Here is a 144,179-nt window from a genome sequence, read left to right as displayed (position 1 = left end):
TCGGTATGGATAAGGCCATTATCTGTTTGGAGAGGAAGAAGAGGTTTGTTTTTATTCTTGATGATTTTGATAAGATTCCATATGGAGTGATTGTCAGGAGATATAGAATTCAATTTTCCTTCCCAAATTTGATTTCTGTGCGCTGTGAAGGCATCTCTAACTGCAGAATTGAATCTGTTCAAGATTCTTTTATCTTTAGGTGTTTGCGTGTTGTGATATCTTTTTCTTACTCTCTTCTTTTCTTTGATCAAGTTCATAATGTCTTCTGGCAAGTGGTTAGATCTGGGAGTAGTTCTGGAAATAGTTACTGCTGCAACGGCAGTTGCTGATTTGTTTAGTTAGATCCTTTATAGCTGTTTCAATTTCTTCTGTGGATTTAATCAATGGTACAGGACCGATATATTTTGGGAATACTTTGGATAGCTTATCCCAAGGTATATATGAGTGGGGGAGGAGGAGACAGGTTATCCTGGTTTCCCAGCTTTAATAGAATGGGATTGTGGTCAGATGGAAGATCATTTAGAGTCACTACACTGTACTGGAGTCTTACATTCTGTAGGATAGTTATGTCTAGTACATCAGCCCGACCGTATGTGTTGTGATGGGTAGGCGCTGTGAGGCCTGCCACAACCACATTGTTGGATCCAGTGTAAGTAGCGAAGATGTGACCATTTTTATTTTTGGAACGGCTATTCCAGATGGGATGCTTGGCGGTTAAGTCGCCAGCCATGTTGATCAGTATAGCGTTCAGATCTGAAAACAGTAATGTTTTTTGCGGAGGATTATATGCTGCGAAAATCTTTAGTTTTCCCACCATGCACGTGGGAATTTCTATGCCTGTAATACAAGATTAATGGTGGATGGAATATTTATAGAGGGATAATTGATAATTTTTAATGTAAATAGCAGTGCCACCTCTGCAGGATAATCTGTCAGTTCTGCCCATCTGGTATCCATTTATTTTGGGATTATATAGTGTTTCAGCACATCTCCGACCATCATTTATTATGATGGTCGGAGATGTGCTGAAACACTACGTCTGTGAGACGGAGTTAACCTGCGGACAGTATCAAGGATTTTAAGGGAAGTTTCAGGTGCAGCATCCCAAACATGTGAGCAAGAATTCTACGCATGGGCGGATTTGGGATTTGTATATAGTTAGGAGTTGGTTGAGTGTAAAACATCCTTTTGAATGAAACAGAATGCCAAGTTTCTTGGATGTAAGAGGCTATTGATGTGATATGCTTACGCCAGGAGAGACTGGAGATAAACGTTAGTCCAAGCAGAGAGAGAGAGAGAGAGATCTGGTGATTTGTGTGTTATTGAGGGTAGGTGAGAAACGGCAAGACTGTATTTTGGTGGCATTGAACATGACAAGATTATCCTCGTCCCATTGAAGAATAGTATGAAGATCAATGTTTAAGTCATTGGTTGTAGATGATCTTGTAGCCTGGGGTGTCAGAGTACTGCATAGTTCGTGGAATGAGTAGGATGAGTGAAAAGTACTCTCGTCAGCAGTGCTGTGGATAGGATTTCTGGTGATTGCGAGCAGGTCATTTATGAAGAAGAGAAAAGGAGTGGTGACACGACAGAGCTTTGAGGCACTCCAGCATTGCGATGAAGCTCGAAGAGAGGAAGCCATCTGCCATGACTCGCGGAGAACGACCAGAGAGAAAACTGGCTACTCAATTACAGACGATGGCTGGGAGACCAAAGCAATTTGTTAAGTAGGTCACGATGCCACACACCGTCGAAGGCTTTGAAAATGTCGAGGGCGACAGCACAAGTTTCTCCGAACCTTTCCATGGCAGGTGTTCATTAGTGGGAAGGTAAGCTAGGTGGTCAGCTATGGATCTTGAATGGCGGAATCTGTACTGGTGGTCGCTGATTAATTGGTTGGCCTCTAAGCGGAAGATTTGGCTATTGATGACGTCCCCCGTTATTTTGGAGATGACTGATGTGATGAAGTGATGGCAATTGGGTGGTAGTTTGATGGGTGACTTCTATCACCCTTTTAGGAATAGACTGGATATGAGATTGCTTCCATTCATTGGAATGAGTACCAGATATGTATAATAGATTGTAGAGATGATGTAGGACGTGATGATGCAGCATTGTAGACATGATGCATTCTGAAGCACAATGTCTGAGAACAATTCGTAACCAGAAGGCTTAGCTTCTATTTGGACTCGAGACAAGTTTTTTGTTGTTGGCCTTTATGAAATCAGATTTGGATCTGCTGATGACTGATTTGCATATGTTTCTTGCTTTGGGTAGGTAGAGTATGAAGCTGGAGTTCTTGAAGTGAGCCACCTGCAGTAAGCTATTTTTTTTTCTGCAACTACTACACTGTCGTCTGTTGAATTTTTGATACACTTCTTTTGATACACCTTCTGTTGAATCCGGACTTGGAAAGAGTATTATACCTGGAACTGTGAATGAAGATTTTCATCATCATCATGCTTGCAAAGGATTTAGGCCTAGAGTGGCCCGTTGTCGCATTAGAAGTCATCGTTGAATCTCTCTTAAGAGGACGTCCTGGTTTTCTTTTTCGTTGTGGTTTGTAATTTAAGGCTTGTTTCGGTAATCTTTCTGTTTTCATTCTTTTAACGTGTTCCTTACATTTATGTTTAGATTTTTTTATGTTTTTTTCTATTACTGATTCCTGGTTTAATTCCTTCATAATTTCTTCATTTGGACAAGATTTTCCTGAGAATTTCTGTAACTCATTCAGGGCAAGTGTTTAGGGCCAGATAAGAGGAACAATAGTTAGACCAAGAAAAGGAGGAATAGAAATCCTGGATGTCATCCCACTTGGCCACTTGGCTCCTTTGTAGTGCTAGAGGACGCCACGATGGGGGGGGGGGTGGACTTTCTCTGAAAGAGGAGACTTGTACAAGATTATGGTTAGAGTTGCCGAGAAGAGTGATGACCTCTACGGTGTATCTAGAAGGAGAATTGGTAAAAAAGAGATCCAGAATATTTGGAGACTGTAGCGGGTTAGCAGGAATTCCAGTAGATAGACGAACGATTTGTGTTAAGTCGTCACTTATGGCAAAGACCTACTTCTCGTCCAGCTTAGTCAGGGGCGTTGGAATAACAGAGCCAGTTGGAATTGTGGACGTTGAGGTTGGCCAGAAAGATGTCCTCACTATTTATATAGCTGGATTGTAGATGGTCGAAGTTCATGGAAAGGAATGTGAACAGGTCAGAATGGTGATCAGTGTTTGGAGACGTAAATGCAAGAAAAGAATGTTACTAAATGGGGCAAGGAAATCTTGAGCCAGAGAATGTCAAAAGCAGGAACTTCTAAATTAGCCATTTTCTGGCAGGCTATGTCGGATTTCACAAAGGCTCAGGTGCCATACTTGTGTCCAAAATAACCGTGAAGTGTGTAGTTTGGGCACTGGATGTGGGCAGCAGGAGATGTAGTTGCAATCTGGGTTTCTGACAAGAATAGGATGTCTGGTCTAGAAGACTGCAAGTGGTATGAACATCATTTATGTTTGTGCCGCAGATGTTAGTCGGAATCTCTTCACTAAAATTCACTTTTAGTGAAGAGATTCCGATATGGTTTGTATGTTTTGACTGGTTGTGATGAGACTTTTTTTGATGGGTTTATGAGGGAAATTCATTTTTGTGCGGTATTACTGTCATTGTTTGTAGGAGCCTTCATAAGTTTAATTGTAATGAGCTGGAAAAATATAGTGGGGAATGAGAAATGAGAAGGAGACTCTCGGACATAACTTCCATACAGAGAGAAACCAGTCTCCGTACCATGACGGACGCCCGTGTACTAACTAACAACCCGCCTGCGACACCACGCTTTTAACTGATGTACCCTCGGAATGGAGGCTGTGGGTCTAAGTATGTTTGTCATGGCCTTGAAGGGTATCACTCACACCGCACGAAGAAGAGAGGGGAGAACAGAAATCAGAATCCCTGCTCTGGAGACCAAACATGGCATTTGCCACTTCAGTGCTCCAGTAAGCAGAGCAGTGGTATTTCACCAACTAATGTATAGTTGGAATTTCCTCCAACTAGTAGGTATCCTTTTCCAGCGAGGATGTTCGCTGCTAAACAGCGTGGCAATTGTGAACGTCGCAGAGCTAATGATGTGCCGTTGTCGATGGAATCGATACATGAGTTGCGCAGTACACCACAGTGGTTGAGTGCGGTATGTCAGTGTGCGGGGACGAGGAATTATGTTGATCTTATTCATTAAAAGTTTATAGAACTGAAAGAGATCCTTCACTGGTGGTTTCTTTCTTTCTTTTTCTTATCCGAAAAACTATCCGTTCAGTTATGTTCGTGATATACTTAAATTACAAGCACTTTTCCCCTTCTCTTTAATGTTTATATATTTAATTTTAAATTCATAATAATCGGATTTGGTGATTATGGGGTCGTACCAGCATAAAATGAAGATGATTTCCAGAAATTATTCAATGCATTAAATGATGCGGCAAAATATGAAGATGTCAACAGGGGAAAATATTCCTGAGAGTTCCTAGAGAATATGAATGAGGGACATTAAGAATCATTGAGCAAATAAACGATCGATTTAGTAAGATATGATATTTCGGAATAGAACTACTAATTAACTAAGGCATCTCACACAATGAAGTACAAGAACGGATATCCGATGCCGTAATCGTCACTTATAAGAACAGAAGTAAAGAAAAAACGAATCCATGAAGAAGTTGTAGAAACACGTACGGAAACATCAAAAACTTAAATTAAAACACTAAAAAAAGTAAAGATGTACAAATATTAAAGAAAATTAGGAAAGTGCAAGTAAAAAAAAGTCCGCTGCAGTCAATAAATAATTGGATCCGAAAACGGAAAGAAATTAAAAAAATCATACGAAAGAATGAAGGATAACGGATGAGCGAAGAAAGTAATGAACTGCCTATCAAAGAAAGAGAAGCAGAAGAGCGCTAAGACGAAGATCGTCTTAAAGCACTTCATTCAACTAGGCGAAAAAGAAAAAGAAATTGATGAAGTTTGAAAATTGTTACCTTAATAATAGTATTAGCATCTCTCTCACTCTCGCACTACATGCCTTAGCGCGCTTCTTTCTCTCTCTCTCTCTTGAGTTTTTTTACGTTCCCTGAGTCCATCTTTGTTAATTCAAGGATTCAGCTCCGTGGTCCTGCATCATTGAAGCTATCTCATAATCAATTATTCCCCATCTTTTGTCTGTATTTTGAACACAGCAAAAAGACCATTAAATGCAAACAGTTATAAGAAAGTAAGAAAAAATAAGTTTATCGCATTCTAAGTGTTCAAAAGATTTCTCACTCTTATTTCTGCCAGTTGTACATCTCACTCTACAAACTAAAATATTTTCGTTTGTTAACGAGTAGTACTGTACAGAGTGTGATGGGATGCTTCTGTGTTCCCATGGCAACAATAGGATCTACTTACGTGGTAAACGTAAATGTATGTTTTATCCTCAGTAGGCTTGGATTCATAACGTAGTAGTAACACGCGCGCTTCTTTCAGACTTTCTGATTGCGAATCCAGTTTTACTTCCTAAATGTCATTTTGAAATTGGGGGGAAAGCACGAAATAAGGGATATTTTAGAAGGTATTTCATTGATTACGGGAGCATTGTGTGTGTGTGTGTGTGTGTGTGTGTGTGTGAGAGAGAGAGAGAGAGAGAGAGAGAGAGAGAGAGAGAGAGAGAGAGTGTGTGATGTGAAGATTAAGTTCACAATGACGTACACCCTATTCAGAACTGAATCATTAGTCTCACTTACTATCACTTAACTAGGCAGGCCAGTCTGTCTGTCTTTATGTTACGCCCCCAACTGTTCTTTTAAGCCTAGATGAAAAAGAAATCGGAGAAAACATTTCTTTTCAGCAGACCTCCTGTGTTACTAGATCTCGTTCTCCATTCCTAAGGCAACAACAACAACAAAAAAGATATCGAATAAAATACAGATAATATAAGGAATGTGTTATGATATGAAAATGGTCATAATTAATTATAAAAAGAATGATCGGCTTCTCTTTCCATTGGCTAACATATTATTACGTCAGTTGAGTTCATGGGTTCAAGTATCTTTTCTTTTCTGTTGTTATTCTCTTCTTCTTCCTCAGTCCTTAGGTAGTTCAAGGATCCTTCTTTCATCTTAACGTCTGACATATTTCGGAATATCATTCTTTTTTTCACAATTGCAAGTTATGAACATGTTTGTTTCCAATATAGTATCGTCCCACGATGTGCCTTACGTTAATGTAAGTACAAAATAGCTTCTGTTCACGAATAAATAAAACTAATAAGATAGTCTGGAGATCAATACGATCCTCCTCGACAATTCTTGATCCAACTTTACGTCAATTGGATTAAGATCAATTTAAGTTGGTTAAAAATTAACCTCATAAGTTTTTTTTGTGTCGCAGTTCCTTTCATTCACTATCCAGTAACGCATCCTGTACGTGCGCCTAAAACATCGCCTGTTCTGTACATATTACGTTTCACTTCTCTGATGCTCGTAAAAAAATCAACTGGGATTTCCTGGGCTCATCTTAAACATCTTCCTTTAACTTCCTTCCTGACTGTTGCAGCTAGATTTTATCCCCAATTAAAAAAAAAAAAAAGAAAAGAAAAGAAAATGAATATGTAACGTCCGGAAATATGAAGCCAGAGTTCTTCCGGTTCATAAAACCCACTTGACTTCTTCAATGTTCCCATTGCAAAAATGAAATCACCTGAGTATTATTAGCGTGGGTGGGATAAAGGTTAGGTAATCCAGAAACCGTGCTTAGTCACAAAAAAATCCAATAGATAGATTGTTTGTCTCGATGCCATTCACAAATACTGATGCAGTAGTGGAATTCGAACCTATAATCTTTTGTTGGAGAGGTGATTCGCTAATCACGTGACCAACCAGGCAGGCAATTACTATACTTTCTTCTTGAATTTTTTTCGGTGGAGGAGAGATAGCTAATATTGAAGAAAACTGATAATAAAATTCATAGAAACATAAGGAAAAATAAAAACTTGATTTAATTAAAAAGTTACATTAAAAGATGCCAAATCTTCTTTATCTTGTGTCTAAATCATGCCTTAGCCTCCTGGATTCGTCACCTCCATCCCTGCTTCTCCAAACATTTACTTCTCTAGTTTCGATAGCACAATATGGTATTACTATTTGTTGAATTAGTCTACTGATTGATGGTGTCTATTCATGTTGTTCTTGAATTTCTTTTGCTATTGATGCATAGAATAAAATTCATAGAAACATAAGGAAAAATAAAAACTTGATTTAATTAAAAAGTTACATTAAAAGATGCCAAATCTTCTTTATCTTGTGTCTAAATCATGCCTTAGCCTCCTGGATTCGTCACCTCCATCCCTGCTTCTCCAAACATTTACTTCTCTAGTTTCGATAGCACAATATGGTATTACTATTTGTTGAATTAGTCTACTGATTGATGGTGTCTATCCATGTTGTTCTTGAATTTCTTTTGCTATTGATGCTTTACTAAACAAATTATCATTTATAGTCTTATTAGAAAATTTGATTACACTGGATATTGTAAATTCTTCGTAGGATTGATATAACTCATGGTTGTATTTAATCATCCAGAGACCATTATTATTCATTGGGCCAAATATTTTTCTAAGGATCTTCCTTTTAAAAGCCGGAATCAAATCCTGCACGCTCTCCACAAGTATACGAGGGTGTGCTAAAAGCTGTGATAATCACCACGAAGGAATTGAGTCAGAACCAAGTAACTTACATCATTCTACATATTCCCTACGAAGGGTTATACACTTGTTACAATGCTGCTGCAAGAAATGGTCTTTCTTGTGGTTATATCAATTGCTTTAATGTCATTTTTGTTCGGGTATTTATCAGTCCCCCCCCGCACATATCTCGGTTTCATATTCGTGTAGTTAACAAGTAGATGAATTATCGCACTTACTTGCTGTGTATTATAACTAATTACTATACTGTAATGGATTGATTGATCGTGTTCTCAATAATACCTGGGAATTGTATATAATTCCCCACAAACAAACAACATCATTTGCTGTTGTTTTTTCTGAGTTTAAATTTATTCATTTTCATGCGAGCAAAAAAAGGGTGTGCTCAAAAACGTAGGAAAACAATGCAGAAATTAAAACTAAAACCGAAGTAAAAATTTGTGAAGTGTTAAGCAGTTGTATGCATTTCATGCGCACGTTAATCTGAATGCACGTGCTCGCTGATGTTTGATTACTTCACTTTATATAGATATTTCACCCAATTTCTCAATGCATTCTTATAGTTCGGGTTAAAATAGCTAGTGAGCCTTGGGCATCCCTTCTTTAGACGTAATTGGTTGGTCATAAACCTTCAACTACAAAAAGAAATGTGTTGGAAGGATTACTTGTACTAAGACTGTTTTCTGATCGGTTGTCCTTCCGAAAAATAAAATAAATCTGCAGCTTATTCTTTCAGTAAAAGGCCTTGTAAATTTCATCTGGTCTTAGACCAGTTTGAGATCAGCACATTTGAACCCTCTTGCCAACCGCATGTGTTTTGAAGCTGATTTGTCTTGTCTTGTGGAAAGACATCCTTGCGAGACCGGCTATCTGAGCCACATTTGGGAATGTCTTCTTGGATTGCATACAATCCCCAGCTTCGATTAGCTATTCGAAAGGTATATCACTTTATCACCATTCCCTTTTTCACAAGCGTGAAAATTATTATCCAGAAAAATGAATAAATAAAAAAAGAATGCATTTCTTACCCCACCGCGGTGTTAGCTCGCCACGCATTCACTTTACGACCTGGTGTGTGTGTGTGTGTGTGTGTGTGTGTGTGTGTGTGTGTGTGTGTGTGTGTGTGTGTGTGTGTGTGTGTGTGTGTGTGTGTGTGTGTGTGTGTGTGTGTGTGTGTGTGTGTGTGTGTGTGTGTGTGTGTGTGTGTGAACCTTCATGACTCTATAACTATATAACTATATCAACTAGTCACAACCGTCCTCTTTATAACCGATTGTGAGTGAGAGTAACAAACATGGAATTAATCTCGTCCTCAGTTCGTTCTTACAACAAACTAGATGATGGCATTGTTGCACAAAATCACAAAAATCTTTCAGATGAGAGAACTGTTTTCGAGTTAGGCTTTTCAAGCACAAAGCGGACTCGAGTGCCCATAAAGACCAACGTAATAATTATATCAGAATTGTCTAAAGAACGAAGAGCATGCTAAGATGTCTGTTTCCGTCGCTCTTTTTATCTTTTCTTAAATTGAAAACAACTGCAGTTTCATACGGTCCTGCATGTTTCCAGTTTCTAAATATACTTACTAATCTACCAGAGATCGCCTTAGATCCTACAAACGATTTTTTGTAAATGAATTATGGCCTCACATCCGTTTAAGTAAGTAACATAAAAAAGGAAGCTATTTAAGTATACTCGTATAGAGAAACGTATACATTTACCAATTTATTTTTATATAATAATAAACAATTTATCAAAAAAAAAAACATTATTTTTCAGTAAAGTGTTTTGCGTCATCAGACTACATCCCACTTCAAGATCATTAGGATGTATTAAAATAATAATAATAATCAATCAATCCATTTAGAATTCACACATAGAGTTTACGCAGAGATGAATCACCAAAACGGAAATCTTCTTGGAACATCCAAATATCTTGAGTCGGCTCTTGGTTTTAGATTGATTCACATAATTTACATTTTAAAAGCCGTCTCGTTTACGTTCAAACTGATGCCGTCAAAACACAATTTGAATAAGGATTTGAAATGCCAAATTTCATTCCAAGGTCTATGAAGCTACTAATAGCAATTCCACTGTAAAAGAATACCTTCATCGTTGTCGGAAATGCCTTAGGTAGAAGGATGGGGCAGGCTCTGAATCTTCGTAGTATGCTTGACATGCCCTTGAAGGGTATCTCAAGCATACTACGAAGATTCAGAGCCTCCCCCATCTTCAAGAGTACAGCAATAAAGTAGTTCCTGAGGCTGGCTGCCAGATAATGTATGGGATCGAGCCCGATGTAACGTGTTTAAGTAGTTCCCAGATCAGTGACGTATAATCCGATACTATCTGCGCTTCCAGATGCCTTGAAGCGCAGAGAGTATCGAGCATCGTCAAAGCTAGGTTATGGCATGGAGAGTGGACACTGTGTCCAAGAGTCTGTCTCTTCCCAGTGCATGTTTCGCTGCTATCTCTTTCCGTGTTCGCCTTTCAAATAGTGCCATGACAATAGATAAAATGTCACTGGAGTTAACAAACAAACTCAAAAAAAAAAAAAAAAATTAAATCAAACACCTTTAAAATATTTCTTCCATATTCACTTCACCATCATTAATAGCATAAAAACTAACTTAACTTATGTATAATCCTACACATGTTCAAATGCAGTCTTCTCTTTTCTACGAACCCCAAATCTCTGCTACAACAACAACCACACTTCATCTTATACTATGCATTGCTTGAATCTTCCTGTCACGTGCTCATGTGTGATTGATATTTCTTGCAGCAGGATGCCTACTCTTGAATCCCCCCTTTTGACCTTCTGTGACTTCAGATTTCCTTTCTTTATTTTCTTTATTATGTGCCATTCATTTGCTGTCCAACTGTCCTAACAGTGAAATCATCTTCCTCGATGAACTGTTGGACGCAACTTTTTTTTAACCTAATGATAAATCTAATCTCCTAAATCATTCTTCTCATCCACTATCTACATAGATGAATAAGATAAATAACTTTCATTATTATTTAGAACATATCATCGATGTCTCCTGTGACTTTCCACCAGAAAGACATCAGAATAATCTTGAACAAAATGGCTTCCAAAAACACAGACAGACTTCTAATCGTGAGGGTATTCAACAATTATACTCTTGAACTTAGCCTGTTTTTTATCATCTCTACACTGCATTGTTCTCAGTTGACATCCACCCGGCAACATCGAGGTAAGCGCATAAACAGCAAATTCAAAATATATAAATAAATAAAAATAAACATACCTAATTGTTGTTTACTGCAAAGTAATTGAGAAGGTCGTCAATGGTCATCTTCTTCAGCACCTGGAGAAGTATTATCTACTCGGTGATTGCCAATATTGATCCCTTCAAGATCTACAGCATATTTCCTTGCCTACATTGCTCACCTCTAGACATGTGCCATTGGACAGGTGGGAGAAACATGGGCTGTTGTACTCAGCAGCATTTCCAAGGCACTGGAAAGGGTTTGGCACTTCTCGGCAAATTGCCATCTTACGATCAACGTTCCACCCTTTTAATTGATTTGCCAGTTTTCTCTCGGATCTTTGACTGTGTGTTAAGTGGAGGGTGTCCTCTTTCTCTGTTTTCAGTTTTTCATTTTAATGCAGTATTCTTCGGGCTCTGTTATTTCACGTGCCCTTTTCCTCGTGTATGTAAAATATCTTCCCTCACCAACCTTCAATCTCATCCACAGTTTTGCCGAGGATAGCACTCTCTCTGCTCATACGAAAAACCTTGCATGCTCAAATATTTCAAAACCGTCTACAATCAGTGCCCTAAACTCTACCTTCATACCGTCTTTTGATGTAACGATAAACTTAGAGAGACATTTAGTGCTCTCATATTTTGGGGTGGTGTACCAAATATCGGGCTAAAAATTCTTGCTCTCCAAAAAGAGGACAGTTTGGCTAACTGACGATTCCTCTCTCACGAGCTCTCTCGCCACTGTCTTAAAGGGCGTCAGTTTCAGCATTGTGGCTCTTTTACACATATTCTCGTTCACCATCCATTACGCCTACAGTAACACGAGCTGCTCAACATCCTTTTACAGTTGAACTTCTGTGACTCACCGAAAGTTCTGCTCACATTCATCTTTCATTCCTTTTTACCTCGGCTCTATGGAATAGCCTCCCCCGATGAAGTATTCCTCCCAAAGACAACCTCCAGCTCTTCAAAGGAATATCAAAAGACTGCTTTTCTCTTGACCTCCCCCCTTTTGTTATAGGCTTGGCAGCCTTTCATCTGTGACAGTAATGAAAAACTAACATGAAATAAATAAATAAATACTATTTGACTTATTCTTCATGATTATGAATTTAAGAAAATTAGCAAAAATAAAGTCGGCAGATTCAGTCATTAACGCCAAAACAAAAACTGCGAATTCAAAGAAGGGTTATCATCTTACGAATGCTGAAGTGAATTAACTACAAGCCGCAGAAACTTATTAGTCTGTCGACTTCTCGGAAGATGTTTGTGTTGATAGATAACGCCTTGGAAAAAAACAAATAAAATAAAAAATGTGTTCTTCATCGGACGGCTTTGAATATGTACAACTAGGTGTAGATTTTGTTCTGTCAAGTTCTTTATAATAGCGATGCCATTCTATAACGCAGCATAAAAACTTTATGCTTTTGTGAACTCCCTGCTGAAAAGACAAAAAGATAAAAATAAAATGAGAAATTCATTGACGAACCGCAAACTAACAAAAACCTAACAAAATTAAATTACTTGCTAGCGATGTGGAGTGGAACCCTCTGTTCTTCATTAAAACTGTCTTTGAAACCAAAGAAAAAATGACAGAGAAAAAAAGAAGAAAAAAGCTAAGAAGCGAAGTATTGTTTCCAGAACAAATCCATTTATCAACAAAACAGTTAGTGCGCTGTTCGATTCTGTAATGAAAGCCAAAGAAAAGTTTCGACCATGCGCCATCTGACGGCAACAAAGAGAATTATTGTTATTGTTATTGGAAATATTTTTACTTTAACAATGTCAACGAAAAAAATAAATTTAGCTTTGTTTATTTGTTAGATATTTTTATTACATGAATTACTGTTGGGATTCTAAACCGTGTTAAACTAATCACTAGAGTACAGAATTTAAGTTGGTGGACAATTACTGTAAACGAGGTTAGATTTAATTCAAAAATCTGCACAGTTAAAAGTTGACGTGTAACAAAATGCCCTGCTCCCCCCTTTTGCTCCTCCATAGGACAGTGTTTTTAAACGTTTCTTCAAAACGCACTAGGCAGCAGAACACTGGCTCGGAGAGACTTAAGTCCAAGACTCTCTGAGCCGTGGAGAATTCCTGAGGGCTTTGGAACTGCAAAAATAGGTAACGATACTAGCGGACCACTGGAGAAATGTTTTTGAAAAAAATCCTCAAAGGGTACATCAAACAGAGGGGAACTTTCATTCCAAAGTTCAAGTCTTTTCTGCTCACATTAAATTCTGCAATACTTCAGCACGGAGGCATCTCAAAAAAAAAAAAAAAAAAAAAGAAAATCGAGTATCGAAGAGAATTTGGTGTTCGTGATGTACAAGCTTTAAAATTCTAAGTACGTCTTTGCTGCAAAGGATACAAATGAACTGCAACTTTGTATAATATAAACTGTATGTTTAAAAAGAATTCTAATTAGGCACATTCGAACTTACTCCGAGGAAGCTTCGCCCATCTGTTCGTGTGCATGCTTCAATTATTTTTCGAATATAACAAACTCCGTAGTTCCATGCCATCCCTACTCAACTAGACAACCATCTTATTTTGACTTTGAGGGGGTTTTTGTTTGGTATCTTCGCTCTTTCCCTGAGGACGCTTGCGGTTGTCATAGTAACAGAAATTGAACAATGCGGTCTTTTCTAGCAGTCGTCTGGTAGAAAGAATGAAATCTTCCCTTCGAAGTTACAAAGGCAACAAAACTGCCCCTGGGAGAAAAGAGACCGCTAACTGTTGTTCTCGATACATCCTGATTTAAACGGAGGCTTTCTAGGATACGGCTGGGTTTTCCTCAAAAAAAGACGTTCTGCCATTTGTTAGATGAGCAGGTTGAGGGAGTCTCCAGAAAAGATGGTTGTGGATATGAACCATTGATGCTCACTAGGCAAACCACATGTGGCCTTAGTTTAACTTTCCATCTCTCTCTCTCTCTCTCTCTCTGTCCTGAAAAAGAGAGAAAACAATTAAAATAGCGTATTTTATGTACTGAGCAAGAGAAATGATTAGTTATGTAGTAAACAAGAAATTGAATAATCATCTGCTTTACAGTACATTATTAACGTTTACTTTTTTTTTCAAATATTCGGAATTATAAAAGTATTTTACCATAATTAATACTTATAGTTATATAAACACAATTTAAATAAATAATGGTTTTTTATTTCTATCAAAATTTGCAATAAATAAACAACTAACATGAGCACAGAGGAAATTTTTATTTACACGTTAAAAAATAAATGATAGAATATATTTTAAATAAGCATAATTGAATGTGACTGGGTGTATGCTGATGACACGGCTATTCTAGCCAGATCTCGCCAACCATATCTGGTTACAAAAAAAACTACAAGACACCATCCTGAATCTAGAAAAATGGTTTAAAGACTGGCGACTACAAATAAACCCCCAGAAAAACAAAACGAAACGCTTCACAAGAAGACGAGCATCCCCCAAAGGAGACATCCCCCTGTTCCACTCCAAAATTCCCTGGAAAACTGAAGCAAAATATCTCGGAATAATTCTCGATAAGAGATTATGCTTCAACAGCCACATCAAGAGCACATGCACCAAAGCTTCAAAAGTTATCGCCCAGCTCTACCCCTTGATCAACAGCCACAGCAAACTAAGCTCAACAAATAAAATACTACTGTACAAGACAGTGATCCGTCCCACAGTCATATACGCCTCCCCAGCCTGGAGCCATACCTCCAAGACAAACATCCTCAAGCTACAAAGATTACAGAACAAGTGCCTGCAAATGATACTGGACGCCCCGTGGTTCATCAGGAACGCCCAGATCTACCGGGATATAAATATCCCCTACATCTCTCCACTACTACGCTCCCTAGCATAAAAATTCTTTATGAAGACATCTACGCATCCAAACCAACTAATTCAGAAAGCCGGAAACTATGACGGTGATGACCACTGGAAACATAAAAGCCCGAAAGCCATCCTAACACTCAACGACGAATAACCACTTCTGCCCACTCAGGGCGAGCTAAAATAGTTCACAAATCTCTCCCATCACTGATCCCGAAACAGACAACAGGGAATATGAAAAGCGTCAAGCTTCACCCTCTGGGCCATATATGTCCTGCGTCCTGCGACTGGGTGTACTGCTGGACAGAAAACTAACCTTCAGTCCACATATAAAAGCCTCATGTACAAAAGCATCAAGAGTCATTGCACAGCTTTACCCTCTTATCAATAGGAATAGCCAGCTGGATACCAAAATAAAACTGCTCCTTTATCAGTTGATGATTCGACCCATTATTACTTATGCATCCCCAGCCCGGAGCCACACCTCAAGTACAAATATCCTCTAACTACAGAGAGTGCAAAACAAATGTCTCCGCATGATCTTAAACGCACCATTGAATATCAGAAATGTCCAACTCCACCGGGATACAAATATCCCCTACATCTACTCTTTCCTGCAGTAAAGTTCTTCTCAGCATCCTCTTCACATCCAAATGAATTGGTGCAACAAGCAGCAAATTATGATGAAACAGATTTCTCCAAATATAGGATTCCCAAGGCCATCCTACTTCCAAATGAAGATCTTTAAATTGCACCCACTCAGGCAGAGCACTTAGCTCATAAACGTTTCCTCACACAGCAACCTTATCAGATAGCAGGGGTTATAAAAGCATTTTGCGTCACCCTTACAGACAGCAACGTCTTGCGTCTTCCGATATTGGATTGGATAGTTAAAAATTATATTATATTTATTATTTTTTCATAAAATTAATTAGGTTAAATAATTAGTTAATCTAATTAATACTTGTAGTTATATTAACACAATTTAAATAAAAAATGGTTTTTCATTTCTATCAAAATTTGCAATAAATAAACAATTAACGAGTACAGAGGAAATTTTTATTTACACCTTAAAAAATAAATTATAGAATATATTTTAAATAAGCATATTGGATGGTTAAAAATGTATTCTGTTTATTATTTTTTCACAAAAACAACGTGAGATCTCAAAACATGCAAAAGTAGAATGAGATCAAGAAAATGTGTTTTATTTATATATTTATATATAGAGAGAGACACATTCGGATATGTTCTGTTGAGAAATCTTTTAGATTGTAGGAAGGGAGGCTGTTAACGATCTCAATCATTTTCTTGGGTTTAGATATACGTAGGCTGTTCAATAAGTAATAAGACTATATTTATACAGAAAACAGATTACCTTTAATCGTCATCATTTACATGGTCTTTTTCGAAGTAACTACCGTGAGACTCGATGCATTTGTCCCAACGTTGCGTCCACTTCTTAAACACATGCGAGAGTCCGTTTTTTGAGAGTTCTTTCAAAACCGCTCCGCAGCTTTTACACATGCCTTGTTGCTTTCGAAATGGCGGCCTCTTAGTGGTTTCTTGAGCTGAGGAAACAGCCAGAAATCGCACGGTGCGAGATCAGGACTGTTATGGAGGGTGTGGTAGGATATCTGTGTTGTTCCTCTGCAAAACGTCCACTACACAACCAGCAATATGTGGCCTTGCATTATCGTGGTGCAATAAGAAGCCATTCTTCAGCAATGGACGCTTCCTTTTGACGTGCTTGACGATAATCGCTGCTGTGTTGATCATTGTCTCTGTGATGGACGTTGAAGGACTTCCCTCACGTTCAAGATCTTCCACATTTTGCCTTCCTTCCTTAAAAGTTTTATGCCAGCGAAAAACACTTGCCCTCGACATTGCTTCACCGTGGAAAGCTTCGCGTATCATGTTAAAAGTGTCCGATGCCAATTTTTGCAAACGCACACAAAATTTAATCGCATAACGCTGTTCCAAGGACGCTTTTATTTCGACGACTGGTCGCGGCTCGAAGGCGCGCTGAAACAAGCTTGCGTTTAGTCACGTGACATTCTGGCACATCAGCCCGTATACACCATCTATCAACCTTTTTTGTTAATACAGACAGCAACATTTCTTTATTCCACAGAAATTAATATTGTGATGAGTGGTTTCGCCACAGTAAAATTAGTCTTATTACTCATTGAACAGCCCTCGTATATAAACCCAGTGTTCTGTAATGGAGACAGAGAAGCTTCTATTGAATAATTCTCCATTCTGATTTTTATCTCGTAGCTGCTTTCCTTGTAAAAATGCTAGATTATGTCTATAGAATGTTATCTTCAATTTGCGATACTGATTAATTTATTAAGGAGAATGTAAAAGTAAGGACTTTAAAAAGTTAAGACAACGCGTATCTTATCTCTATTTTCTTCTTATCTTCACTTGTGCGTCTTCTCCATTAATGGATTAAATTTAGCTTTTCATTTGACTCTTTTCAATTAAACAAAAGTAAAAGGCATATGAAATAACCGGTGAAACTTAGCTAATCATTTAAATAACCTTCTTTCTGTTTTTTTTTTGGGAAATTCTTTTTTAAGCCACCAAACGTTGGAATAAAAACAGAAGATGAAAGTAGAGCCAAAGGGATGATCCTTTTTCAACATTTGATTGATTTAATGCTGGAAAACTCTTTTTTCCCTCATTAGAGCAACGTAAAGCAATAAGAAACCCTTTTTTATAACAAAATCGAAATGACTGGTAGTAGGAAATCATTTTCAATCAGGTAATGAACGTCTTATATTCGAAGAGCACTTTACATACAGTTTTAAGTGGTCGATAGAGGAAATAAAAAACAAATAACATTTGATGTTTAGATTTTTTATGTTCGGGAATTTGTCTCGCATGACTGTTGGCATCCTCAAGGGAAAATGGAAGCAATGGGAAATTAAAAATTGAGATGAAGGTACAGCCTTTACGATAGCATCAGAGCCCGGAAGCCTGTCCGTAAATTTCTTTACGGAGACTGTCGTCAGATATTTATACTCCCCATACTGCTGTTTACAGAGATAACACCTTGATAATGCGACTACCTCTTTAAAGAGTTCTTCTGTCATTTAGTTTTAGGTTTTCTCTTCATTATCTTATTACTGTATCATCTATTGAGTTAAGAAGAGTCAGTCGCATTGAAGTAGAAAACACCAGTTGGAGACCGAAATGGTAACTAATGTATATACTGCAATGAAAAGGTTGGTAACAAGTTATTTCTCCTCTGATATCTCTGGTGGTCCTCGCACAACCAATTTTACCTAATTCCTCTTTACACATGAAGCCAACTACACTAATGTCACAAGTGTGTATACCAATACTTTTGAAATGGTAGTGTACATGGATAAATGTAGCTCAGATAAGGATCGGTAGAATTTATATCCCTAAAGAAAGTCATTCAGTAATGAGTTTAAAATGAGGGTACGAAGAGCATGGTTAATGACAAAACTCCCTTCAACGTCTTAAAGTACCTCGAAGTACCTTTACTTCATCATCTTGAAATTTAATTTATTTGCTTGTTTATTTATCGTAATCACGACACCAGATGTCGCTTGCCAATACGACCGATCATTTCCAGATGCAATTCGTTTTTGTAGAGTCTTTGAATATTCCTGCTGTTTAGTGGATTTCGCTGATAAATCTAATTGCTTTTAATCCACGTCCTTCTATTTCGTTTAGGTAAAGTTAAGTCTCTCTCTCTCTCTCTCTCTCTGATCGTAATAGATGAATGCTGTTTTTCTAAAAATATTCATAAGCAAACAAGTCATAAAATTACTTACATCACGATGTTTCGTGAACTGTAAAGAAAGTGCAGCGATTTTCTTTCCGAATAAACTCTTAATTAAATTATTTTTTTTTAGTTGGCACGCTTACGTTAATTTATGGAAACAAACCGAACGAAAAAAAAAAGAAAAATAAAGATGGGCATATTTCTAGAAATCAGCTTAATCAAAACAGACGAAGTTCGTTTTAATGAAATATCGCACAAACAGAATTCATTTTGCTATTTGAAGCTTTATTTGGTTGAGATGATTGCAGAAAAGAGTTTTGAATGTTGCTAGAATGAATTCATATTTCGCGATTAAAAAATTAAGTTCGCCTGACGTCTAAATCATTTCAAAATCTGTTCTTTGGTTTATAAAATTTATGTTTAATAGAAGAAGTGGAAGTTGTTTCTTTCTGTCGTAATTGTCTCCTTCTAAACTCTTAATTTGCTTCTTAAATTATCTTCCTAGAAAATATATTCACTCTTTTTAAGATGTAAAATTGTTCAGATGCAAAACAGACACTCCTTTAGTCTGTCCGTTGCCACGTTATTTATAGACTCTGCTTGGAAGTACGTCATTGAAATTTGGAAATTTGTCCATTTTTGTAAAGCATTTTTGAAATGCTTTACAAAAATGGACAAAAATATTGGAATTTTGTTTTCATTTGGACCATATTAATGACAAAATTAGACAAATCTCTCAATTATTATGACAATGCATATGTCATTATACAGCAATGTGATCAAAAAACGCAACTTTTTTATGATTTTTATGTTGTATGATAGGCCTAAGTAGCCCTGTGGAAATGGCATTTACCTCCATAGCGCTAGGAATTCTCAAAGAAAGAGAATTCCAAGTTCGATTCATTCTCTCACCACAGAAGCTTTTTTCTAAGCCTTTCTTTCACTCTGGTATGGGCATGTGGGATTTTTTCTCCTAGAAACTAGGATTTTTTATCTCGCAACTCAATAACATCAATCACAGAACTTACACTATTTCACGCAATAATATATAGTATTAGGATTATGGACTACAGCTAGAGATAAGAGATCTGTTAATCTCTGTTCCCTGGATGTCATTTAAAATCCCTGGTAGTCTTGGGCCGGCTATCTGTGATTTCTGGCTAAGGCAGATTGACTGCCACCCTAGTTTCCAAAAACTTAGGACTAAGCAGACCTCGCCTACTCCCTGTAGAGGTAAATTAGCGATTTTAATGATTTATGATTTCCTTTGATTTCTATGATTTGTAATTTTTTATGCGTGTTGTATGTGAGCATTGACGAAATCCTTTTCGTCGTGTAGGTAACGTATGACTTGATTTTTTCCCCTCCATTCTCTAAATCAACAATTAGAAAAATCACGAGTATGTTATTTATGAATGATCAGATTTATATTTTTTGAATATTTTCCGAAAAAAATATTTTGTCTGTCTCAACATTTGTCTAATGTGTTGTTATTAAAAAACGATCTGTAAATTAAATAATAATAATAATAATTAAAGCTGGTTAAAAACAAAATGCCTAGTTATGTTGCTAGAGACTTCGGTTTCAGTCACTTGAGCCTTCTACCTCCAGAGAATTACTAAAACGTTATCCCTGAAATAAATGACACTTCTCAGAATCTTTCGACACTCGTCCCCAGTGCGAAGAACTTTATTCGACTGTTGTAAAAAGGTTTTATGAGCAGCACGTCTCCTTAACCAGTTCGATGGGGATTTATTTACTTCTTGACATGTGACATTTGAAAAAAGAAAAATACTATCAAGGAGCTATACTTGAGATCAGACATAAAGAATAAGATTATGTGTGTATCATCACGTGAAACCATGTCACAAACGAACGCTTGTTCACTAAAGGTTTTCCGAGTATCAGCCAATCCAAATGCAGAGAGAGATAAAGGGCTCGTTGTTGCTGACAGTAACCACATTTTAGAAAGCCGTTTGTCAAATATACTCACTAAACAAGAGAAAAAATAATAAATAAAACATGTTAGAATTTCGGAAACTTTTGAGTTCTTTTTAAATTCCAAAGTCTAAAAATGCAACATCTCAATTGCTGCATTTTTATGTGAATGCTCATAATTCGGACAATTTAGTTTAATTGGGTGATGCTAAACAGTCAGACATTGGATACACATCTTTTATATCTTCATTCGGGAACTAAAGCATTCTGGTCGCCTACCTAGTAGCGTGTTGGCCTCGTATGGCCAAGATAATTGCTAACATCCGTCTTGGCATTGACTATCCTAGACGACGGACGGTATCCGGAGATATTCTGAACCCACTAGACAGAATAACACTCCGGAGATCAGTGACCCAGCAAGACGCTGGCCTCTCCAGAAAGATGCTGCGTTCGACATGATCCCACAAATGTTCTGCACAACTGAAATGAGAATTAGGCGACCAAGGAAGCACGCGAATTCTTGAAAATGCTCTTCGAACAATGTTTGCAAAATGCGAGCCTCGGGACATTGTCATTATGGAAGAGTCCAGATCCATTTGGCTTCATTGTCACCATGCGGGGCAATACCTAGTCTGAAACAATCCCAGGTACGAATTGGTGGTCAAGGTGTGTTCAGTGGAGATGAGAAGGTGTCCACGAGATATTCCCCATACCAGGATATCACCTCCTGTTTTCGGCCAATCGAAGTCTTCAATGTGCTCACAAGTATATAAAGTTTTGTTCCCGTGACTTCTGCTTTGCCACGAGCAGACTTTGAAGACACGATTGGTGGTTTTCCATCAGTGGAAGGGATCAAGAAGACAGATACTAAAATATGACGAAAGTTAAAAGGGTGTTTGCCATTTTGCCATGAACTAGGATAGATTTGTATGGACTAAAACTCGGAAAAAATAATAGAAAATACAAATTCGTCTCTACAGACAGACGATTGCATCAGCATTTGTATAACTATTTCACTCATTAGATCACATCTGCGAGTGATTTTAACAAATGATTCTTGAGAACTAAGAAGAGCAAACTCCTTCAAACCCCCTTGCTTAATAGCATTAACATTTCTCAAAGATCGGAGCGTCTTTTCTTGCTTAAAAAACTGACTTCGTTCGCTGTCTCATTCCTGCAACAGATAAATTAATATAACATAATCGGCGAAGAAAAACTCTCCGCATGAGGTCATTATGGAAATTTATAAACCTTCATTAACGAGGGGTGGAAAGAAGCAAACCCTGTAATTTCTTACTCTTTCTTGAGCGTATTAGGGGTATGCTGTCTGATTTCATTACAAGAAAAATTCTTCTCAACGCTTAATTCTTTTTTAATTCTGTATACGTCGGTCGTTCACCGTCTCGATAGAACTTTCTAACTTCGAAAGAGGAGGCGAATGCCGTCTTTATACGGCAAACAAAGAGAGGAGAGAGAGAGAGAGAGAGAGAGAGGGAGAAACCGGAAAAATACGGAAGCCGCTAGAGGCTTACCGTGTAATGCTAATACAAGTTTGTAGGACAAAAGCTGAACAAGCACTTACATCAGTAGGGATGGCGATGATTAGTTAGTTTCTTTTACGTCATGGAAGAGATGGCGTTAAGTTTTGCTGGCTCCTGCATCGCTCATCCTGAGTGAGAATGAAAAAGATCTTGATGAATAACGTATAAGATGAAAATCTTTTTTAAGCTACCCACAGCTGCTGATAGATGGTCAAAAGATTTGTTTAATTTATTCCCAGTGTAGTTATTTCTGGGTCATTTACTCATAACGATGGCGGAATATTTAAAGCGATAATAAATGGACGTTTTAAATGTAATACGATGAAATTAGACTTGTGTGAAAGAAGAATAAGTTTGGGAGGAAATGTCCTAAAAAAATAATACAACAAAGCAATTAATAGTTCAAGTTATAGAATTTTGAAAGAAAAAAAGCAAAAAAAAAAACCAGTTTTTCTTCAATTAATCATAGGAATCGTAAAGGTTAAATTCTGCTGACATCTTTTTCGACTTTTAGCCACTCTAAGCGTCGTTCATTTTTGTTGATCTTTTTCATTGTGACGTTTCCCTTTCAGAATAGGACGCCACGCGATTTATTCTTTGCATGAATCAACGAGTCTAACACACGAGTTTGAAGCACGCGATAGATCCATTAAAGGAATAATTTGTCACTTTTGTTCGAAACTGTATAAAACTGTATTTAGAACTTTTATTTGTAAGCTATCAGTGAGACATGGAGGGCGAAAATAAGTAATGAAAAAAAAAATGTTTATTGGAATGAAACAAAGAACGAAATAACAGAATTAAATGACAATATATATATGGGGGAAATGTGGAAAATGATTATCATACGAATGGGATGATTTCCATAAAAATAATGGAAACGCCTCTATAGAATAGAACAGAATATTCCCAACTTTATTCAAAATGGGATTGTGCGAACTAGTTGACGTGTTTTTTCCCTACGGGATTTATTAAAATGTTGAACTACAATAATAGAACGTTGAATATATTTTAATATATTTGCTGGGCGTAGTTCATAACTACAAACTGCTGAGAAAAAGACCAATCTGCCATAATCATATGATAATCATCGTTTACTACCTACTTAAATCGAGTGAAATACAGATGAGAAACCAGGTGGCTCTCAGGGAAAAATTTACAGTCAGCAGGTGTAACTTCTGCAAATTGTTTGCTTAATGCTTACAGCGGGCGCTGTACTTGATGAGGTCAGCTACGGGGAGGGTCGCTGACAAAAGGGACACCACCGCTACATGCATAATAAAATAAAGACGGCAAAATACAATTACAAAATACAAATAAATAAATAAAATCACATAAATAAAATGCCCTTCCTATTCAATAAATCCTACAGAAATGTAAATAAATACAACTTTCGGATAATAAAAATAAATCGAAAGCTTGAATGTTATTTTGACTTTCTAGCCTGTAGAATCATTTATATTCGTTTCGATTTTTTTTTCTGAGTCCAAATACGATTGAAAATATTGATTGCAATGAGGAGGACAAATTCGAAGAGGCGGAAACAAACTCCTTCAGTCACGACAACTTTCTTTCCGTCTCAAATGTAACCACTCGAAATATCTTTCTATTGGACGATGCATACTTCCGCGTGTCTGGTAGCGGACTTGTATTGAATTTCGGAAGTTTGTCTTATGCAACATATTATTTTTATTATTAAAGTTTAAGCGAACTTTGCCATTCGATCGCACGCCGAGATGTTTCCATAAACAACACACACACACACACACTTGCCTCGTTTAGCGAAAAGCATTCTTTCTCTCTTCGTCTACTTATTCCTAGAGTACATTGCTTTATTTATTTACTTTTATTTATTTTATTCGATCAATATAAAACTTATTAATATCTTTATATTCGTAAATAGTTAATGATTGTTTACAAAAAAAAAAAAATAATAAAATAATAATAAATAAAATAAATAAAAAATCTGTGCGTTCGAATCCCGCGTAAACAATGGATGTTTGTCAAAAGCCTGTTTTAGACGAGCTTATGAAGCTTCTTGAGTTTATATAAGGCTTGTCTGCTTAAAAAAAATGTAAAAGAACAATATATGAAATTGACTAAATAAAAATCGACTGCAGTCTTGTTAATTTGTGACTACATAGAAAAAAAAATAGAATTCATTTATAGTTCATTTACATCATGCATTAAAATTAAAATTTGTAATCTAATTACAAAATAGACATATCGTTAGTTTCATCATGCGGCCATAATGTGCAAGTGTTTACCACCGACTGCGACTGCGCTACTGAGGCGCCATCTGGATATAGATTGCTCTCGTATTTGTTATCTTTAGTTGCGTCCTTAAGCGATGTGACATCAAGTGATAAAAAAATACATTTTGGGATGATAAAAATAAAATTTCAAACAGAATAAAGTGGACGCTCCACATCTGAGTGATGCAGTTAACTGTTTTAGTAGAAACTTTGAAGTTCGGACAGTTTTTTTTTTTTCTTTTTTGGCTTATTAAATTGGTGACGAAACCACCACTGTAAATTGTTACTCTTGGCATATTATTGAGTAAGAGTTCGTAACCAGTTTAGTATTCTGATTTCACTACTCATCCTATGTATAACTGAATGCAAGCAAGGTTTGATGAAAAGGCATTATTAAAGCGTCATTGATCGCAAGGGGAATGTCTAAGTAGCGAACCTTTATTAGCGAACAGGTGCGTGTCCATGAATAATCCCCGACAATTTACATCGCTTTTCATCTTGGAGGTACTTTGATCAATATCATATACATAACCGAGGCAGCAGAAATATCTTTTGACGGTAATCTTGTCTGGAAAATTCATCAAAAGGATCCAAATTGCAATTCCTGTGGATGGTCTTGTTTCTTCCGACTTAAGATTGGTTTCCGGGATGCAGAAAGGATTCTGAATGTTGCCATGGAAACTAAGTCTCTCTTAGTACCATCGCCTAAAATATTGATTTTAGGTATTCCACACTTGGAATACCTAAAACTGGTAGCAACAGAGTTGAAGTTGATGTCCATTCAATACCGCTCTTTCTTCCGATATTATATCCAATCTTGCAAGAAAGAAATTAACGTAAGTAGCTGCTCCTGTTGGCTTCTACCTCTCTTCTGGTGTCCCACGCAGGATCGAAAAGATTCAGGTTGGTGGATTGAGCGAGCTAGGAGTTCCCCTACCTCCGAAACACTAAGTTATTTTTATTCCTTGATTCGTGGCATTATCATTCAGGAGAGGGAAAGAAATTCCCCTGCCCGTGGGATAATTGTCATTACACGCTGGGTGTGTTGTGAGGATAGGCATCGCAAGAATTGCGATGCCTATTACACGAGTATAAAATTATTCAAAATTATCAGTGCTTGTGCATAAAATTACACAAGCACTGCAATCTCAAGAAAATACAAGATTCTCCATACCGCGTGAAATCTTCCACTCAGCATGAATCGGTAAATGTTTATTACCGTAATAAAAATATCTAAATCAGAAGTTCGAAACGGAAAATTTATAATAGATTATGATCAGGAAAACATAAAGCTAAACGCACACACACACACACACACACACACACACACACACACACACACACACACACACACACACACACACACTATATAACATAATGTAATCCTTCATTAATATCAAATATCATAGACAAATATGAAAATGAAACAATTTGCATAAATAATGACAAAGAAGTTTTCGATTTTATAATCGCATATATATTTATACAAATATGCATATTCATATAAATATAAATAAATATATGAACAGTATAAATATTCTTGTATATTGCTTTAATTTTTATCGTAATTTTTTTTAAGTTGACATCATGAATATACAGGCACGTGATAACGCGATACAGTTAACAACAAATCTGTTCTATAATCCTTATTACGTAAATCCATGCTATTAAAATGAATACTATAGATTTACAATCTTTTGTGGGCGGGATTTATATAAAAAAAGCAAATCAATCAAATGTAGTTAATTAAAAAAATATACTGAAAATATATGTAAAAGTCCTAAAATAAGATAAAACATTGATTGACGTTTTACACCACTGTATGAACGTGCCAAAGTCACGCGATAACATGCGTAGAAGTGATTTAATAAAGATGATTTCAACTGGCTAATGATGCAATAATATGTTGACTATATTTTTAGGGCTTTGCGCTTATCTAATGCGCATCTGAATAAATACAGTTTGTTCAGTTGCTACCAGCGCCCTCAGTCGTACTCGCTGTTCTAAAATATTTTCAGATTTATTACAGTAACTAGTCTCCATTCAAAAATAAAATAAAATAAAATAAATAGATATAATAATAATTATAAAATAAACAAATAAAGTACAATAAATATAATAATAATAATACTAAAATAAAAATAAAATAAATAAATAATAATGATAAAACAAAAATAAATAAATAAATAAATAAATAAATAAAATAGATATAATAATAATAATAATAATAAAATAAAAACAAAATAAATAATAAATATCGTGTGTATTATTGTGCACGGTTTTTTTTTTTTTTTTAAATTTTCTGTTGACTATTTAAAGGCATTTTAGGCTGCATAAGCATTTAAATGAATAGCAATTAATTGAAATATTTAATTTGTTTACATGATAATAGTATCTTAATGAAATCTAATAAAAACAATAGGATGAATATTATACCCAGGCGCAAACGTATATGTTTGACAAACAAAATGACGGTTAAAATACAAACTTATTTTATCTTGTATCGAATACGTAAAATAATTCTTCATTTTTACTTCAGCATCCTCCAATGCTTCCACTAAATGTTCTATTCGATAAATCCTACAGAAATGTAAATAAATATAACTTTTGGATAGATTTAGTTGCCCTGCGTTTCAGGCGTCTGCACACCCAACGATTCGCTTCTCTCCGCATACTTGCGCAAAGGTACGGTTACAAACAAAGTGTTGTCGGTTCTCCCGAGCGCTTTCCTCTTTCTCTCGTGTTTTTCCCTGGTGTAGTTCTTGAAGACCAATTTTCTGAGCCTTGTGCCAACCGCGGCAAAGCCTCCGATTAGTCCGAAGGGAACGTTCGGGAATGATTTATTGCAAGAGATCCGATACATTCCTGACCAGCCATAATGACCTGATCAGGAGGGTGGCTTACCACGGTGGTTAAAGACAAATGAGGATGGAGAGTCGGGTTGCTTGGCAGTCAGCAAAAATTTAATCGCTTCTATTGTCTGGGAAATAGTACTCGTATAGAGAAAGACGCAGTATTTGTGTTCGCAATACATTCGAGGCATGTTTATGTTCGCAATACATTCGAGGCATGTTTATGTTCGCAATACATTCGAGGCATGTTTATGTTCTACTGAAGGTACGCTTAAAGGGATGCTGATATCTCTGCGAGAGGTATTTGTTCAAGATTACTTTTCTAATATCAAAGAAGTCGTTTGGGTATCTTACTGATCTGGATAAACATTTCAGCCAACCAAAGTATCTCAAATGTGAGGTGCATTGTTTTAGTTCGACTTCTACTCTCTAGATGGCATGACGTATCGTCCAAAAAAAAAAAGTCGATTTAATTTAACTACGCCTAGACAAGACTTTAGCTCTGTTTTTGTATGGCTTTATTGTTTACATTTCACGTGATTATATGTTAAACAATGAAATTACAAAACTGGTTTAAACAATGCTCTCCCGCAGGTTGAATATTAAACTGATCACCTTCCACTTCAGAAAATAGTGCCGTCATAAAATAAGGAAAGATTAAAACATTAAATAGAAGATATTTCGGTAATGCTAACCTTAAGGTTAGCATTACCGCATGTGAATGCTTTAAAGCATTGCATTAGTTAAATAAACACAGTACATATTCATATTATTCATTTCTTTAGTTTTATAGGAGTGTTAGATAATCATTCTAGTTGCATTGCACATTTATTAAAAAACCAAAGTGTTCATTAAACATTGTTATGTTACACAAAAATGCTCAGGAGGTCACCAGAGGGAATTTTTTTAATGAAAATCTTATGGTTTTAAAGGAAGCTTCTAATTTCTATCCGTGTATTCTTATCTTTTTCTTGTTCTTTCTTACAGATACCTCTTTACCATTATTAGCTACCTCATCGGTGTGTTCATCTTCGCTACTATCGTGGGTGAGTTCTTACCATTATAACCCGTCTTTGACTTAAGTTATTAAGAAGCAATTATAAATCGTATTGACTTACATTTTGAACCTTTGTTTATTTTCGATGACTGATTCCAACTCGTGGATGAAGAGCAAACAATCGTATTGAGTTTCATGTCAAGCACGTCCAGCCTATTTGAGACAGTTCCTCTATAGAAAAGAAAATACTTTGAATCCAGAAATAAACATCGTAAGAATGTTTTAAAGAATTCTTCGGGTGAATATAATCTTCGCCTTCAAGACACTCATTTTTCTATAAGGATAACTTCTTGTACACTAAGCGTTTCATCTTATTCGCTTTTAAGCTGTTGTGGCGTAGTCGGATGTGCTTTTACGTCGGAAGGCTTGAATCTGGTCTTAAATGATGCATTTAGTGCACGTATTCACTTCCACTTGCATATATTGATCATTTATACAATTTATGCGCGAATGCAAATAATGCATAGGAATATTTTTATGCTTTTTGTTATGCCGCATCCCAGTATTTTTTTCCTTTTCTTTTATCCAATTCTGTTGCGTTTTACTATTATAAATGTGTGATATCGCATATTCTCTTCTATTGTTCTGGAGCTCGAGTTCCATTTGGTTTTGATTCTGAACGTCAGAAGATATTCAAGTTAATCCCCTCTGCACTGGCCTCACCCAGACCAGGTGTCTCAGGAGATGAAATCCATCTCCATAAACACAATCACAAACACAACTACAAATTCACACGTATGCCACAATAATTAACTTTTTAATATGTAAATATTTCGTCTTAAGTATCCAGGGGGAACGCCAAGGGTATTTGCCGCCCGAGTGCAAACTTTTATCGGCCGTCCCTAATACTGCATTGCATAATCCAAATTAGATATTAGGTACATACAATGCCGCCCGGGTGCGGTGCACCCTCCTTTCACCCTCGGGTTGGCGCGGCCCTGTAAGTATCATATACAGTTATAAACAACAATAGAAATTACATTAAAAAAAAAAAAAAACATTAGTGCGCATGCTTACATTGGAAACTCTCTATGTATAAGGTTTAAGGACTAAATACTATTGGGCTGGAATTAGAATAAATTAAAACTGATAACTTTATTTTATACTGTTGAAGATAATAATTTCCCCAACTTTTGGGACAGTGAGGAAGTCGTTACGGTTAAGATTGGGTCTGTGCCGTAAAGCTTCGGCACTTTCTTTATACAAACGCTCATGTTTATATACGGATCGACGTAGTAGCTTGGTGCGTTGCCATTGGCACTTCGTATACGCCAAGTAACATCAGTGGTGAGAGTTTGTCTTTTGGAAAAGGTAACAAACTGTGAATTTAATTTTTTTTGGTTTATAGGAAGCAGCGAGTTTTATTTCTTCAAAATTTTTGACAAACGTTCATCCTCACTAAATGGATTCAATTCAATAACAACTCAAAAAACTATTAGCCACCCTCTCATACATCAACCTAGACAAGAAGAAGCCCACAGGACTCTTATACTGTATATCAAAGGCATCTCTGAACGTTTGTCAAATATTTTGAAAAAATAAAACTCGCTGCTTCCTATAAACCAAAAAACTAAATCCACAGTTTGTTACCTTCTCCAAAAGAAACTCTCACCACTGATGCTACCTGGCGTATACGAAGTGCCATGTTCTGGTAACTTGTCTTACTGTGGACAAACAGGAAGATCTGTGAATGAACGCATCTCTGTCCATCAAGACCACATCCATCTTATCAAATCTAACAAATCTCTTCTCGCACAACATGGAGTTGAAAATGCCAACCACAGGATCCAATGGCAACGCACCAAGCTACTACGTCGATCCGCATATAAACATGAGCGTTTGTATAAAGAAAGTGCCGAAGCTTTACGGCACAGACCCAATCTTAACCGTAACGACTGCTTCACTGTCCCAAAAGTTGGGGAAATTGTTATCTTCAACAGTATAAAATAAAGTTATCAGTTTTAATTTATTTTAATTCCAGCCCAATAGTATTTAGTCCTTATACATAGAGAGAGATTCCAGTGTAAGCATGCGCACTAATGTGTTTTTTTTTTTTTTAATGTAATCCCTATGGTTGTTTATAACTGTACCGATGATGTCTTATGACACTTAAGACGAAATATTTACATATTATTTATAGTTATGCGAATTTATAGTTATGAACCACAGGTTTCTCTGTATAAGAAAATCACAAACACGAATGTCCGAGGGGGGGGGGGGGGTTCGAGCCCGCATCTTGTTGTTTGGAGAACAAATATGCTAAATATGCCAGCTAGGCTGACAGTGTACTCGTCATTTAGCTAATTTTCACCTTTCTATTATCTTCAGTTAGCGTATTACAAAACAGTTTATGGTTTCATATTTATAAAGAACTTTCCCCTTAGTTTTTGACATTTCTGGTTGGTTGGTCCTTAGATCTGTTTGAAAATCATGTATGATCATCTGATTATCTCTAAGATAACGACATAAGATTGTTTTATAATGGATCGCTTTAGTCCTTCCTCTAAATATCTATTTTATTCTTTAATGGAGAATCATTGCAGTGGTATTTCCCTTTTGTGATTCTTGGCTTCATCTACAAGCAATTTTGGGGAACATTCTGTTTGTTCCAGTGATAAGAATCTCTTTCTATTTCCGAAACGACAATCAGCTACTATAATTAGGGAACTCTTGCAACCACTCAACTCACCCAACATTCCTTTCTACTTTAGCGTGTTCAACATCAAACAGCTGGAAAATTTTGTACTTTTACAAGTCTTCATTATCGTGGATTTTCGATGGCAACACCTTTCCATTTGAACTGGAAACCTCACCGCTAATGGTGAGCATTTTAATGTTGGCTTACTCAAAGAGACGCAGCCTTCGTCGATGAATCTGTCGGAAAATCATCCATCGGAAACCATCTCGATTTAGAAAAGAGCTGTTTGAAATAATACCTATCATATTTGTGGTACAATATCCATTAATAAAATAATAATAAATAATACTAATATGCGTGCGTATCCTAGCAACAATGTTCATGATCGCGATGACAAAACGAAGACACGTTGCTAGTTCCTCCGTCTTCTTTGAAGTGATTCCCAATGATGGATGCTTCATTTGTATATTTTCTAAGTTGTATAATCAAAGATTATCATTACGATTCTTGCGATTTTATAATTATAATTTGCATTATAATTCCATGCCTTACAAGTTATGAGATCGAGAAAGCTTTTTTTTTCGTTATTATTTTTATCATTAAAACGTCTACTTGAGGCAATGAGTAATTCTATTGAGCTGTGATGACATATAAGTATTAAAATAATGAAAACGTTATCTTTGATAACGTTTTCATTATTATAATTTTGATAACGTTTTCATTGGATATTTGATAACGTTTTCATTGGATATTTTAATATTCGTAAATTAATAGCGAATAATGTTATATAATAAAGCGATAATGTTAGCTAAGTTTGTTGATTCTTCAAAATGTTTTATAACTTCTGCATTCCATTGGTTTTTAGGATTTCCATTGAATCATTAACCCGTCTGTATTAATGTATTGCACGTTTGCAAGTTTTTGTGGATGGCATTCACGTCAAAAAATTATTTTTATTATTTTGTTTTAAACATTTCATTATTTCTCAGATAAATTACATACATTACATGAAGACAATTATGCATAATAAATACTTGGTTGGGAGTGATCGACCGTGAGATGCGGTGATCAATACCCTTGGAGGGTAATGGATGGCAATGCGGTAGCCAATGAAGTTCTAACTGAGGCTCGGCTATTGCTGTTACCCTCCTGCCATGATCAGAGCTTTATAGCTCAATAACACCTTATCCTTACACTGTCCTCTACAGATAACGGGGAAGATGAAAAGCATTCTTGCTTCGCCCCTTTAAGCCAGTCCTTATAAGGACAACAAATACTTTCTCGTGCATAAAATTTTTTTTAAATAATAATAATAACAATAACTGTTTACAACATATATTATTATAATATTCATAATGATGATTATTACAGATGTTTCTTTGCAATTTTACACTCTATGTATACAATATCAATGGGTATAATCACTCTATATTGCATACTTTTGTTACGGTTATTACATACATTACATACATTTGTTTACATATGATACTTACATTACATACATTTCTATACATATAATACATACATCACATACTTTGGTTTACATGTGATACGTACATTACATGCACTTGGTTACATATGATACAGCTTGGATGAGAACTAATTTCTCTGCTTTCATCCTCGAAGCTTATATGTAAGCTTATCTGAGGATGACACCAGTTGGTTATTATTTATTGTTTTTTTTTTTTTTTTTGGCTGTGTTGGGAAGCTAAGAAATCTATGATTGAGAAATTCGCGCGCGCGCACTCAACAATAACTTGGAATGTATTGATGCGTCGCTGAACTGGAAGCCTGAACGAATATATTGTGTTTCATTAAGTTCGTATGGTATTTTGGGTGCGTGTTTCTTGTTCGTAGTATGTCCTTAGAGCTCTTTTCAGGCTATTGTAGTTTGTAAGGTTTCTGAATTCAAAAGGTAATTTGTTTATCATGTCTGGGATGTAGAAGATTCGCGTGGCCTTTCCGTAGTGATTATTGTATTTATATGTGATATAATTAGTAGTCTGAGGTCTTGTAATACGGTATGTATTTCTGACTGTCTTGTAGTTGGCATCGAAATAATGTTTTAGCAAAGCTGCATAGTGACATAAATGCTTTGCTGTCAGTATTTTGTGTTCTGACATTGCAATGTATTTTCTCTTTGTTCCCAAAAGATCAGTTTTATCATTTTGTACTGTAGCGACATTAATCTATTTTATTTGTAAGGTGCACAGAAAGCATACGTTGTTATAGGGTATCATAGTATATTTTGGCATAGTGCTTTGTATATTAGTGTTTTTAGGCGTATGGGAACTATGTCTTTTGACCTGTAGAGTTTGCCACTCATTGTTCGGAGTTTCTTGTGTAGATGGTTTATGTCGCTATTCCAGTTCATATCTGCATCGAAGTAAATTCCAAGGTATCGTATTGTTTCAACCTGAGTGATTATAATAGTTTTGCTATTCTGTGTGTTTTTTATGTTGGAAAGTGGATGGTTGGATGGTTATATATTTGTTATCAACTGGTCGAGTCAGTGGATTTCTGAATATCATTAATTTTGTCTTTTCTGAGTTTAGGTGTATGGAGTTTTTCGTGAGCCAGTCTATGATCACATTTATGTCATGTTGCATATTTGTTTGGGCTATGCTTGCGTTATTATGGATGGATATTATTGCTGTATCGTCTGCGTATTGGAATATCTTGCCTTTGAGTGGTAACTGATTAATATCGTGCGTGTAAATGTTGAATAGAGTTGGGGAGAGTACAGCTCCCTGTGGTACTCCACAGGTTACTGGTAGCTCTCTGCTTCGGTTTGACCCGATACGTGTGATATGCTTTCTATTTTGGAGGTAGTTTGTAAAGGTTTGATGTGCGAGTGTATTGAATGCTTTAGTTAGATCAGTAAAGACTACCATGGCAATTCTGTTTTTGTCTAAGGCGGTATTAATTACGTCTGTAAAGTATTCCAAGAGAGATGTTGTTCCCTTATTTTTCTGAAAAGCATATTGTGTTTTGGGGATAATATGAAAGATCTCAGTGTATGCTGTGAGTTTCTTCAGTATGATCAGCTCCATAATTTGATTGATAATTGGTAATGTTGCTATGGGTCTGTAATTGCTGATTAATTTTCTTTTTCCATGTTTGTATATGGGTGTGATTATGGCGGTCTTTAGCATACTTGGTATCTGTCCTGTTTTAAATATTTTGTTTATTAATTTTAGTAGGATAGGACGTAAACTAGTTGCATGTTGCTTTATATCTTTATGTCTTATACCATCAATTCCTGGGCCTTTGTTTGGTTTGATTTGATGTATTGCAGAGAGAAGTTCTGCTTCTTTTATGGTTGGGAACCATAATGTCTGTTTTGATTGTGGTCCAAGTGGAGGGTCTCGTTTTGTGATTGGGGGAAATATTTCTGTGCAGTTCTTGGATGGAATCTGCAAAGTATTGGTTAAAGTCATTTGCTAGTTGTTGGCTAGGTTTTGTGTCTTTCATGAAACTGTGTTTTATGGTTTCGGAGGCGGTGGTGTTGGGAACAAAATCTAGCATCTCATTGATCAGATGCCAGGTTTGTTTCATGTTGTTTTGTGCAGAAGTTGTTAGTTTGTCTCTGTAGTAGCTTCTTTTTGCATTTCTTATTTGTGTTGTGAGGCGATTCCTTGTTATCTTATATTCAGTTTTTAAAGCTGTGTTATTTGGATATCGCTTTAATTCTTTCCATAAAGCGTCCTTTCTGTGTATTTCTATGATTACGTTGTTGTTGTTTTTGAACGAATTCGGACTTTCTTTGTAGCTTTCTTATATATTTCCTCCAGTGTGAGTTTAATGTTGTTGTATAAGATATCTGCTGAATCTGATGCCAGGTGTTCCCAGTCTGCTTTTCTTATTTCGTGGTTGACTATTTCTTTGTCTATTATTGTTTTCTGTCGCTTTTCTTCTGTGGGACATTGCATGGATATTGTCTTAGTGTGCAGCTTTAGAGCGGTGAAGTAATGGTCTGCTACTTTGCACTTTATGACTGATGCAGTGTAACTGTTTGGTGGTGCTCGTTTATATGATCTAGACAGGAGGCAGTGATACTATTTCCGAATATTTCTTCTCTAGTACATGATATTATTGTTGGTATTAGATTATACATGGATAGTGTGTCTAGGTATTGTACAGTGTTGTTCTGGTTTTCATTTGCAATATTTATGTTTATGTTGCCAATTATCATTAGGTGTTCGGTTGAGCATATTTCTTGGCTTGAAAGCCAGCAATTGAGTTCGTGCAAGAATTTTATCATGTTTAGGTTTGGTGGGCTGTAAATATTATTTAGTATTATGGGATGCTGTCTATTTGTGGTATTAGTGATTTCGAGGCAAAGGGTTTCAGCATGCTCAAACTGATAGGCTGTTTCTTTTGCTATTAATTTTTGTTTGATAAATATTAATATTCCACCCCCTCTTTTTGTTTGGCGGCATGATCTATGTTGTTTGAAGCCTGGAATTTGGATTTTAATAATAATAATAATAATAATAATAATAATAATAATAATAATAATAATAATAATACATTGACTTTCCTTATAAATATATGACGTCTTTTCTTTTTTTTCTTTTCTTTCCTATAAGGATTTTATATATTTCTTATTGTTAAAATATAAATATCTTCATTTACATTAAAATTAATCACGTGATACCTTTGGCATCAGGCTCCATGGATTTTGAAAGGGCACCTTGATTTTTAAAAGAGAGATTAATCTCAAAAACGACGCATTTCGATATATTCTACTATAATAAAATCCACAGGGAATCTTCTGCGACAGAAACCTGCACTTTGGAAGGGAGAAAAGAAAACAAAGAAGAAAAAAAAAACGGTTTATTGCATGAAGAAGATATGAATGCAAACATGCTGTCTCTGCGAAGTCGTTCTGATAAAATGCGATTCTCGGATAAGTCAACATCGGATAGTTGTGACAATATAAAAACGTATCAAAGGAAACGGTCTTGCTGTAGAGGAATTATAGAAGAAGGCGACACTGGAACGAATAAGCAGTAAAACAGCAGTTTTACTGTTCATCCTATTTGGAGAGAGAGATCTTCATTCACTGAGCTCAGCCATTTTCTTTAGTAACATCCGATCCTGATGGTAACAAATACAAAGACAGATGTCTGCTTTTCTCTCGAAGAATTATAAAACTAATTCTGTTACGCACTTGCGAAGATACTATTTTACGAGAGTGCATTTTATCTTGAAGCTAATCTGTAGAGTAACTTCAAAGAAATCGTTACACTGCATTTTTTACGGAACTATTCAAAATTATTTTTGAAAGTTTTTATTTTTTTTGAATAACTTAATTACTATTGTGAGCTATTTCTTTTTGCTAACCAATTCGTAAATAAACAATGCGTAATGCAAATTATCAATTTCAGATAAATTAATTTTTAAATGGTGTTTCTGTTTCAATGTAGATTATATTAAATATTTTGTAATATTTATATTATTATTAATGTATTTAGTTTACAATTTTAAATTACATTTTTATTGTATTTAAAATATAAGATTAATTTTAACAAGAGTTTATTTTAAGTAGTTAAAAAAGAACGGAATGCCTTGAACGGAGCAACATAGATGAAATACAAAAATCATTATCATCATATGTGAGTTCAAATGGGTGTTCACGCTGTTATGACAGCACTACATCATTAAGTTTAAAATATTAATAATTTCCTATTAACAATTTTCCTTCAAATTAATAAATTTATAAAAATAAAAGTAAAGTAATAAGAGTGTTAAACTTCCAAGTTAAATTTTTCGTATACGTTTAAGCTACCAATAAAATTAATCCATATTTTAATATCAATTACCAGACCATCTTACATCAAAATATTTTTAATCTTTTACATAAAACCATTCTTCTTTTTTTTTTGGTTTGTTTTTCATAAAATGCATCCAAGTGTGCGGTCTTTGGAAAAAGAATCGCCCTTGTGTACTCGATCAGTCAACAAACGATTTCCTATGCGAATTCTTGACAAAGACGTCGCTATTTATTAGCACGACTTGTTTCTAACCTCGCTTACTCATCTCAATGTTACCATAGTTACATTCATCCTTCCCAACGTAGGATTACCGACGAATCTCCATTCCCCAGGCGATCATCCCGTTGTTCTACAAATATCCCCCATCAGTGACTAGATGGCTCTAATTACCGCCGCCACGGAAGTTCCAAACTGACACACGAAGGTGTAATGCACAACTAAAAGCAGTTATTTTTGAACTCTTACTGACGGTCCATTGTGAATAGATTAACATTTTAAGATGATAGATAGATAGGAAAGCCTCCACAGATGGCTTCAGTTGCGATCTATGAGATAAGTCGACAGGCGTTGCAGTTGATCTACATATAAATGACTTAGTAGCGCATCAGTGTTTTTAATCACAAAATATTTACGATCTCAACATTTATTAGCCAACAACAAGAAGCAAATTTTAAAGATAAACTATACAAAAATAGAGCAAAAGAAATATTTATTTTTAATAATGAATTTACATTAAAATTCTTTTGATGATTAATTAATTATAACTAAGATAAAAAGCCAAACGGCTATTTTTTCTGGCGAAGTTAATTCAATTAAGGGGATAAAAATCCCTTATTATTTTACAGCCAGTATGCGAAACTCTGAGATCGAAAACTACGATCTAAGAGTTTCATGCCAAAGAAAATTGTAGTTTTCGATCTCAGAGTTTCGCATACTGGCTGTAAAATAGTAAGGGATTTTTATCCCCTTAATTTGATTAATAAATTACTTTTTTTATTAGTTAAACACCATTTTTTGTATTTCTTCTCATTTATATATATATCATCATCATCATCATCATACGTATCAAGGATTTAGGCCTAGCATGGCCTGTTCCGGCCTTAGAAGTCATCGTTTAAGAGGACGTCCTGGTTTTCTTTTCCCTAATGGCTTGTACTTTAAGGCTTGTTTTGGTAATCTTTCTGTTTTCATTCTTTGAACGTGTTCCATCCATTTATGTTTATATTTTTTAATTTTTTTCAATTACTGGTTCTTGGTTTAATTCTTTCATAATATCTTCGTTTCTTTTGTGATCAAATAGGGTATACTTTGCAGTTTTTCTCATAAACTTCATTTCTGCTGTTGTTAATCTTTGTTTGTCTTTTTGTTTTATTGTCCAGATTTCGCTTCCATACATTAAGACCGGTAGGGCTAATGTATTGTATACTTTTAGCCTGGTTTGTTTTTGAACTAGGTTTGGTTTAAATATAGAGTTAATTACTCCTGTTATTTTTAAATATTTTGCAATTTTTACGTTTATATCTTTTTCATTTTCACATGTGATCATACATCCTAGGTAATTAAATGAATTCACCTGTTCTAAGATCTTGTTATCTAATACTATTTTAGTTCTTGCTGCATCTTGTCCTTTAAAAGCCATAGTTTTTGATTTTTCTGTTGATATTATCATACCATAATCTTTGGATATCTCATTTAGATTTAAAATAGCTTTCTGTAAGTTATCTTCAGAATTTGTAATTATTATTTGGTCGTCTGCAAAGAGGAGAGTGTTTAAGTTAACTGTAGGTGAAAGTTTAATTCCTTGATGTAAATTTTTACTCTATTTTATTATTATTTCATTTAAGTAGATATTAAAAAGACTTGCTGAGAGGGGACATCCCTGTCGGACCCCTTGGTTTATCTCTCTTGTATATGATAGCTCATGATTTAATCTTATTTGTATTAGATTATTTTCATATATACTTGTAACAGCTTTTAGGATATTATTTGGTATTTGTCTTTCTTTTAATATGTTAAATAATATGTTTCTTTTAACTTTGTCAAATGCTTTTTCAAAGTCGATAAATGCAATATGTGTTTCTAAATTATATTCTCTTCTTTTCTCTATTATTAATTTTAGGCAGAAGGCTGGGTCTACACATGATCGTCCTTTTCTAAATCCATTCTGTACCTCTAGAATAAAGTTTTCGGAATATTTCATTAGTTTGTTATTTAAGATTCTGCTGTATATTTTGTAACATGAATTTTATATATATATATATATATATATATATATTATTCCCATATATATATATATATATATATATATATATAAGAGCTCACCTGAAATTAATGAAGACATCAACCTACTATTAACATGATCAAATACGTTGTGTGCTGGGCTCTATTTAGATGACTGCAGAAGTAAGTTAATAAATTTTGCAAATAGAATTATAAATGTTTGATTAGTGGAAAACTTTGTGACAAAATGGTAGAAATCTCAGACGAAGAAGAAGAATGTGACATCTGTCCGGGTTTGAAAGACAGCCACATGTTTTAATCCAATTCGAAGCGCAAGGATTGACATTTATTAAGACGTTCCCCTTCAGCTAAAAGAAAGATAGTCGGATCGTATGGCGACAGGGTTCTCTCGTCAAAATCTGATATGTATATATTTAAAAATTGCCAAAAGCAAACTCAGGAAAACCCAATTAACTTACATTACCTTTAATCCTTAAAATAGCCCCAACTTGTTAGAATATAAGTTCCACCGGGTGACAGAAAGCTTTCGAGGGGAATGTTTGCGCACGCGCACTCGCTCCATTTTCCCAGTTAAAAACAAGTGTAATAGCTCTCTGAAACTAAAAAGCTTCTTTTCTCTCATTCGACTGATGCTCGATTGTGTTGAGATCCAGTGAAAAATTCGACCAATGAAATGTGTAAAGTCGCCTATCCAGATCTTGTAATGTCGTATGTACTAATATTATTTTTGTGGAAGTAACTGAAACTAGATGGATTAACTGCGTGAGTAAGAAGAGATGGTCACCAACAATGTTCAAATAAGCTGAGAACATTGAGACCTTGCTCCACCATTCTCAGGAGACCACCTACTAAGAGAGCTCTCCTTTCGCAGCATTAGACCACAATGACTGCAACAGTTTATGTTGTTGTTGTGTCAAATTCTGTGTGAAAGAACTTGAAACAGGATTGTCGGATGCGACGTGTTTTTATCTCCTTAATTATCACTGCACACTGTGTGAAATTGACAGAAGGGAAAATCGATACACTTAGCTACTATCCGTGCTACCCACTCGTGATGGAACTTGACTCGAGTTCATCGAGGTTACCACATTGAATACAATTGTTGTATTTCTCTATTATTTGATGAATTCTGTTTCAACTTCAGACATCGGCAAGTCGTTGCGACCACGGGATTCCAATAGTTGAATGCTCTCTGATTATTTCGACCACTCTTGAACCTTAGTAGGAAGGTAGTTTTTGTGATATTTCCGGTCCCACGTTTGGCTCCAACGGTCTCGTCCTTTATGGCACTATTGGATAGAAATCGTCTTCTCTCTACATCCACTCCCTCGATATCTGCCTACCTGCTTTATATAACCTAGAACTTCTTCTTGATACTATTTCTCGACTACCTGCGATAATTCTTGTGCCGAAGGAGGAAGGTCATCATCGCTTAATATTTCCGTGTTAATTTCTTGATCTTTTCACAGGATTTTTTGTCTGTGATGCCTGCGAAATCTTAATTATTATACAGAAGTTTACAACCAACAATTTTGGACTCAACAGCTTTGTTCTCGCATCACAAAGCTAAAAATGACTGTTCCTTCTTTTCTTTTTTTTTTTCTGCGGAGGAGGAGTGTTGAATGAAGTTGTTGAATATTCGCCAGCTCGTGACTTCAATCGGGTGAGTAATAAAATTAAAGCAGCGGAGACGGGAACGGCATACTTAGAAGACAGCGATGGGAATTCAAGTGCTGGCATACACTAAAAAACAAACGGAGGTTGGGGGGGGGGGGGGACGAAAAGTGAAACAAATAAAAAGTGACTGTCTAGAACGGGAGGAGCAAACAACAACCCTGAAACAGTGCGCGTGGAATAGGTTTGCATACGGAATAAAGCATGACGCCCGCATTCGCTCTTCCAATTGGATCTCAGTATACGGGACTAAATGACGGCTTGTTGCCATCGCAACTGCCACGCTCCAATTTTTTTTTTTTTTCTATCTTTCTACACGATTTGAAGGCAACGAATGAAAGAAACTGCGAGATGTGGATGCTTTCTAATGACGGGGGGGGGGGGTCACTCTCTGTCTTCACTTTTACTTTCTTTCATGTATTTTAGATGGCTTTTCGTGACTCAAATTCTTGCTTCTGACACTCTCGAGACATTTTCGAGTTATTTCAGAACTCATTCTCGCAAGTCCCCGAACTGTCGTGCGTACGCGAACTCGAATTTTTGCTGACTCTCCACGATCGTTAAAAGAAACATCCCGAGGTCGTATAGGCTTAATGGATGCAGAAATGGATGGCATCAGAAATGAAAGCGTTAATAATAATTCGAATAAATGTTATTATTATTAAAAAGAAGACCGTCATCTGATGATGACAGGGGGCGCTAACATTCACTTAATTCATCAAAGAAGAAAAATGAACGACAAGCTACTTCGACTGTACGTTCCATGTTTGTATATTTAATAGGGGGGAATCACATCCGTCTTAGTTGACATCAAACAGACGAAACCATATTATTGTATAGAAAGGTAAGATTCTTATTGGGTTATTTAGATGGTTTTTAATTGGATAATGCTCGTTTCTCAAACTGCTGAGTTAAGTTTTCTTGCAGGATCGTGGAATTCTTAAAAAATATTTAAAATATTAATCGCCCGTTAACACGGTGGTGTCACGTGGATAGTGGTAACGCCATCGTAGTGCTGCTTCGATTCTGTACCTATTATGGCGAACATTTTCGTTTTAAATTGTCTCACTTTCCGAAGTCTTTTAATATGCGTTCCGATCTAATTTTAGCATCAAAATGGAAAGTTGAAAAGTAAAGAGAAAGTTTTTAATCTTTTCTGTTCCGAAAATGTCAAAAGTGATCTCCTTGAGTTCCGCATCACCCCTAGTAATGTCAGAAATTACCACATCAGCGACAAGATTCGCTTGGCCCAATCCTTGTATTTACATGCGCCTTTTGTTTTGCCTTGAAAATGTCAACCATATAGTTAACGAAACGTCAGTAAAACAATAGCACGTAATTAAAAAATAAAACAGGCATTATTTACTTGCCTAAGTGAACTCTAGATTTTGGATTAGTGATAATGACTTCTATTCACATATTAATATTAAGGTTTTTGACTTTAAATGATGCCAGGATTTATTTTCCTTTTTTTATTTTCAGGCCAAGTAGGCAATGTGATCACCAATCGAAATGCCAGCCGTCTGGAATTCGAGCGCCTTCTGGTGAGTTGTTTATGATTAGAAATCAAAGATGTATTGTATTATTGCTATTTTTTGTTATAGAAATGATTCTGCTGACAAATAACGATTAAGTGTAATCTCGTGTTTTGGCTCAAAATTCATTTTGCGATCTTCCATTTACACAACACAAAAAACAATTTATTTTATTTAATTTTTTATTTATTGCATTTTTTTTTTATAAAATCCATTTTGTTTTGGATTTGAACTTGTTTTTGAGCGCTGAAACAAAGAACTTCGCGTGCTTTCTGTTTACTCTTTGATGGACATAAACAAGGCTTAACGGAGTTTTTTTTCCGGACCTTTCAGAAAGAAGTTCCGCACGTCACAGGATTTGATGACGTGTTAACAGCATCAAAATACGAAGTTCACACTTTAAATCAGTAAACTCATGCGGAAGAACGACAGGTCAATTTCCGATATTTGGATTACGCGAGAAAAAATAAAATTAGCTTACAGACAAGTGAACAATCATTTGGGTTGGGACATTATAAGACTCCTACTTTTTTGTAAGATGACAAAAGGAACAACTTAAGTAAAACAAAGGAAATCTGTGTTAATTAAATAATTTATTTCATTTCATCTTTTTTTTTTTTTTCATGCAAATATCTGAATTTCATCGGTTGTCTATTCTTATGCTGCACCTACGGAATGAAAGATTGAGTTCGAATCCCTTGAGGAACTTTATAGGAGATTTCAATGACGGGGGGGGGGGTTAGTCGGTCTCGAACGGAGGTCATAGGGTTTCTCCTGACAACTCAAGTTTTTCATCCCGCGAAACAGGCAGGACGGCGAAAAGAACACGCGCAATTAACAGAGTTCATAAACTTGTCTCGTAGCCTTGGCCGCTTTCGCAGTAATTCCAAATAGCTTATTTTCTTTCCAAGAGTCGTGTTAACTAATACATTAGCGATTACGAACCTGTTAGGACTTGTGAAGACGCTTTATCATATTTAAATGTTCGTGAAGCCCCGTGTTATTTTTTTTTTTTCAATAAAATGTACTCAGTAAAGTACTGAAATAATCCCCAAATTATTTACTAAGGAATCATATATACGAAGTACAATCCAGTCACACGCTATATAATTCACGTAGACAAACATCCGGCGTTTTTCTTGCACGCGCGCGTGTGTGTGTGCGTGCGTATTTGGTATATCAGAATTAGTAAAAGGCGTGACTTAGGGCATGGTATGATTATTGGTGCTAGTATCTCACAAACGTCTACTCTTCTGGACTATTCACACACAACAGTATTTGGAGTATATAGTTCGCCCACCGATAAGAGATCCTTCGACACTTCTGCGCATGTCAGAAAAAGGAGAATCAATTCCGATAATAGGGTAATCAGTCCGTATTGTCGGATGAGTTGTTTATTATTACAGGCCGGAAAATTAACTTCTCTTTTATGATTATTGTAGTTAACTATGTTGCTTGTATAACAGTTGGGAAATTTTACCTATAAAGCACGTGATTTCGCGTGTTGGCAACCAATTCGCACATCCTTCATTTCTTTCTTACCTTCAGCATGAGTCGACTATTTTTGGCAAGACGCCAAGCAGAGACCTACAAACGGTGGACGAACCATACTAGGAGTAATGTAATAACCTGAGTAGTAGTAGGGGCACTTCAGACAAGATGAAGATAAGATAAGGAATCGTGAGTGATTGGTTGTTCATTTGATGGCGTTACTGTTTGTGACGTCATCAGTTTGGAATTTTTCTGTGGATAATCTGTGTGTGTGATGTCACGTTGTTTGTTTTGTTCGCGTATGGAATTATGCATGATGGTAGCGATAAGGATTCGTGTCGTGATTGGTGGTGCACTTTGAACAAGATCAAGATAAGGAATCGTGTCGTGAATGTTTGTTATTATCAGAAGTAGATAAGTGACATAATTTGTTAGTTTTAAATAAGTTGTCAAGTTTTGTGTTGGTTGTCTATATATGGCAGTACTAATTTTCCAATAGAGTTTGGGGTATTTCTTTCCTGTTAAAAGTCTATGGGAATTCTTAAATCGTTGTAGAGTCATGATGGTGGCAATCATTAGGCTTTTCTGAATAATATAATTATATGCTAGTGTCCCTGAAACACACACACACACACACACACACACACACACACACACACACACACACACACACACACACACACACACACACACACACACACACACACACACACACACACACACACACACACACACACACACACACATTACACAAGAAAAGCTGCTAAAGTATAAATTTTGATACTCTAATATGTACCCTATGATTATTCTTATAAAAAAAACCCAATTCAGTATTAGAATTTCGCTTACCAAAACATACGAGCAGTGATTATTGAAATTACAATTATCAATTCTTAAGTTTAAGTTAAAAAAAATTAACTTACATTTCTTTCCAGAATGGGAACATCTTAGTACTGTGTAGGTTTTCTGAATATTCCAAATTATTGATTTTTAACATATATTCACAGAACAGAACTAAAGTCTGAAAATGCAGTTGACTTTTTTCATTATAGGTTACTGCTACTAACATGTATTCACAGTACAAAAAAGACTATGGAACTGTAGTTTAATCAGCCTTTATTAATCACATCCTATAATATATGAGTTGCGGTATTGTTCAAAAGGTATCATTTTCCCATAGTTGGATGTTTCTCAAACACTTACATATGACTAAGTGATTAGCATTCACATGATTGTGATGACACATATCCTAAACTTATTCATTCCTGATTAAGGATTTTATACCCTTATTGTTTTCGAGTAGATGTCTTGTTTGTTTGCATACATTTTGAGTAGCTAGGAAAATGGAAATTATTTCAAATGAATATTAGCTCTGTAATATATATTTTGTGAATTTCTGTGCTACCTTTTATTTGACTGTAATAGTATTAACAAATTGTATTTACTGAATCTAACATAGAGAAATTAAATAAAGTGAAAAAGACAGTATTTTTTTCTTATTCTTCTGATTTAACATTGCGCAGATGTTCATAGTGTATGATTTGTCGCTGGTGCTTACATGTAATTCAAATTATTTTTCTCCATGTGACATTTCAAAACAAGTTAAACTATGGTTTTTACATCGTTCAATTATGTAAAACTGATTTCCGTTAGTCCCAATTGACTGTTGTCCTCTCGGCCCGACATTTATTTCACAGTAGAGATATTTATATATATATTTTAACACAATTATTATATTAGATATTCTTTCCAATCCAAATAAATAATTATTTATTCTTATTTCAAATGAAAATTAGCTCAGAAAGAAAGAAGAAAAGAAGAAAAAATTGTTACCCTCAAATAAATATTTATGATCACAGCAAACAAGAAATTCATCAGCATTTTCAAAGTTTTGAAATTCATGCACATATTGTTTCCATCATTTGGTGTCATTTAAATGAAGAACGGGTCTAGCTATTAAGTTCATTAATGTTTTTTTTCACTATCAATGACGAGTATTATTTGATATATGCATGTTGATTCACTTAATGTTATCTGCACACTATGATACCTTTTTTCTACAGCAATCTTTAAGAGTTTTAGTAACGTGTTGGTTTAAAATATCTAATGTCTCTCTCTGTAATGTAACAGTCGTACTTTCAGTACTACTGTTTTTTCTACTCTGTCGGAGGTATCTACATCTATAATAACAAAAGTGTGACTTTTCAGGTGAAATCTTCTCCACTAAAATTCTGGCTATTAATTTAATACCCAATTCCTTTTGCTTCCAATAGTTGACAGTTTCTTGAAATATTTGATGACTTGCATGAAGAAATAAGACTTTTAATTCACTGAATGGATTTTCAAAAAAAAAAAAAGAAAAGTCTCTGGTTAGTTTGTGGCATGAAATTTCACACCTACAAAAAAGGTCTTACTTAAATTTGTATAACACATCAACAACACCCAACTTGTTCATTCTAATTTACACATTTTATTTGCGTGAAAATTTTATTTACAATGTATTTACTGAATCTAACATACAGAAAATAAATAAAGTGAAAAATACAATCTTATTTTTTGGTCCTTAATCTGCTTATTGTAAATTTTGCGCTGTTGTTCAAAGGTTCTTCCCATGGTTGTTGCAGAATCGCCACCATGTGGTTCTCGACAATGTAACTCTCATCTGAAAGTTTCTTTGTTTGTGATCATTGGTAATTTTTATGCAGTAAAATTAAGGGACACATTTTTATTATTTTGAAACTAATACATATATTTTTGAGCATTATTAAAAGCACAGAAATGTTCGCTATGTTTCCAAAGGCATTTAAAAGTAAACCTTATGTTTTCACGTTTTGGGTATTCAATTTCATTTAAATCAAGAACAGTTCTCTCTAACAGCCTTGTTAATGTTTTTTATTTTTCTCTTCCTTTGGAGAGCAATATTTGATATTTGCACGTTGATTCTATCATCCAATTTTTTAGTTTGTCCAGAGGTAGTGAACCAATTTCCCACTTCAGTTGATGGTTATATTTTATTAACTATCATTGGGAAAACCTTATCTCTGTAGCTCAAAGGATATTCTGTATTATTTGTCCTTATTATGTTAATTTCTTTATCCTCAAATAGCATTTTTGATGTTAGACCATGTGACTAGTTCTCTCACTCATATGTCCGAAATTTTTGGGATGAGAAAAAAAATAAAAAATAGCATTAGGTAGTGGAAGTGAAAGGGTATTCAAGAGGGTGACATGGGTCTTCCCTGCAATGCTCCCCCCACCCCCCTCTCCTCCAGAAAATGTCTGCTCAGGCTAGTGAGATGAGCGAGCCCATCATTTGTGGATCTTTTAGTGATATCACCTCCAACTGATAAGCCACAGAGTAATGTAACCAATGATGTCACAATGTAAGATAATCTCACATCAACATCATATCCAACAGCATGTAGAAACATGTCCATGAATCATCTGCATGAAAGTTTCATTTGGAAGGAACGGTCAGGATTAAGGATCAGGTAAACAGTACTATAAGGAAAAACAAACGAGTCAAGTGTCTTTGCAGTTACTGCAATTCGTTCATCCAGTGCAGATATCGTATTGTGTTGTGGTGTTTTGTGTCCAGTAAAATAAAGTAAAATAATGGGTGAGCCTCAAAAGGCATAGAAATTTTCTTTCTTCAGGAAAATAGCATGAGAAAAAATTCTTCACCTAGCTCTAAAAGGATGGAAACCGATTATTATTTTAGAAGACACGTATATTGTGATGTATTTATCCCGGACCACTTGGGAAAAATTACGCAGGAAGTGGTCTGATATCCTCGGTACTTGCAAAGAAGAGTTGACTATGAAATGGACCTCAGTGAGTGTTATATTCTGAAATGCCAAGATGGGGAACTAATACTTGATGATACAGGAGCTGATGGAAGTAAAGTTTTTCTATTAGTTGTGAAGAAGCTGAGAGATTTTCACCAAAAATGTACGACATTGATAATCATTTACTATTTTTGGAAACTGAATTACCAGCTATTCGTATGATGGGAAAAATTATTGCTAATCATTTATATTCATCAATGGTAAAATTAGAATTTCAAAATTTTATCCAATTCGATAAAGATTCTTTATTTTGGGACATATACGAACATTTTACAAAAACTGTTTGTGTATATTTGGTGACAAAAGAATACACAGTATGTTTAGGGAGTCATGGTGTCATTTCCAGACACTGACACAATATCAAATGTATGGATCTGTGCTTACCATGGTATCTCATTTAAAGACTCTTTTGCGTGACCAGCTATTTTGATGTAATGTAACCAGTGAGTAACGAAAATTTTATTCATTGAACTCTTTTGAAAATGTTAAGAGTGTAAACTAAATATTGTGAAATATTTTAGGTAATTACATGTTTCCAATTTTTCTCTGTGAATATATGTGTAAATAGTATTTCAGAAAAATAAAATATGCATTTGTAAACTTAAATGAACAAATACTTTTGTTCATTTAAGTGCTTTTGTTGTTGTGTTTTTCCACAGTGAATTTTTTACTCAGGTATTCTGATCAGAAATTGATATTTAAATCCACAGCTTTATACCTTAATGCAATTTTGTTTAATTATTGTTAAAAATCACTACTGTGAAATTAATGCCAGGAATGGGGGCACAAAAAAGTGGTGAAAACTAATATCCATGTAATTCATTATTTTAGAAATTGTCTAATGTTATCTATTGACATTGTTTGAGTTATCTGAAAACATTTCGTTCACATAATCGAAAATCCGAACTGTTAGAATTTGGTTGTTTTACAGAGAGACAGCAGATAATTTAACCCAAAAACGTGACTTAAACTCTTAAAGTTTGGTATAGAAAAACGTTTGTACTCTCCAGATAACACAAATACAAATTTTACTTTTCCCCACACAAAGTAAGATAAAAACACAAACAGTATATCCAACAGTATGTAAAAACATGTCGTTGAGTCATCTGTGCAAAAGGTTCATTTTTGAAAGTCAAAAATGGTAGGGCATAGTAAGGGTAAACAGTACTATAAGAAAAAACCATAGAGTTGGGTTACTTTGGACTTAAGGTAATCGTTCATCCACTGCAGCTGCTGTATTGTGTTGTGGTGTTTTGTGTTCGGTAATGTAAAAATAATGGTGAGCCAAAAATTCTTTGAAAGTTTCTTTGCGAAAAGTTCTAATTCTTTAGAATTTTGTAACAGAAAGTTAACATAAAATATAAGATCAGAGCTAATAATAATCAGTGAAATAATAATAATAATAATAATTAAATGACTATTTATTTGTGGTGCCATATGAAGTAATCTAAGAAGAAGAATGAAAGAAAACGAATATGCAAAATCGAATGGGTGCAAAATACGAATTTTCAGTTATCGTTAGTATAATTGATGTTCACTTTCTTTTGAATAAGACTTCAAATTTATTTCCTAAAGAAATTTGTATTTCTGATGGAATTACTTTAAGACAGGCATTGAAAAAATCACCTTGTAGTTGGAAAGAATTACTTCAAAGAGTTAAAAAACAGAATTCTTAGTTAATAAAATATAACCATCAGCTGAAGTGGGAAATTGGTTCACTATCTCTGGACAAACTAAGAAATTGGATGATAGAATCAACACGCAAATATCAAATATTGCTCTTCAAAGGAAGAGAAAAATAAAAAAAACATTAACAAGGTTGTTAGAGAGAACTGTTCTTGATTTAAATGAGATTGGATGCCCAAAACGTGAAAACATAAGGTGTACTTTTAAATGCTTTTGGAAACATGGCGAACGTTTCTGTGCTTTTAATAATGCTCAAAATATATATGTATTGGTTTCAAAATAATAAAAATGTGACCCTTAATTTTACTGCAGTAAAAAATTACCAACGATCACAAACGAAGAAACTTTCAGATAAGAGTCACATTGTCGAAAACCACATGATGGCAATTCCGCAACCAATGGAAACAACAGCACAAAATTAACAATAAGCAGATTAAGGACCAAAAAATAAGATTGTATTTTTCACTTTATTTATTTTCTGTATGTTAGATTCAGTAAATACATTGTATATAAAATTTTCACTCAAATAAAATGTGTAAATTAGAATGAACAAGTTGGGTGTTGTCGATGTATTATACAAATTTAAGTAAGACCTTTTTTGTGTGTGTGGAATTTCATGCCACAAACTAACCAGAGACTTTTCTTTTTTTTTTTTTTTGAAAATCTACTCAGTGAATTAAAAGTCTTATTTGTTCACGCAAGCCCTCAAATATTTAAAGAAACTGTCAACTCTTGGAAGCAAAAGGAATCGGGTATTAAATTAATAGCCAGAATTTTAGTGGAGAAGATTTCACCTGAAAAGTCACACTTTTGTTATTATAGCTGTAGATACCTCCAACAGAGTAAAAAAACAGTAGTACTGAAAGTACGACTGTTAGAATTTGGTTATTTTACAGAGAGAGACATTAGTTATTTTAAACCAACACGTTACTAAAACTCTTAAAAAGATTGCTGTAGAAAAAAAGGTATCGTAGTGTGCATATAACGTGAAGTGAATCAACATGCATATATCAAATAATACTCGTCATTGATAGTGAAAAAAAAACATTAATGAACTTAATAGCCAGACCCGTTCTTCATTTAAATGACACCAAATGATGGAAACAATATGTGCATGAATTTCAAAACTTTGAAAATGCTGATGAATTTCTTGTTTGCTGTGATCATCAATATTTATTTGAGGGTAACAATTTTTCTTTCTTTCTTTCTTTCTTTCTTTCTGAGCTAATTTTCATTTGAAATAAGAATAAATAATTATTTATTTGTATTGGAAAGAATATCTAATATAATAATTGTGTTAAAATATATATATAAATATCTCTACTGTGAAATAAATGTCAGGCTGAGAGGACAACAGTCAATAGAAACTAAGAGATATGAGTTTTGCATAATTGAACTATGTAAAAACCACAACAGTTTAACTTGTTTTGAAATGTCACATGGAGAAAAATCATGCGAATTACACGTAATCACCAGCGTCAAATCATACACTATGAACATCTGCGCAAATGTGAAATCAGAAGAATAAGAAAAAAATACTGTCTTTTTCACTTTATTTAATTTCTGTATATTAGATTCAGTAAATACAATTTGTTAATAATATTACTGTTAATAATATTATCTTTTATATTAATAATATAAAAGGTAACACAGAAATTAACAAAGTATATATTACAGAGCTAATATTCATTTGAAATAAATTCCAGTTTCCTAGCTACTCAAAATGTATACAAACATGCGAATGCTAATCACTTAGTCATATGTAAGTGTTTGAGAAACAACCAACCATGGGAAAATGATACCTTTTGAACAATACCGCAACTCATATATTACAGGATGTGATTAATAAAGGCTGATTAAACTACAATTCCATAGTCTTTTTTGTGCTGTGAATACATGTTAGCAGCAGTAACTATAATGGAAAAGTCAACTGCATTTTCATACTTGTGTTCTGTTCTGTGAATATATGTTAAAAATCAACAATTTTGAATATTCAGAAAACCTACACACTACTAAGATGTTCCCATTCTGGAAAGAAATGTAAGTTAATTTTTTTAACTTAAACTTAACAATTGTTGATAATAGTAATTCCAATAGTTACTGCTCGTATGTTTTGGTAAGCGAAATTCTAATACTGAATTGGGTTTTTTTTATGAGAATAATCATAGGGTACATATTAGAGTATCAAAATGGATACATTAGTGGCTTTTCATGTGTAATATGTGTGTGTGTGAGGGACAGCAGCATATAATTAAATTATTCACTGCTACCATCACAACTCTACAATACTCTAAGAATTCCCATAGTCTTTTAACATCAAAGAAATACTCCAAACTGTATTGGAAAATTAGTACTGCCATATATAGACAACCAACACAAAACTTGACAACAATGATGGATGTTTTTCACCCTGGGAAAATTCCAAGATATCTTATCTCAAAAACATCGCCCACAATTCCATAGGCAAACCAAAACAGCATGTAATATCACAGAGAGACATATGTTCCCCAGAAATTTCCAAACACATAACGTCACGATTGGTTATCTCTAAATATTACCCACAATGCAATGCAAACCCAACACACCACGTGATGTTCCTGATAGAAGGGAGACCCTAGTGAAATTCCAAACATTCCAAAATTTATCTTATCACTATCCATCACCCATAATGACATACGCAAACCATTTACTTATCTACAACTCATGACAATACACATCCAAGACACTGACATCAGGCTCCCCATTCACCTACCTACTTATTTGCAAATAACAATTACATCACTTATCTTCATCTGAAAACAGCACACATACGCATCATGATTCCTTATCTTATCTTGATCTTGATCTCATCAGAAGTGTCCCACCAATCACGACACGATTCCTTATCCACTAATATATCTCCCTTTTCCATTGAAAACAATAACGTCACTTATTAACAACTAACAAATGACGTCACTTATCTACATCTGATAATGGCAAACATTTACGACACGATTCCTTATCTTATCTTGATCTTTATCCTGTTCAAAGTGCCCCACCCATCACGACACGAATCCTTTTCATTACCATCACCAATAATTCCATACGCAAACAAAATAAACAACGTGACGTCACACACATAGATGGTCCCCAGAAAAATTCCAAACATTCCAAACTCGTGACGTCACAAAACAATGACCTCATTAAATGAACAACCAATCACGTCACGATTCCTTATCTTATCTTTATCTTGATCTTGTCAGAAGTGCCCCTACTACTACTATCCTCACAGCTTCAAGCCAATGGCAGTCCTGTGGATATAAACAGTTCATTGATGCACGAGGTCAGAGAAGAATAGCAAGGATTGGGAAACGTGACAGGAAGGCCAAAAGTGGTGGTCAGAAAATCATCTTGGGGGGCACAGTTCGTCCCACCCTCTCACGGATGACATACATGAGCTGATGACCATCCCAGGTTACAATGCCATCATTAACAACAGGAAGATGCAGATTCAGTAGGCACATGATCACCAAAGCTGAACAGCTAACTACAGGAAAATGTCGCCTGGTCTGACGAGTTCAAGTTTCTACTGAATCATGCTGATTGCGGAACCAGAATGCAGCAACAACAACATGAAGCCACGGACCCTTCTTGCCAAGTAGCAACAGCTCAGATTGCTGCCTAGGACCGCCGATACCAGTCGAATACCGACTGAATGCCACATTCTATCTTAACATCGTCGCTAATCATGTTCACCCATTTATGGCTGCAGTTGCCTATTGTCAAATGGGCACTTCCAGTGAGACAGTGCGCCATGCCACAAAGTGCATGGCTTGTTGAAGTGGTTCGAGAAACATGACATTGAGTTTCCTTTACTTCAATGGCCAGACCTTGATCCAATAGAGCATCTATAGGATGAAGTGGAACAGGGAGTTCGCAGCAGCAATGTGGCACCATTCAATTTGCAACAATTGGGCGATGCGAATGTGACAGAGTGGACAAACATCTCAGAGAAGCATTTTAAACAGTTAGTTGGATGAATGCCATAGAGAATAGAGGTTGTTCTTAAGGAAAAAAGGTCCCACTCATTATTAAATGCTTTTCCTAATAAAGTGGCTACTCAGGTATATGTCACTATTTAAAAACATCATTGAAAACTTTGTTTTGAAATGGCATTCAAGACGTCTTGGTTCAGTCTGGATCTTCGAAATGTCTTCCAGTCTCTCGGTCCATTGAAATTTCAACCTAAGGAAACGTAAAGTCACAGTCACAAGGAGTCAGATATGAGCATACACGGAGTTTTCGGGACTGCGTTGTTCTTTACCGGAAACTGCTTTCCGGTGAAAATCACTGGACACCAAGTCATTGGGGTAGTGAAGTATCCAGTTTTGTGTGGGCCCTTTTTTTTGTTTTGCAAAACACGTCTTCTTATATAATAATAATAATACTGCTTAGTAATTAGAAGAACAAACTTCTTACTCATTTGGCATACTTCAAATGGCACATTTGTCCCATCTTGAACTTGAAAAAATATAAGAAAGTCTAAAGCCTCATGTTCAAATAGCATTTACATCTCAAGTGTTTCGTAAGGAGTTTTAGGGAGTCTAAAACAAAGTTTTTATTTTTCCCATTTTTCATTTTGAACATGAGAGGCAGTTGAGCAACTGAATCGCTTTTACATCAAAACACAGCAAGTTTGTAACGGCAACGCTCAACAAACATGATGAAGCAACACAACAATATCTCGCAGAAGAATTTGGACTGCCATCGTACACTGCTGATCGGTCCAGGAATTTTTGGATGATACCTCCTGTCCAAATTTCTTTTTTCCCATTCTAGTCATAAAAAAAAAAAAAAATTAGCTAATGCTTTTTATTCCCATAGAAGGAATAGGCGAGGGCATTTCCCCCTCTCTCGCTTTATAGTCTGAGAGGGAAGTTTAGCCTCCATTGGTAGCCAATCAGAAATATCTGATCCAAGAATGTCAAGCGGCATCCGATGAAGAGACGACTGACATGCGTTGCTATCTCTTGATCCCTAATCCTAACGTAACATGTTATTGTCTGAAATAATGTAGGTTCTACGGTCGATTTTCTTGAGTTTAAGGGGAAAAAACCCGTTTGGCCTTGTCAGAGATCGACTAACTTGGGAACCAGTCGAAGAAAGGCCTTGAAAAAATTCCTGTAATCGGCGAGTATACTCGAACTTAAGCCTTTCTTCAGGTGGCCTAGCTCAGAGAAACCAAACGCCAATTCCACTGATTTACTAATTCCCAATAAAATTCTTAATACAAGTAATACAGTATTCTGTTTGCACGTTTTCTTCTGAACTGTTCACAGCATGAAAACCACCCTTTCCGGGAGAAAAATCCATTCCACCTCCGGATGAGAATGACTACTTCATCTTCACTGGGAAAAAATCCTTATAAAGAACTTTTTTCCCACGCCCCACACGGAATTAGAACTCACGTATTTAACACTACGCTTTGTGAAATGCTGTCATAGAAAATATCAATCGAATTATGAACCAACGGAAAAAATTGTGTTGGGTCTTAAATTACAAATTTAGACTGCACTTCGAAATACACGGCTTATTACTGCGAACAGAGTTATAGAAATAAACCCATAACTGAATTATTTATCTCTGGCCTGGTTGACCGAGTGGGTAGCATATCTGCTCTCCAACCAACAGTCCAACCGGTTGGACTTTCTTTAGATGGGTTTTGTGAGACCACTTCCCCGCTTATTGGAAGCCTGAAGTAGCTCGAAAAAGTTCCAGGTTCGATCTTTAGAGAAGGGTTCTTCCCGAACTAAAATAAAAAACTGAAAAATAGAAAAAAAAAATCCTTAGCTCATTCACGGTATGAATGCACTTATAGATTGACAAATAAACCTTTCGGGGGACGAAAGTCCAAAAACATAAAAATAAATAATAATAATAATTTCTTCAAAAAAAAAAAAAGGAAAAAAAAGCAATCTTTTCTTATATACTGATATACAGTCTCCGTCTGTTTTTCACTGTGTATGTTTCGTGATTTGATCTCAACATCATTTTGTACTGGATTTTTATAATGCGAACATGCACTACACATATTTCGCTAGAGATTGAATCAACAATTCCGGGAACTACAAACAGAAATACAAACATGGCGTGCGCATTAACAGTGTTTTGAAAATAACGCGAGTTTCATATTTTCACAGAAATAATGCTTCGTAGTAGAATGTGGAAAGAAATGCGCTTCAATTTCTAATTAAGTCTGTATTTCGTCGTAAAAATGAATAAATATTAAAATCCACAATTTTAGCGTGGATTTCCAGAGCCACACGTTAAACGAGGCAAAGTCTTGCTGTCTATTCATTGGTGGAACAGAATACGTCAACGTTGTCTTCACATCTTCAAAATACGTCGGGGCATGGAACACGATCTTCAGCAAAAATTTTCTGCCTCTCCTATTTGAAGTGCCCCTTTCGACATCCCTTTACATCTGAACCAAATCCATCTGTAGCGCCTGTCACCTAGTAGAAATATTTTAAAATGCATACGTAGTGTTCGGATAGATGCGATGCAACGATATGTAAAACACACACACACACACACACACACACACACACACACACACACACACACACACACACACACACACACACACACACACACACACACACACACACACACACACACACACACACACACACGCGGAGGGAGAGAGAGAGAGAGAGAGAGGAAGGTTCTACTACATGAATGTTTTATGAAAACTGCCGTATGTAGTCTTTGTGAGCAACTGGAGTAAGCTCCCCGGAATACACTTGACTAAATTCTTCTTACAGACGTCCTTTACCTTTCCAAAAAATAACGCTTACTTTATCTTAAAATACAGCAGATGCTTTAAAAAAGAAAGAAAAAAGACTTCGCAGAATTTTCACTCGAGCAGACGGGCTATTACTAGTCTATAGGAGGTTTTGGGGAAGTGAAAGAGCCTTCTTACGCGCTAATATCTTATCTACTGCTACAGTATAATGATGCCTAAGATAAGGAAATATATCACAGAAGCTGTTGAATAAAGCGATGATGATAGATGAATATAAGCGAGAGAGAGAGAGAAGCGAAGAAAAAAAAAGATAGTAAAAATAAGTTAAGAAAGAGTAAAAAAAGATAGAAAGAGAGAGAGATGGATATTGGATGATGAGAAACCAGTAAAAGAAAGAAAAGCTATGGAACTTATATTTTAGCTCCTTTAAGTTGATGAAAGATGTCAATTCTTTTTAACTTGAGGCACTAAATTATCTGACGCACGGAACAGAAATATAATTTGGCTCCTCTTTTTTTATCTTTCTTTATTTTTTTATTTTTATTGGCTGTTGTCTCGAATCCCACATTGATTTATCACATATAAAATAATAAATTAAATAATAGTATGTCACTATTACTCAAATCAAGTGTAAATTGAATCCAACATTATTTCGAAGTCGAATAGAGAAACCGTTCCTCTATTCGGCTTCAAAATAATGTTGGATTCAATATTCACTTAATTTGAATAATTTCGCATCGCCGAAGTGAAGCCTTTTGGCTCTCTATTTCAGGATAGTATTTCACATTATTACAGGCCAAGCAGCGGATAAAAAAAAAAAAAAACACGTTCCTCTACAAAACTGTATCTGACAGTGCTTTAATGTTTACAAATCTATTGAATCCATTCAAATAAGAGAGAATGCATTGAGAACTGTAACTTAATCATATTTATATAAGTCTTCCCTTTTGATATTTGTTAAAGTCAGCTTATCAATGCCAGAAATTGAAATTTAAAACGCCTTATTTTCATGCGTTGTAGGACGGGGCCAAAATGTACATGAGACATCACAAGGTGCCTCGGGGAATGCAGAGGAGGGTACAGAGATGGTATGATTATTCCTGGTCTAGGTAAGTACATATTATTGCACAAATATTTGCTAATTTAACATTATAATACAAATGAATGCAAGTTTAAAGTTCTACATATTTATAATAAATAAATATATATAGCATACATCGGCACAGTTTATAACATCTTGCATGTCGGACCATAACTCGTACCACAAAAATGTAATTATAATTAAAAATTATAATATAATGCATGAATAATAAGCTAACTTAAATATTCTTATTTATTATAATATTTTCTTAAATATTTCTTGCTTTTTGATCCTCAGTCAAAGAACTGGTATGCTTTTGAAATTAAAATATAAATTAGTCACATGACAATGATATATTTAAGCACATAGAAACGATCAAGCCACGTGCCTATAATTATTTCTGTAATACACATCTAAAGACAGCCCGAAACGAGCACCTCTTTAACTACGTGTTGCATATGTAACACGTCATGTCACGAGCGTTTTTGCACAAAAAACATTACTGAGTGTTAAGATGGTGCTCACGTGCTCAGAATGAAGCAGCAGTCACGTACACGCGGTAGCTTGTCAGTTTCACCCAACTTACAGTCAGTGCATGTAACGTGGCAGATAGCTCGTGCTGTCTTCTTGGTCTTCTTGGAGTAGTAGATTTCACTTTTCGCTTGCCAAGTTCTATATCACATCGAACGTCTGGCCTGTCTGTGGCATTTAACTTTACAGAAGATGGCGCTGTAGTGATTTTTTCCCCATAGTTGTTTGACAGATAATGACTGTGGATACTTAGAAAGAAGTATATATGACAAAAGAACAATTCTATTTTTTTTTTTTTTTACGAAATAGATTCAGTATTTATGTTAGCGATTTAACAAATTAAAATCGTTGCTTGAAATTAACTTTAATTTCTTCGTTGTTGTTTTTTTTTTCCTTTTAAAAAATGTATAAATAATAAATACATGAAATGAAGTTTGTAGTTTGTTTCGAAGTTGTTGAATTAGATATCTTTTGGTGGCTGTTTCTTGGTCATTGTAGGTCGTCTGAAAATTTAATCAAAGACTATTGTTTAGCAGATAATTAGAATATTCGATACAATGAAATGAAGTCGGCTCGTTTCGTGGTATCTGAAAGACTCTCCGCATCCTGAAGCACAAAAGTAGAAAGAGGCGAGAACGTGTGCAGAATATTGACTTTTCACAGCGGTTTTCAAATAAACAGAAACGAAGAAAGAGTGCGTCGGAGTATCACCAGAGGCAGGGTATTTGCATTCGCTTCAGAACCGCGAAATGTGGTCACGTGATATATGGTTTAAGGAAATCGATCAGGCTGGGTTAATCACCCATGAAAAGCTGCAAATTGAGATTTCGACACGCGCACACATACACACACTGCGTAAGCATCAATATTTGACTGTCACCGAGTATTAATATTTGTAACCATCTTCAATTTCCAGAATTCGCTTCACGTATTGCACACAGTTAAGCTAATTCTTAAAACTAAAACTTTATCAACGCTTATTTGTTTTCTGTTAATGCAATTTCCACCCAAGAAAAGTTATAAATCTCTAACACATTAATACCGGGCTAAGGATTTCTTCTATTTTTTATACTTTTACTTTTTCTTTCTTCAGATTTTTATTCATTTTTACCTCGTTAAAGGTTATTCAAGGGTCATTAATCGCCGAAAATAACTCTGTTTGTGATTGTCTTTTATTTCTATAAAAAATACCACTCATCTTGATTAGCGATAAATTTTAGAATGGTAAAAAAAGTTTTCCTTCAATGTTATGGTTTAAAAAATGCTAATACGTCATCAGACCCACTTGCATTGTCACTGAATGTAATAAGAATAAAGAGGAAATAGCAAAGGATTAAATTGTGTACCTTACCTTATTAGCTCCTCGGACATATAATATTGCTGCTTGCAATATTTGGCAGAACATAAACATCAAAAACAATATCTTAGAGTAATATCTTCCCTTAGATTTTCACTTCTAAATTGGTTCTTGTTATTTTTATGCTCTTTTTTTTAAGTATAAGTTTATGTTCTATAAATTTACACTGTACAGTGATTGCAAGCAACAATAATATCAGTTGCATTTCTTCACATCTCTATTTTTTTTTTATATTCTTATTAAACAATGGGACTTGTAAGTTACTCTAACATATGTTAGCATTGTTTTACACGAAACAGCTTATATTCAGTTTTAGAAAAATAAATGAAATATTATTTACCCCTGAATATGTTTTCATTGTTTCAGACAATGAAATGCTAATAATCGAATAGCTTTTATTATTGTTAGCAATAAAAATAAGCTTCTTGCGTACTGTCGTCGTTCTCCCGCTCAAGTAAAGAAATTGGCTTTCTGACTATGCCAATATACCGCTTTCATAGCGAACACACACACACACACACACACACACACACGCACACACACACACACAGGTAGAACTCCTTTTATACAAATATATTGCGCTGCTCTAATTTGCTTGTTGTCGAAATAAACATTGACCGCCATATTGCAAATCGCCTGGCTACTTGAAGATTTAAAAAAAAAAAAAATACAATAAAAGTACTAAATAATCCATCCAATTTATACTCTCCATATAAACATTTTATCACATTCTATAGTATTCAATCTGGATAATTATGTCTGCAATAATCATGAAATTTTATTTAGTAAAAAACTGCTGATATAATGGACATTATTTGGTCTCAGCTGACGTTAACTGTTCTCATTATCTTAATATATAAACTTAAAAAAAAATCTAATATTACCGTGACCACGATATGGTTTTATAAGCAGTAACAACTCATCCTCTGTTGCATTGCATTTTAGTATTTCAACAGGTGGCGCTCTTCTAATAATAACAACACATTAATGTGAACGTTATGCAATTGACAATAGTACAAGTAAATGCACCACCAAGTAGATTTCGTAACATATGGATTAATTTGTTGTAATGTTGGATTAATATGGATTAATTTGTTGTAATATATATATATATATATATATATATATTAGTGTGATGTGATGAATTATCATTACAACAAATTAAATTATATATATATATATATATATATATATATATATCATATAATATATATATATATATCATATAATATATATATATATATCATATAATATATATATATATATATATATATATATATATATATATATATATATATATATATATATATATATATATATATATATATATATATATATTATATTATATTATATATATATTATATTATATATATATATATACAGGGTGTTCGGGATAAATTTGACATATTTATAATTAATTATATTTTTCCGTAAGTTACATGTATTAACACACACTTCTCTTCATTTAAAAGTTTGGACCCTTCTTCATTCATATACAAGATGTCAGAAAGGATGGATAGCTGGAACCCACCTGAATCATGGAAGAAAATAACTTGTATCATGATGATTCGTGCCCGCCATCAAAATAAGGATATTACGACTGCTGCCCAATGCTCCCTGAATACAGTAAAAACAATCAGGCATGAACTAGAGACTTGCAATGGTGACTACGAGGATGTAGCAAGAAGAAAGATCCCTAGCAGACGATCTGATTGCGTTTGTACAGCAGAATTCCTCGCAAATCTGCAGGAACAGGTGTTGAAGAACCCTGGCATTGGAATTCGGGCTTTGTTCGTGGAGTTGCTAACTGTAGTCAAGCCCTGGATAACAAGGGTAGCCAATGGTAGGCCGTATGTATGGCAGCAGGATTCGGCCCCTTGCCACACCTCTGGGAAAAGTCAAAAATGGTTGTCTGAAAATTTCTACGACTTCACCAGTCCAAATGTTTGGCCTCCAAACTCCCCAGACCTTAACCCCATGGATTATTTTGTATGGGGCGCAGTTGAAAAAGACACCAATCGCACTTCCAGTAATACAAAAGCCCAGTTAATGGATAAAATTAAAACAGTTTTTGCGGCCCTTCCCAGGGAGACTGTAGCATCAGCTTGTTCGAGGTTCCGAAGCAGAATTGAAGCTGTGATCGATGCTAATGGTGGTTATTTTGAGTAAATCTTGTTGATAGTATTGTAATTAACTCTGCCTGTAATGTTTTTTTGTCAATTCATTAAATTTAATAGATACAAAGAAGATTTTCTTTTTCCTTACGAAACTGTCAAATTTATCCCGAACACCCTGTATATATATATATATTATATGATATATATATATATATATATATATATACCTTGGAGGGTAATGGCAATGCTGTAGCCAATGAAGTTCTAATTGAGGCTCGGCTATTGCTTCTACCATGATCAGAGCTTCAATAGCTCAATAACACCTTATCCCTACACTGTCCTCTACAGATAACGGGGAAAATGAAAAGCATTCTTGCTTCGCCCGTTTAAGCCAGTCCTTATAAGGACTATTTGTTGGATTGCAATTATTCTCAATTCATAAGAGAGTGTGACACATCGGGGACCAGACACATCCCCATGCTAACAGGGATGGGGATAATTATATCACTCACCCATAGTTTCTCAACATTTAAGCATTTCAGAAGACAATTGACCATAATCTCCAAGGCGAAATTGGACAGCTCTGTAACATTGGCTTTGGACGAATATTCTCCTGACCATCAATCATCACCGATTGACTATCAAAATTGCTTTTACATTTCTAGCATACGTAAAAGCAATGTAAAATACTAGAAATGTAACGCAATAAAAAAGAATAAAATGAGAGAATATATAAGTTGCCTTTTTTGTGCTAAGAAAGCCTTGTAAAGCGTCCTTTTAGGGAAATGTATAAAAATCTGTTAAATGTGTTTTATTTGTCTGAAATTGAGCTCTGACTAGACAGATTTGTTAACAGTTGGTATTTAAAATGGATACTGCTTCTACTTAGTTTTAGGGCAAATAAAAGGCCTGTTTGACTCTCATTCATGCTATCGCTTTGTTGGTCTTCCAATTCTTCTTTTCCCATTGCAGGAAAAAAAAAAAAAACACCATCAGTGCATGAATTTGATGATTAAAAAAAAAAAAAGAAAGAACAATGAAAGCAAATTTGCATTCTTTTATGATTAAAAAAAATCATTAACCAAACAATACTTATTTTGCATTAGTATTGTTATCCATGCATTTTGGGATCGTTCTTCTTTTTAAATGGAATGATTGCAGATAATCATATAAAAGGTCACGTTTCGCTACTTAGTATTCTTGCCTGTGACGTCGATGTTTATGATCACAGAGTGAAACTTACATTGTTTGATTGTGGGCAATGTATTTGTCGGTCGTTGAGAAGTAACAAAGAACAGAAAAAGCTATTTTTCTGTTCTTTGTATAAATTGGAATTAATATTCCCCATAAACCAAATCCATTCTAATATAAGGAAGATCGCAATTTTAAAAAAATCCTTACAAACTCTCCTCTAGGAACTAAACAACTTCTCTCGTCTAGAGAAGGCTTTTGCGAACATCCTCACTTAAGACAAGAATTCAAAACCTTTACAGTAAGTAGCACCGACGATGCCACTGAGGCTACACCAAGTATGGCAATCCGTAAGTCATGAATAAAGACAGTAACATAATTAAGATCTATCATATGAGTGTGATTAATTATTTCTCCATTAATTCAACGATTTACGATATTATTGCTCGTAAAGCGCGCCGAATTAACTTTTCAATGCACCATCCCTCAAATATAAGTCCCTTGCCTTAAATATCAAATCTTACTTGAACGCCGATTCTACCTTAAGCTCAAACACGACAGAATACTTTAATACAGTAACGATCTCGTCTGGAATATAAAATTGTTTATTTGTTATTAATTATAACTCGAGGGATGCTGCTTGGAAAGCGGACTCGCGTATTGGAACTTAAAGTAGGTTAGATGTGATCAATAGTAAGAGAGACGATGCGAATTTGATTAAATCCCAAATTAAATGAATGGTTTCTCTGAAATTTAAGTTATAAGAATTTTTAGACAGCAGATATCTATTAATCTCCTTTGAAAAATACAAAATAGTTTTAGTAGGAAAAACCGAATAGGTAGTTGGTAGCATAGCCAAGCGAAAAAACTTCCATCAGCTGTCCCTTACGTCGGAAAAAAGTGAGTAGCGTTACTTGCAATAATAGGATCCTGTTGATATGCAACTAATTGATTTCCGAATTGGTTGAAAAAATGTTAGTTTTCAACTACGCAACCGTTTGATTCAGTTAAATAAACCAGCAGCATTTTAGCTCTCATCTCTTTAGTTCATTCATACGTGTGTTAAATATATATATATTTATACACACCGACATTTACGTGTGTTAAATATATATATATATGTCGCAGGGAAATGATGAAAATAGGGATTTGATCAAATCCCTAAGGGATATGATCAATTCACGGAAGATGTTAAAATAACAACTCTGTGGGGTGATTTCCCTGAAGAAAGTAAGTGATTTGATCAAATTCCTTAACTGTTTTAGTGAAAAGATGAAATAATATTGTTTAGATATTAAAAGTATTTATTTGGTAAACCATGCATTATTAAATGTAGAATAGTTAATACAACAATAGTCATTGAAACACAAATTATTTATTCGAAACTAATTAACAAAAGAAATAGGTACTTAAGCTGATATTTTTAAAAACAAAAAGGATATTTTTAGTGAAATTTTAAACATTTTTCGTGAATGTAATTAATAAATAATAATGTTTATTCATTTATATTAAAACACGTTGTTGATTTGTGGCATCTCGAGTTACAAAGTGCGTTACTTTTTTTACAGGCACATCTTTTTGTTTTACATTGCAATTTGGTTTGCTCACAGGAACACTTCTTAAATCCTTGACCTCCAAATACGGATAATTTTCCTGCAATCTTGCGCAGACTTAGGTTAATCTGTGGAACTGTTTCGGTAAATGTTGTAGTAACTATTTGAAGAGCGTTTCTAGGTAGCCAATCTTTTATAATTCCAACTGAGGTACCAATTTGGTATAAATTATTTTTTATATCTATTACGATCCCCACGATGTTATTTCCATCTAATGGGCCTCTATCTACCTTAGGTATATACACCAAAACTGTGGAATTCACTAACACGTCTTTAAATTTCTTCAAAGAAACTTCTTTCATTTTTTCAGCTGATCTTTTCAGGTGTTTTGCAGCATTTTCCCTTTGATCTTTAATGCTCTTCTTTTTGGCATAAATAGCATAGAATTTTCGATCCATATCCTTCTTCTCCTACTGTATTCCCACATATTGAGTGCACCGGATTTTTACAAATGTCACATGAATGGGCTCCAGTAGATTCCATTCTACAAACAACACAACATGCTTTACTGTTGCTGACAGCTGCTTCCCCTTCTGCTGCAAGTAACACTACAGATGTTTTAACTGTCGAAGCAGGAGTTGAAGTAGAGTTGTTAACTGGTTCCAGTTGTCTTATTGTCGATAAAGAAATTGATTCAATTTCTGGTAGATCCTCTAAATTTATAGCCTTTTTGGTGAGTAAATCAGCTGCCGGTAGATCGTGTGACATTGAAGTGTTATTGTTGGTTGAAGCATTGTAATCAATTAATTCAGATGCTGGTGGATCTTTTGAAGTTGAAGTGTTGTTGTTGTTGTTCTCTAAGGAAGCTGCTGGTAAGTCTTCTGGTGTTAAAATAATGTCATGGTCCTGCTGATTAAGAAGTAGATCCAAATCCTCTTCAGTAACAAGTTTTTCAAGCAACTCTTTCGAAATATGACTAGATTGGAGTCCTGTTTTTGGTTCTGTTCCAAACAAAGCTTTGTAAGGTGATCGTTTAATGGTTCGATGAAAAGAGGAATTCTTTTGGAATTGAACAAAGTAACAACCTATAGCCCAATTTTTTGTGTCATTGTCGATTAGCCAAGCACGTAACATAGCTTCAACATCTTGATTTGATCGCTCAACAGATCCTTGACTAGCTGGATGTCTAGGCCTTTTACCATTTACAATTTTGCACGTTGGCCACAGGCTTGTTAATTCTTGTATGACAGCAGCCGTAAACTCACGGCCGTTGTCGCTTTGTAGTATATGAGGACAACCTACTTCCAAAAATATTTTTAATAGCTCCATTGCTACTTCAGCAGCTCTTTTTGTAGTCAACGGTCGAAGAAAGCTGGATTTCGTCGCTTGGTCCTGGTAGTTTAATAGCCATTTGTAATTTCTATCTGGTGTCGACTGTAAGTCAACTAAATCGACTTGGCCACGATGATTGAAGTCGCTAGATGCAATTGGGCAAACAACGATTCCTTTGTTTGGAAATTTTTTTTTAGACTGACATGCCGTTCACAGCTTTAAAAACTCCAGTACAACTGAAGTGGGTATTAGGTATTTCGATTTCAAACTATACAGCATTTTATCTCTTCCTCCGTGGCCAGTTGACCGATGGATTTCCCGAAGTATGTGGTAAAAATGTTCCGTTGGTACTATTTTCACAATTGGATCGAATTCAGACTTTCTCTTCAAAATCAAAGATTTTTTAGTACCTACTTCCATAACATCGTATTTTTTTCCATAATAGTACTGTTTATGTGTCCGTTGCAGTTTAAGTAGTGGTGCTAATTTAAATTGTTCAATGATTGTGACAGCTTCTTCTATCCTTTCGCGAGTCCACAAAGGTTTTTCTTTTTCATGCCGCTTGTTCAAAAACGTCCTGACAGTTTCATTGAACTGTTCTTCAGATACAAATTCGGTCAGAGTTTGATTTTTTTCTATATCTGAACTCATTTTTCTACGGTAGGTACTAGATAAAACTCGAAATATAGAAAACAATAATAAAAATGCGCGCAACCTTCCTCGCGTAATGTTTGGCCGGCACGGACGCCAGAGGGGAGCTTGTATCCACGAAAAATGTTTAAAATTTCACTAAAACTAATATCCTCTTTTGTTTTTAAAAATATCAGCTTAAATGACTATTGTTGTATTAACTATTCTACATTTAATAATGCATGGTTTACCAAATAAATACTTTTAATATCTAAACAATATTATTTCATCTTTTCACAAAAAAAAAAAAAAAAAAAATATATATATATATATATATATACTGTATATATATATATATTTTTTTTTTTGATGGTTTACATGCAATTCATATAGAAACATCATGTAAAAATATATATGGTTTTTAAAAATATAAAATAAAACTAACATTGATTATATTTAGATAATAATAATTTTTATGTAAAATGAGTTATAAATAAAATGTTTCACTCTTTTTATATATATATATTTATATTTTAAATATAAAATGAATGTAAAAGTTATTAATTTTAATTACTCTTCTTTATGGTGAAAAATATTCATGAAGAACAGTTATAAGTAGAAATCACTGCAGAAACCACTTAACTCATTCAGTAAAGATTGAATTTGTATAAATGTATTCAACATTAATTATATAACTTTTGTTTTATATTTTGTGTTATTAATTATATTTCTTCGGCTGAAAATGCCATAAATGGTGTATTTTAACAAAGCACATATAATAAATAAATAGATAAGTAATAAATAGATAAGAAAAAAAAAGAAATATATATAAAAAAATACAAAAAATAAACAAAAAATAATGAATTGTACAAAATACAAAAATAAATAAATAAAAATTATTAGAAACCCTTTGCTAGCCCTTACACAACACTGATATACCATAGCTTTGCAACTTTCCAGATCATCAATTTCATATGTTTCATCACTTTCACACGTGACGTCATCACTGGAAAGCTTCCCTAGTGAGTGCCTGTTCTTGATATCATCACGGCTTCGTATGTTTCCTATAATTCCACATTCTATTCTCACAACAACAACAACAAAAAAAAACCAATCAGTTGTTCTTTGGCTGTTTTAAACGAAGTTTTTCTATTTTATTTCGCAAAAAAAAAATGCAAAATCAAATATTTGGAAAACAAATTGAAATTAGCTAACTATCCTCATACAGTTATCAGAAGGCTAAATATCATACCGAGCAGTACATTATTATGTTTTTTAATGTACGCCGTAGGTATAACGTTGCTATAGTCTCCCATTAAAGTGTAGACGTTCCCCTCCCCCTTAGGTGTGCGATCTGGAATTTAAGGCGTCATGTCACCCAAAAACGAATCGAAACATAAATTAGTGTTCCCTCTTCCTTGGGTAAGGTAGGGCGTACGGACAATGGTACACTGATGCGAACGAGTTGTCGTTAGTTTCCTTGAGTCAGTTAAGTGGCTGTCTGTCTAGAATATATAACCTATTTAAGTTGGAGATCAGTCCATAAATTTTGCCAAATAGCTACTTTTGTGTCGTCTCTAAATCAGTGTTTTCTTTCTTTCCACCAGGGGTCGCATGCAAGGAGGTGGAGATATCCATTCTGCTCTTGGCATCTTGCCAGACAAATTGAAGACCGAATTAGCCCTCCATGTGAACCTGAAAACACTGAAAAAGGTTTGATTTATTTGTAGTTGTCTCTAAGATGAAGTGCACTGTTGATAGTCCATTATTCATCCACCCTTTGAAATTGAAAGGTTCTTTCGTTGCGCCATCTACAGTTGTTGACCGAAACTTTAAAAGAGCTATTCTGATCTCTAATTTCAGCCCGTGGTATTGTTAAATCTCAGGGATATTTCTTATAAAAGATTTTCCATTAATGTTTTCCTTTTAATACTCTCGAACCCTTAAGAGTATTTCCTCTCAAAGAAAATCGAAAATCTTTCTCCAACCGTTAAATATATATACGCTATAAACAATGTTGGTTTGTGTATGACGTTGGCATAAATATTGTGACTTACTGTAGAATGGCAATACGAAAAAGGAAAACAAGTTTGCACTGTTGAGACTGAAGATTCATAAATTTCAAATAGAACCTGATTAAATTAATTCAGTTTACGAGTTTATAGTTTTGATTTTAACTCACTGTGACGTTAATGCAAAGGCGGTACGTAAATCTAAATATAAAACATGGAAAAAAAATCATGTTATGTTATTGAATGTTTCTTTCTATGTAAATATTTAGTAAAAGTTTAACTAATGCATTGTTTATAAGTATATGGATTGCATTTATATATCATTATTTTATTATATAAATTGTTAAATGTAGTTCCTATCGTTCTATAAATAAGATAACATCATGGTCGTTTTAAAGAGAAAATGTGCACAACTTTTAAAATATAATTATAAATTTAATATATATTATAAGAATAAATTATATTTTAAATAGGAATGCTTTAAAATATTCTAAATGTAAAATACTTTTAATTCTTTGATTTTAGTTTTGTAATACACCTCTTATTTATTTATATACTTTTTATAGTCGTTTTTAGGAATCTTTTAAAATGACTTTGTCAATGGGATGATGGTTGGGAACCAATCGACCGTGAGATGCGCTGATTGAGTCATTCAATCCAATACCCTTGGAGGGTAGTGGATGGCAATGCTGTAGCCAATGAAGTCCTAACTGAGACTCGGCTATTGCTGTTACCCTCCTGCCATGATCAAAGCTTTAATAGCTCAATAACACCTTATCCCTACACTGTCCTCTACAGATAACGGGAAAGATGAAAAGCATTCTTGCTTCGCCCCTTTAAGCCAGTCCTTATAAGGACTATAAGGAAAATGACTTTGTAAGTTAATTTTGTTTATTAATTTTAATCCTCATCATCATCATACGTATCAAGGATTTAGGCCTAGTATGGCCTGTTCCGGCCTTAGAAGTCATCGTTTAAGAGGACGTCCTGGTTTTCTTTTTCCTAATGGCTTGTACTTTAAGGCTTGTTTTGGTAATCTTTCTGTTTTCATTCTTTGAACGTGTTCCATCCATTTATGTTTATATTTTTTAATTTTTTCAATTACTGGTTCTTGGTTTAATTCTTTCATAATATCTTCGTTTCTTTTGTGATCAAATAGGGTATACTTTGCAGTTTTTCTCATAAACTTTATTTCTGCTGTTGTTGTTAATCTTTGTTTGTCTTTTTGTTTTATTGTCCAGATTTCGCTTCCATACATTAAGACCGGTAGGGCTAATGTATTGTATACTTTTAGCCTGGTTTGTTTTTGAACTAGGTTTGGTTTAAATATAGAGTTAATTACTCCTGTTATTTTTAAATAGTTTGCAATTTTTATGTTTATATCTTTTTCATTTTCATAAGTGATCATACATCCTAGGTAATTAAATGAATTCACCTGTTCTAAGATCTTGTTATCTATTACTATTTTAGTTCTTGCTGGATCTTGTCCTTTAAAGGCCATAGTTTTGATTTTTCCGTTGATATTATCATACCATAATCTTTGGATATCTCATTTAGATTTAAAATAGCTTTCTGTAAGTTATCTTCAGAATTTGTAAATATTATTTGGTCGTCTGCAAAGAGGAGAGTGTTTAAGTTAACTGTAGGTGAAAGTTTAATTCCTTGATGTAAATTTTTACTCCATTTTATTATTATTTCATTTAAGTAGATATTAAAAAGAGTTGCTGAGAGGGGACATCCCTGTCGGACCCCTTGGTTTATCTCTCTTGTATAAGATAGCTCATGATTTAATCTTATTTGTATTTGATTATTTTCATATATACTTGTGACAGCTTTTAGGATATTATTTGGTATTTGTCTTTCTTTTAATATGTTAAATAATATGTTTCTTTTAACTTTGTCAAATGCTTTTTCAAAGTCAATAAATGCAATATGTGTTTCTAAGTTATATTCTCTTCTTTTCTCTATTATTAATTTTAGGTAGAAGGCTGGGTCTGTACATGATCGTCCTTTTCTAAATCCATTTTGTACCTCTAGAATAAAGTTTTCGGAATATTCATTAGTTTGTTATTTAAGATTCTGCTGTATATTTTGTAACATGAATTTAGTATACTGATACCTCTATAGTTTTTAGGGTCATCTCTATTACCTTTCTTAAAGATAGGAATCACAATTGCTTTTTTCCATTCTATTGGGGGGGGGGGATACCAGTTGAGTAAATTTTATTTAAAAATAATAAGTGCCTTTCTTTGAATCTTGTTCCTGCGTATTTATATAGTTCTGAACCTAGCTTATCTTCTCCAGGTGATTTTCCGTTTCTTGTTTCTTTCAGGCTGATTTCTAATTCTTCTTCAGGTATTTCCTTTTCATTTTCGTTAATTGTTTGCCAGTTGTCTTTTTTAAAATATTTGTCTGTCCATAGTTCTGTGTAGTAATTTAGAAATTCTTCTAATTTCAATTCAGTGTTTAATTTTATGTTTTCTTTGGTATCTGAATTTAGGTGTTTCAAAATCTTATATACATTGGGTCTTATTTTATATAAATCATGTTCTAAATTAGAAACAAATTTATTCCATGATTCTCTATGTCTTTTTCTGACTTCTCTTTTAGATATGGCTCTTATTCATTTATATTCTATTTCATCTTCTAATCTTTTACTGCTTAACCATTTGTGATAGGCTTCTTTTTTCTTTTTGATTATTTCTTTGATTGTATCATCCCAGATCTTCAGTTTTTTTCTTTTATTGAATTTTTTGGTCTTTCCTAAGCTTTCATTTGCTGCTGCATTTAGTATCGTTTTTATATTAAGCCATTCTATTTCTATTTCTTCATTTTGTTTTATTTTATCTAGATACTGGTTAATTCTTTGTTCATATAGCCATTGTACATTTGTGTCATCAATAGTCTAGTTTTATAAACAAATGTTTCAATTTTTGTTTCTGTTCTTGTTATTACTTGTAGCCATTTAGGTGGTAATCTTAATTTTATTTTAACAAGGAAGTGGTCACTGCTTATTTCATATCCTCTGTGAACTCTAACATCTAGTGAAAATTTTGATGTCTTTTCATTTAATATGAAGTAATCTAATATTGATTTCCATCCTCTTGCTGCCCAAGTATATTTATGTATGTCTTTATGTTTATAGAAGGAATTCATTATTTTTAGGTTATTATAAACTACAAAGTCAATCAATTTTTTACCATTTCTGTTTAGAGTTTGTTCTCCATGTATTCCTATATTATTATTAATTTTCGTGTTTCCAATTCTTGCATTTAAGTCTCCTGCTAAAATTATGTAATCATTTTTATTTATTTTATTATATATGTTTTGTAGCTGATTATAAAAATCAATATTATCCTGTTCTCTTCCTTCTTCTGGGGCATATAAACCAATTATTGTTAAATAGCCTCTATCTATTTTTATTCTAGCTTCTATTATTCTTTCATTCCATAATTTATAATGTTTTAACTGTTTTGAAAGGGAGTTATGAATCCAAATCATGACTCCTGCTTGTGCTCTTTGGTCTCTGTCGACTCCACTGTATATCACATTAAAAGTTTCAGTTCTCATAGTTCCTTTTAATTTCTTTTTTGTTTCAGTGATTACTGCTATTTTAAAATTTCTTTCATTTAAGAACTGGCCTAATTCTATTTCTTTATATGCTATTCCTCTTACATTCCAGTTTGCTATGTGTATTATATTTTGTCGTTTCCATTTTCGTTTTCCCGTTTCCATTCCAGGGTCGTTTCCCATAGATTCAATCCGATTATCTTATTCTGTCAGCTTACAAGTATGGTTATGTTCTCCATGTCAGGGGACCAGCCTGACGATGGAATAGTTCAGTGGTAGGGCTGCTACCTTAAGGCTTCTGAACTCGCCTTCTTCCGAATTTAAACCCATAGCAGGAATGGGGTATATTGAAGAGGAAAGGGTAGATTATAGAAGAAATATAGTAAGGTTTATAGAGAGGACATAGTTGTAAGGCCAGAAATGAAAAGACCCCATGGCCCTCGAGTACTCTAATAGCACAAGGGTCATAAAGTAAGAAGAGTTGGCTGATAAAGCCTTATAGGAAAGATTAAAGTAAGTGGATCTTCCTCAAAGTAGAAGAAGGAGAGGATAGATCCAGCTAGGGGTCCATGGGAGTGCCGCTTCCCTTACAACCAAGATGATTGCCCCTTATGGCCCTGTTGGTCCACGAGTCCTTATTCAGTATATTCGGACCACCCCACCATATATATATATACACACACGCACGCGCATGTACACACACACACATGGTGGGCTCCCCTATCCGCCACCCAGGGGACGCGCTCTCTAGGGGTTACAGGGTCCCCTGAGAGTTAATCCTCAATACATCCAAATGTAAAATTCTTCGTAAAGATTACGGTTTTTTTTAATATATTTCATTAAAATGCAATGAATAATTATTGGAACAAATTTCTTCGGGATATTTTTCTGGGTGTGGGGGGGAGAGAAATTTTTCCGTTGCTTCAAAACAGATAAGACAATCAAAAATACTTCTTGGTACTTTGTGACTCGATCCTGTTTGCTAAATGTATGGGATTCCGAAATATCATAAAATGTTTGTAGCATATTACAATAAAGCGAAACGGCTGTAGTGTTCAAGTGACCTAAATTCTAGCTCCTCTATCTATCTCAGATTTAAAATCTTCACTGCTTCAAGATTTAGATCTTGTAGTCCTTGCTCCGCTATTACCGTATTATTGGATGGTAAACCTTCATTGGTTTACCATCCAATAATCATTATTTATAATAATAATTTATAATAACAATAATAATTATTTATAATCGTAGAACTTGTTAGTTCTACGATTATAAATATAAAACTTGAGACGTGTTTATTCGTATTCATTGGAAAAAATATATTATTAAACATTTCATTCTTTGAGTGTAAATTTTAATGAAAGTTTAACTAACACAAGCAGGCCGCCGAGAGAAGCCTTCTGATCCGTGACAAGTTTGTGGTCCGGGCCCCACTTAAAAAAGTGCATCTCTTTTGTTTAATAAAAAAGTCATATAAAACATTAAACATTTATTTAAAAAAGTGTACAATAAATTCAAAATTCGATACATTACATACCATACAAAATACAAACATTAAATAAAAAGAGAATTTTTAAATTTTTATTGCCTCATCCACTTCCTCACTTAATGGTTAGCGAAATCTTTAATCACCTCGTCATAATCAATTTTCATTGCCAGGTCATGTTCTGTTGATAGCAATGCTAAGCCGTTTAATCTTTCCTGGAGCATTGATGATCTACAGAAGCTCTTTATTGCTGAAAGTTTACTAATCGCTCTTTCACCTTCGGCAACTGGTATTGTGCAAAAAATTCTGATTGAAGTACATATTTCGGGAAAAACACAGTGAAGGTGAAATTTATAAAGGTATTTAATAAATCTGATCCTGGTATAACATCTTTAAACGTGGCGTTATAAATCTTTTTTATGTGATAGATTTCGTCTTTCAGAGATGATGTTAAGTCTTTCGAATATTTATTTATTGAATTATTGCACAAGTCAGAAATTTCTTGATGATTCATTGTTTGAAAATTTAATATTGGTGAAAACAAATTCTGAATGTTTTTTAAAGATGTGAAACGCATGTGAAGTTGCGAAATAATTGTATCCAGTATAACAAAATATACAGTTCTTTTAAAATGTCCTTGTGTATCATCCCCATCTGCACTTTCTTCATCTGCTAGCTTTATTTTCTTCGCTTTCGACGGTTTTTCGACATTTCGGGTTATACCCAATTCCATTTCAACAAGTGTAGCTTCAGAGAGAACATCTTTCCACTTATTTCAAAAATGTTCAAGTTCTTTCAGAAGAGGCTCAACATTTGCTGTTGCAATCAATCGATATGGTACGTACTAGATTGCAATATTTTATTTCGTTCCCCAATGGAAGCTAAAATTTTAAACCAAATTGTTGCAAAAAGTATTGCTTTGAAGCTTGAAAAATATCGTTTTAGAGCAACAGATTCAGAATGACTTCATTTGATAATTTCGCTGTCAGAATTGCATCCATTAGAAAAAACAACCAGTTTTTTCTAATAAAATTTGCCATCTCATTGGACTTGAGCTAAAAAATTCAAATAAACACTCCAAGTTTCCAAAATATATTGTACTTTCCGAACAACATTTAGCTGCATTTACGCCCACTACATTCAGTGAATGTGCTGCACATGGGAATAAAGAGAAGTTTCATTTTCTTTTTCAATAAAAGACCGAACACCTTTTATTTTTCCACTCATATTTGCAGCATTGTCATATCCCTGACCTCTGCAGTCTTGTATGTCAATTTCTAGTTGATTGAAGCGTTCTAATAATTTGTTTGCTATTTCTTCTCCAGTTTTATGATAAAAATCAAGACATTCTATAAACCTTTCAAGAATTATCCAATTTTTAGTTAAAGAATCTCTTAAAACATATCGTAGTATTAAAACATTTTGCTCGATATGTGACGAATCTGGAGTTGAGTCACAAATTATTGAATAATAAATGGACTTCTTTCTTTCGCTTAAAATTTTGTTTAATACAAAATTACTGCAAACGTCAATGAATTCATTTTGAGTTTTCCACGATAAATAATCGGCCTGAAGTCGTTGGCCGTTGTTTTGAGATTCTTTTACCTTTTGTGAATGTTCTTTTAGTATGGGATCATAATGCGCAACTAATTCTAATATCCCCAGAAAGTTCCCATTATGTGGATTACCAATTTGTTGATTAGTACCAGGAAATGATAAATTTCTGGACGCTAAAAATAAAATTACGTGAAGCAACCTTTTAAGCAATTCATAAAAATTTTTTGTTTCGTGAATAACTTTTCCATTTTGTTGTTTACTCCGTTACCAGTTAGAGATCGTTCTAATTGCCTCCAGGATAAGCAGCACTCTTTATGAGATCGCGATCTTTCATGATCAGGCAAACGTGTATATCATATTTGCCACTTTTGTTTTAGAGGACAAAACCCTTCTGGTTTACTTAAATCGCTGACAAGTTTACTTTTTGTATCATTGCTAAATAATAGGCAGGTAACACAATATAAGGCTTGTTTGCTTGAACTCCAGCGTAACCCGTTTTGAACTAACTGATCACGGCCATTTCATAACTGAGAATAAAGTAAATATGAAGAAAATTTTCAACCTTGGACAACTATTAATTGCCGATTTACATCACTAAAGAAATGTAGCCAAGTACCTGGATCTTCGTAATTTATAACTTCGGTAGCTCCTAAGTTGGTAGTCGCTTCAGCTTTACCTCCAGTTGAAGTAAATTCTTCATATATTAAATCGTTGTTACCAACTGCATCGGTTGTAGTGCTGATTGTTGCTTCAATTCCAAGTCCAAGCAACTTTTTTTCTTTATCTTGAAGGTTTAAAGTGTCCCTAGCGTCTATTTCGGTGTTCATTTCAGAGTTAGCTGCTGCAGGTCCAGGTGAGGAAGATTCTTTATTACTTTTGTCAGCAGTTAAACTATTAGCACATTGTTTACTTGGAATTTCAATATCTTAGTGTTCTTCCGTCTTCAAATATTTCAGTAGTAAATGCTTGTTTTTAAATCTTCTTTTGCCTTTTCACGATCCCTTTTCTCCTTTCGTTTTTGATTTCCAGATTTATGATGATACATTTCTGTTGGTCAATTTTTTATTATTAAAAATATAATTTTAATAATTAAAAAATCAAATTAATAAGAATACATAATTTCATTTTTTAGCGCACGGCCTACGCTATACAGTTTCACACTTTACAAACAATCAGAAAAGCTTCGTCTATCAAAATAATAACAAGAACGAAGCGTTCTGGCAGGGAACATTACTGTGAATGCAGTTACTAGCTAGCACAGCCAACTGCAAAACAACCTTGCACGAACGCCTATTGACGTCATCACCTGCTATAACTATAACGATCCGTGCCGAGAGAATCAGTGTCTTCCGGACACTCACGGCGAGCTAAAGAGCGTAGCCGTCTGTCTAAAACAAAACACAGTATCATTCTCGATATGCCATTATCCTTGTTGTATTATTACGAGAACTAAAACCATGCATTATAAACACAGTTATGTGACACGTCGGAGCCCGACGGTCGGGCCCGAGACAAAAGTCTCAGATGTCACCTCCTCTCGGCGGTCCTGAACACAAGTGCTACGTGATTGTGTTTATATTTATAAATTGTTGAATGTAATTCTAGGAGTAGAGAGTATTATGATCATTTTTAAATATAAAATATGTAATTTTCACTATTTAATTACAAATTTTATATATATTACTAAAGCAAATTATATTTAAATGAATTTTATGCAAACAATCAAACGTTTTATTATTTTATTAAAATTTAATAATATACCTCTTATTTATTTATATACCTATTAATATTAGAAGGAAAAATAACGCTTCGGGTTTACGAATGAGAGATTAGAGGTGATTATCTCGATGCGGATTGACGTGTTTTATTTATTGTGCTTGAAAACCGCACTCTTTTAGGCTGCACTGCACAATTTACGGAGGTATTCCGTGAATCTTGCATTGCATTGGCTCTAACCCTGCCCGAATTCCTACTATCTCATCTTGTTGACTGGAGCAGTCAACTAGCAAAGATCGAGAAGTGGTGTTGTGTTGTAGCGTTGTGGGAAGAGACCGTGAAACTGCTTGGCTCAGCTCAGATTTCCTACCTCCCTAAAACCATACATCCACCACTGGTCATCAATTGCGGGTGGGGTCTGCGCGGCCATTGACCTCATACACATTTCAATCTTTGCTAGTTGACTGCTCCAGTCAACAGGATTATGCTGGAAGGTCCTGGGAATATAACTGGCCTGAGGGAATGTAATTGTAGACTCACCGTCCTACTTTATTTCCGAGTCTTTCACAGCCCTCAAATAACGCTAGGAGACGCCCCATTGGCATGGAGGGCATCAAGGAACAGATCCGGACTCTAAACAAAGAGGAGACACTAGATGTGCTAAAGCTCATCATGACAAAGTTTGAGACTGACTGGCTGGGTTATTTAAACCTGTAAGCCCAAAGAAACGATTCAGAAGGAGAGGATGAGAAATCTCAAAGGGAATTCGTTACTGTTCAGCCACCTAAAACCCCCGCCATAACAACTCACAAGGGAAGCATTCAAACAAACGGCGAAGACCAACAGAATATCTTAACGAGGAGAACTCACCCACACAGGACGTTCCGAAAAATTCGGAGGTCTCCCCAGTCATATTACGGGATAAGGAGAAATGGACATCTGTCACATCAGCCCTCAGGGAGCACAACATCACATACTCCTGGGCAAAAAACTCAAATGAGGGAGTCAAAATACAGCCAGCTACTGTCTCTGACTACAGGCAGATGACAAGGCTAATAGACAACAAAAATACCATACCTTTGCTTTACCAAGCGAAAAGACCCTGAAGGTGGTGATATGTCGTGTCACAGAAGGACTCACCCTCGACGAAATCTCTGCTGATCTGAACAACCAGAGCTTGATCCCAACCAAAGTGAGCAGGATGCTCAGGTCTGACAAAAAGCCAATGCCTTTAGTACTTAGAGAGATTGATAACACCCATAAGAAGATATATGAACTGACTGCTATTTATGGCCTCAAAATTACCACGGAAACTAAGAAAGAGAGCGTCAGCAAGACAGTGCCACTGATATCAGCGATTTGGGCATGCCCAAAAGCTATGCTGGGCCACCTTCAGGTGCTTAAAATGCGGCAACCAAGATCTACGCCGGCTAAGTGCGCAAACTGCGGAGGTCCCCATCTCGCAACTATAAAGGGTGCTTAGCACATCCAAAGAACACCGCGGATCAGCAAAAGCCGCCCATCCACCGTCCAGCAGTGACACTCTGCAACCGTGCAGATCGCCATCCAGTCTGAACAGCCTCCACTTTGACCACTCAGGAAGGAAGACAACCTGAAACCAGGACCAAAACATACCGAGGCTGCACGAGCCACGGATACTTCCTCCAACGAACTCACAAGCTCCAACCTAACATCAGTACTAACTGCCTCACTAGCAACCATGCTTCAGAAATTCAGCAAAACTAACCCTACGCCATCCTCCACGAAGAAATTCCTGCAAGGGGTACCCATTCATTTCTGACAGCCCTCAATCATGAATAAAAGGAAATATAAACCTAACTCCCTTATCATAACTGCGTGGAACGCAAATGGACTGAGCAACAAAATCCTGGAACTGCAAGAGTTCACGCACAAATACAATCCTGATATAATCTTAGTAAATGAAACACATCTCAGGCCAGCTAATAATCCTAAATTACGGAGCTACATATTGTACAAAACAGACAGACTCACCACCAGTGGAGGAGGTACAGCCGTATACATTAAAAACTATCTAAGCCACAACGTCCTGACCAATCCGCAAACCAAGAACATAGAGATAAGAGGTGTTGAAGTTCATACACACAATACTAGCAGTATCAAAATCTATGCTGTATACAATCCACCCAGCATTCCACTTCTCGTATCTGACTTGGACTCCATTCTTTGCTCCATAGACTCCATCATCATCATGGCTGGAGATTTTAATGCCAAGCATACAGCTCCACAATCAACGACAAAGGTTACATTCTAAACCATTACTCAACGCGAAACTCTATTGTTATAGCCGGACACACAGAACCGACCCATCACAGCCCAGCTGGAAGAGCAGATGTACTCGACATCGCCATTCTCAGAAATATCGGATACCAATAGCAACTGGAAACGTTAAACGAGTTATCTTCTGATCACAACCCCATTCTGCTTAAGCTACGTACAAAAGAGCAATTCTCTCATCCGCACTCCTTTATATCTTGGGACAAGCTCTCCAGAACTCTCTCAGATCACATCGGCCCAGTACCTATTATCCACAATAAACAGGAAATAGACATAGCCGTAAACAACCTTACCAGCCAAATCAAGAAAGCAATAGTATCAGTTACCCAAAGCACAGTCTTTTAACCTAGCGGTCGGATCCCCGAGGAAATCATGGACCTAATCAGATTAAAAAACAAAGCCAGAAAGAGGTACCATAATACAAGAGCCCCACAAGATGAAACAACTCCGAGTAATTTACATAGACAAGTCCGTGAAGCTCTGCAAAAACATCGAAACCAAAATTGGGAAACGAAACTGACCAATCTAAACCTAGAGGACAACTCCATCTGGAAATTCTTGAGAACCCTCCGCACTAAAAGCTAACCTATACCCCCAATACAGACCAAGAAAGGAATTGCTCACACGGATAAAGAAAAAGCCGACTCTAATTGACAGCTTGGAAACTCAATGTAATCCATCTTATGCATCTGAACATCAAGCTTATCTACAAGATTCATCACCGAGTCAAGCAGGTCTTAAGACAACAAAAGGATAACTCAGAACCTATCACACCCACTTCTCCAGCAAAAGTTATAAATATCATAACCCATCTGAACAATAACAATGCTCCAGGCCAGATGGAATCACGAACAGAATAATCAAACTACTCCCCAGAAAAGCCACTGCGCATCTTGTCAACATAATGAATGCCATTCTCAGATACAAGCACTTTCTCATAACTTGGAAGACGGCGGATATCACGCCAATCAAAAAGATTGGAAAGAACTCTCAACTCCCGAAAGCTACAGACCTATCAGTCTTCTATCCAGCCTTGGAAAGGTTGCGAAAAAAAAGTCGTCCTTACAAGGTTTCAATCAGAGGGATAAATTAGGTATTCTTCCAAATGAGCAGTTCAGATTCAGAAAAAAACATAGCACTGTACAACAAATACACCGACTGGTCGAATATATCACAAAAGGTCTCAACTGGAATCTCCACACAGCTGCGGTCTTTATAGATGCTGCGAAGGCTTTTGATAAGGTGTGGCATCAGGGTCTTCTCTACAAACTCATCCAATTCAATATACCAATCAATTTAATAAAAATAATTGATACATACATCAAAGACAGATACATGCAGGTCAAAATAAATGAAACTGTATCAACCAGATGCAAGATCCCAACAGGTATGCCGCAGGGCTAACTTCTGGCTCTCCTGCTATTTTCAATCTACGTAGCTCATATCCTTCAAAACCCAAGTTCAACAATCACAGCATTATATGCAGATGATACTGCTTTATTAGCAAGATATCTCAGCCAGCCCCAAAATGGCAATCAGAAGACTCCACAGCAGTATTCATACACTAGAGAAGTGGCTGATAGACTGGAGGATCCAAGCAAACCCCAAACTGTTCACCAAAAAAAGGTCCAGACCAAGGAGGACATACACCTGCTAGGAGTCAAGATTTCATAGCAGACTGAAGTCAAATATGTCGGTGTGATGCTTAACAAAAAACTCCAATTCACCAGTCACATAAAACACGTAAGCTCGAAGACATCCAAAGCAATCGCTCAGCTCTTCCCCCATGATCAACAGAAGAAGTGAACTGGATACTCGAAATAAACTACTCATATACATGATGGTAATACGCCGAGTCATCACTTATGCATCTCCTGCATGGAGCCACACCTCGAATACAAATATTGGAAGCTGCAGAGAATACAGAATAAATGTCTGAGAATGAGTTTGAATGCCCCGTGGTTTATCAGAAACTCCCAGATTCACAGAGAAGTCAACATTCCCTACATCACATCCCTCCTCCATGATCTAGCAGCAAAGTTTTTCACCAAGACAAACAATCATCCAAACCCTCTGATCAAACAAACTTCAGACTACAATGAAGCAGAATTCTACAAATACAAAAGACCCAAGTCAATTCTACGCTCAGCTGAACACAGCTAATCTCACTGCCCTTCCAGGGCGAGCTTAAAGCTCAATAACTCTCCACTCGAAGAACTTCCCTCTCAGACAAAGGGGAATATGAAAAGCATTTATGCTTCACCCATCGAACTAGTAACGTTCTGCATATGTGGGTACTGCGCCTTCTGAAAAATAAGAAGTTGTTTTAGGAGAATGTTCGGTGCAACCAATGAGAGTTTTTGAATTTAGTAGTGATACATTTGATCACTAAGTGAGATTTAGAGTGATGGGGAGGTAACCCCGCACTTTACTTCCATTTACAATTGAACAAAATTAACTGCTTGTTACAATTAGTAAGAGTACTAAAATGTTACGCTGTTAACAGTGTTTGTGCTTTCAGTTATTACTTCCCGAAAGGCATGGTTTCAATAAATCTGGAATACAAAGTCTGTCTGTTAGAGTTCACGCGTCACGAATATGAACTCGAACACAGTGTTAAAGTTCTCGTTTCTTTAATGTATCATTATTATTATGTCGCATTCAATTTAAAAAAGACTGAGTCTGTAAAACTTATTGCTTTCGCTAGGAGGGGGGGGGGTCTGGAAAGTTCTGGCAAACATCTAAAACAAAAATTAATTACTTTTATGTCTTCTTCTCATATATCCTAAAAGAAAAGGAACAAATTATTATAATTTGATGAAACGTGGGGAGTAAAGGGTTTTACGACATGTTCTTTCTTGTGGTGATATCAATTGCGTTAATATCATTTTTGTTTTAGGTGTTTATCAGAACTTTCCGGATACCCCTTCGTATGTAAAAAGCCCACTCCATGGACTTTTGCTGATCAGTCTGGAGAGAATTAAAAATCTTGTAATTATTACTTCTGTGTAAATAGGGAAGTCTGCATTTTCTCTGATAAACAAACATTTGAATCTGTCATAAGATCAGCATGTCTCGTGCTTCTAATTTTACTGTACATGGATAACAAGCCTTCCGTTTTTCAGCGTGGAAGGTCATCATCAGACGAACCCATCGATGCAGTTGGCAGCAAACCTCGTATAACTGAAGACAAGGAATTAAGCAGCTTATTACAGACTTGAAAAATTATCCAGCGAGCCATCCGAACTGATTGTCGTTTGTAAATTGTTCATTCCAAAAATTCTAAGAAAACAAAAATAGAAAGAAGAGAGAACAAAAACAAAAAAATACAAGTCCCTTTTTTACTCAAAAAAAAAAAAAATCAGGCTAACAAACTTGAATTTATGTGCATAATTAGGAAATCGATGATATATATTGGTTTGCATATTAGTTAATTATGAATGAATAACACCTATATGAACCAAATGTGCGACCTAATAGTTAAAAAAATATACACAGAATAAAGAACAGAAAGAATTACGAGAAATTGTCTTGGAGATAGCAACTGCGAAACCAACCAATTGATTCTGAATGTTGTTGCCTGTTTGCGAATGGGTTGGGAACACACATTTGCGGGCGGTCTTGTAATCTGCCTTCGAGTGGAAATACAGCTAATTGCATTTCCCGAGGAAGGAGGGGTGGGAAAAGCCATTTTAAATCGAAATAGTGGTGACACAACTGTTTTATGGTAATCTAAAACATAAAAGAATTAGAAACTTTACAGCAGCTTGCTAGATCTTGAAGAAAGAAGAAACGTATGGACTTGAATTTATGAAAGCAAAGAAAGGAACTTCCTTGAGAACAACTGAATGCATAAACTTAATGCAGAGTGGAATGACAATTAACTGCAGTTGAATCAGTAATGGGTGACGGTCGGGTTGTAATCAGTCTGGAGGAGGATGAAGGAATTACACGTGCAAAATATCTTCCAAATTTCTCGAACTTGGCGCATACAAAAAAAGCGATGAAATGAAACAGTTGACTAAATATTGCTTCATTGCGAGAAACGTGTGAATGCGATTTCATTAATTCTCGTGTGCGCGCAAAATTAAAAGGGCTGATGGGGGTTCTTACTGTCCCACACGGGACCCTGGTCTTTCTAACGAAAGGGCTTCGCCGAAACTGGCTGACGATCTCGCACTATTGTAAACTTTTTTTTTTATTTTCAAATTAAGGAAATTATATTATTTTATGATGTACTAAAGACTGTTATTTGGATACTTATTTTATTTCTGTTTTTTAAGACATATTTCTTTCGAATAATGCATGTATCTAATAATATTTTAATTATGATACACCTAAAACTTTCGCACATACACTTCTTAGTGCAATTATATATATATATAATTGCACTAAGAAGTGTAACGTCGGATGGTCTTGGAGGTTTCGGTGAGAACCACCATACCCTTGGAGGGTAATGGATGGCAATGCTGTAGCCAATGAAGTTCTAACTGAGGCTCGGCTATTGCTGTTACCCTCCTGCCATGATCAGAGCTTTAATAGCTCAATAACACCTTATCCCTACACTGTCCTCTACAGATAACGGGGAAGATAAAAAGCATTCTTGCTTCGCCCCTTTAAGCCAGTCCTTATAAGGACTATAAGGTAACGTCGGATGGGTGAGAATTTCACCCTTGGAGTGTAATAGTTGGCAATGCTGTAGCTAATAAAATTCTAACTGAGACTCGGCTATTGCTGTTACTCTCTTGCCATGGCCAGAGCTTTAATAGCTCAATAACACCTTATCCCTACACTGTCCTCTACAGATAACGGGGAAGATGAAAAGCATTCTTGCTTCGCCCCTTTAATCAGTCCTTATAAGGGGTAATGGGATAATGCCATTGATTTCTGCTATTATTATATTACAAGAACATTTCTTTAGCAGATTATAAACATCGATTCATCTCTGCACATACTAGTGTAAACTACTTGCTTTAAAAATTAAGCGAATAAAGTGGTTTATAGTCGAGAATTTTATAACACAGTGTATTAATTTTTTTTAACAAAAACTTTGAGATTTTCCGACCTGCGTGTGTAATCTAGAATCTTTCACGCGTTCCCAGATAAGAGTTGGTCAAACGATTGTAATATCAGAGCAAACAAGCTATTGAAGTGGCTTTTTTACAATGAGAAATCTTTTAAATTATCTGCTAATAAAAAAGCAGTGAAAGTTACAACAGTAAAACAAAGCATACTTGACTAACTTAGCGACCTTGTTTAAACTTTTTTTTTTTTTATCAAACAATCAAAAGCTAAACAGGAATATATTTTGAGACAAGCGTGTGTTGTATTGTATTGGTTTTCATTCTATACAGATAAAAGTTTTATGGGGTTGCACGAGATAAAAGGATTCTATCTTCGAAACCTATTTATGAATGACTTAAATAAGTGGTAACAGGTAGAATTCTAAAACTTTAAAATGAGTACAGACCAAAAAAAAAGATTCTGGTTTCTTCAATAACTGACAATTCTCCCTTCAATACAGGTCATGACATTTCGCCTTCTATTTGTGTCTTATGTGTCCATACGGTAATCATTGAAAAACAGACAAACTTCAAAATCTTATAACTCGAGCCTGAGCCGTAGCTTACTTAATACAGTAAAGAAGTAAAATTCATTCGATAAGAACTATTAAAAACAGAACATTAACTGATTAGTAACGTTAATAAGAATTCTTATTTCTCGAAGAAGTAACATTGCTGCATGACGTGTGTGAGTGAGTGAGAGAGACAAAAATGTATCCGTAAAGAGAAATGGGCACCATTTGTCAAGGTGCTCAGCTATGCGATATCGACAACGTCTATCAATTACTTTTTATTGACAAAAACACGCTGAATACGTCACGTGGATATCCGCTGAGACTTATTTTCAATAAATGCCATAAAAAGTGATCGTAACTTGACAATTGTGATAGTATATCCGAAATGAAAACCTTATTTCGACGCCTTTTATCACACATGTCAGATAATAACGCCATAAGAAGTTGATATCTAAGATATAACTTCAACATTTTAGATCAAAATATCTTTAAACTATTCTCCCATACCATAAAAGTATATTATATTCCTTTTATTAAACAGTAGCTAATAGCAGCAAAACAAAGCTTATTTCGCAATGGAGCGTTTTGTTCTTTTTTTGTTATATTCCAAATTCTTAATTAATTCATTGTAATCGCATTGTAAAGCGATTGCAATTGAAAAACATGTGAACTTAATGATTTTGAAGTAGATAGGGAGAAAATGGAAGCAGTTAACAATTTTGTGTTCCTAGGTTCCCGAATTAATGAAGATGGCGATTGTACCGAAGACGTTAGAAGAAGATTATTACTCCGAAAAAAAGCAATGACAAATTTAAGCAAGATCTTTAAACATAAAGATATTAGCCTCATGCTGTATGGATGTGAAAGTTGGACCCTGAGAAAGAGTGAAAGAAGGAAGATAGATGCATTTGAATTATGGGTTTGGAGACGCTTACTAAGAATACCATGGACTGCGAAGCAAACCAATAAATCAGTGATAGACACAATAAATCCAGATTGCTCCCTCGAAGCTATGATCATCCAGCAAAAATTATCATACTTCGGACATATGCGAGCAAATGACAGTCTGGAGAAGATGAGGATGCTTGTTAAAGCTGATGGAAGCAGGAGAAGAGGAAGACCAACAATTAGATGGGTGGATGGAGTTAAAGAAGCAACTGGAGTGCGCTTGGGCGTTCTGAAAGACACGGTCAGGGAGAGATCGGAATGGAGAGTGTATGTTCGTGGAGTCGCCAGGAGTCGGAAACGACTCGATGGATCATAACAGCACAATCGTTTATAAAACCTGTTGGTGTGTGCTGTAGGCATAGTTGGAAGCATTCTTCTCCTTTGATCAACAGGCTGAGCGTTCGAATTCCGCCGTGGGTATGAATGCTTTTCTACTTCTTTCGTTCATTCTGTTCATGAACACTGTGTTGAACGCTCTACTTGAAAACCAGTGTACTAGCTTTAATCGCATAAAAAAAGTTTCTCCTTAAAATCGTCCTTTAAGTTGCGGTACGATTTAGAATCTCTATTCTTGTTTGGTTTCTGATACTTTTCAGAGAAGTAAAATTTATTTCTACTTCTTTCGTTCATTCTGTTCATGAACACTGTGTTGAATACTCTACTTGAAAACCAGTGTACTAGCTTTCTAGAAGTAGACTTATCGCACTATCATTACAGAGAGAGAGAGCTTCCATTTGTGCATTAGGAAAAAGAAATATTTACTCGCTTCAGCCTCGATATAGCATGAGAGAGAGAGAAAGAGAGAGCAATCATTTCCTCCCCATATGGATTTATCCTGCTCTCAGTGATGCAAAGGAAAAATTGTGAACACTGAAGTGGTACTTAGCACAGTAAAATGCTTATCTCTAGCTAGAAGCCGTAAAACATTTCGATAAACCAATTGCCCGGATGAAGGTGAGATGATGCGGAAGTGTTCAATCACAAAGGCTAGAAAATCTAAAAGGTTTTGGTTATTTAAGTGGGATCCATGTTGTGCGTACAGTTTTCTAACTTTTCCCTGCGGAGCAAAAACAGATTTTTTTTTTTTATTTGGGGCGAATATTTAAAACATTTGAATGCATTTCCATACCGTAAAACACCTTGTATTGAATTAAGCTTCGTTTGTTAATATTTTTTTTCTATACAAATTACTAACTGCTTTTAGAAAAAAAAATTCATTGTCCACACATATGCCAAATTCATCTGAAGCTAGTGTGTGGATATAAACAACATCATTGCCAAATATTTTTCAGAAAGAGTACTCAGTTTATTATTATTATTATTATATAGAACTACTTTTATTCTTCCTGACTAAAAACATGAAAAATAAGTCTTCTGCCGTTAATTTTGGTAGCGCAATTTGAATATTACTGAAGCTCCTTTCTTGTTTGACGCAATAAATGAAGTTATTTAGACATTCTGTAATGACAGGCGAGCTTCTACGTAACAAACGACTCGCTAAAGTACCGTAATATGGTCTTAGTGAAAAGCGATTTATTTTTTAGCATCTTGTGATGCTACATATTTTGACAGTAGGACGGAGGGTCATTTCTGTAAACAGCCTGATAGCAGTTTTTGTCGTCTAAATTGCGTTAATTTTCGGGTCTTGTATTAAGACAGAATAATGAGGGGGTACAGTTTCTATTTTATTAAAAGGGAATTATAAATTACAGGAATTTATAAATGTCAACCGGACTAGCTTTAAATTCAATTTATTCAACGGTAGATCTTTTCTTGAAAATCTATTAGTCATAACTTTTCAATTAATAAAAAAGCTAAAAGGGACCTGCTGCTCTTTTTAGACCTGGCTATTCAATCCACATTTGTTTCTTCTTCATATGTTACTTCAATATTCTCCGAGAATGGCTTATCAAGATGTCAATCTTTATATGTCATTCTCGGAAGATAATTTCCAGCCAGTTCATTTAAGACTCTAGAGCAAGTCGCCTATCATAAATTGCAGGATTTTCTTCTCTCTCTCTCTCTCTCTCTCTCATCAGATTCTATCCAGACCTCTACGTGTTACTGCTTTTTAGTGAGTTTGCTTACAAATTAGGGAACCACCTAAAATATAAATTCTGTTTCTCTCCGATCAATTTGTCTGTTCTATTGCCGGAATCCTTTATCAATTCCTAGAATCCTGATCAACATTCCTGCCACTTGTTTTAAATCAACGTAATGTGGGTAGCGAAAGATTTTCCTAATTCTTTTGTTTGTAAATTCCTGAACTTTTATTGCGAATATTGACTTTTTATTCAGCGATTCCAGAATTGGTAAGTATCTGCTATATATGCAATTATATAACAGATATATAATATATGTTATATATCTGTCATATAGTATATTGTAGTATAATATACAATATATCTATTATATATACAATTATATATTTATGGGTAATTTGAAGTCGTAGATAATAATATAAAATTTTCGACATTTATGCTGAGAGATGGACGAGAAATCTGTTAACTAATTCAATGAATATTAATTTAAACAAAAGCAGTTTAAATGGTTCGTGAAAATATATTTCATTTGTTTCTTGGTTTGCATGCATATTACGTATTGAAGCATGGATTGTATTGGTCGTTTTCTTTTCGGCGTTCTCTCGTCATTATCTAGTAATATTTGAAAACCTTCATTGTTCGTTGGCCGGATTAATTCATACTGGAGGGAGCGCATATACAAAACAAGATTGCTTGTAAGTTATTTGACTTAATACAATTACGTTTTTAATATTTAGATTAATAACTAAATGTATTAGAAATATGTCTGCGCGGTTAGCCTAGTGTAGTAGGAAGGAGTGTCCCAGGTTCGATTCCCGTCGACGACGTGAGGAGCTGAAGGATCTTCCTCAGCCACAGCTAAGTTAACCGATCTTGGGCGTGGACAGCAGGGTTTTTTTCCCCAGTTTATCCTGGCGGTTTTCATCAGGCAAACCGGAACCGTGAACATACAGGATATAGACGAAGACAGAAGAGGAGATTGGCACCATCTGTCTTAATTCACCGGCCATTAGACATTCATGGCTCGGCCATGAGTTATCTTCTACAGAGAGGATAGGATTAGAAATTCAAATATCAAAACTTAGTTAATATTTAATAATAATACAAGACTGTAATAGATACTTACAGTTTTCTAAATACACCTAAAATATGAATAAATAAATTTATTATTTCAATTTAAGTAATGAATTCGTTATGTTAAGTTACCGCGACTACATTTGTTAGTCTCTTCTCGGCAAGTGAACGTATGACGGCTGTTGATTTTCTTCTCGGTAGAACGTGTTAATCAAATATGAGAAACTAACTTTAATCACGTCTCTGCTAGTTAATCTAGATTAACTATTGTTATTAAACTGCGTATTATACTGTATTTAAGAACAGCAGCAGCACAGATAAGTGGACTGTAATTGCAACGAGGGCGATTCGTTAGGCCTAACAGCCTTTAGAATCGCCATTGTTAGCACATCTATTTCAGATCCATTTACTTGCAGGAATTACTTGCGTTTATACGCAAATCGTTAATGATGAATGTGTTAGATTTGGACGCCCTCACATATTCTCTGGATGAAGAGCCAGCGCTTATTCTTGTAAATAAACTTCAAAGGAAGTTTAAACTCAAATGGCCATCAAACATGATAAATCCTGACATCATTATCGACTCTCTAGATAAAGGGCTGGCATTCAGCTTCATAAAGAAACTCCTTAAGAAGTTCGAGCTTGAATGGCCCGGCTACCTAAATTTTCACTCTTTACCCGAGCGTGATGAATATCAAAATGCAGACGCTCCTCAAATGGAGGAAAAATTAAATCTAGTAATCTCGGTCTCTACTCATTCAGATCAAGGAGAGACGCACGTGCGCAAAACTCTCGCCTCGGAGTCAGCAAACGAAAATAGCATGGATGAAGATTCCCCCAACACAGATTCCTCTGCCTCCACCAATGAAAAGGTGCCTCCAGGCATGCTTAGGGAAAAGCAGAGATGGACAGCCTTAAGAACCACCATGGCCAACCTGCAGATAAATTAATCCACTGCCAAAAACACAGTTAAGGAGGGCATCAAAATTCAGCCCGCTACAGTGACTGACTATAGAAATTTAACCAAGGAGTTGGATGTTAGAGGTATACAATACCATACCTTCACACTTACCTCGGAGAAAAATTTTAATGTTTCAAGCTGTTTCAATGTCTTCTGATACTCCGAGGAGTATCAGAAGACATTGAAACAGCTGGAATAGCTGCTGACATCAGTATGCAAGATCTGCCTCCCATAAAGGTCAGCAGAATGTAATCAAACAAGACCCCTATGCCTCTGGTATTGGTGGAAATACACAATATCTATAAAAATATTTATAACTTGAAGACAATCTGTGAGCTTAAGGTCTCACAGGAGCCACTTAGGAAGAAGGCCTCTTCTGAGAAGTGCCATAGATGCCAAAAATTTGGTCATGCCCAGAAGTTGTGCAAAGCTCAATACAGATATTTAAAATGTGGTGACACCCACCCCACACATACCTGCTCCAAGCCAAAAACCACCCCAGCTAAATGCGCTAATTGTGGTGGCTCCCACCCTGAAAATTACAGAGGGTGCATTTGCCACCCAAAAAACAGTCAAACTGAGTTAATCAGTCAATCTGCTTCATTATGCTGTAGCCATTCCTACAACCACTAATCTCGAAGTCACAGGTATCAATGTCATCACAACCTCTGACGGAAACATAAACATCTAGGCTGCTTATAACCCACCATCAAAACATTGTTGACCACAAATCTGGATGCTATCCTCGGTGTTAAACTACCCGTTATTATCGCCGGAGAATTAAACGCAAAACATCACATCCTGGAGCAGTAAGTCTATAAATAGGAATGGCCACATCCTGTTTAACTACACAAACTCAAATTGCACAGCTCTGGCTGGCCCCTCAATGCCAACTCACCACAGTCCGACTGGCTCATCCGACGTGTTGGATATAGCTGTCTTCAGAATACCAACCTGCCGTAGACCCTGGAATCATTGAATGAATTATGATCAGACCACAATCCTATTCTGCTCCAACTGAGTTATCAGAGGGGACTGCCCCCTTCGCCTCACACCTTCCTTCATTGGGAAAAACTGTCCAAAATGCTTCCGAACTACATTGATCCCGTCCCTCATATTAATTCTAAGGAAGAAATTGATTCTGCAGTCAATAAACTTACTGATCAAATCAACACAGCCATAGCATCTATCAACTCAAATTGAGTTGCCTTCAAGCCTAAACAACTACCAGATGACATAATGAACTTAATCTGGGAAAAACATAAAGCAAGAAAAAGATACCACAACACCAGAGCACTCCAAGACAAAAAATATCTCAACAAAATGAACAGTGCAGTGAGAGATGCACTTAAAGCCCACAGAAACAAACTATGGGAAGACAAATTAGCCTCCATATCACCTGGTGATCAAACCGTCTGGAAATTCCTGAGAAACATCAAAACCAAAAACAAATCTCTTCCTCCTCTCAAATCTGACCTGAACATTGTTTACACAGATGGAGAAAAACCCCAAACTATAGCTAAAAATTTAGAAAAACAGTATAGCCCTTCATAGGATAACCTAAACTTCAATTATATTTATAAAATTCACCGCCACGTCAGACACGTGTTAAATCGCCTGTACCTGTACCAGCCAACTCACACCTACTTCTCCAGCTGAACTTTATGACATTATAAAGAGCTTAAAGAATAAAAAAGCTCCAGGGCCTGACGGCATATCCAACAAAGTTATTAGACTGCTACCCCGAAAGGCCATCGTACATCTTACAATAATAATGAATGCTATGTTCAGGTTTAAGTACTTTCCCTATGCATGGAAGTTGGCGGACGTAGTTTCTATACAAGCCTGGGAAGGATCCCCAGCAGCCTCAAGGTTATTATCGTCCCATAAGTCTGATTTCTAATTTGGGAAAAATAGCAGAAAAAGCTATCCTTTCTAGAAATTCAACTTTCAGTAAAAAAATTAAACATCCTTCCTTCAGAACAGTTTGGTTTTCGCCAGTTTCACAGTGCCACTCAACAAATTTATAGAATAATGGAATTCATTACCACAAGTTACAATTGGCACCAATACACTGGAGCAGTTTTTCTTGACTTAGAAAAGGCGTTCGACAAATTATGGCGCTTTGGACTACTACAAAAGTTGATTTTGGCTGGCATTCCATTAGATCTAGTCCAAATTATAAAGTCATTTCTTAGTTGCAGACGAATGCAAGTCAAACTGAATGATCTACCCAGCGACGAATCTTGGCAGGAGTGCCTCGAGGGTCCCTACTGGCACCGATACTTTTCACGATTTACATGGCGGACATTCCGCACAATCCAATGTCGTCTATCATTGCCCTATACGCAGACGACACAGCTATGCTAACCAGATCTATTAAATCGTACCTTGTCATCAAGAAACTGCAAGAAAACCTGCAGAGATTAGAGCACTGGTTCTCGGAATGGAGATTGCAAGTAAACCCTCAGAAGAGTATCGCCATGCTCTTCACTAAAAACTCAATATCTCCCAAAGATGACATCTTCCTATTTAATATTAAGATTCCCCGGAAAGCAGAATCCAAATATCTGGGTGTACTGCTGGACAGAAAACTAACCTTCAGTCCACATATAAAAGCCTCATGTACAAAAGCATCAAAAATCATTGCACAGCTTTACCCTCTTATCAATAGGAATAGCAAGCTGGATACCAAAATAAAACTGCTTCTTTATCAATTGATGAATCGCTCCATTATTACTTATGCATCCCCAGCCTGGAGCCACACCTCAAGTACGAATATCCTCAAACTACAGAGAGTGCAAAACAAATGCACTCTCTGTAGTCTCCGCATGGTACATCAGAAATGCCCAACTCCACCGGGATACAAATATCCCCTACATCTACTCTTTCCTGCAGTCTTCAGCAGTAAAGTTCTTCTCAGCATCCTCTTCACATCCAAATGAATTAGTGCAACAAGCAGCAAATTACGATGAAACAGACTTCTCCAAATATAGGAGACCCAAGGCCATCTTGCTTCCAAATGAAGATCTTTAAATCGCACCCACTCAGCAGAGCACTTAGTTCATAAACGCTTCTCTACACAGCAACTTTATCAGATAGCAGGGGTTATAAAAGCATTTTGCGTTACCCTTATAACCTCTGCTATCTGATAAAGTTGCTGGGTAGGGAAACGTTTAGCAGCAACGTCTTGCGTCTTGCGTTATGTTCTATAATAAGTAAGTTAATAATATAATAATCGTTATGTTATTAATGACATTAACGAATTTTAATGAATAATTGTATTAATGATATTAAGTAAGCATTCAATTTAATTTCTTTCTTTTGTAGTCCGTATGATTATCTTTTTCTTTCATTTTCCACTTTCCTTTTAAACTAGCAATTGCTTAAATCATTCTTCTACAAATCCCTTTCCAGCTAAAAAGATTGCAACATCAAGCTGTGCTTTTCCTTTCACATTAATGCTCCGAATATTTCAGTTTTAATCTATCTGCATAGCAACCGCTGCCATTGAGTGAAAGTATAAGTTTGCACTCTTTTCATTCATGCAGCACTAAAATATAGACACCAAATGGATTAGAGGCTGAATGTGTGAGAACTTAGCAGTTTAATGATAATATCGGTAGCCGTTATGTGAAAAGCTTTCAGCAAATTAGAAATACCTACTGCATTGCAGTATAAGAGATAAGTAAAGAGTTCACGCCTCCTCTTTTGCCATGGAAACACATCGGAAGAAGAATAATGTAAAGCGGTGATATTAATACTAAAATCCATACTGATTCCGTTTATTCCATCTGGGCAGTACCAGTCCTTATTTCAGATCTCGTTAATAATAGAAGGATAAGACAGACCCTCTTTGAGACTGTTTGTATACTTTATTTTTTCTCTCTAAAAATCCTCTACGTAAAATAGACGCATTAAGCTTAGGTGCTTAAATATAATGTCTGTAAAATAAACAGAAAATAAACTCTCACTCTCTCTCTCTCTCTGTATATATATATATATATATATATATATATGTTAAAGATACCAAGTATTTTTAAACCTGGTTTTACTCCATTTCCCAAGTAAGCAAACAGACTAAAAGTCAAGTTTGCGCCTGCAATTGATGCAAGTCTAACTGATCCCACAGGTAGTGCAGGAACAGGGCAACTCGTGGCAAAGGTGGAACAAGCTCCGATCACTAATCTTAATATTTACCCTTAATGCCAAAACACATCTCCAAGAAGGGGATGTATGATGTTTTGTATTAAAGGCAAGGGGCCACTACCCAGACCGGTTTCGACCTTTATTGAGGTCTCGTCAGTGGGAGCTAGGCTAGAATTAGAAATACCAAGATTTAGTAGTACAGAGCTTGTAAGTATTTCGCCAAAACAAGTTACCATAAGGTGTTTTAACCTTATTATTAAATAAGAATCTCTGGAGGAGATATATATATATATATATATATATATATATATATATATATATATATATATATATATATATATATATATATATATATATATATATATAGAGAGAGAGAGAGAGAGAGAGAGAGAGAGAGAGAGAGAGATTTTATCCAACTCACTATAAGGGAAGCGAGACCTGATCAATACATCAATGGCGATGATGCGTAGCTAATAACATTCCAAGAATTGCCATAAGTAATAACATTTCTCGAAAAGATAACCAAGGTTTCCAAATTCGCATAACATTTGGGGTATTTCAAACTTTAACGTCACGATTTGGGAGGCGAAGCAAAAATAAGATAACGGTATCGCATTGAGAAATATATTTAGCATCATGAAAAGTCCTACGTGACTTTTGGCATATTGAAATGGAAATTGGAAAACGAAAGATAACATTCCTCTTGGTAGCGGAGCTAAACTTTACTTTTGGGATGGGCAGTTGAGAAACAATAGAAAGCTAAAAAATATTGATTTAAAAAATAAATCAGTAAATTAATTAAAGATTATTATTATTATCCGAGACTCAGAGAGAAAAGGACTCATAGAGGGAGGCTATATACACATCACAAAAACCAACTGTCATATAAACTCAAACTCATTCACACTAGATGCACTCATCACTTCAAGAGGCAAACTATTCACTCTCTCCTCACTGTTTTGTGGGAGAAAAATCTAGCTCTTACCCCTTTCTTAGCCGCGAACAGTCTTCCATGGTTGCCCCGTGTTCTCTCCCCGCCTTCCATATAACGAAGAATTTCATCATTTGAAATGCTATAACACCCATTCAAAAGTTTATGGACCTCTATCATATCGCATCTCTTTCTCCTGTTAACCAGAGTCTGCAATCCACATACTCGCAATCTGTCCTCATAATCTAAATCCCATAATCCCGATTTAATCTTTGTAACTCTTCTTTGCATCCTTTCCACAGCTTCGTTGTCCCCTTGGAACAGGGAATATTTGGTTCCAAGGAGATAAAGACGTGCACAATAGTCCACGTGTGGATTTTTATTAAGGTTTTATTTATTTTATCTTGTAAAGAGGCGAAATGACTTTCTTATCCTTATGTGTCAAGGTTTTCTTTCAACATTACAATTATCCTCTGAATTGTATTTGCAATTTTTGCTATGTGACCTTTGACCTTCAAATTCCTCTCCACCATTACGCCAAGATTCCCAGCTTCATCATTTTCTGGTAGCATAACCCCGCTAATATAATATGCCGCTTGAAATCTAATCACGCCGAAGCACATAAATTTATACTTACTAACATTGAACTGGCAGCGCCATTTTCATTTGCCCTAATTTCCAGCCTATTGAAGTCATTCTGTAAATGCTAGAATATCAGTAGCATCCCTGATTGCGCTGCCTATCTTCGCATAGTCGGCAAACAATTGCGCATCTCTTGTTATTAATATATAGATTGAACAACAATGGTCCAAGTACCGAATCCTGTGGTACACCATTGTCCACCTTAAATCTGGCAAATTCACACGCACTACCATTTTATGATATCTGCCTGTCGACATTCCATTGATCCTAGTCAAGAGTTTATATTCAATCCCATAATCTCCAATTTATGCAACAGCCTTTCGTGTAGTATCCTATCAAATGCCTTAGCAAAATCCAACAGTATCCTAGTGTATCCATTCCCCCTTGTTTAGTTCAGTGGTAATATTATTATAGAATGTAAGCACGTTGCTAAAACATGACCTTCCCTTAGCAAACCCATGCTGCTCTTTGCAAAGTATAGCTGTCCCATTTCTGTACGCGAGTTCTTACTGACTTCTCTAAAATCTTCACTGCAACACGATAGATACTGATTGGTCAGTAGTTAAACACTACTTTTTTGCACCATCTTGTACAATGAACTGTCATACATTCCATTCCTGTGGTATCATTCCTGAGCTAGGACACGATTATACGAACTTTTTAGTACATGCGCTGATATCTCATTTGTACAAACTGCCGAATTCCTATCCAGCTGATGCAACAGCTCTTCAGTCTCATGATCATGCACTCAACTCTCATCCAACGTAGCAGTAGCACTGTGCACCATGTTACATACACCTGGTTGATATATCTTAGCAAAGTGAGCACTCATTAACTGAACAATCTCCTTAGCTTTCGAGACTCGAGTACCATCTGCATTCAATAAAGTTATTCTTCCACATTCATTCTTTCTTTTACTTGCGGCATAACGATAAAATTCTTTTGCATTGCCTTGAGTCTTCAAAGCCAATTTCTTTTCATACTCCAATTTAGTTTTTCGCACAATACTCGTTACTTTTTTGTCCTGCGCTTTATATATTTCAAAACTCCTCTCACTCTTATTCTCACAATATTTCTTCCATATCGTCTTCTCACAGATCTCTTGCTTAATAAGGTTGCACATCTATTTCACTCTCACCCTATTTATTTTTAGAACTTTATGGATACATTCAGATATTCAGATACCTTCTCGTTTAATTACTTTTCCAAAAAATTCTCATGCATTGCTGTCAGAGAAACTAGGTCATAATGGGAGGAATGGCAAGAATGTGTGTGTGTGTGTGTGTGTGTGTGTGTGTGTGTGTGTGTGTGTGTGTGTGTGTGTGTGTGTGTGTGTGTGTGTGTGTGTGTGTGTGTGTGTGTGTGTGTGTGTGTGTGTGTGTGAGAGAGATAAAGATATGAATAAAGATATAAAGATATGAATGGCTTGCAACATCGTTATGCATCTGACAAAAGGGTTGAAATGTACGCTTTGAGTTTGGACCTTTTGAGTGTCTCAGGAAGAAAAAGGATCGAGTTGTACAATAAGGCGAAGCATATTGCCGGCCTGGTTGGCCGAGTGGTTAGCGTATTCCCTCTCCTGCCAAAAGACTGCGGGCTCGAATCCCGCCGTAGGCATGGATGTTTGTGATTGTCTGTGAAAGTACTAGTGGTGGAAGTCGGCGGTAGATGGCGTTGGTGTTAGATGATGAAGGTTGGTAGAGTAGTGAGGCAGGGAGTTGTAGAGTAGGTGTCTTCCCTCGATGAGTCTTTGGACTCCCTGGAGTTGTGATATAATAATAATAATAGCATTGCATATCTACGTATAAGAAAAGGTCAAGTGGAATTTGTACACAAAAGTTAGGAGCATCAGGAAGAAAGGGGTTGAGTTCGTTGCTTTATTGAATACGATGTGGCCTAAGATTGTTGGCATTGGTGAAACTTGGCTATCAGAATCAGATGTTGTGCCTGGGAGCGAGTGTAAAGGGTATAGTATTTTTTAGGAGTGACAGAAGAGATGGGAAAGTAAGAGAGTGTTGGTATGATACCAGATCTTGAGTCCAATTAGAGTAGAAACACGTGAAAGCCATAATGGTAATAATGTCCCCTTCAGCAGTGGGTTTGAGGCTATCTGGTGTGCAGTGGAGGCTAATAGGGTGAAATATGTGGTGGGCTGTTGCTACAGACCTGGCGATTCAGTTGCCGGGGACAAAGAAATGCAGATCGATTGGACAGCATAGAAAACTCGTGATAAGAACAAAGAAGAATTTATTGGGCTATTACGAGACGATTTTCTCAAATGGATGTTTCAGTTAGGACAGATTCCATGCTGAACTACAGAGCTGTAAATTATAGTTTATTTAATATAAATAAAATGTATTTATATTAAATAAATTATTAATAAATTAACATAATACAAAGATATTTATAGAGTAGAATACATACCTGTACATAAATAGTAAAGAAAATTATTATAACTTTTTATTAATAAAAGAGTATTTAATTTTTATTGAACTGATAATTCGGATTATAATTTTGCTCTGATTTATCGAGAGAAAGGAACGCTGTTTCCTTCCCTTCTCTCTACCGCAATCTGTGCAATAACTGCAGTGCTCAACTTTTATTACCCGATCCTTCTACACACATTACAGCAGGAGCACCCACGTTGCAATGCCTTCGGCTATCGCAAGAAACATTTCGACTAATAGTTATTACCAACAGAAGTCCCATATTAATAAGGAACGAAAGGTGATTTGTCTCTCTTTACAGCATTAGCCCTGCCAAACATAATAATTTCATAACAATAAACTAAACTAATAAAGGCTGCTTGGTTCGAGAATATTTAGTTAAGCCTAATATCCTGTGAACTGAATACGATGCGCTGAGTTTAATGTAATAGATTGCAATAAAAGACCAAATTATAAATCCTAAAATAGATTAATTTTATATACCGGGTGATTATAAAATAACGTCAAGTATTCAGAGCCCTCTAGCGAGTAATGTATTGGACGAAACACGCCAATATTGTAGACATACACAGTGGAACATGGGGATTCGATTTAACGGGGAAAAGTACCAAAAGTCGCCAACAGGGGAAATTTTGGCGCTGCCAAATCAATTTTAGTAGGTGTAACTAATGAATAGCTAAATGGCAAATGAGAGACGGCACATATCAATTTCATGACGTTTATTGTTAATTATAAATGAGGTTCAATGTGACCACCATTCTGATGTTCCAGGAACTGCATACGGCATTTTCTACAGTGGCTCGCAACATATCGGAATTGATTTGTCTCACGTGTAACGTTATTCGATCTTTCAAAGTTGGAATATTGGATACATGTCCTTGATACACAATGCTTTTAATAAATCCCCACAGCCAAAAGTCACAAGGATTGAGATCAGGCGATCTCGGTGGCCATGGCGTGGGAAATGCACGACGAATGATTCTTCTGTCAGAGAAATGTTGTCGCAAGACACGCTGTACCTGAAGTCCGAGGTGGGGTGGTGCACCATCCTGCATGAAGATGGTCGAATCGAGACATCCTCTTTGCTGCAGTTGTGGAACCACAAAGTTCTGTAGCATATTGGCATATCTGTTAGCATTGACGGAACAAGTCACTGGTCCATTTTGAAGATTTTCCTCGTAAAAGTATGGACCAATGATAAAAGATGCCGTAAATCCGCACCACACTGTGACTTTAGGCGAGTGTATAGGCATCTGCAGATACACGTGCGGATTAGTTGCAGCCCAAATGCGACAGTTGCGTGTGTTAATATCGCCATTCAAATAAAAGTGCGCTTCGTCACTCCATAAAATCTGCCACGGCCAAGCATCATCCACTTCCATGCGCACTAAGAATCTCAAAGATAAGTCGATTCGTGTGGTCGCATCACCAGGGCGCAATTCTTGAACATGACTGATTTTATAGGGGTAAAACTTCAACATCTGATGTAGGATTTTCCACACCGTTGTGTATGCGATATCCGTTTGCCGGGATATTGCTCGTGCACTGCTGGTACCCTGCACATACGTCATCTCCTGTTCCACAGTAGCAGTTGCAACTTGTTCAACTTGTTGGTGATTAATTGGTTTGCTTCCCCTGTCTACCTACACTGCTAGAGTTCCAGTAGTTTCAAATCGCCGAATCAGTTTTCGTAAGTTTGTTACGCTAATCGATCCTTTTCGTAAATTTTTCATACGCCGAAAATCATGAAGACAAGCACTGCCATTATTGTTCCACTGATAATAGAGTTTGACTAACAAAGCGTGCTCACGTAAGGTAAGAGGCCTCGAAAAGCAGTTCGTCTACGAATGATAAGAAATCTCACAGGCTTTCCTTTTATTGCATGATCGCTCACAAAAAAACGCAGTAATGCAAATGAATGCATTTTACTCGGTAAACAGCGCCAAAATTTCCCATGTTGGCGACTTTTGGTACTTTTTTTTTTTTTTTGTTAAATTGAATCCCCATGTTCCACTGTGTACGTCTACCGAATATTGGTGTGTTTCGTCCAATACATTACTCGCTAGAGGGCTCTGAACACTTGACGTTATTTTATAATCACCCGGTACATAAAAGAAAACTTTTTTTTTGAATGAACAGCAGTATTGAGCTAATAAAAGTTCGAAAGATTTTAGAGTAGCATGGTGGCCTTTTACAATAGCCTCAGATTTGTGTGATGTATTTCGTACTTCGCCACCGACATCGAATACTTCGAGACACAGGAGGTAATTATGATAAAATATTCATCAGTTATTCACTGAAGAAATGACATCATTGCTTAAAAAGAACTGAAAGCAAAGATATTAATTGGATTTTTTTTTTTCCAAACAGTAATATCGGACAGTTGTATTGAAAGCAATTTCATTGTAGTAATTCATACTGTCAACATTGAATGCTTTTCATTGTATGAGCTATCCAATGGTAGTTAAATATTCAAAAGAGTGCTTTAGTTGTAACTAGTAGTGAATCACTGAAAGAAAATTTTAAAAGTTCTAATAAATTTAATGGATTAAAAATAATTATCCTAAAAAAGGAAAATATCTAGAATTTTTTTAAATTTAAATCGAGTTATACTAATATTCCTGTTAGTAAAATATATACAAGATATATAATAATGTTGCTTGGGTGTTTGGTCATCGAGGATGAATCCAATACCCTTGGAGGGTAATGGATGGCAATGCTGTAGCCAATGAAGTTTTAACTGAGGCTCGGCTATTGCTGTTACCCTCCTGCCATGATCAGAGCTTTAATAGCTCAATAACACCTTATCCCTACACTGCCCTTTACAGATAACGGGGAAGATGAAAAGCATTCTTGCTTCGCCCCTTTAAGCCAGTCCTTATAAGGATGGTCATCGAGTGGTCACCGAATATCTCTCCAGTGAATTCGTAGCTATGCTACATTCCCAGAAATAGAACCAATCCGCAGCTCTACGTGTCTAGACATCTAGAAATTTTTGTATTGCTTTAGGCAAACAAAGATAGATCGACATCCTCTCGATTAATTTGATAATATTTTAACTCGTTTAAGATTTTTGAGTCATGAAACTGATAGAATCATTAAAACACAAGTTGGTATCTAAATAATCATTTGAATATTAACAAATAATTAAAATTTCTGTGCATCGTTTTTAGACAAAGTTCCTTCACAAAATGATTCCGAGATGCATTCACAAAATTGGCAATAGAAGCGGGAGTTTTATGAATGCATCACATTCTAGCCTTGTTGTGGCAGCGGAGAAAATTTTCGTGTTTTCTTGCAGATTTTAATGATCTTTTGAAGAAGTCGGCTTTCTCTTCTTCATACAACATCGGTGTATTTATGAGCCGGACCATAAAAACCACAGAGATGTCGAGGCGGAGTTCCTATATTTACGTTGGAACTCTTCAAGGAAGAGAAAAAGAAAAAATAAAAACATTCATAGGACGAACGGGCTGCGTGAAGATTTTCCACTCGATCTGTGTGTGTACGTGCGCGCGCGTGCGGACGGTCGGCACGCGCTATTGATTATATGTCATGCCTTTATTGAATTTGTCGTGTGCTCATCTTTCAGAGACCATTTCTTTGATCCTAATGCTAACACACCAACATATGTCGGAGCACTCCATCGATTCTAATATAAATGGGCTGAATTATTCAACTTCCCGGGTAATCACTACTTTTCTTCCCTCGGGTCATAAATTATATACAGTAATTTCCAAGTCAACGAGTACTGGAAAAGTTTTATTTCAATTTCCTTAATACGCTAAAAATACTAATCTGATTCTTATAACAAGGTTTTAAGAAAATTCCGATTCTCTTTGTTTGGTTAGATATTTAAATAAATAAATCTTGTAATGTGTTTTTCATTCTTAAAAAAATAATCCGTGATACTTTTAATCTTAAGAGTTTATTTTTTATTTTTTTGGAAATCGGTGAGTAGCCGGTTTCCATCCCTCACTATAGCAGAGGTTTCAATGCATTCTTGCGGCATGCTAGATGAGAGGAAATGCTAGTTTTTATTTGTAGCTATCCGTATTTCATGATCATATTTTTCTGATTGGCAAGATTACTAACTCCAGTTTCTTCAGAAAAATAAATTCCCATTTACTTTGCGCCAGAAATCAAAGAGATCTAAAATAGGCAGAGGAAGAAAGAGTCGAAAGTTATGGTTAGTCTTTATCTTGCAGACCTCAGCAAGTCCATGAAGCAGATTGCTTTCAGCATTTGTGATTTTCAAAACTTCCCGTCGATAGTCGCATCTCCTAGATGACAAGCACTTTTAAAATCTTAATGCTTCTCTAATAGCGAGATATTATGAGACTGCAATAATGGATTGTAATATTTAATGTAATATAATACAAACATCTGTAATATGCCGAGAATGCTTGCTTAGTGACATCGAGAACAGAAGGCTGATAGCATTATTTCTCTTATGAGCTTATCAGTTTGTTGGAGCGGAACAATTATCTACGTACATTTATCCACGAATGATAACTTTATCTTCCATGTAAGTGTTGTATCGATATAACGGGAACCTTACTTAAGGAATCCTTTTCACTTAACTCCAGGTCACAATATTCCAGGAGTGTCAGCCTGAGTTCCTACACGACTTAGTCCTTAAGATGAGAGCATACATCTTCACCCCTGGAGACCTCATCTGTCGCAAGGGAGAGGTGGCGAGAGAGATGTTTATCATAGCCGATGGGATCCTAGAGGTGATCAGGTAAGAGGATCAATTATCCAAATCCCAGTAGTGGTAGACCAAATGTCTGTCTGGGTGGTAGTGAGTCTAAACTATTCTCGTGGTGTGATGTCAATGATAATGGCACATAAGACAATAATTAATGCCAAGTTAAGATTATTTCTATGGGTAATAAACCTTTTTAATTTCTAAGTTATTTTTACTTCTTATGAAAGAAAATAAAATGAAATATATTTTTAAATATAATTTATTCTTTAACATAATAGAAAATATTAAGAAATCTTTTATAAATTTGGAGTGTAATTAAAATATACTAACAAACCATTCTGGTTTTTGCATAAAGGAAATATAACTTTTAAACTGACAGGTGTAAACAGTATCAAGTTATATTAAATCAATGTAATGTAATATATATATATATATATATATATATATATATATATATCAAGTTATATTAAATCAATGTAATGTAATATATAAATGTAATATATATATATATATTAAATCAATGTAATGTAATATATATATATATATATTTGTGTATATATTTGTATATATATATATATTTGTGTATATATTTGTATATATATATATTTGTGTATATATCTGTAGGTAGCATAAAAGGTATTATAATTATATCACTGTAATTTAATATGTTTAATATATATTATTTATATATACAATATATATATATACTATACATAGTGTAATAAACATTTTTAAGTTTTTGCTTAATTATTTTATCTTCTATGGAAATATAGAGAAGAATTCATTTTTAAGTATTGTGTGAATTCCCAATATCGTAAACAATCCTTAACTCTGGATTTAAGGTGTTTGGTAGGAAGTTGGAATTTAAGTAGGAGACATCAAAGCTTTTTATGCTGGCATGGTTGGTCGAGTGGTTAGCGTATCCATTCTCCAGCCAGAAGACTGCGGGTTCGAATCCCGCTGTGGGCATGGATGTTTGTGATTGTCTGTGAAAATAGTGGTGGTGGTGGCGGTAGATGGAGTTAGTGTAGATGATGATGGTGGAGACAGAGAGCTTTAGAGCACATGCCCTCCCTCGATGAACCCTTGGACTACCTGGAGGTGTCCCGTAATAATAATATATATATAGGTAATAAACCATTTTAAGTTTTGCTTAATTAGTCTATGAAAATATAGAAAATAATTCATTTTTAAGTATAATATCCTCTCTAGAAAAATAAAAAAATATTGCTATGGCTTTCATAATTCTAAAATGAAATAAAATTTGTTAATATACTATTTTATTATTTGCATATGAAAGATATAACTCATTACATATAAAAAAATACATCATAGCTCAAATCTATCCGCTAATTAATAGAAATAGCAAGCTCAGCAACAGAATCAAATTGCAGCTATATACCAGATGTCGATTCGTCCTATAATCACCTATGCCTCTCCAGCCTGGAGCCACACCTCTAATACTAACATTATCAAGATACAATGAGTGCAGAACAAGTGCTTGAGAATGATTATGAAACGCCCCATGGTATGTTAGAAACAATCAACTCCACAGAGACACAAATATTCCTTATATTTTCTCTTTTCTACAATCCTTAGCAACCAAGTTTTTCCTAAAGACGTCCACACATCCCAACGATTTGGTTCAGCAAGCTGCAGCATACGATCCAACGGACATATTCAAATATAGAAGACCAAAAACTATATTAGCATCCTATGGCGATGCATAATCTCCATGCCAATTCAGGGCGAGTAAACTGCTCATAAATTTTACCTTCACTGTAACCACAACAGATAGCAGGGAGTATGAAAAGCATCTTGCTTCACCCCTAAAGACATGAATGTCAATTGTCAAATATATATATATATATATATATATATATATATATATATATATATATATATATATATATATATATATATATATATATATATATATATATATATATATATATATATATAAAGGAAAAAATCCGTAATTCAAGAGAATTTTGCAGAATTGCATTCTCGTTTCAATTAAGAAACTTCTAAATTCTTACGAATTTCCTTTATTGGGAATTCCACGAATTACATAACTGACTGCGCATAAAAAAGCAGTTCTTAGCAATTTGAATTTGGTGTTTGAGTTGACAACACAGTTACCGCATTTATTGCATTTACATTTTCTAAGTGAAATCAAAATAAAAATCGCATTATAAAATTAATAATTTTGCCAAGAAATAATAAATGGTAAGCTATATGTAATTTTCAAACTTTCATTTCATTAACCGAAGATTTTAATCCTTCCCTCACATGATGTTGCCGATAACCAAAAAAAAAAGGAAAGCTGTTTCCTTGGATATAAAAATTCAAATTTTAGATCGCCTTCAAACTGGGGAAGGTGCGACTGCTGTGGGTAAGCATTTTGGAGTCCGTGAATCAACTGTCAGATCTATAAAGAAAAATGAAGAGGCTATTAGAAAAGAGGTATGTTCTGGTACAAAATCAAGCGCGAGATTATCATCATACACAAGAGATGGTGTTCTAGAAAGGGCCGAAAAAGCTTTAGTGATGTGGATAGAAGATAATGTACAAAAAAGAATGCCAGTTGACGGAAATTCCATCAAGCAATCAGCATTGAGATTTTATGAACAGATTAAAAAACTGCAGCCAATACTTCATCTCATTCGAGGAAAAAATATGAATTTCGTGCAAGCGATGGTTGGCTGCCTAAGTTTAAAAAGACATGCTCTTCGTAATATAAAAACTAAAGGTGAAACTGCTTCTGCTGATGAAACAGCTGCTAACGCATTTCCACAAAAACTTGCTAAAATAATTGAAGATGGAGGTTACACTCGTGAACAAGTTTCGAATATGGATGAAACTGGCATTTTCTGGAAAAAATGCCAAACAAAACTTTCGTATCAAAAATGCAAAAAACTCTTGGTGGGTTCAAAGCAGCAAAGGATATTTTGCTGCTTTGAATCCACCATAACTTTCTCCTATTTTGTTCGAACGCTTTAGGAGATCGGATGTTGAAACCACTGCTCATAAATCGATCATTAAGACCACGGCCAATGAAAGGCGTAGATTTTCAAAAATTGCCAGTTCATTGGATGGCCAACAAAAAAGCTTGGGTGACCCTTGATATTTTCACTGAGTGGTTCCACAAACATTTTGTGCCAGAAGTTAGACGTTATTTGAATGACAAGGGTCTCGAATTTGAAGTGCTTTTGATTCTTGATAATGCACCCGGTCATCCTGCCATAGAACACCCAAATGTGCATTTTTTTTTCTGCCGCCCAATACCACATTGCTACAACCTCTAGATCAGGGTATAATTGCGACTTTTAAAACATATTATATCAGACGAACATTTCGGTACGTTATGAACAAGCTAAGTGATGATGAAACACTGTCCGTTATGGGTGTGTGGAAAAATTTTCAATTATGGATTGTATTGATCAGGTTCGATTATCGTTATCTGAATTGAGACCAGAAACTATGAATGCATGTTGGAAAGCTATTTGGTCCGCATGTGTTAAAGCGAGTGCTCCTGTTCCCTTCAATCATACTGCAGAATTCCTCAATATAATAAATTTGGCATGTGAAATTGGCGGAGAAGGATTCGATGATCTTATGTCAGCAGATATCGAAGAATTGTTAATTGATGAACCTCTTAGCGAAGACGAAATAGTGGAGATTGTTTCTGAGACTCCTGAAAGTGAAGAAGTTAATAATAATGATCAAGATAATCCTACTTTTACTGCTGATATAATTAAAGGAGGTCTTAAAATGGCCAGTAATTTAGGCAATTAATTTGCCCGACATAATCCAAATGAAGAACGTGCTGGGAAGTTTTCACGTGAGCTTAAGTTGTTAATGTCTTCATACAGAGAATTATATCGCGACTTATCTAAAGCATCAACACAGCGATTAATAACTGAGTTCATGCCTAAAACTACTGAAACAACCCGTGGTACTTTTGTTCAAGACATGACAAGAAGAATTCCACAAGTTGAGGCGGAAGTCGATGACAATAATACCATATCTAGTAGTTCTAGTGATATTACAGTCTCACAAAAACGAAAGCTTTCGCGTTTATTGTCAGAAACTGATCGCGAATAACATAATTTTTTTATAGAATCCATAGCAAACAACTGAAATGAATAAGATTTTTTAAAGTTATTAAAATTCATTATACGTATGTGTTCTCCATGAAATATAAATAAAAATCTTATGATCCTAACGAATTTATTGTTTGTTTTTTTTTCATTATTTTGCTTATATTTCAGGTTCTATAGAGTCAGTAGTTCTTTTTATGCGAATTCTATTTACGCGTAATTTTTAGGAACGTATCTATCGCGTAAAAAGAGGTTTAGGTGTATATATATATTTCTATTTCTATATATGTATATATATAGATATACATCTATATATATATACATCTATATACATCTGTATATCTATCTATCTATCTATATATATATATATATATTTCTATATACTTTACTCTGTACAATAAAATACTTTTACTTGTCTAGGAGAAATATGACTTCTGCGACTAAGGCAAAATGTTTTCTATACATACACATATTTGCTCTACTGGATAAAGAAGTGTTTTGAGAAAGAAGGAAATGAACTCAGGCTTGACATTAGCATATGGATTTTACATCGTCATAGATTTTTCATCTTTCACCAACTCCTTCCTGGCGTTGTGCATAGATTTCATAATGGTCCACTCACCCTAATTGTTCTACAAACGATTGCCTTGAACTACAAGGGTTAGCGATTAGCCTGCACCCCTTTCTAGACTTGCCACGCTTCACCGATTCCATAGTTAACTTGGTCTAACACAAATTATGTCTGTCAGGGTTTGCTCTAGATGCCACGAGTGTACTTATCACGAGCTAAAAGTCCTCGTATGGAGAATAGAATCGATTGCGTAACAATCTTTGGTCGTAAGTATTGATTTGAATTGTATGAAGTGGAATTCTAACTCGCAGAGAGAGGGAAAGAGGCAGCGTTGGTTTGCTGGAATGTTTTTTCTTGCAATTTCAACATTGAAAACAGATGTTTTCAAGAGTCTTTAGTTTTAAAGAAACATGAGGAGAGCGAGCGAATGAGAGAAAGAGATTTTTATTCTTATAGAAAGCGGTGTTTTGGTTTTATTCAAGAAATCTTCTCTGAGGTTACCTTAAGTTTTCTTTATCTTGAGGCTTAAGGCATTCGCAGTGATATAATGCATATATTTGTTGTTACCGTACTCGGCAATGTATATTTTAGTGGACAAGTGGCTGTTCGGCAATAAGTATTTATAGTGTGAAAATAGCTTATGATATTAATACCAGTTTAGTATAAGAAGCGAAAAATTTCTTTCGCTTTTAAGATTCTTTTTTTTTTTTCTAGCTATATTCTCAATATACAGGGTGGCCATAAATTAACTTTCCCTCTTTGGAGGTATCTGTAGCTAAAACTGATACACGGAATGAGACCACATTTTATATTAAGACTTTCGAAGGCATGGAGAGATGAATTTCGCGAAAAAAAAGTAGATTTAGTACCAAAAGTCGCCGATAGGGGAATTTTTGGCGCTGGTGGAGCCGAGAGCAGTCAAACATTTGCAGTAAACGCAGGTAAAAAGGATTATGCAAATTGCAACTTTTACAGTGAGTACGTGACAGCAGCGCCACCAATTCCACTTAAAAAGAGATTGGAACGTTCAGGTAGTTATTCGAATGACTGACGAATTGTGCTCAATATGCATCCTACCTTGCCTCAGCGTGCTTTTCTTGTTAAGCTGTTTTACATTAAACAGTGCAATGCCGTAGCGGCCCTTGAATAAATGAATAAAACATTATTTCCTGTGAGTTCAATCACTACATTAATTTCTGTGTCTCTCGCAAGTTGTTGTTTTAGTTTAATTATTATTATTATTATTATTATCATTGTAACATGACACATATCCAGCTGGAATGAGTGACGCGACTGTCGCTTACGCCGTCGAAATGTTATTATTCCATTTTCTCTGCCTTTAATGTAATTATCTGCTTGTTTTCGGCTCCGCCAGCGCCAAAATTTCCCCTATCGGAGACATTTGGTACTAAATCTTTTTTTTTCGTGAAAATCATTTCTGCATGCCTTCAAAAGTCTCAATATAAAATTTGGTTTTAGCTACAGATGCCTCCAAAGAGGGAAAGTTATTTTATGGCCACCCTGTATCTTCATATAATGTATATAAGATATAATGTCATACATCCATGAGCTAACACATTATGACCACCTACATAGTAGCTTGTTGTGTCTTCTTTGGCAGAGATAACCGCGTTCACCAGTCTTGGCATTGACTCTATTAGTCCGTGTCCTGAGGTATTCTGGATCAACTAGATAGAATATATCTCATGAGTCAGCAACCGAGCGAGGCACTGGGGAATGCCCAGTGCCTCGGCTCCCCCAAATGTTCCATGGGAGTAGATGGGGAGCACATGCAATGCGTGGATATGCTCTTTGAATCATGGTTGCACAATGCGAACCTTGTGACACGAGCCATTGCCTTGCTGGAAGAGTCCTGATCCATCTAACCACATTATCACCATGGACTGCAATACCTGGTCCGAAACAATCTTTAGGTAAGAATTAGCGGTCAAAATGTGTTCAGTGGGGATGAATGGACCCAATCATGTCCACGAAAAATATTCCCATTCGATGAAAAGTCTACCACCGACTCGTTTCCGGTCAACTATGCAGTCTGATTAGTCGGAAACGGGATGAGTGGTCGTGATGTTTTGGCTCCCGAGTATAAGTTTTACTCCAGTGGTCGTTAAATGTAATAATATATAATGCGAGATGTAAAATGCGTTGGCATGGTTACTGACGATATGTGATTGTTTTGTTGTTCTTTTCAGCGAAACGGGGAAAGTTCTTACTCAAATGAAAGCTGGCGATTTTTTTGGAGAAATAGGAATACTTAACTTGGATGGATTCAACAGGTGAGCCTTTTTTTAGAGGGGGGGGGGGAATTAGAACGAAATATTAATACAGGTATTCCCGTAAAATGCAATATGCTACAAAAGGTGATGGTGTTTATTTTACCCCGCTTGAAATAATGTTATAACGTAAGCTTTTTCCACCCCAGTTCCCCTTTGTCGTATCGTTATCTTTATTCATCGATAACAGAGTGAAATGAAAGCTTTCCTATCCTTCATTTGGGTTCTATTAACTTTGAATCACCATCAAGTATAGTTTTACCGTATTTAAATAATTTGTTTGAAGTGTGCTAATTAGTACAATTCTTCTGATTTTAGTGGAACTTCTTATAGAAAGCCATGGCACGATGTAACTGTCATCGCTGTGTCGTTGGACCTTTTCGGTGTGAGGTTTCATGTTTATTCGAATACCTTTTGATATTCTGTACTAATAACATTTTACGTGTTAATTTGTTTAAAGGTTTCTAAAATTTTTATTTACTTATATTATCTTTTGGTTTCAATATTTTGTTATTATATAAAAGAAAAAAAATTTCCATTTATTTTACAAACAAAAATCTCAACCTAATAATACACCTATTTTATTTATTTATATCTTTTTCTTTTCCAAGTTTTGTAGAGAGTAATAACGAGTTGGGAGAGTTAATCGACCGTGAGATGCGGTGATTAATACCCTTGGAGGGTAATGGATGGCAATGCTGTTGCTAATGAAGTTCTAACTGAGGCTCGGCAATTGCTGTTACCCTCCTGCCATGATCAGAGCTTTAATAGCTCAATAACACCTTATCCCTACACCGTCCTCTACAGATAATGGGGAAGATGAAAAGCATTCTTGCTTCGCCCCTTTAAGCCAGTCCTTATAAGAATAAGGACTAATAACGAGTTTATGCGGAGCATGTTGATTCCGCAATATCTCGTGCTTTCTGCTGCAATAAAATTGTGATTTATTTTAAGTGTCATACTGTTATTTATAGTAATGATCCTATTCGATCTTTACTTTGTGTTTGCAGCTGATTAGCAGGTAAGGATTTCACGTAGAAAACTTAAACTCGGACGACTTAATCAAAAAATTTAGACCCGCGTCAAGCACTTGACCTTTTTAAAAATTTATTGTAAGTTTGAGGTCGAGTGGCCGGGATATTTGAATCTACTCGTCTATTTATTGGCAAATGACTCAGATGGTGACAATGCTGGTGCAGAGGATGAAAATATAAACTTAATGGTCCCCCCCCCCCACCTAAAGAATTTCAGCGTTGGATTCACTGCAGGAAATGTCAGTAAAAGATGGACTGAAGAAGATCACATGAATGATGACTCTCCTATTAAGGATGTGCCATGTGAGAATGAGAAGGTTCCTCCAGTCGTTCTCCGCGACAAAGAAAAGTGGATTTCCATCACAAAAATCGTTAAAGATCAAAATATTGCCTAATCCTGGACTAAAAATACAGATGAAGGCATAAACCTTCCGCCTGACACAGCGATTACCGTCGTTAAACCAAAGTTATGGACAATTCAAACTTATAATACCACACTTTTGCCCTAAACAGTGATAGAAACCTCAAGGTTGTACTTAGAGGAGTCACTGACGGCATCACCTCAGAAGAGATCGCAACAGATCTTACCAATCATGGCTTGACTTAATTAAGGTGAATCGGATGTACAGTACGGAAAAAAAGCCAATGCCACTTGTGTTAGTGGAAATTAACAATACTAAAAAACAAATCTACCAGTTAACATCAATCTGAGGTCTCGGAATTACTACTGAACCCCGTAGAAAGAGAACTTCAGCCGGACAATGCCACAGATGTCAGAAATTTGGCCATGCTCAAAATGTAATGTGTGAAAAATCACCCAACTCCTGCGTCAAACCTAGAACTACACCGGCTAATTGCGTATGGCCTCATCCTACCATTACAAAGGTGGTTTCTATCCTAAAAATCGATGGACAGGAAGAAATACACAGCCTTCTTCCCATTTGACCATCCCTGTCAATCATACTGATCATCTTCCCACTCAAATAAACTCTACAAATCAGGAAGGAAAGCTACCGCTGAACAAGACTTATGCTGTTAGGGGTGCGTTCCAAGAAATTGACACGCCATTAACAAATAAATCCCAACCTAACTGCGGTTACTACCGCTTCACTAGCTACCATGTCACAAGATTTTAACACATGCAGTGCATCCCTGATTTCTACAAAAAGATTTCTCCAAGAGTCCCACTCTATTCTAACTATACTTAGTAATGAATAGAACAAAATTCTACAAATTCTCTCCTGATCGCCGCTTGGAATGCCTACGGCCTCATCAACAAAATCTTTGAACTGCAGAAATTCGCACTCGGATACAACCCGGATGTAATTTTAATCAGTGAGACTCATCTTCGGCCAGCAAACAATTCAAACTCACGAGGATACACTGTGTATAAAAATGATAGACTCGATTCCAGAGGTGGTGGTACTGCCACCTATGTTAAAAACTATCTTAAACATAATGTTATAACCAACCCCAAACCAAACTTCTAGTGATAAGAGGCATTGAAGTTTACGCTAACATTGCTAGAAACTTCAAGTCTATTCATTATTATCTACAACTCACCAAGTAAAATTTTACTGATGGCAGATTTAGATGCCATCTTAGGCACCATAGATTCCAGCATCATTGCAGGGGATTTAAGTGCCAAGCATTTAGCATGGAACAGCAAAATGATCAATAGAAATGGCCGTAGATCGAACAATTACATGAGGTTCAATTACTAACCAGGTCCCACAGAACCTGCTCATCATGGTCCTTTTGGTAGTCCAGAGGTAGATATTGCTATCGTATGAAATATCAGTATCAGCTGCAAACGATTAATGAGCTGTCGTCAGACCACAATCCTATCTTACTTAAATTAGGCACGCAGGAACAATTCTTCCTCCCCGTCCCCCGCATTCCTTCATAGCCTGGGAAAAATTATCCAAAGCATTCCCCGAGCACTTTGGTCCGTCCAGTACCCACCATACAAACAAAGGAGGAGATTGACTAAGCAAGAACCAACCTCCCAAATCAAATTAACAAAGCATTAGAAGCAGTCACTACAACTACTACTTATAAGCCCAGCTGTCTACCGGAAGATATATGAATCTAATCAGGGAAAAGAACAAAGCCAGGAAAAGATATCATAACCCACAAGATAGAAAACTCCTTAACAAATTGAACAATCTACTTAAAGAAGCTCTCAGAAACCACAGAAATCAAGAATGGGAAAATAAATTAACATCTCTGAGTCCTGAAGATCACTTAATTCGGAAATTTTTGAAAACTCTCCGTAACAAACGTAAACCTTCCCTCTCCCATGCAGAGACCGAACACGGTATAGTACATACAGATACAGAGAAATCTGAAGCTCTCATCACAACCTGGAAAAACAGTGAAATCCAGCATATGAAAATATAAATATCAACCTCTTCTATAAGGTTCATCAACATGTCAAAAGTACTTTAAGATAAACCCAAAAAAACAACTCAGAACCGATTAAATCTACTTCTCCAGCAGAATTAATTAACATCTTAGCAACAAAAAAGTACCAGGTGCAGACGGCGTCACAGACAAAATCATGAAACTACTTCCACGCAATGCTATAGTGCATTTTGTCAAATCATAAACGCAATACTAAGTTTACAGAATTTTCCTGCAACGTAGAAAATTGCGACATCATTCTAATCCACAAACCTGGAAAAGACCGCAGTTTCCTCAAACTGTCGACCCTTCAACTCACTATCCAATCTAGGAAAAAATTCTGGAAAAATCATCCTGTCTAGATTGCAAGAATCAACAGATAAATTAAACATCATTGCAAATGGACAATTTGGTTCCAGACAAGACCACAATACAGTTCAGCAAATCCATCGAGTTTTTGAACATATTACTACAGGATACAACTGGAAACAGCACACTGGTGCTGTATTCCTGGACATTGCAAAGGCTTTCGACAAAATCTGGCACCAAGGCCTTCTTTGCAACCTCATCAAAGCAAATAAATATACCAATAAAATCAATACGTCTAATTAAATCATACCTCAGTGACAGAACAATGTAGGTAAAGATTAGTGGAATAATCTCTACCAAAAGTAATATTTTTGCTGGAGTTCCACGGGACTCATTGCTGGCTCCGCTTTTGTTCTCCGTTTAGATGGCGAATACCCAAAAAATCCCATCACGACCATCACAGTTCTATATGCAAACGCTACCGCATATAGTTATTATCTGGTAACCATGAAACCACCAGATAGTATTGACACGCTGGAAAAATGGTTTTCTGATTGGAGGCTTCAAGTAAATCCTCAAAAAAAGCACAGCCATACTCTTCACCAGAAGGCTAGTATCCTCCAAAGGAGATTTCCAACTCTTCAATGCTAAAATCCCATGGCAACAGAAACTAAATATCTTGAGATAGAAGTAGATAAAGGTTTACGATTCAACATCATCAAATTCATCTGTACGAAAGCATCCAAAGCTCAACTTTACCCCATGATTAATCGTAGCAAACTAAATGCATGAAATAGACGATTACTTTATCATATGGAGATACGTCCCATAACCACTTATGCCTCGCCAGCGTGGAGCTTTTGTTCTCATACTGAGACTACAGCAATACAAGACAAATGCTTATAGATGATACCAGATGCCCATAGTTCATCAAAAATAATCAGATTCCCTGTGATACCAATATTTTATCTATCTCTTCTTTTCTTCACTTTCTGCCAGTAAAGTTCTTTTCAAATGCGGCCATGCACCCAAATCGAGTGATCAAACAAGCTGCTGACTACAATGAAATTGATAACTACGAGCAAAAAAGGTAATTCTACTATTCTCTGAGTGTATTTAATCCCACAGCCCCCCCCCCAAAGGGCGAGCTTAAAGCTCACGAACTATTCCTACCATCACGATTTCTTACAGAGACGAAGGGCAGTACGAAAAACGAATTCGCTTCACCCATCATATCGGTAGCGTTGTTGTAACGTGTATCTCCCCTAAACCAGAACTCAATTGTATTGCTTGACATCGATATCATACGCTTTGGTCATTTGCGAATTCTGTTTCTTGTGGTTAAACAAATAATTTCAGTATTCTTAATGTACACTTCAAATGAACTCGGGGAAAAACTGTAACTACGTTTTATCCATGTCGTCTATTTATATACTGAAATTCGCGTAATTGAGTTTTATAACCTATATAAAACTACGTTTTTTACATAAATCTTTTTAGAGAGGTCGGATCAAAAATTGCCAATATTTTATAAAGCGAAAGTGGTTTTCAGTTACCATAACACGCCTCTATTTTGTGTACTTTGTCAGGAGAACAGCAGATGTGCGGTCAGTTGGATATGCAGAGCTGTTCAGCTTGTCTCGTGAGGATGTGCTGATGGCCATGAAAGATTATCCGGAAGCTCAGGTAACTTTCACCATGATTTCAATACTTCTTTATCGTCTTAGACCTATTTAACAAGATCGTGTCATAGATGATGTTTTTTTTTTCTTTGCTATTTCTCCATTGCTTGAATACTGCGCGAGAGATTTTAGTTCAAAATAATTAAATCACTTTGCTCATGGCGCAATATTCTTCGGCAGAAAGAAATTTAATACCCCTCGAGAGAGAGTGAGCTTACGGAGAAAAAGATATGTCACCGGTTGCCAAGGTAACAGACCTATAAAAATACGTTGCTATCGGATCTACAGAATAAACACAAACGCATGCGGAATTTAAAAAGATGCCGATACTTAAGAAGAGAATGTATAAACGCAAAGATTGGTTACTGCTGAAAATGTGCTGAAAAAGAATGGCTAAAATAGCGCGTATTGTATTAAGCTATCCTTTGCGCCACCTAGTGAGAATATAAAAACAAGTTCACTACCGAATAATCGGCTGATTTTAAGAGTAAGCCTCTCTTTATATGCAATTCTTTGGCAGTTTATTCTGTCGTAATACTGAGAAGAATTTTAATAGCGCAATATTTCAGTTTTCCCGAGAAATAAACATCTTTTAGAAGCTATTTATGTTTCTTTATTGATTTTTATTGAGAAAAATAAACAGATGCGGAAACTAAAACTGTCTTTGTAGCTTAGTCCAAAGAATGCTATGATGACTTGGGTTGGAATCATATCTCGTTTACGTTGAGAGGAATATTTATGAGGGATTTGCAATTAAAGTAAGTTAGCCGGTTTCAGATGGAACTGGTAGAACTTTTTTCCCGGAAATTGAAAGCTTTCCACAACCAAAAACAGAAAAAAGCAGCCACACACACACACACACACACACACACACACACACACACACACACACACACACACACACACACACACACACACACACACACACACACACACAAAGTATGGTTTTAATTCAACATCAACAGAATTCCTTTATCTTTACAGGACATCCTTCAGACGATGGGCAGAAAAAGACTGATGGAAGCGCGGATGGCTGCGAATGTCGGGAAAAACAAAGATGACTCATCTGCAGTGACGGCTGCTCGCCGTTCTCAGGGTAGTGGTGATGGACAAAAATTGGCCGTAGAGAGCGAAAACAGAACGATGAACCAACGACCAAGAAATGCCGTCAGCAAGTTGAAATATGATGTGCAGAATTTGAAAAGGATTCTAAGGACCAAAAGCACCCCTGTGTGAGTATCGGAGAGAGATGTTCCTTGTACCATCCTTCGCCATCCTGTTCTTCGATTATTTCCATCGATAAAAAAGATATAATTAAGTAAAAACAGATTTCGTTATTCGAATAGAACGTCTTTTCAATTAAGTCAATTTTCAATTTAATGAATAGTTTTTTTTAGCTTTTCTAAAGAGTAATTAAAAAAAAAAAAAACTCAGGAGCATTTTTATTCCAATTAAGAGTGGGAATACGAGCATGGTCTTGTAAACACTCAAATGAATGCTGTAGTATTATTCCAGATCAGATTTCTATCGATTCTTCTGTTTGTCACTAGATGGCAGCACTTAATTCTGTTTTTACACAGAGGAAAAGATGGTGAGAATCAGGACGCTCAACTAGAAATGAAGCAACTGTCATCGCGCCCAACGGAAGTTCCTCCGACGGAAGATCCTGCTGTACGACCGACGGATAGTAGACGTCAGGGATCTTTGAGAACACTAATGAGGTAATTCCAGTGCTCTTATTATCTGCTCTGTTAATGGAGACGGCTCTTGAACAAGGTGGGGATATAATGATAGGCTAAAGAAACGGGATTCCAATTTTCTATCTTTTTTTGTTATTTTCAGAATCATTTTTCATCTGTATTCTTCTGTAGAAATGTATATCTATTCTGCTTGCTTCCTATATAAAGAAAATAGTAGGAAAAAGTAATATATACGAGAAACAAACTCCCTCTCGTATTTGATACATTCAACGGTTTACAAGTTCTGACAATTGTTGAAGACGTATTTTTTCTCGTTTTCCTTTTCATATTCTAGACATTTTTAAATCAAATTTTTTCTACTAAAAAGTATAGAATAATTTTAATTTTCGAGTGCAATTGCAAAATATTTTTATGCAAAGTTTGAAGTTTACAAATAAATGCAAAGTTTTTTATAGACACCTTTTACAAAACGGCATAAGTATTGTTATGTAGTAGAGTGACGTTTTTCATGCTCTGTTGTCTTTGTCGAATGTAAACTGACTAATTAAATTCGCTGAGTCAATTAAAATTTAATTATATAATTTTTTAAATTAATATCGGAGATTAAACCACTTTTGGAGTACCTTGACATGTTACAGTAGTGCATGTTTAGGCGACTCGAGAAAATCATCCAATGCAAGTTGAATTTCTTCAACTGTATACGTTGAACAAATTCGACGTATACATTTTTTTATTGTTTTGTGTATAAGACAGATATGAACTTGATAGCACTGCTTTATAAATGCTTTTGAAACTGTGCTCTCAGTATACTTACATCAAAGAGTACAGCGCCTCTTCACAAAATATCCGACCTTGTATCATTTTGGGGATGGCCACGACTAGAGTTTTACATTTTTTTTTTTTTTGACATTTAGGCTTCACAAACGTATCCAAGTTTATCCGAGATAGTTTTAATCAGACAAGCGGTTATCACTGTTAGACTCAGGAAATCTACCCGTGGCAGTCAAGTATATTTCAACACCGAGTTTCAGTAAATGTATGGTACGGAACATTAATCAACTGCCTAATTGAACATCTCGTCGACAGACATCAGCGCATTTCTTCCAAAAAGGCCCGCTGTGCTATTCAGATGACCTTGCAATACGAGAACAAACGTGGTGAGGAGGACAGCTCCGCTTTCGAAAGAGGGGCTACGGAGTTAGACAATAATCAATTCTGTATTCACTGGCTTTTCTTTTACTATCGCTGAGATGAATAACACAAACGAGTGGACCTTCGCTTTGTAGGACATTTTACTGAAAATGGCATCTACAATACGAACACACCCCTTTTAGTATTTTCGGTACTAACGAGTTGCAGCACAGCATCAGACACTTCCACATGGATTATTTCAATTTTTTTAGGAAATGTTCGATTGGGAGGACAATAAATATTTGGAAATCAGCTCCCTCACGTTACTCAGTGTCCAATAACACTTGCAGTGCAGCGGCTAAACTTTCGAACTCTGAACAACTCAAGAATACTTCATCCTACCTTATTTTGCTTTCGGCGTATTATGATTTTTGGACTTGGATGTTGCGTAACAAGTGCAAAAATTAAAGTTATTAAATTTTTAAATTTCAGTTGTGTTTTACTAACCGATCTCATAATGTCGAGGATCGGACATTTTAATTTTTATTCTTGCTGCTTACCATTTTAAAACTGGAACACAGCGATTAATATTGATAAAATACTATCGCGACTTTCCACATAGAAGTACTAAAATCAGTGACCTTCAAGGTAATATAAAAATAAAAATAATATAAAATAAAAGTCACGTACTAAATTCTTCTATAAGCCACTTCATAAAGAAAAACTCGATTTTCAGTTTTTAATCTAAGAAAACTTGTTCCATAACCTAAAGCTTATTGTCCATAATCTAATCCATTTCAAAAATGGTATATTCTCCAATAAATAATGTTAATTACATTTGCTTAGATAATTATATTCCGTATTAATTGCAGAACGATCTCTGAATAAACTGGAATTGTGAAAATGGCTGTCGGTTCAATGTTAGCAAATGTAAAGTGCCTTCTTGGGTGTGATTCGATATCCAATGTCATGTTAGGGATTATGCTAGAATTAGGAGATTGAAAGTCGAAGTTCAGAGACGATACAACAAAGATTGCAAATACAACTCGAAAGATAATTGCAATGCTGAAACGAACTTTCACATGTAAAGATAAAGAAGTCATTTTGTCTCTTTTACAAGGCCTTGATAAGACCTCACTTGGATTATTCTGTTCAGGTTTGGTTTCCTTGGTGATGCCGATACGCTTGAGAGGATGCAAAGGAGAGTGGAAGAACGATACCAGGATTGAGGAATGCTGATTACGAATACAGATGCGAATTTGCCCCCACTGGAGCAAAAAGAGAAAAAGATGGCTGAGACTTACAAACTTCTAAAAGGATCGTATATAACCACCAGTAGACCATTAGATGTTTTTTTTTTTTAATTTTATGGAGGAAGGGGAGAGGATTAGGTGGCATCGTTGATAACTGAGAACGAAAGGATGCAAGAAATGTTTCTCTCATAAAGTAGTGCGTGACAGGAATGGATTGCCTTTAGAGATGTAAATTAATTGAAGCTAATATGGATGACAGGACCTTCCTAAATCGTTCTCCGAGAATCTCAAATAATGATGATCTTCTTCTTCTTCTTCGGTCCCCATGTAGGGCCTTGGCCTCCCATTTTTGGGATTCATAACTCACTACGATGTGGGGTCGTTACCCCCACGCTCAACCACGTGTGATTGTCTGTGAAGCGTTACGTTCGTAAGAGACCCGTTTGCCTGCTTTGCGGGAGGAAAAACCCCTAAACTGGGGAGAAAAACCCTGCATCCACGCCCAAGACCGGCTAACTTGGCTATGGCTGAGGAAGATCCTTCAGCTCCTCACGTCGGCGACGAGAATCGAACGCACGACACTCCTTTCACAGGAATATGGTTGCGGAGCGCGCAACCACTCGGCTAACCGCGCGGACCAATGATGATATTAATTATTGTAATAACACGGTTACATTTGCCACCGTAATTAATTGTCCGAGTGGTTAGCATACTCGCTCTTCAATTAATAGGCCTGACGTGAGACCCCCCCACCCCTTTTTATTGGCGGTCTGACGTGGCTTGAAAAAATTCCACGTTTGGTCTCTACGAGAGCAGGATTTCTTAATTATGTAAAAAATTCAAAAAATAATCAAGAATCCCCAGGTACACCGAGGGTAATAATGTTCTATATATTTACAAACTTTGTGGATGGGAATCGCAAAACAAAGTTTATATTATTATTGGAATAAAGGACTGTCATAAAATTACTTCTATTTATTTATGCAATCGACCAAAGAAATTTTTGAAACGTGTTAATGTCGCAAGTAGTTTGAAGAATTAGATACCAAATTGCATACATTCCACATGGTCTTTTAACATGCTGAAGTGTAATATTATACTACAATAAGCGTCCTTATCCTTATAAGGACTGGCTTAAAGGAGCGAAGCAAGAATGCTTTTCATCTTCGTTATTAGAGGACAGTGTAAGGATAAGGTGTTATTAAGCTATTAAAGCTCTGATCATGGCAGGAGAGTAACAGCAATAGCCGAGCCTCAGTTAGAACTTCATTGGCTACCATTGGCTACAGCATTGCCATCCATTACCCTCCCCTACAAAATAAACGTCCTTATAAGGACTGGCTTAAAGGGGCAAAGCAAGAATGCTTTTTATCTTCCCCGTTATCTGTAGAGGACAATGTATGGATAAGGTGTTATTGAACTATATAAAACTCTGATCATGGCAGGAGGGTAACAGCAAAAGCCGAGCCTCAGTTAGAACTTTATTGGCTACAGCATTGCCATCCATTTCCCTCCAAGGGTATTAATTACCGCATCTCACGGCCGATTCGCCTCCTTGAGATTAAGCGTCCTTTCCTTATAAGGATAAGGACTGGCTTAAAGGGGCGAAGCAAGAATGCTTTTCATCTTCCCCGTTATCTGTAGCGGACAGTGTAGGGATAAGGTGTTATTGAGCTATTAAAGCTCTGATCATGGCAGGAGGGTAACAGCAACAGCCGAACCTCAGCTAGAACTTCATTGATTACAGCATTGCCATCCATTACCCTCCAAGGGTATTGGATTGAATGAATCAATCCGAGATTAAGCGTAGTTCGCTTGATTCTTATTATATTAATTTTATTTACGATTTTATACGGTGTACGAATTAATTACGTATTTCTTTTACTTCTTCAGAGTTTACGTATTTTTTTAAAGAAATTTTATCAAAATCCTTTTAACTTTAGCTTTATATTAATTTTTAAATTTTATCCGAAGGTTAATTATTTCTTCCACTAACTGGCCCACAAGTGATTCAACAGTCATGGTCGGTGGCCCTTTACTTAATTTAATTGAAAATCTACGCATAAATATATAAAAAAGGTTTCTGAACATGTTTGCGATAAATAATTTATGACTTGTTTAATATAATAAATAATAAAATCAGTAGATAATGATTTCCAACATATTCTAGATGCAAATCAATACTATATTTCACTTAAAGTAACCTTAAGTGTTCACAGTTTTACGTAATGATTAAGCGCATTTCTTACATTTTCTATATAATTAAATTTGTACATTAATACAAATTCCTGTGTAAAAGTCGTATACAACTTGAACGTGATTTACATTTAATACTAATAAAATTTATTAATTTCTTATTTGAAATAATAACGTAACCTATATTATATTTGTAATATTAAAGTTTAGAAAATTGTAAATATTTTCTAATTTTATAAAACTATAAAATACACTTTTAAATGTTTCATTTCATCCTGTTACAATTAAATACAATAAGCACGTGATCGTTATTTTTTAAAGGAAGCGGAACTGTTATTGGTTAGTAGATGAAGTTGATTGTTTACGTATCGCAATGAAAGCGGTGTTAGACAAATGCGATGGTATGTATTAAATTAATTAAATTAAACGGAAATGATACCTGGTGAAATAACTACTTATGCTGCAGTGTAGTTCGCTTAGTCTTTTTTTTTGTTGTTGCTATTTCTTTTTATTTCACGAGCGAGATCGGCAGCTTCTCCAACTTCCCAAAATATTTTATAATACTGTATGTATTTTGATTAGATTGCATGCTTCAGACTCTCTTTCGACTCCTGCTGAGTGAAGACAACAAAAGAAATGCGCTCTAATAAATTGACATAAAAGCAAGCGTGGAATCCGTTTGCGTATCAGCTCACTTTGAAAATTTATTGCGTGCGCACAACTTATTGTTTTTGTCTCGATGCACTTAACTACTGTAGTTATCTGTTTCATTTTCATTCCGCACGCACACACACATACCATTTTTTTCTGGTGAAATAATAGTTCCGTGTTGCTATTTCGTGATATCAGGTTATATCTATAAACGATGAGAGACATTTCTGTCAAAGTTGAAAAATGAGATTAGGATATGAAAAAAGTTTACGATATCTTTAGCAGGTAAACATGCATGAATGGGATCACAATTTAGAGGATGGTTTTTCTTTCTTTTTTTTTCTTTCATGGATTCTCTTCCGTATTAAAATGCCATTAAATATCCGCTTTGCATGGTGTACCCAATAAACAGATAACCTTGAAAACGGTTTTGTGTTTTCTTTGTAGGAAACATTCCACGCTATTGGATTTTATTTGGAGCAATAAGGAAATAAAGTTAAGTGCTCTGTAAGAACAAGCAAAAAGATTTCGTAAAATGACGAAGCCACATTTCATAAAGTGAATGAATTTCCTGTACGTAAATTCTATCGATTTAACTAAACCTACCAAGATAAAATAAAACTACTTTGTTGGCAAAACAGCCTTGTTCTCATCTAATTAGTTTTTCTTTTATAATATTTTCCGATAACATCGCCCCATCTACCATAAAAACGTTTACACAATTACTTATAATATCAATTAAGCTTACAGTTATAAATGGGAGCAGCTGTTTGCTGCATCCTCGTACATTTTACCTGTCACGTTGGCAGAATGCACTCGATTGCAGCGATGGCGAAAGGTAATGACCTAGCAGACTTCTGATTTCCAAAAGTAAGGCATAAAAATGTGTCGCTTCTGGGAATAAAAAGACTCTCGAAGATCTGCGATTGCTCATGTCGAAAGAACGCTCGTGACCATGATAGGATCTAGGTTCGAATCTTGTCATCTAAGGCGTGAGGAACTTTTACAGGGATTTCTCAACCGCAAATGAATTAGCTAGTCAAGAAATCCGGACCTGTTTTTGTCCTTCTGAGAAAAACAGATAGAATGTTCGGAAAATACTGATCGTTCCATCTGTTGTATTCCTGGCAGACATCATGTACTCGTTCTCTATTCCGTATATGTCCATACTAAGATGATCACTTGATGCGTATTTTATGGCTCTAGGGGAACGCCATTCCTGCATTTACTTTGCGGTGGGGGAAGGGGGTTGTCCATAACATTGCTAAATGGAGTAACCTTAAATGGATGGGAAAGCCTTTTATTTGAGTACTCTACCTTACAAAACCAACGTTCCAACAAACGATCTGTAAACTTTTGTAAAAAAATTCGAAATCATTTCGAAAAGTATTTCCCTTACTTTTCGAAATGATTTGTTGAGATGCTGGTTTTGTAGAGTGGGGCACTCCAAGGTTTGTTATGAAATTCGTTTATCTCAGCAACAAGTATTGGAATGATGCGAATGGGGAATATCATTTTTTGACATTATCTTTCCTCGACTGCTTTACTAATTTCATTGTTTCCGATTGAAGCACGTGACTCCGAATTCAACCCCGAAACAATTTCCCACCTAAACTAATCTCATGCGAGATGAGGTTCTTTCTTAGAAACTGCAACACTTATCACATCAACTTCAAACATTCTTGGGATATTAATAATGTCAAACTTCTTATCGAAAGCTTAATCCTTATGTAGTTCACCCACCGATTCCATTAATTATTTTTTCCTCACCTTTTGAACTCCTGCATGGAAAAAAATGTGCTAAATAAATTTTAATTTTGACCACTGAATGGTCAAAATCTTAAAATATTCTCATTTAAATAGAATTCAGACCTCCCCCCGGAAGCAGCCTGAGTTCAAATGTGTGTTGGGGTGAGGGGGGGGGAAGTAATGGATAAGGCTAACAGCGAAAGCAGAAAGGTCGGTAACATCCCAGAACCGTTGTCCTGTCAGAACGAACGCATGCAGAGGCGTTTCGCGTATACGAGAATGGCTTGAGGAAGCATCAAAGTCAATTTTGGACTGTGGCTTGAAACGCATCGTCAGTGTTCCCAAATGGGTAATTACAGCAAACGATCATTGAACGATGTCAATCCAAGAAAAACAAGAAACTGCGGTTAATACTGACGAAGAATGTTGGCATCAAAGATGAGAAAGGCAATAGGGAATGATGAATCCAATTTTCATGAGGATGGCAGCAACACCCAAGTCATAGACTGCATTTAATCCTGGCAAAAACATAAACATGATCTACAGTTCCACTCTCACCAGCTTTGTGCTGTTGTAATTTTAGTCCCTTCGTATCAATAAATCAAAGCCGACCAAATACATTCAGTCATGTTGACCGTGTTTCCCTGGATAGGTGGACCCTTCCAACAGGGTAATACGCGTGTCACAAGGCGTGTTGGGAATGATAAGGATGAAGCTTACATCATCTAATAATCTTTTCTGTATTCAGCGAGAGTCCTGTCTATTTGAGGGCTATCTTCGTGTGGAGCCATCTTCGATATTGATATTTCTAGACGTTCTGTTCTTTCGCCTTGTCTTTTTTAATGGTAAATCAATGATGTTCTTTCACTGAATAAATTCTGTGCATATGATGCTGCCACTACCACCACAGAATGTTCCTCGCCTTTCTCATTCTAAACCAAACACTGCACGAACAAAGTAAGGTCCCAGAATACCCAACATTAGTTCCTTAACTCGGATAAAGAAAATATAGCATGAATTCCTGGTTGGGTGTGTCGGACTCAGTATGACTTTTTACTGTACTTGGTGTGTTTTTAACAGAATTGTTTTTATATTTTCACGTAAACTATATCTCAGCTTGACAATAGTAATGTATCGTGTAGTTACAATTTTTTCAATACAAACATTTTGGAAGTAAATATTGAAAACATGTGGTCTGATTTAATTTACGAACTTCATAATGTAGGTACAAGCCCGATTGGCTCTGTATTAAGTTGTTTTGTGGTTTAGCTTATACATTGAAGAAGCCTTGTCCGCGCGGTTAGCCCAGTGGCTGTGCGCTTCGTAACCATATGACTGGGGAAGGAGTGTCCCAGGTTCGATTCCCGTCGAAGACGTGAGGAATTTGAGGATCTTCCTCAGCTATAGCCAAGTTAGCCGGTCTTGGGCGCGGGCAGTAGGGTTTTCTTTCGGAAGCCAGTTTATCTGGCGTTTTTCATCCTACAAGCAGGCAAACCAGCCCCGTGAACACACACGGATCTACAGCCATAAATACTTAACCCCCATGAGGGGGCTCAACTCACCCCAGTAGGGACGGGGGAGAAAAAGGGAGAAAACTGCATATGAATGAATAAATAAAAGTGAAGAAGCCTTGAAGTGAGTGATGCTCTTGGGCTTCTTCCTCTGATTCGAAGGTGTGTGTGTGTGTGTTATTCTCGCATTCGCTAATTAATTTGGGAGATCGATTTGCCAGTTTAAATGACTTTCCACAAAAACTCTCTTCTTGAACACTCGTGTTCTCTCCCTTTCTCTTTCTCTGCTTCAAATTGTCATTTTCTTGTAGTTTCTTCATCAGTCCTTAAATTTATCTTGAATTTAAGCTAACCTGTGAGACCTATGCAAGATTTCATTTGAATTAACTTGATCTCTCCAGGATTTTTTTCCCCTCATTTGGTATGTTTCACGAGTCTTGATATGTTTTATTGGTCTTCACAAAACCAATAAAATAAAATAAATTTTAAGTTTCGTGAACAAACGAACTCTTTTCTCTGTTGTTATTCTTACATGTCTTCTTTTTTATTTGAATATGCGGAACTGACCTCTCTCGTTCTCGCTAATCTTTACTATAATATTAACGAACCGCCCGATCTAAATAAGGAAATTTTGAGATGATATAACGAGATCATATTTTCTGTATGATCAATTGGAGTATGCGGGATAGAAATGCTAGCATTTTTTTCTCAATTTAAAAATTTTCACCACATCCTTAATGGCATCTCGTCACGTGATTATGACGTCATTAAAAACTTCTTCCATCTGTTAAATAAATATTCGGTTATAACTAATTAAATAAAATGCGACGTCGTGACGTGATTACGTAATCATTCCAGCAGATGGAGACACTTTCGCTCACATATGGGATTATATTCCTCTCCATCTTACACATGTTCCAGTAACAAACGATTCAATCGAGGTAATCGGATTGGCTAATTTTTTTTCCATTATTGCGATTATCATCTGAAAAAAGGTCTGCTATATCGTCATGCGTATGTGTAAAAGGAATTTCTGAGAAAAGAGCATAAATCCTCAAAAAATGTAACTGCAGTAAAGGAAGAAGAGAATGGTTATTCTCTTCCTCCATTTACGGCGAGTCGGATTCTCACCTTGACTACAGATCAAGTAGGATTTATAAACAACAACGACTCTACATCTGATCTCTCAAGCACATTTAAGTTATTTTTAACAACTTATTTAGTTCGTGTTGTTAAGAAATAACTTAAATATTTCGAGTCCAAGGACATTGGACTGCGTGTGGGTTATTTCAGTTTGTTTCTAACGTGTTTTTGTTTTAATTACGTCAGCATGGACCACCAACATGGCTGAAAATAAGGAATATAATTTCTTCCTAACGTTAAGATTGTTTTGGTATGTTTATCATATAAAGAAAATTTTTTAATTATTAATTATACTCATTTCAGTAAAAATATAAAAATCAAATATTATTTTTATGTTGTCTCTGTATCATTACTATAAACAATATTTCGGTTTTAAGATTTAAAAAAAAATGATAATCTGATTTGAATTGAACGATGAAAGTGCGTATTTCTGTTTGATGTAAGTGAATGTATTTTCACTTGAGAGAGGATTTCCTTTTAAATGTTCCGAAAAAAAAAAGGGGAGGGGTGCGTTGAATTGCTGGTGCTTTCCATTAAGAAACTGGAATGGCATATCTTGGAATGATGAATAAAAAAAGGAGGGGGGAATACATACGGATGTAGTCTTTCCTCTCTTACAACTGCCAAGAACACAACGCTTCAGATGACGCATCTTAATGAGTTGAATTGCTTTGTAAGTATTCCGATGAATTTCTTTTTTCGAACTTGGGTAGCTGGGAATTCCATTACTATTCTAAATTATGTACAGACAGCTCTCTCCCTCTGTTTCCCTTCTTGTGATAGAAGTAACTAAAGAATATTTAATTTAATAACTAAAGAACTCGATTTAATTGAATTTAAGAAGCAAGTGTTTAAAATGGGGTGGAAATCATGTCTGATCTCTACAAATAGAGAACATATTTAAAGTGTTTTTGTTTAATTTTTAATGATTTATTAGAAATTAGTGAGATGAGAATAAACAGATCTTTTCTCAAGTATTCTAATTATAGATTTACAATTTCGTCACCGATGACCAAGCGGAAATCAATAATTATATTTTTTCAGTAAACCATTGTTGAAAAGATTTTTATTTTATTTTTTATATTCTAACACGTCAATATTTTGCGTGCTCTAAAGTCAATAGAAATTAACTTTTATTATTATCTGATTCTTATTTAGTGCGTTTTATATAAGCATCTTGTTTTCGTTTGGGGAATATTGTGACAAATGAAGATGCGTGGATTTGCACTACGTAATTCGGTGTGATAAAACTAATAAAGACGGAAAACATCTGTATACTTAAATGTACACTGATTACTAATTTTGGCTAACTTGGAAAAACTAATTAAAGGATAATGCTTAGCGAATATCCCAGAAATATTTTTAACAAAATTCGTGCTAGCGAAATGGCTTTGATTCAAAAATAAAATAAAAACGGACTCGAGTTTCGAAATAAATAAATGGAACCCTATCGAACTAATTGAGTATTCTGCTGTAAAAATATTTTTCATTTCCTTGTTCAGTTATTGTCGTGCGTTAAAACAGCTACAGATTTCTTTTTCTTTCTCTCACTTTGTTTAATTGTTTTCCCTGTGTTGGCTTTTACGATTAAAATCATTTATTCGTGCAGACTTAATTCAAAGAAAAAAAATAATAAAAATAAACTCAGAAGTCGTTACTTCGGCGGTGTTTAATTGTTGAGCTCTTCATATTACGCAGCTGCACGTGCGTCCTTTGTGTGTTTAATTGCTTTTTCTCCATTGGCTGAAAAAGAAAAATTCGTTCCTCCACTTCTTGGTGGTAACCTAATTTAGAAACCATCTCCTAAGAACCTCAAATGTTTGTGCATTTGGCAATTGGAAAGTAGAATGTGGTGGAACTAAATGAAGTTCCCAAGAGCATTTATTTCAATGAAGAAAGTTCGCATGCTTGTTTAAGATTAAGAAAAAAAATGGTTAGTGAAACTAGTCAGTCTTATTCATTATTTTATTATTTATTATTATTTTTAGTGAAAGTAATTATTTTTCGGGAATATGTATATATATATATTTTAGGAATACACACACACACACACACACACACACACACACACACACACACACACACACACACACACACACACACACATATAATTGATTTTAAAAAAATTAAAATCAATTAAAATCATATTACAGTGTACATACCTGTTTATGAGTGAAAATCAGCGGCGCTGGCTCTTGTAAGTAGATGAGGTGATACTTTTAGACCTATATTATTAAAATAATAGTAATAATAATAATAATAACAAATCATTAAAGTACTGTATTAATACTCTATTACTGCACATTGCACGTTTCCAATATACAACTCATTGAGATTTCTTCCACAGATCCAACAAAGAACTTGTTTCCTCCACTTTTTTTGTGATCATGTCTTTTTGAATGCGGTCCTTAACTGTATGCAATAGTTTAAGAAGGCTGGAAGAGTTTGAATCAATTGCAAACTGATGCAATGAAGGGCCTGTTCATGTGTATGAACTTTCGTTGAAATATCCTGTTCTCCGGCTGCTTCTTCTCCTCCTTCTTCCTCTTCCTCCTCCTCATCCTCCACATCTTCGTTCTGTGTATTTGTTACCGTTAGTAGAGCAGATTCAAACCTGTAATATGTGGCTAGATGGTCATCATTTCCTCGGCAGAGATTGGATATTTCTGCAATGTTTTCACTCGCCTTCTCCAAATTATCTGCCACATCACTTTCCCCAAACCCAGCTTTAGCAAAAACACTTTTTTTTTCTTTCTGCTTTAATTTTCTTCACTGCCAACCCGATCCAATTCAAAGCATCCAGAACCGATACCGATCTTGCTAATGCGTAAGAGCTAACCTCTTCTTCTACATTGTAGAAGAAGACGATTTGAATGTGCAAATAACACCCACGTCCATGGGCTGCAATACACTTGTTGCATTTTCTGGGAAGCAGGCGATTTTCACATTTGAAAATGTTGCCTTTGGGTGGCAGGCGGCATCGTCAAGAAAAAGGATGACATTTCTATTTTCCTTCTTCCTTTTTTCAGTAAATATGTTTCACCACTCTTCCATTGCATATGAAAGCTTTTATTCAAGCTTTTTTATTGTTTCTCCAAATCACTGGTAAATTATTAATTTTCAGGTTCTTGAAACATCTTGGTTTTGCTGCTTTTCCAATCACGAGAGGCTTTTCTATTTCTCCCACCAGATTCCCACACAATAACACTGAAAATCTTTCTTTGGACGTGCCCCCGGGTACACTTTTCTCCCTTAACCGCCAGTGATTTTTTTGTCAATGCCCGAAAAAACAATCCTGTTTTTCCGCATTGGAAATGTTTTTAGGTTCATATGGTGAAATGAATTCCGGCAGTTTTCGTTTCCATCAACATCTTTGGATTCCCCACAGACTTCGTTCCACACAATAGTGTGCTGCCTCTTCCTAAAACTATCCAACCATCCTGTAGACGCCTTAAACGGATCATTCCCGAGAGATTTGGCTACTGCGAGGGCTTCACTTTGGACCATTTGGAATGTGAATGTTTTTTGATCTCGCATTCGTGAACCACTCCCACACTACCTCATTAGCCGGTGACCTTTGCCTTCCTCTTCATTCGACCGGTGACCTTGCAGCCACTCGTTCATTATTTTATCCTTTAGTTTAAGTGTGTTGTATACGTGCGTTTTGCCACACTTAAACCGCATCATTATTTCCCGTGCCGAGAGTTCATCCTTTTCTTTAGCTTCAATGAATAATAAATAACACCGAAATGCATATTCTTCTGGCTGGGACTATATGCAGTAATTTGTTCACATTGAGAAAGTTTATGTGAATGAATGAAATGTGAATGAAAGGTGAATGAATCAATCACCGCATCTCACGGTCGATTCTATAGGAATATATTCTTAAAGTTCTTATATATATGAATATAAAAAGAAAAAAAAAAAATCAGCTAACGCCTTTTTATTCCCGCACACGGGAGTAGGCGAGGCCATTTAGCCCTATCTAACTTTTGGAGACTGAGTGGGCAGTTCAATCTCCACTGGTACCAATCAGAGACAGATGGCCCAAGGCTATCACTAATTAAGCGGTACGCAGTGAAGAGAGACGGCTCAAATGTGCCGCCATCTCGTGGTCCCTAACCCTAACACAATATATTTAATGTCTGAAATAATGTGGGTTCTACGGTCGATTTTCTTGAGTTTACAGGACGAAAAACCCGAGTTTCCGGGAGGAAAAACCTGCTTGCCCGTGCCAGAGATCGACTAACTCGGGAACCGGTCGAAAAAAGGCTTAGAAAAATTTCCTCTAGTCGGCGACTAGACTCGAAACCAAGTCTTCCTTCGTGCGGCCAAGCGCGGCGGTGTGCAAACGCCACATCCGCTGAGCTACACAGGCTCAATATATGAATATATAAATGTAATACATTTTTACCTTGGGGATATTGTATATTAGGATAACCAAGTTATTTTATAAACTTAGTTATTTTAACTCCTAATCCCAAGTAAGCAAATAATTAAGTTTGCGCCTAAAACGTAGTTCAAGTCTAAAGATGGTACAACACCAGGGCAACTCATTGTAAAGGTGGGTAAAGCTCTGATCACTATTCTTAGTATTTTCCCATAATGTAAAGCACATCTCACTAGAAGATATACCCATAATGCATTGCAGTATACATCTTCTAGTGAGATGTGCTTTACATTATGGGAAAATACTAAGAATAGTGATCAGAGCTTTACCCACCTTTACAATGAGTTGCCCCAGTGTTGTACCATCTTTAGACTTGAACTACGTTTTAGGCGCAAACTTAATTATTTGCTTACTTGGGATTAGGAGTAAAAATAACCAAGTTTATAAAATAACTGGGTTATCCGAATATATAAATATACATATATTTATATAAATTGTTATGAAATCTTGTTTACTAAGGTGTATAAAGAAAATATCAAAATAACTAAAAGATTTATTTATTTACTACTCCTTTTTATGCAATAAATTACTTATTTATATTTACAAAATATTTATAATTACAATTCATTTTAATCTGTTATATAAGATGCAATTCAGGCTCTAATAGTTTTAGTTTCTGAGATGTCTTATAAATGGCCTCCATACCACAAAAGAATCCTTGAAAATACGTACGTTCTTTAGGAAGAACAAACATGCCGCCTTCTGGTTGGTGTAATACTAAACAACTGCTTAGACCACTCCCATTAATATCGTAACTAGCAATTGTTATGATTGGAGGAGCTGCGCGTTGTTGTTCTCTAATAATCCTGTTTTTTCAACTTCAGCAGTTGATGAAAATTCATTCCGAGTCCATCTTCAGACTATCGAACTAATTTCTCACCCTATTTTTTGCTTTCATCCGTTCACCTCTCTCCTGCAGTCTTTTCTCAAAATTCCAAACTAACCTCCAGCTGTTCATTAAAAACATCAAGAGAGTCTTTTCTTTCCATCCCAACCAAGGCATTGATATTGCAGAGCTTTAGCGATCTCTTCATGTGTGCGGTTAATAAAATTTTATTATAGATTTGTAATATGCGATCTGTGTGTACGTATGTATGTGTCATTCTTAAAATTTGCCCTTTTTTATGTCTAAAGAGCTAAGTCTTGTAAATCGACTTTCATCCCGCAACCAAGGATAATTCTAAACTTTCCTTCTGCAGGAAAATTCACTTCAAAGGAGAGTCTGAGGGTTCGCAGAAAATCAAAGGTAAGGAACTTGCGTAAGATTCTTTGAATTGTTTGCTTTGGTATTATTACGGGGGTTCAGGTAACATTTCTTTTAGTTTGGTTTGTGATTATTTTTTCTCTTTTCCTAATTTCTTTTTTTATATACTCTAAATTCTTTTTTTAATTAATTTCTTTTCTACGATACACTAAACTGCTTTCTGCGTTCTTAGATGACGTATAAATCCTAATTGGCTTTACTGACTTTACAGTGTTTGCACTTCTTGCTTTTTTTTTTAAATTTATAAATAATTTATTCAAAAGTAGTACAAAGAAAATAACAAAAAGAAAACATTTTCCTTCATAAAAGTGAGGCGGATATTAAATCCGACGTTATTTCAAAGCCGAATAGACAAACTATAAAAGTTTCGTATGAAATTTGACCAGAGAACTTAAGGGAATACACTCGCCGGTATTTAAGTAAGCTCCCGTAAATTCCCGTAAGCTGGCTGGTCAAATTTCATACGAAACTTTTATAGTTTGTCTATTCGGCTTCGAAATAACGTCGGATTTAATATCCGCCTCACTTTTATAAGTTTTGCAACGCCGAAGTGAAGCCTTTATTTTAGTAAATATTTTTCTTTATTTTAATTTTTACATTTTAATTTTTTTTTCTTTCCGACACCCATCCCACGAAAGGATGTAAACCTATCGTAGACTAATGGCGTTAATCTAAAAATGTAGAAAATCAGCTTTCAAGCCACTACACACTCGTACTGTAATAGGCAGTACGGTAGAGTCACACTTGAATAATGATATCAGCACTTAGTATAAAATACAATAAACTCTACAAGGGGGGGGGGGGTTCTGGAAGGGTCTGATGAACACCTACAACAAAAATGATATTAAAGCAACTGATATAACCACAAGAAAGAACATACTAGTTGCAGAGTTAGGAAGGTAACTTATGTTCTTATATGCTAATATCTACTTATGTTCTATCTTGTGGTTATCTCAGTTGCTTTCACATCATTTTTGTTCATCAGAAATTTCCTAACTTCTCTCGTAAGTGATTGGTCAGATGTGTCAATGACTGGCCTTTAATTTCATACCTTTCAGGACTGGTTCATCGGTTTTCCAAAGTGAAAATGGATTCCACCGACTCCAGGAAGAAACGTGCTGACTCCAGGAGTCCGGATCGCCAAGCATCTACGAGCTCTCCACCTGCCCCTATCGGAAGAGGATTGCCGCTGTTACAGAGGATCAAACTCCTCAGAGAGCAGGAAATGGCGATGAATTCTCCATCGGGTGGAAGTCAGTCTACGGACAGCAGTAAAAGTTCCGTAAGTTTTCCGATGTCACCTATCCAGAGGTCAAATAGTCCTGCACGTGACGACTCGAAGAAAGAACCGGTAGTGATTGGAGAAGGTCTTCCACTCCTTGAGAGAATCAAGTTACTTCGTGCTCAGGAGAAATTGTCGTCGAGCAACTCCCCCGCCGCAGCCGCTGCAGAGTCGGGTTTGACCCAAACGAGTGCCTTGTCGAGAACCGTGGAAAAAGCAACTTCGCCATCTCCGCCGACCTTGCCTACCAGTAATCTCCTCCATGGCGGGAGACTGGCGTCCGTCCTGGCGTCGAGAGACAGTAAGTGCCCATTAACTGCCGACAGCACGGTCACCGAAGTCAAATTGCCGTCGGCCACGCAAAAAGAATTTCATTCCGACTTGCCGCTACTGAAACGGGTTCTTCTGATGAAGACGATGGAAGACAAACGCGCCCGCGAATCTTCTAAACAACAACAAACTCAGCAAATCTGCAAAAGTGATACGCCAACCAATCAAGACATTTCCAGTGTTCGGGAAACGTCTTCAACAGAGAGGAAGAAGAGCACGAGCGCCGAAGTGCATCCATTGCAAGAACGAACCAATAAACTCACTTCTCCCACATCCGAAACATCAGAAGACAACGATAAAAGTCAAAGTGGATCTCTCAAAAAGTTATCACCAAGCGGAGAAACGGGGAATGGTAAGAAGTGTGTAGCGATGATTCTGTCTCAGGCGATTGCAAATTCTGCAGACAAAGCAAGTACGTTGCAGAATGTCGGAGTGACCACTCAGCAACATCCCTCTACGACTTCTTCTAGTGATACGAAGACTTCTCAGAGTGCCACTCCTGTGGCCAAAGATAAAGCAACGGAAAGTACTCCATATCCTCCCCCACCAACAGAGAAATCAAAGGGAAAGCACAAAGAGAGCAGTGGAACCTCCAAACCACCTCCTTTTACCACCTCCACTGCTACCACAGACACGACTTCCCAAATCCCCACGCACAAAGTCGTGTGCGGAAAACAAAACGACGCTCCTCAGGACCAGACCTCTCCTCCTCATCCTCCTTCTTCCCAAGGAAAAACCTCCATCAATCGAGATCTTCTACGTTCAAATACTTACGAAGGTTACGCAGCCCGTCGTCATCAACTCGTGCGAATGACTGCTCTACGAGAGGACAGCGAGAAAGAAGACAGCGACACTTCGGAAAAGGATAGCGATAGTAGTGGTAGCAGCAGTAGTAGTACTAGTAGAAAGAGCGCCATCTTCAGGAAAAGCACATCCAGTCAGACGGATCCGAGAATCCTTTCTCCCCATCTTGCACCACGCCGAAAAAGTGAAAACACGGGCAATGACATTTCCTATTCGGACCACAGCGACGGTGTTCAAGACCGACCTCAACTCGGAGACGGAAGATATTGTCCTCTGGAGGATCTCTCTCCTTTCGACGATGGCATTCAGGACTTTTTACTGAAGATTATGAGGAACGTCAAGCAAGCTATGAAGGTATACGTGGTAAGTGTGTTTGTCTGCGTTTCTATTGACTTCTCTGAATATTAAACACCGGACGATCAATTTCCTCTTGATTTCAGTTCTTTTGCGATTTCGTGGAATTAATGTTTGTGTAGTTTAATTGCAAGTTTTTATCTTCTTGATTCAAAAAGTGCTTTCTTTTGAATCGCAGTTTCATCGAGGTGAATAAAGAGTGGTATAATCCCTTGATTTGATCTTAAAAATGCTTTATTTTTACATCAGGTTATTCTAAAAAGACATCAGTTCACATTACGGAGTCAACCTGAGATTTTTCACAAATTAATACTTAAGAAGAAACTAAAACCACTTCGATAGATAGGATTAAATATTGCGCGAATCCAATCCGTTCCCCATAGGATGATTATTATATGAGTACCAACAGGCAACCAAACGAATCTAAATCCATCTAAAAGTGATCAGGAGACGCTGTTAGGAATAACTGGAACAGATACAAGAACTTACCAAAGAGGACCTTCGAAGAGTGAAAGAGAAAACTGCGATTGATTCAAGCAAATCTGTCTATTGCTGTTATTGTTGTTGCATTGTTATGACGACACAACGAACGCTATAAGGCCAGCATGACTGGAATAAATATCTCAGCCAAGATGGACTAAATGTCTTTAGTCGAGCACACCGCAGAAATGCACTCGACTGCTGTAATGATGAAACGTGGAGACAGACTACCTACGTTTCTCAAACTACTAAAAAAGTACTACCTATCAAAACACAACGGACGATTTATTTATAAGATACGCACACCTCGTAAAAAAAGCTAATATTTAATTTTTCATGAATACCAAATGTAACCATGGTGATTGGGTTCAAAGAAATATTCCTTATTGGTTAATTCTTCCTAAAATTAATTTAAGAAAAATCACACCAGCGCAGTAATTGAGTGGTATTAACTGTGATTTATGAATTATCTTTATGCTCAGTACAAAGATAAGGGCAAAGAGATTTTCACATACACGTGACCTCATCGCCATTAAAGATAGATACTGTTTCAAAGATTGCTGTATTCTTTCTTTCTTTAACACGGGACACGGAATTTTTTCCCTTTAAACAAAGATCGATCCGAGTGAGTCCCATCGGGAGAGAAGGATTGAAAACTAATTCGTTGAATAGACAAAGTAATAAAAAACCAAATAAATCCGAAGCCCCATTTGTTGACATAAAACAGCAATATTCCTCTCTCTCTCTCTCTCTCACACACACACACAACAAATCTCTACCTCGATAATGGTTGTGCGCTAAAAACCTCAAATAAGTTAACAGCAAAAAATGTTGCAGTCTCCAAGCAGCGATTTCTGGTGTGAGAGTACAGCAATGAAGACAAATATTAACTCTTGAGCTTAAAGAAGAGGGAGGGGGGTTGCTCCCTGAGTGGGTTTAGTGAGTTTTTTTTTTAAAAAAAGACTCTTTAAATTCCACTTTTGTAATGTTTGATTACTATTTCAAATAATCAATATCAGTGGAAACATTTTTGTAATGCTATATTTTTAATCAGCAAAATAAATAGAATTTAAACCAATTAGAAACTCGACTTAGGAGAAGAAATAACTTTGAGTGTTGTTGGAGCAAGTGAAGTTTGTTGTTAGAGAAAAATGCGCCTTTTTCTCTAATTCAAACAATTCGTTTGTCTACTATAAACAATCATAAAACAAATAATTTATTCAAGTAAAATTTCCACCCTTTGTTAAATCTTTCTCTCACTCTTTATTTTCCACTTCAAAAGAATTGAAATTCTTGGAAGAACCAAAATGTGTTTCCAAAATTTTTCTTCGTCTTCTTTATAAGATGCCTCTCATTTGAAAGTATGGTGTGTCTTAATCTGGGGGAGTCTCTAGAAGGGGTAAAGACCCTCGATTTAGAGTCTTGGCATTGTCATAAACGGGGTTCGAACCCAGGTCTTTCTAACCAAAGGATTTCGCCGAAACCCAAGTGAGCTACGACTGCTTCACAATAGATAGCACATCATGTGTGTAATAAATCGCGTGTCACTCTTCGGGATATCAACGTTATAATTTATGCATGTTAAGTAAATGCAAATTTCCCATTTGCACACGCATTTCATATTAATGCTACCGAAGAATGCACTTACACGCATAACGGAATGTTAGGCGATAAGGGCACGTCAAGTTGAGCGATCATTGCCGACGAACAATAACGTTATTGGAACAGAATACCAAAGTTGTTGTCTGTGTGTCAATTATTCAAGTAATGTTGTCCTTGTATTTGATTGATCTTGCGATGTTACTTTGTTCACGTAGGTAGAACAACAGAGAGATCTAAAGGGGAGGATAAACGAGCTGGAGGAGCAGCTACAACAGAGGGACAACATGATTAGGAAACTAAAAAGCATCTTATATTCTCAAGTAAGTGGAATGGATGGTTCTGAAATCGGTGTGTGTGTGTATTTGTATAGCTTATGCAAAATAAAATTTAAGTAACATAGTTTGTAAGTGTCTGTGCTTTGCCATGTTCGGAGTGTCAATAGTGTATTATTGATTACAGACTGCCTATGAACATTAAGAACGTCACTTGAATGTAGAAACCGACTGGAATTTTATAGCCGGGGGACAGTAAAGAGCAAACTATAGCATAGTTTCTTTATGGTTCTCTAGAGTGACATTTCGGTAATGAAGGACTGTAATGTGATTACATCTTTTGAATATTAAGTCGAGTATTAGTGGAAATTTTCCAGTTCATACAAATATTCCTTGTTGCCTATTCATGGTTAGGGAGCCAATATTTTGAACTAAATTGCACTTCTTCGTTAGATCTACTCACTCTAGTTTATTTACGACATGTATGGAATAATAACCCGTGTTACTTAAATCTAGCTAATGACTGATTCCGTTCGGCCAAGTTTCACAATGGGTTGACATAATAATCACACCGCCATATTGAACATATACAATAATTGTTTTGTAGTTCACACACGTGACCACAATACTGCAGATCACGTTAGCAATTTTTCTTTGTTAAAATATTAGGGCACAATTACTGAGTGATACGATTGTTGTCATTATTCGCAAGCTGAATAAGAACGATAAAAAGTAGACGCAATATTGATACTGATGTTGTGTTTAAATAATAGTAATTAAAGATTAGTATTACTAAAGTGAAAATATAGTATATGGTTTGAAAAGATAAATATTTTAATTGAATTACTTTTAACTACTTTTGTATTTACAAGGGTATTTACTTTTGTATGTTTTCATTTTTTGTAAATACTTTTGTGTATATTTTTTCTTCATCTTTTTTTTGTGTGAAATATAAACTTCGCTCATTTTAGTTTTTCGTATTTAAAATCTGTCAGACTGGTTGTTCTCCTCTCCTTGACTAACACATCTTTTTAAGTGTAATATACTTTATGAGACCTTTTACTACCAAACTGCGCACACTTCAATCACAGCAGCTGTTCAGAAGAGCCCTAGACGTGTTTAACTATATCAATAAAACTTGCTTATGTGGGAAAAGAATTCAATCCCCCCCCATGTTATGGATCGTAGTTCTGGAAGCATTTATGCATAATAAATTTATAATTTAAATTTTATTGCATATGAAAAAGAATTGCTGGTACGACTATGATGTTTTTTTTTTTTAATTTTGAAAAAGGAAAAAAAAAATCAAAAATTCTCTTGAAATAAAAGTCGAAGGAGTATTGCAGCTTGATTGAGAGATAGAACACCGAATAAACAGAAGAACACAACAATAGTGAAGTTCAAAAACCAAATATTAAGACTTCATTTAACACGTGATAATACCACCGTTGCTTAATTTGCATACCTCCAAATAACTAAATGGTAATGATTACGTGAGTTCGACAATCAAGTTTTTTCTTTAAGTCAACAAATTGTACAATTATCTGGACATATTTTTTAAGAATAATTTTCTTATGTAAGACAATCGAAGAAGCAAATATTTCTCTTTCTATTCTGTTTCTAATGCTTAGTTAATTCTCATTCTTTTCAGAGTCGAAGAGGTTCGCGTAGGTCCAGGGTATCCTCGAGCACCTTTGACGACATCAGTGCACTGGACGACCTCTGCCTTTCAAGTTCAGGATCGGAAGAAATCGAGAAGCCTGTCTTTGAGGTGAGCTGAATAACTTTCATTTCGCATTCAGTATTTCGACTGTTCTGTTCAACAAATTTCCAAAACGGGGTGTTTTAGAAATTTGTAAGAATAGGACTGGTTTGCGTTACAGACAAGAAGAGACACTATAGCCATCTGGTGAGCTTTTTTTTCAAATGTTAGTAATCGCCAATCTAGCATGTTTAGTGGGATGCATGTTGAGGAGAGTTTTATAAGCGAAATATTTATTCCAGTTTTTTTTTTTTCAATGTATTTAAATCCAAATGGTGTTTGTTATTTCTCACATAATTGCTTTCGTCATGTAATATTTGTAGTTATAACAAGACATGTCAATCTTACTTTATAAGGGGGTTGCTCATTGGTCAAATGTGAACGACGTCATAACCTAGCTGGAGCTGTTCGAATAAGATAGAGGAGTGTACATTCAAACATATTGGAAATCTAATCTGCTTCGGACCTTACTTCGAAATTTTATCAACCATTGTATTCTTAATACAATTTGGAGATATTGTTCATGTTATTTGGTTTATTCTCGTGAAATGTAATGATTTTAATATATCGTCTGTACTCAATGAATAAAGTTGTTCTCATAACAAAGCAAAGTGTAGCTACAAGCTGAAAATGACGTCTGTTCTTGAATGGTTAAGAATAACGTAAGTTGAAATAAAGAAACTAATCATCAAAATAGTCTGCTTGTTGGCAACGTCAATTTTTTTTTTTTTTTTGTGGAATTTCGACTCTTTCCAATAACGTGTGCTTCTCACTGGCAACAACAACGTTCCACAAGTCACTGGAAACGAATTCCCCGGTGTTTAAACACTTATAGAACCGAAAAAATTACATTAAGTGAGACCCACATCGTCAGGAATTCTGACAAGAAGCACTTGTTCTTAGTTGTAGTCCTTAATTGGTATGTCTGTTTTAATGTGCTGCTTGCACGGACTCTGCTCTCTAACTCGCACTGACACGCCCCAAGTAATTGACTTCTCGCTGCAGCTATTACGATGGCTATTTGAAGCTTTGTCGGAATCACGTGTACACAGAGAAACCTTGGTGGCACTCTTTGTTATGGCTCGATTATTATTTTATTTTCGTAGTTTACCAGGAAATGCATGATGATTTTGCCAAAATGACAATTTTGTTAAATATTGTCCACGATATTTAGCGAGTAAAACATTTATGAATTTATCTTATGCAATAAATTTTATTTAGCAAACATGAATTAATAAAATATTAATGATACAGTAACAATAATAATAAAAGAACAATAAACCGCCTGTTTCCTGTATTTGCGACTAAAGTAAAAAGAATATAAAAATTACCAACATCTATTTTAACAAAACCTGTTCATAAATGTTGTACATAATCAGAGGTATTATAAACAGTATACTTAAATTTTATTTGTAGGCTTTCTTGACCTTTATTTAGCCTTTATAATACCATTTCGCATTGTATGAATGAATTTCAACAACTTGAGGGTTTTATTCCTACATGTGAAAGATTTATTATCTTAACAATTTGTAGCAAGCAAAAGACGATGCTATTTGTCGAAATGACCAAAATCCGAAGAACGAAAGCTAAGTATAAGGAGTATGACGCCCTTCAACGCCAGTGCCTTGATTTTGCATTACTATAATTAACAAACGCTATGAGGAGTGGAGGGGAAACTGTTGCCTTTCGTTATATTATGACTACACCCACCTTGTAGTTATATTATGACTACACCCACCTAACAGCGTCTTGGGTTTCCTTTGGACCAGCTCCACTAGACAACGGAAAATGGCCCGAAATATTCTGGCCCAAGCAAACAGAATAACGTCCCCGGCGACTGAGCAAAGCTTTGGCGTCGACCGATGGATGCTGAGATCTGCATGGTCCCATAAATGTTCGATTGGATTCAAATCAGGAGAATTGGATGGTCATGGATTACACACAGAATGCTTGGAACCGTGCTTTCACAATGCGAGCTTTGCGATGACACGAAGCTTTGTCATACTGGAAGCGTCCAGCCCTATCAGGCCATATTGTTACCATGTAGGACAGGACAATACCTGGTCCGAAACAATCCCCAGGTAAAGGCGTGTTCAATGAGGTTCAGAGGACCCAATGATGTCAGTTAAAACAATCTCTATACCAGGATATGACCACAGCCGCGACGACAGGGATGATCATAATGTTTGCTCATGAGTGTACATTTTTAGCATAGTGCAGTAGAGTATATTTTTAGAACTGGATCGCAGTGAGCAAGCCACGAAATGTAAATATATGTTCATCCATTGTTTTACTTTTTCTGCTGCTGTAATAAACTGGAATTTACTGATATTCAAAATTTTAAAATGTATAGATAATTCGGTAGATTTTTTTTTTATTTGAAAACAAATTCGGTCCTATATGCTAGCACATCTGTTGCTACAAGCAATGCAGTGTTCATATTTTGTCGCCACACTACTAAATACAGTTTTGCACTGCAGTGTTACAATTTATACTTAATAGGAGTACACTCGTTACACATTTGGATCACATACTTCGTCCATTAACCTTCTCTCCTCTGATCCTCCGTTCGTTTAGGAAATAAATGAATGAAAATTGTCTTCTACGTAATTTTGCAAAATAGGAATAATAAATGAACTCTTCAACAAACGACTCATTCGAAGCATTTATCTCCATTTCTTTCATTTTTAAAGAATAGGCGAAAAAATTATGGAAATCGACTTTGAACAGCTCATGTTTCTCATTTAACTTCGTCTAGTGAAGAAATTTACTTTAGCAGATGTCATTTGGGCAAGTTACCGTACCGCCGTTACAGCAATTTGCTTTTAGACAGCTGTCGCGGATTCCAAAATGACTCGGATCGATTCAGTATTAAATATAAGTTTGAATGATATTTTGAGCCTGAAATGTTAACGATATTGTGAGAGATTTGAGATATTCTGCACCTTACACAAAAGTGGAATATTCAATTTGGTTCTTTAGTTTTATTTCAACTAAAGAACTTGGATGGCGTTGATATTGCGTTGCGAAGAGTGCTTTTCAAAAACAACAACAAAACCTGATTTTAGCCTTTTTCGTAATTAACACGGTTGATGGTTTAAAGTCTGCGTGTTCCGTAGACCATTTCGATGCGATGAAAATGTTTTAATTCGCATTAATACAATGTCTTTATAATATTTCAAATTTATTCAAAATCTTCCGGTTTAGACAGTAATTCTGTCAATTAAATTACTGTCCTAAATGCTATTTCTCTTTTTCAGATTATGTGTTGAGAAGCATCCCGCAGAGCGGCATTAATGTGATGTTACTTTTCCTACAGGACAACTCCGAACAAGCCAGACGTTTCGTCACTCACCTAACAGACCGCCCTCGTGAACTGCTAACACAACGTAACTCCTGGCCCTCAAGCCGTCAAAGACAAAGGTTGAAATCTGCTTTACAGTCCCATTCTCTGGATACGGATTTTTCTTCGGTAGGGCATTTTCCGCCGATATATATATATATATACTGCGTTATCATAAGTTATTTTTAATCCGAGCGCAGTAAACTATTGGAAATCATACAGCAAAGCCTGGTAGGGGGAGAGTAGATAATGTACAAATAAATAAATAGTACACCAAAATAAAATATTGGCCGGTTGACATGGATATGATAAATTCGTAAATTCATATTGCGAAAGTTTCTCAGCACAATATAATTTACTGGGGGGGAGGGGTGAAGCTACCCTTTTGATCTACAAATATTGGATATAAATATCTGAATATGAGCTGCACAACGCCACTTTTTTCATCTGGTGGTAATGTTTTGCTAATTTTGTCATTCATTTTCTGCACAGATTTTCCTTGTATGATCTCCAATAATTAATTAATTGCGAATAATTATTAAAAATTCGACAGTTTCTCATGAAAATATAAAAATTTTAGACCCTGCTGTTATAAATTAAATCGTTAATTTTAGCAGTGGCAAATTAAACTTTCTGTTTGTTAAGCTGGATAGAATTACTAAGGAATCGTCTACAAATTGTTTAACGCTAGTGAACTTAGAATCTTGTGAGAATTTGAGACAATAAGAAAAACCTCTCCACCTCCGTATGAGACGGAATAACTCATCTTCAGCTGAAAAGCCCTTATAAAGGTTCTTCGCGTCTCAGACGGGATTCGAACGCGCGTCTTTCAAACCAAAGGACTTAGTCCATCTCAACCGATCCACTGAAAGCGAATAAATAAGGCGTCGTATATTTACTGGATGATTTCTTGTCCGTCTACTTTGATTATGAAGGAAACACGTTAAAATATGTAATTTAGGTTGTAGAAGCGTTCATAATGTATGAACCAATTACTTGGGCATCTGATACTTAAGATCTTGCGTTACGATAATGGCCTCTAATAAATTATTGGATTCTTTTTCTCCTTGTGTATAAAGCGAGATCATGACCTTCAGTGAAATATATAACGTGAATAATGACTTTTTACATTATCTCTAGTTTTTTTCAACATGTTTAGCACTTCTAGCAATAAATTTTCATTTGTTGCCTTGACTACAAATCCCATCGCTCCTTTTACCTGATTATCATATGTTACTCTATTAAGAGAACTGTGATGTATGTTCCTTCAGTTAGAATAAGAGAATGGTCAGAAATAAAACTAATACTTTTAATAAAATGAATTATTCGAAGCTTAGCGATATATACTGAACTCCATCAGTTCCCGAATAATAGTTTCTCTTTTGCATCAATACGTATGTTGCTTGTTTCATTAACGCAGGTCGTTCTATTTTTTTTTTTTTTTTCAGACAAATTCCCCAACATCGTTTGTTCCTAGTGACCTGTGGATGGTGGAGTTTCCAACCAAGGAAGACGCCACTATCGCCGCAACTGGTGAACCCGGAAGTGACAGTGAACTGGACAGCACGGACGACATTCCTGAAACGATCCCAGAAGAAACCCTGGAAGACGAACCATCTAAAGAAATAATAAACGAAGAACCCACGGTGAACAGCAACGACTGGGAAGTGCAAATGCTCGTGCAAGAATTCGAAAAAAATTTGAGGCACAAACGAAGGCACTCGAGTGGCGAGATATTGAGTTGGGAAAGAGTGCTGAGTCCATTGGTTCAAGGAAGACCTTTTAACTCCAGCGGTTCCGATGCGAAAGTGGTACCCTCTTTGGGCAGAAGATATAGTCTTTTCGACGAAGAGCTTTTGACTTCGTGGCCGCACAGAAGGTCCTTGAGGTCCAATGTCTATAGTCGGCCGCCTTCTCTGCCTCATCTCTTACCTAAAGGACACTACGCTAGGGATCAGAGACGCTCCCTTTTCGGTGGACCAAGAACCTCTATGAATGCTCCTCAGTCTTCGGACGTTTTCAAAGACACCACGAGTGACGTCACTGCAGTCATGTACGGAAACAGAAGGTTTGGTTTCCGTGCACGACAACGAAGACGAAACTTCCGCCACCGTCGACAGACCAGTCTCAAAGAGAAAAGTTCAGATTCGAAAACGACCGACCTTCAACTACCCGGATACACACCCACCAGTAACCTTTCCAGGTGGCTAAGTTTGGACGACTCCAGGAGACAAGGAGCAGAAGTTCAGCTTCAAAGACCTGCGTTAGGTAGTGACAGTTACTGCGATCTTGGGTGGGGTAGCTCCCCCGATGATCCATCTACTTATCCCCTACCTATGGGAGCTCAGTGGATGGCGTTATCTTCAACGAACACAGTGCCCGACTCCAGCACACCGTCAAAGAACACGGAATTCTCCATGTGGCCATCTAGTCCGAGTCTTCCCACAATCACAGAGGACGACTACGCGCACCCCAACAAACCCTTCTGTTCGCCGTCTAGTCGGAGTGTAAGCCAAGAGTGTCTCGCCACCAATCTCCCGCGAGGCACTGCCGAAAGTACCGCAGGACCCACCCACCATTCGACAGTCGACTCCCTTCCATCTGCCTCTGAAGCCGTAGTACATTTGGAAACAGCCACGTCGGAAGGCGTCCACATCGAAGGAGGATCGGAAAAATCCGACCCCAGTGAGCACGGAGAGGA

Source organism: Typopeltis vanoorti, chromosome 24, assembly GCF_054136105.1.
Source record: "Typopeltis vanoorti isolate ZY-2024b chromosome 24, IOZ_Tvanoo_1.0, whole genome shotgun sequence".
In the NCBI taxonomy this organism is placed as follows: Eukaryota; Metazoa; Arthropoda; class Arachnida; order Uropygi; family Thelyphonidae; genus Typopeltis; species Typopeltis vanoorti.
Note: the sequence above shows the minus strand (reverse complement) of the source record.